The 136,669-nt window shown below is 38.9% G+C and overlaps 1 protein-coding gene across 2 annotated transcripts; it reads right to left on the bottom strand.

Moving 5' to 3' along the window:
- Window positions 1-3,253: 3,253 nt before the first annotated feature.
- Window positions 3,254-114,131, bottom strand: ZDHHC14 (zDHHC palmitoyltransferase 14; the record flags this gene model as incomplete). 2 transcript variants are annotated; one of them, XM_081998104.1, is made up of 9 exons in its annotated part: window positions 113,779-114,131; window positions 52,020-52,180; window positions 36,860-37,018; window positions 24,753-24,890; window positions 20,711-20,759; window positions 18,018-18,120; window positions 16,101-16,210; window positions 12,810-12,912; window positions 3,254-3,610 (listed from the first exon to the last, which is right to left on the bottom strand). In XM_081998104.1, exons 1-9 carry the CDS (start codon window positions 114,027-114,029, stop codon window positions 3,254-3,256), a joined length of 1,431 nt encoding a protein of 476 aa, XP_081854230.1. In that variant the 5' UTR covers window positions 114,030-114,131. The 2 variants fall into 2 exon arrangements, with proteins under 2 accessions (XP_081854230.1, XP_081854229.1); XM_081998103.1 differs by having other exon boundaries at window positions 3,254-3,655.
- Between the last annotated feature and the right edge of the window lie 22,538 nt (window positions 114,132-136,669).

A 136,669-nucleotide genomic window follows, 5' to 3' on the forward strand; every position in this document is an offset into this window, starting at 1 on the left:
CCTCGGGTATTTTAGGGAGACTTAAAAAGAACGATTTCCTTAAAATAGCGATCCTCATCATTACTGCTACAAGTGGGAAGTTTTGATACCACGTTAAAAATATTTGACTTGTTCTTAGAATCATTTAGGTTGGAAAAGAACTTTAAGATCATCAAGTCCAATTGTTAACCTAACACTGCCAAGTCCACCACTAAACCATGTCCCTAAGTACCACACCTACACATCTTTTAAATACCTCCAGGGATGGTGACTCCACTACATCCCTGGGCAGCTTCTTCCAATGCTTGACAACCCTCTGGTGAAGAAATTTTTCCTAGTATCCAGTCTAAACCTCTCCTGTCACAACTTGAGGCCACTTCTGCTTGTCCTATCACTTGTTATGTGTGAGAAGAGACCAACACCCACCTCACCACAACCCCCTTTCAGGTAGTTGTAGAGAGTGATAAGGTCTCCCCTCAGCCTCCTCTTCTCCAGACTAAATAACCCCAGCTCCCACAGCTGCTCATCATAAGACTTGTGCTCCAGACCCTTCACCAGCCTCGTTGCCCTTCTCTGGACACGCTCCAGCACCTCAACATCCTTCTTGTAGTGAGGGGCCCAAAACTGAAGACAGTATTTGAAGTACGGCCTCACCAGTGCTGAGTACAAGGGGAAAACCACTACCCTAGTGCTGCCGGTCACACTATTTCTGATAGAAACCAGGACGCTGTTGGCCTTCTTGGCCACACTGCTGGCTCATATTCAGACGGATGTTGACCGACACGCCCAGGAAAAGGACCACCAGGTCGTTTTCTGCCAGGCAACTTTCCAGGTACTCTTCCCCAAGCCCGTAGCATTGCATGGGGTTGTTATGACGAAAGTGCAGGACCCGGCACTTGGCAGCGTTGAACCTCACACGACTGGCCTCGGCCCATCGATCCAGCCTGTCCAGATCCTCCTGTAGAGCCTTCCTACTCTCAAGCAGATCAACACTCTCACCCAACTTGGTGTTGTCTGCAAACTTACTGAGGGGGCACTCGATCCCCGCACCCAGATCATTGATAAAGATATTCTTCTATGTAGTGAGTAATGCATCCACAATCAACTACACAGAGACACCTATGAGAATGATTCAGACAAGTACTGGTCTACCAAGCTGTAGTTTTTTACCCAGGCCCATAAGACCAGTATCTCCAGCCCTCAATCTGTTACCTCTTTTAATGCAGATGTTCATGGTTTCATACATGAGAAGCCACATAGGAAAAGATGAAATCAAGATGATGGGCATCACTGACTCTTGTCCAAGAGCAGACACAGAAGTAAGTGCCAATACTTGGGGTTTACTGTGAGACCAGCCAACTGGGACATGTCAGTCACTACAGTTTGGCTGGTGGAAAGAACTTGAGACTGCCCCAGCTTCAGGTAAATGCTGGGAGGGTGGCTCCAATAGCTGGGACAGACTTGTCTGCCAGAGGTTCTTTGGTGGACCCGTTACAGCACTTACAGACAGAAAGCATTGCTATGTTCTATATGCTAAATTAGGTCAAAGCTAGCATCATCAATTATAGAAACGGATTGCTTATGAAATCTTAGAGAAGTAGGGTTTTTGTCATTATTTTGTGTGGAAGCTTCAATAGCACGGGTGACAGATTTTCTGCAGGCTGATTGTCCTCAATTTCAACAATGAAAAGTAAAAACAAAAAGATTTTTAGCTTGGTGTCAGTGAATGACCATGGTGAACAATACAGAACTGCTACATTTCTTAACTGGTGAATGCTTTCATGCCATAAAAGCATCAGATAAAGCACTTAAGTTTGTCCAAGAAGAATCCAGGTTCCACATCCTGAAAAGCATGGTAAATACAGTATTAAAGTTATTAAACTTTCTCAGCTTAACTAAGGTTTTCTTCAGCTATCATGAAAAATAATTTTAAAAAATCTCATTAACCCTTTTGTTATGCTTTACTTAAAAAAAAAAAAGGCACAGGAGAATTCTGTGAAGTCAAGATTTCCACATAAAATATTAAAGGACAAGTGCAAATGAAGGATGATGGCTGGGGGCAGCTACAGTCTATTGTTAACCATTTAAAATTACTTCACTAAGCTGTCTGTATTTGACTAGAATCTTAAGCCCCTCACCCTTTAGCCATATGATAAGGCACACAGAATTACAGTCCAAGCAGGGGCTAACTCTACTGTTTCCAGATAAAGCCTTCTTATGGGAACAAATACACACCTCAAGCAAAACGATAAAAGATGCTGAAAAAATCCTAATTGTAACAAGCTCTTCCTCCATAGCTCTGGTTTTATTATGTAAACATATTCCAATCAAATCTTTACAAACTATGACAACAAGTGATGATTCCCCCCGCTCCTTCCCCAGGAAAACTGTGCAAGGATAACTGTACACATGTCCAAGAAATAGAGGATGTCATTTTATTGGAGGTCCACAGGTAATTGTATCACATTAGGGAGTGGAAGAATCTCATGGTATGGCACAACACAATACCTCACTCTAAACACTTAAACAGAAGGTTAAATGATATGCAACATGATCAAATCAGTAATTCTCCATCTTCTAGGCACCACTGATTAATTTAAAATAAACTTTAATAAATTGAAAAAAAATAATACAGTCTATTAATTTGTTTGTTGCACTGTCTTTAAATGAAACAGCACTTTGAAAGTCACAAATAAAAAAGCAGCACTTTCTCTTAATACCAACACCACTGTAACACATACTGTAGCGTGGCATGCAAATCCATATCTGCAGTCTTTTTTTTTTTTTTTTTTTTTGTATTAACAAGTGGAATGGTAATTTTCTATCTCAAATATTAGTAGCATAACATGTAAGTGCAGATCATTCGGGCCACAAGTGTGGTAAGCCTTAACAAGTGTGCATTACAAGAGCATAGAACACAGAGCATGACACTTACATCCAAGAATCTCTCTCTTTTGTACTGTACATGGTGTTTGTTACAGGCTGAATTCCAAGTCGCTGTACCAAGCTTCAGGAAACAAGATTATTTACCATTTCTGATTTTGCTTAAAAATAAAATGCAGTCACCATCAAAGCACAACCGTTAATAACCTGGTCAAAAAAAATGCCATAGCTCCATTGAAAAAATAACTTGTCTTTTTAGTAGACTCCATTATGTGATAAAGTTTCCATTATAGGCATATTACGAAATCTTACAGTGGTACTGCAGTGTCATTCCTGTTAAGCAGAGATTTGTATAGACACCAAGAAATGGTGCAATGTTCAAAAAAGCTGTTCAAACTGAGCTAAGCTTCACGAGACCACGTACTGAGTCTTCATGCAATGAATCCTGGCTGGCTAGACTCAGGACATGCATTGTATGGCTGTGTGTAATAGGACTTCCACTTGGCAGCATCCCAGGGGGTGATGGAGCTTCTTCAGGAGTGAGAAACTGATGACCTTCATGTTCCTCTTTTAATGGTATCATGTCTGTCAAACCTGTATCTGATGTGAGATTTGGCATAGAAGATGGTGGTGTTGGTTGCCCTAGAGTTAGAGTTGCACAAGGCCCACTGATAGTAGTCTTTCCTGGTAAAGGTAGCTCTTCACTAGTTATGCTTGGCTCACTCTGTAGTAGGGGGGTGGCAGCAGCCTGCAAAACGAATTTAGTGCTCTGAATGCACTGATCTTGGTCACACTGTAGAACGGAAGGGTGTCAAAATCATATAAGGCAAACAAAAGAGAGAAAAAAGGGAGAATATGGACAAAAAGATATGGAAAAGAATGGGATGTGAAGAGAAAAAAAGAAAGCCATTAGTATCATTCCATGGTTAGCCGCCCAAAAATCCCATTGCATGCTGCCCAGGGTAAAAAAAAAAAAAAAAAAAAAAAAAAAAAAAAGCATGCGTAACTGAGCCAGTGCTTTGGGTTACTATCAAAGTAAATTACGGTAAACATTTACAGCGTTCACTTAAGGGTTTTGGTAACCTCTACAATAGTATTTTATGAGTATTGTAATCCGAATGCTTTGCTTATTCTTGTTCGAAGCCATTTGGAAAGCCTAGCTGCATAGCTCGTGTGCAACTAACTGCATCAGGCACCTCAAAACCTCCCTGATTCCAGATGAGGTGAATCACTTCCACGCTACTCATTTTACCCTAGAGTAGCTAGCAGTTCAGAGAGAGGCCCAAAGGCATAATCCAAGCATCTTTCCAAGTTAAAAAACACTAGGTAAGTGTCTTTTTTTAATGGGTCTTCACATGTAGGAATTCAGGTGCTAGAGGAGTTTTCCAGAATAAGAATTCCTTTGATGCAGGTGGTTTTATAAAGATATAGCTGGCAATACACAGCCTCGATGAGGAAAAATCCCGCCCCTTAATACTTTATATATACTCTCCAGAGAATATACTACACTATACTCTAGAGAATATGTAGAAATTAGGCAGCACTGCAGATGCTTTTGATATCAACTTTCATGATTTTTAGGCTGTTCCTTGACTAATTTAACCTTGACAATGTGAAGAATCAAGGTACAAAGCACAAGTTTTCTGGAAAGTACTTTCATAATAACAAGCCAAATTCATAATTTTATAAATCCAATTAATCTTAGTGAGTATTACCAGGAACACTTTTGGCTCTACATCATTCTGAAGAACTGTTTATACAAAATTATCATTCATTTTTTCAGATGACAAGACAGGTAGGTGTTTCAATAACGTGCAGCTAGCTAAGCAGGTGGTACACCTATTTCCAAATTAAGTTTCTTCAACACCAACTGGCGTGATTTTTGAGAGCTTCCAAGGACAATATATGTTTAATTCATAGCCTGATCAGTTATAACACCTTCAGATTGTCAAAATCCTGTTAAGATTCATTTGCCACACTACCATTGTGCTGTGCAAGAGAAACACTATAGTCAATGAATACAACTATAAATCCAATGCAGCAAAGAAAATTTGGAAGCAAGCAAGCAGAATATAAAAATATATAACGAGAGGTAAGACAAGCCTATTCACTGGTGTTATTTCAAGGATTCTGTTAAAGCAGTATATTCTGCTTTACGACTAACTTCTTCGCTCTATATCAAATTGCTGAAAGACTTTACAAACCCAACATCTGTTCAAGTTATTCTCATTATATATAACCAAGATAACTATTGTTACTAACATTACAGCAATTCCCTAAAATGCCCATTCGACTTTAATAAGCCACTGTGGTACGCTCTATGCAAACTCATGGAAAGACTTTCCCTTCCTTTTACTGTATGATGAAAAACATCACAATGAATGCTCCCTCTGATATTTTCAGGTCCTCCAACTGCACTACTGCATAGCTTAATGATGGATGCACACACATTACATTCAGAAAGTGTGCAAGGAGACTACTTGGTCACAGTAGATAGGTAGTATTTTAAACGTGTCTAAGTCATTTAGGGCTCCCAACTGCTTTTTGACAGGCAGAAGTCCAATCCTTACTCAGTTACGTATTTTCCAATACTTACACTTTCAGAAAGATAAACGCACTGATTTCTTGTTACATAAATTGAGTTCATACATGTTGCAAGCAGTTTTTCCTCCACAAAATGATAAACAGCCCCAGTCAAAAAATTGAAGTGGTCCCATATAATTTCAGAGGGATTACTCACAGGCTTAAAGCCAAAACCTTGCATAAGTACCTTACTAAGAAAACTGTCAGCATCTTTTAAAGTCAAGCTTTCAATTAGTAATTCAGTGTGAATAACTCATTCTTGATTAATATACTGCTATTCACGCCTGCTTATTTCAATTAAACTATAACCCTTCAACGAACCTTACTATGCAGGCCTTAAAAATATGTTAACTGAATTTTCAAACTTCAGAAAGACCAACAAAATCCATCTTCTCTGAAAAGCAGTAGCCAAAGAGCATGTTAAATAACAAAGGAATGCCTATAACCACTGGGGTACATTGAAAACAAATAATGGTAGCAGCAGCAGCTGACATTGCTTTAGTGAAGCTTCAGCACTGAGCTTCAAAAGGAAATAATTAATGTGTTTCAGGCAATACAAGTACACAGTTTTAAATTATCTAAAGGTAATTTACTTGAACTCATTGTACAGTCTGAATTAATTTTCTCCTTACCGAACTCTAGTGCGTGTCAACTGAATCAGTATCAAAAAGAAAAGGTAGCCTCATAAAGCTCCATTAAACAGAGTGTTATAAAACTTATTGAGGTGCTGTATCTCTCTTCTGCATTGTCCATGCACTTGTCACTTCCCTAAAGCCTCTTCTCTTATTCAGATACATTTCAGGCTTTTGTTGTTGTTGTTGTTGTTGTTCTATTTAACAGTGATCAACATGAAAAATCTTAGGAAAATACAGGCTGTAAACAGCTTTCAAAAGTGACTCGAGTAGGGTTTATACTAGAAAAGGTAGATGTGTTCAGTGAAGCTCTCTCTACCTGATAAAAACAACACATACTATATAGGTAGACTATGAGTCTAAGCAGCCACCACAAAACTAAACAAGGAAATCAGATTTGTTTACAGGACTGGCACAGTGATTTTCCCTTGAGTCTGTATTTCACTCTTAACTAAACGAAATTTAGGGCCAAAAGTCTTAACAGCTATTAATCACATGAATTATTCATGCCAGCATTTCAAATGACATAAAAAAAGCCTATGATTGTAACAAAAAGGAAGCCAAGCACTGAAATCTAAATAGCTAAAAATCTAGTGTAGAAATTATTCCACCAGTACCTTCTTACTTCAGATCTACTGATTTTATTTTCCACTGTTTCAGAGGAACAGCAGATTCCGAAGGTAAGACAAGTTTGGTAAGTTCTACAAGTACAGATGTTCAATTATGTATGTGCATAGAAAATTTTAGGCATCTAATTATTTGCACACCAAAGAGCACAAATTAAAGCAAATTAGACAAAACCTAAAATTCTGTGTTTATTTCACAAATAATAAATACAAACAACTAAGGAAAGCATATTTTTCATTTTTTTCTCTGAAGAAAACCTCATTTTTTTCTAAGCTACACAAAACATACATGTTAACATAGTTGTACATGGCAATATATTTTTCACATTTTTAATGCCAAAGCCAGAGATTATTTATTTTAAATTTTAAATGAACTTTGTTAAAATTTTTCTAAACACTAGCAACATTAAAGAATTGTTACAGTTCTCAGAAGGCGGAGGAAAGAAGGTTAAATTATCTCAGAATCTCCGAATAAAGTACAAACAACAAAAAGATCAGAGGAGACTGACAGCACTGAATGACAGCGCTATGAAGTAACAGAAAGGATGCTGAAATACCATACTAGATGGATACAATAGATGGGTAAAGAGTGGAGGGATGGAGCTGTATAACTGTTCCCAACAGCCGTAGGGTTTCACACTCAAAATCATGGTACTGCAGATACTGTGCAACAACTGAGCCACAGAACCCACCAAGCCAACGGCTGCACTAGCAAGTGGTACAGCGCACCAGGAGCAGACCTATGAAGAGAAACGCTTCGGAAGCCGAAGGGGAAACTATACCCTGTTCCGGGGACTTGGCTTCAGACTCACTACTGTTTGTTCTTATGGACTGCATGCCCGTGAACGGTTAGAGCATGTTGGGTGCATTCCGGGAGCACATCTTCTGGAAGAAATCTAGTTCATGGGCTCTGATACCGCGCTACGATGTGAACAAAAATGCAGTAACTATGCACAATCAAAAGAATTGCTTCTAAAACATACCTCAACCTAAAGCAAAATGATGAAGTTGATTTACTGCACATGCCCTTAACCCATTTTAAATGTGAAGTAAAATGCTTTAATGAAAAACCTCTATCAACCTTGACTGTAGCAATGTCGACTTGATAAGAGCCCTAAGTTCTGTTTTGGGCAACGATGAATTATATCTATGAAGTACAACAGTAAATGTACAAGGAAACACACTCCTAAAACTCACAGCAAAGTGGGGCTTTTATCCTTGCTGATCCTTTCACTGTCATGATAGAAATACGTACTCCTAGTAATGAGAACATGAAAAGCAAAGCAAAAAGTACGCTAGGATGGTCAGAGTTAATGCTCCCCGGGTCAGCTGGATTCCCGTTTCCAGATCAGTGCTAGAAATACTGATGTGAACATTTGGGAGAGGACTTTCCTGCACATCTCACCAGTAATGAATGTTGTGCATGCACTATTATGGTTCCTACAATTTGCAGCGGTACATGTGAGTAAGTAAAAAAACAAACATTCTAACTACAAAATTTCCATCCAGGAAAGGAAAGGGAGAACTAGAAAAAAGGGAATTTGGCATACAAGGAACTACCCAAGCACTGAAGAAGAGATGCCTAGGAACGCAACAGTACAAGTGAATTTCTTAAAAACAAAGAAATAAACCTGTCCTGACAAAGAGGCAGATAGAAGTAAAATCTGTCACTCTATAAGGCATTAGAGAATTCCTAAAGACATCATAGTAATAATAAACCAAACTAATTCCTCTAAAAAAAGTGCATGGAGTGAGATAGGTTCTGTGTTCCTTCATAATGGATTATTAAAGAATAAAATACCCTATATTAAAACCCAAGAATCAACTCAGGCTTTCAAGAGAAAGCTAAGTTCTACAGAAATACAGATCCAGGTAATGGTAGCTGATGGGTTTATGGTGAAATAAGAACTTTTTTCAGAATACAAAGAAAATAAACCTTAAAATGAAAGTGAAAGAAAGAATAAAACGTAGATAAAATTATGATTTCATAACGGGTGAGATACATGTTTTTCATGCAAAAAAATTTTCATTAAGAACAAGAAGAGAGATACTTTAGCAATCGAACTAATGAAGAGCTTGTAAAAATAATCAACAATAAAATGCAATAGGGAAATACTTTGGAAGTATCAGATCTACAGATCATGAGCTCCAAGTGACCAAGCTTGTCACTTGGATATGGATCTTAAGAAGCTGTCTAATGAATTTACCAGATTAATGTCAAATCATATTGGAAAAGAGATTAAAGACACTGGGAATGTACCAGGAAAAAAAATTACATGTGCTTCCAGCCTTCCAAAAAGTAAATACAACTTCAGGTCTTAGTAAAATAAAGGAGATACTACAGAGAGAACAGGAGAAAAAACTCTTTTATAAAGATCTAAGGTGGGAGAGGTGGGGGGGTGGCAGGGGTTGGAAATCATAGCATGGGTCTAGAAGCACTGATTATAGCAACAACCCTGACTTACTGAGATTGTGACAAACTGAGTCACTAGCACAAGCAGGGTAGCTCCTATATGAAATATTCAAAGTCCCAAAGGCAAAATTACCACAAAAGCTGTTAAATACAAAAACAGTGCCCCACAAATGGTGTCCTGAACAAGAGATAATGTATTGCACTGAAAACAAGCGTCTGGCAAGTTTAAACTTAGCCTATTTATTTTGAGCTTAAATGCAAAAATGATGTTATGCTAAAACAGTTATTAAAATAAATGAAAGCAGAATATGATACTGAGCAACCCAGAGAGATTTAAAGAATGACAAGGGGCTAGCTGGGTGAGACACAAGAATTCTACTTATAAAGACACAAGTCACTGAGTAAAAGACTTGAGGGAAGGGAAGAGAAGGAAAGGAAAAGAAAGAGACAATGGAAGGAATAAGAGAAGACAGGTGTGAGAGAAGATGCTTACGAAAATCTTCCTTTAATATCAATGGGCGGGAGAGACATTTTAGCATACTATACGGATTTAGTAGTATATCATTTAGACATTAAGATTCAATGTAGAGATAAGATGATGTAATCTATTCTGGAATAAAACCTAAGGAGACACACTTTAAATTTTGAATAAGTTATTTCCTGTACTCAAAAGTGTTAAACTTGCTAAAACGGTGTATCTCTGATGATGTATAAATGGCTAAACCTCTGCCATTTAAAAAGTATTTATGGACTAAGACTATGATCTACACATGCTTTTAAGTCAAGGAATTTCACTTTGCCTGTCCTTATCTGAAACCACAATAATACAAGCTGCAGTACCAGATACATCCCCTTCAAAAACTTGCCAGTACTTTGTGGTCCACCTGTCTCAGCTCCAAGAAAGTGTTTTTCATTTTATGCTTCTGCCTTTTTTCCAAGAGGTATGCAACCTTCCAGAAGGGAAGACTGAATCATATTACATCTTCTGCCTAACCTTTGTCAGCGAGGACACGAGGTAAAAAGGAAACATTTTCTTCCACAAAGACTTTCCCTCTACTATTTTGCTTCCACTGGAGTCTTGGGCTTGAGCTAGTCTATTATTTAAACCATCAATAGCCACAGGAAATTTTGATGTTTGCATCTGAACTTCTAGCAAGGGGGATTCTAGAAGATCTTGCAGAGATTCCTCTTCCAAAAAAACCCAACAAAACAAAACAAACAAAAAAACCAACAACAGCCAAAACTAAAACAACCAAACACCGGGATGCTGCATGCCTTGTTTTACTTCTGCCATAAAGTGTCCTCCACTGTCTTTCACTGGAGAAACTTCCGTGGTCCTTTACAGGGGAGAACAGGTGAATGGCTGGTGTTCCCAGTGCTCCTGTTCCCAAACTTCTTCAGAAGAATCTAAGATTGTGTACCGGGAAGAAAACTGAGAGAAACAGATACTGTAACGCCTGGAAAAGTACTAGGGGTCATTTCATGGGAAAAAAGTTTAAATAGAATGATGAAGTTTTACTTGATTATTTCTGTCTAAATTTAAATCAGAACAGGAAATCTGGTAACTGAACGGAATGGCTGAAAGCAACTAAGCTAGCAGTAAAAGGAATTTATTTTGGTAGAAAAAAAAAGGAAGTCTGTTATGTGGATGACATTGAGATCTTAACTGGGAAATAAAGAAATCAGTTCTGTTTGCTGCTTTAAGAGATAGGAGAGATGGGAACTTGAAAGTAGGCAGAGTCTACTAAGAAGAGCAAAAATGTTGACCTTCGAACAGAGAAAAAGGGAAATGCAAAACAAGGACAAGTCGGAGGCAAAGTTATGTCCCACCGCATTGTTGCCAGCAGGAAATGAATTTATAATTTCTTATGCTTCAAACTCAGGAAAGGATGCAAGATTTTAATAGGGAAGAGAAAACAGTGCTAGAGATACTGGGAAACTAAGCAGGCCTTTAACGGTTTGCAATCAAACTCAAGGGAGAAATTTTAATGCTGATACCCAGCTGCCGCTAGAAGACACTTGGTCTTGGATACAGACCAGGAATAACACCCTGAGAAAAACGGCATCACAGTCTTAAAGATAGTCCTCCACACCAAACACAATGTATTATACTTTTCAAGCTTTTCTGAGAGATCATTTTCAGGAATGAAAGCTGCACATTTCCAAGTGACTCAACTGCTAAAGAACCCAGGCCAGCTTGAGTAGTGTGATGTTCTAGGACATAAGTAGTTCAAATCCTTGAAGAATCTGCAGGATTACAGGTATTACACCTTTAAAACCATAACGGCTACCTGTTGAATTTAAAGTAATACCATAACAGATTTCTCCATTTCTAAAGAAAAATTTAGTCAATTTTCTATCAAACCAGCACAATATTTTCTCATTAATACCTAGTAATAATTAGAGTGTCTTCTTATAATGCAAGTACAATTCTTACAATGTTAAGATAATTTAATGCCAGGGATTTATTCTGTGTTAATGATCCTCACAAATAAGAAGCCTTGACAGACTCAGAAAGTTTGGGTAATCCCTGAAAGACCTCAGGCTATTCCTAAGGTTTACTTTCTCTCTCTCTCTCTCTCTCTCTTTTTTTTTTAATTCCCTTTTCACTTTTCAGAGTTAATTTTTTTTTGAGTGACATTTGCACAGAGCATTACCTTGTCTGCAGAACTGCACCTCACAGAAGATTCAGAGTTAATACTGTGTCTCTAATACATTTTCTCATTAAGGACACTAAAAAATCTTCTATTTAATCCTCAAAATAATAAGTAAAAACAGCTTGGGAACTACAGCAAAATTTTTATACCAGTTTTATCAGTGACACTAGAACTAATCTGTCTGGGAAGAGTGAGTCTTCTTCCTCTGTTCAAAAGAAAGGCTGAGTTATGTCAGATTTTTTTTGGCAGAGGGAAGGCATCCATAACTTATGGCTTCTTTGACAAAGTCTTAGAACCCACATAATATGAAGATATGTGGATAACAATTCAGAAATAGGCACGTATGTAAGATGCTTGCCTTTGGAAAAAGATCTCTTTCCAGTTATTCTCTTCTTCTTGGCACTGGAAATGCTATCTTCCTTTGTGATAGCCAATGCTACCAGCAAAAAACAAAGTAAAAACTATTGGCACAGTTTCAAAAATGTTTAAAAGCTTTTGTTGTAACAATCCAGTTGCCATTATTTGATCATTGGAAGTTCAGTGTCCTCCTGCTCTTTCTTCAACACACTTCTCCCCTAGAAACTCCTTTTTGTTCATCTTTGCTTTTTAAAACACATTTGTCTGTGCAAAACCACAGTGTACAAGCAAAGAAGGAAACAGAGTATGAAGAAAGTGCCATACAAAATAACAATTAGCTGGAAAATGATGAACCAGAGCAAGTCCATGATACTTGAATATTCCAGTTCAAAACACAGCAGGTGTCAACAGTACAAGTCAAAATGCCAGTATATTCAATAAATCAACAGTGTAGAAAAGCCTCTCTTTTCTTAGAATCCATGAGCAATAACTATTACAGTGTGAAACATACATTAAAAAGAGCCTTGATTTTTTTTTTCCTTTACTGTTAATAAACAAGTCATTCCACCCAGAGCGTCAGCTGTATCCAGTTAGTTATTACTTGATTAGTTCACATGAAAGTGGAGAAGGAAAACATTCAGAGGAATCTTGATGAACAACACTATGGGATGATTCCTACCATGTTGCTCTGAGATTGTGTGGCCCCGTACATAGTAATGCCATTTGACGGTCCTGCTAATTGTGGCGTATCTGGTTGTATAAATCCTCTTCTGTCAATTAAGCTATGGAATAAACAAATTAAAGAAAAAGAGTTAGAGATATTTCTGATCAATAACTACCTCCTCTCGATAAAAAGAAAGAGAAAAAATTTCTATCATACAACAGACCTTAATATCTCACCAATACCTTCAAATGTCCCCTTTTATTCAACTGAAGTACAGGACTTCATTTCTACTCATAGGCAAGGTAATTGTTTCCTTGTAATATACCCACCATATAGTCGTATGTACCGCCACTTTTCTGGATTTTTATCATAGACAAAAGATTTAGAAGCTGACCAGCAGAAACCACAAAACCAAGAATTTTAAGCCACAGGTGTGAAAACAAATTACAAAACTCACTAGTGCATTTTGAATTAGTATCTATTTTGAAAGTTCTTTCCTTATCAGCTTCCATACCTCAAAATTAAGGCTACTTAGTCACAAAATTCAGAAGAAAGAGAGAGGAAGTTTTGTTTAGAAAACTTCTGACATGTTTCATGACAGCTACCTAACACTGCTTGTAGTGTTTCACTATTCTTAGCAAAGACATAAATTTTAAGAAAATTTTTTGTGGAGAAATTAATAAAAATAAGTAAAAATCTACATAAGATTATAAAAAAATAATTAGATTGGAATAATCTGACTTAGCTAAAGATTTTAATACAATTCCACATATAATTTTACTCTCAATTTGAGAACTATAAACCACACTTAGGTTCTGGTAGTTAATACTCATATAAAGCTGAGTGTACAGACTGAAGTACTATATTCTACACGTGTATTAGCTCATACCACTTCCATACAAAAACCCCAAAAATCTTTTCTACTGTTTATGCTTCAGTTCATTCAAAGTTTTTTTGTTTTGTTTGTTTGTTTTTTTAAATTATATGTAGCTTTCAATTATAGTTCCGTATATTTTTAATCATAGGCCAAAATGTTTTTTTCCTGTGACCTGAACAATGTTACTTCCCATCTGGAAAACTACAAATTTTACCACAGGATATCAAATTTTAACCAGAGTGTTTATAGTTCCTGTTACTAAGACAAAATGACAGGAACGCCTTAAAACACCCGAGAGCTAAAGTCAGCACAGAACTGGTATTATTTGCTGATTTACGGGACCTCCAATGGCTTCAATTTTAAAAGATAAGAACAGGATGCATAGATAAAATGAAGGTGTTTCCCCTCTAGAAAAGTCAACGAGGTTTCCACCACCCAGAGACCAGTTTAAGCTCTCCTCATTAAGGTCTGTAGAATAGGTTTTTATGTACATTCAAAACACTTTGAATCCACCCGAGATTACAGTCTGCCATGTGGAAAGCACTCCTTCAAAAAAGCAGGTGCTTTAAAATAGATGTATGATTTATTGTATCAGAACACTAGCTCAACCTATGCCAACAGCTACGGATCAAATTAAGATTTGAAAGTTACTGTTGAGGATGTGTGAAATGCATCTTGAATTTGGTAGCATAGGTTTAAAAATGAGAAACCTAATCTTAAAGAGAGGTGAGAAAAGCTTGGATTATTTACAGATCCTCTTTTAAACTGCATTCCATTCTCAGAGGCAGTTGAACATTCTGAATCTTAAGTTGCAATTGCTGTGAAACCACATCACTGGGATTTAAGGAAAAAAAAAATCAGTATCAAGTGACTTGGGACACAGCTGAGATTAAAAGTAAAAAAAGGCAAAGTTATAATTTACATTTTACAGTCAGTAAACTTTTACTGTTGGTCACAAAATATCTCCCTGTAGAAACTCTACATATACTTTGGCATCTAAATAAATTCTGTTGCTATATGGAATTTAGGAAAAAATGTACAAACTCTGTGAAAACACAGGAGCCAATGCTAGTCTGGTCTGTTTTGTGTTGCTACTTGTATCAGCCTAAGCTGCTATTTCAAACACTAAGAAACATTATGTAGTTTTAATAAAGGTTTCCATTTGGAGTCAAACAAAAGAATTTGAAGGATGGCATTGAGTTTTTATGTCACATTCTTTCATGAAAAGCAAAATGGCAGGATTAAAGGGTTGGCTTCAGGCACCATGCATATAGGCAGGAAGCAGAGACAAGGTTACTCTCTCTCACCACAGGGATTACAGTGTTAACCCAGCATGTGAAAAATCTTAAAACTCAGTTGTCTCCTCCTTAGGAAGAGATGTCAGTCTCTCCTGTTGACCTTCAACCGCTCATAGAAGAACCACTTCCAATATTCATAACAGCAAAGACAGAAATCCCACTTCTAATGAAACATATTAGCCACTGGGCTATAAAGTCATTTACTTACTTTCTTCTCTGTGGTTCAGATTCATAACTATATAATTCCAGATAAAGCAAAACAGCTTCAACCGATGAGTATGCCTCAAAAATAATCTACAAGATGTCAGCCACTCTCTACAGAGGAACTGGGCCTCTACGGTACACGTAGCACGTGAACTATCTAACCACCGAGCATTGGAATAAGAAGAGAATTATGTCTTTCCTGCTGCCAGTTTTATTTCTCCAGTCTCAGCTCTGTCTTATATTTTGTTCAGGCTGAAAAGACATCTGCAATCTTGAATATACAAATATTTTGGATTTCAAAAGTGAAAATGTCTGCAACAAAAAGCAATCTATTGAGCTTTCTCTGGAATTGCTTTGGTGTAAGACCACCAAATTCAGCTTTATGTATGTATGTATGTATGTTGACAGTAGTATAAATAAAGAAAAATTACTGTCTATTTAAATAGAACAGTTCAGAGTGAAGACAAAAATGAACAATTACCAAACTAGTTGTAGAAGTAAGGTTTCTAAATTCTTGTAAACTCATGCCACATCCATTAGATATGTAAGAGTTTAATAAACTTTCAAATTGCCCATCACACAACAGCTAACTACTAGGAATTTTTTCCTGCTAGAATTTATTAACTACAGTGGCAAAGATTCAAAGAACAGATAAACAAGTCTATTTTCATTTCAGCTGTCAACCTTACGCATATTTTACAGGGTCTGATCACTAACTTAGTTTAACCACTATTTACCAACTTACCTCGTTACTACTGAAGAAAAACTTAATTAAAACTTCTAATGGACAGTAAAACAGAACTTTTATTTGAGTAAACTCAAGCAATCAGAAAGAATATAACTGTCAATTATATTGAAAGATATAATTATTATTTCAAAATAATCATGTGGCTTAATTTATACTAACAATACTTTTGATACCCTTACCTTGGAGAGAGGGGCCCACAGAGTGCAGCACAGCAATTAGTAAAGATGTTGCCGTAACTGTATGGATTATAGTTCTCTTTACCTCTTTTATTTGACCACGATCCTTTAATCTGAAGGGATATGAACAAGATGCATCACATATAATAGAGTACAGAAAATGGCTGAGACAAATTAAGGGTTACCAAAGCAGCAACATGCTACTTACAACAGAGGCAGACCAGAGAAAACCTGTGATAACACTTTCCAAATAGCTTAGAGCTTCGGGCTGTTTAGGAAAGGCTGGACCCTAAAAATCTTAGAAGCAAGCGCATGCTTTACCTTCTACTTTGATTCAGACAACCCAAAATCTCACAGGACCAATTCAGCATCTAAACATAATGGCCTAAGTTTAATTTTACAAATATTATGGTACGTTCTACAGAAGAGGTTCAATTGCAACATACCACTGAAGCCAGCAATAGAGCACTACTTTTCCATACTCTTGGGTAAGTTCTCAAGCTGTGCAATACCACACAACATCATCTTCCCTAATGCCCACAAATGGCTCTAAAATATTATGAAGCCACTGCAGTCATTACTACCTTTTAGTCCATATTACCTTTTCTTTTAGCCAGTCTCGCTTTTCTGTTTGTGAGACAGTTGAGAGCATGAGTAAAATGTCTTACTGTGTTCAACTGGAAATGTATGCTTTAAATTAAATTACTGAACAGTTTACTTGAAATTCAGATATGTTACACTGCTACAGTTGCCTGTTATCTGACTTTCAACAGTCCAGAGGTGACATTTATTTGAGGGCAGGGGGGACACTGGAAGTATGCTGGGTCCATCAAGAGAGACAATGTTGGACTAAACCTACTAACAGAGGAATACCAGAGTATCTCATCTGCCTAACTAATGAGGTAGAATTCTTCAAAGCCAGGCTATTTGCTTGGATACTTGATGCTAAGGCACAATTCATTCTGAGCCTGCTTGGTAAATTTTTTCTGGTTGATTAGTATTCATAGTTTTATAGTTTTATAAAATTTTAATTTTAACCATGATCTTAAACAATAACATGTGGTTGACAGTCCCAGAGATGCTTTCACATTTGCTAGACACCTATGAAAAAAGGTACCACAGAAAATTACAATAAAATAACTATAAACTTGCAGTAATTTGTTAGAGTACTCGCTAAATTCCAACAAGCTTTCTATACCAGTAGCTACCTAGCTATTTTTATTTTCTCCTTTCACCCAGTTTGTATTTCTCCTGTTAATTAGGGGAGGGCACATGAATCATCCAAACTCAGTTAAACATAATTTCACACCGAAACAATGGACACCTATGTGCAAAATAGGATAACTATAGAAGTGAGAAAGTTGACATTTAAGTTAATGATACACTCCTTGTCAGACGTTTTAGACTTCAGATTGGCAAAGAAATTTCAAAGGAAAAAAAAAATAAAGGATGAAATTTTTGTTTTGAGAATTCAACATATCTTGCAATTTTTATTAAGCAATAATATTAATAAATTAATAAATATTAAGCAATTTTTGAGTCAAAGAATATTTAGGACTCCCAGTGAAAAAGAGATACTGAAAAATGTTTAGTACTTTCCTCCTGTATAAAATATACTTGTTTCTTTGCTCTCTTCTATATTTCCCTATTTCAAGATACAGGTCCTGTGGCTGTAAATCATAATAGACACACTATGTAACATCTTCAAACCACAACAAATAGTGTCCAAAAGATCTCTTCTGATATTTTGAATCAAGCATGACAAGGTTACTTTCTTCTTTCCTATTGAAGCATTCACAAAATTATGCAGGCAGGTATGACTTCTCCAAGGATAACAGAGAAAAACTGCATACAATTAGAATTAACCATCTCCTCATTACTATTTAGAAATCTATATGTAGAAATATACTATGAACTTACATCTTCATTTGTTGTTTGATTGGAGCTGATCAAATATGTGTGAAAACCTGAGAGGCCAACAATGGACCATACTGAGAAAAAACATACCACAGCTTCCAGCACAGTAATTGAAAGTCAAGGAAATATATGCAAATGAAAAAAAATTATATCCAATAACAAGTAGTTACAATCACAAAATTCAGGACAGTTTCCAGCAAAGAGCATGAGGGAGAATGGATAAGGAAGTAGACTGTTGTTAGCAGAGGGTTCAGAAAGGTGTAAAGAAGGAAACAGCCCCAAAACATTACGCACAATACAAGCCCACCTAATTGGGCTATGAGAGGGTAGAAATCTTAAGGAAGGCTGTAGATGAGCACTGTTGGGTAGAATCTACACACCAAGACTAAGAGGAAGAATCACTAGGTCAGAAAAGGGGAACCTGAGAGGGAGAAGAGCTCCCTGCAACCTCATCAGATGATTGAGCACGCTGCTAACAGGATGCTCCTCGCCATGATTACACTCAAGAGAGTACTGAAAAGTGAGTTTCTCCCTCCACATGGTAATTCCTACTGACAAAAAAGGGAATTCCTTTCAATTCAAGACCTCTTTCAGCTCCCCGCTGAAAGGAACTTCTTTCCCCAAGAAAGAGACTTCTTCAGTTTTGCACACCAAGAGACAAAAAGATCTCTAGAACGGCAGGGGTGGTTTATGTTAGATTAACATGACCCCATTAATTAAACATGAGTCCATTAATTAGAAACCAAACACAAAAAAGCAACATATTCTCAACATAAATGTGTAATATGGTATAACACTCCCTTGGTATCTCACACACAGTTGTTAGCAAGCTAGAAATGGCAATGTTCTCTGTGCCTGAATTGACTGGCTTGCTCCACAGCAGCATTCCCAATGCTATTTGGACAATTTAATTTTTTACTGTTAGGAATTGTAACCAAGCTATTAAATTGTCCGACGCACCACTAGCAAAGCAGGCCATTTCTACAAGATGCACTAGTGAGCCTTTCAAAGCAGCTCATCTCTGAATACAAATTATGAATAAGCAGCCCATTGTTCCTGTACAGGGATCCTCAAATGCATAATCAATGACCTTTTGATTTAAGGACAACTGCAAGCTATTCTCAGTTTGAAAACAGTTTGAAGGAATCACCTTTTGTAAGAAGTGATTGTAATTGTTTTAATTGGAAGCTATTGTGCTATTTAGAATTGTTTGTGCTTTGTAAAATCATTTCTACAAAAAAAAATTTTGAACAGTGTCTTTGCTTAAGAAGGGAGTTTACAGCTCAGTGATTCTACCTGATGAACACACACACACACACACACACACACAAAACCAATCGTATCTGCAGGATTTGGAGAATTTGATACTTGGAAAAACTACCTGGAAAGAGAGGTCTGCTTTTATGCACAACTACAAATGACAGGTAAGAGTTATTTCTTCCTACTCTTCCATGGAAAAGAGCAAACTGTGTGAGGCACGATGGACAAAAGACTTTTCCTCAGCACAAGTATGAGAAAGAATTCTTGTTATAGTAGCTTTGCGAGAGGCACAAACTGCTTATTCAAACACAAACCATTCAAAACATACATAAGGAGTGTGAAGCTTACAGTCTGTACAGAAATGTAAGGAAGAAACTAAACAGAAGTTACATCAGCTTCCCATTTTTCTATTATGTTAGCTGCTTACAGACAGGAAGAGCCTCTTCCATTCTCACCGAGTAGAAAATTTACAGAAAGCTCCAATGAGGTGACAAAAAGAATAGAGTATTTACAGAACGGTTTGGGTTGGAAGGGACCTTTAAAGATCATCTAGTCCAACACTCCTGCTGTGGGCAGTGACACTTTCATCAGATCAGGTTGCTCAAAGCCCCATCTAACCTTGAACACTTCCAGGGATGGCGCATCCACAACTTCTCTGGGCAACCTGTTCCACTGCCTCACCACCCTCATTGTAAAAACTTTTTTCATTATAGCCAGCTTAAATCTACTCTCCTTCCGTCTAAAACCGTTGCTCCTTGTCCTGTCACTACAGGCCCTGGTAAAAAGTCTCCCTGTCTTTCTTATGAGCCTCCTTGATATATCTAAAGACCACAATATGGGGTCTCCCCAGAGCCTTCTCTTCTCCAGGCTGAACAGCAATAGCAGTCTCTGTATATGCATGTGTATACTTCTGTGTGACTCTACAGAAGTTGACACTTGAAAATGACTTCTCTAAAAACAGTAAATAAACAGAAGATTACTTTCAGGAATTGAACTCGTCAGGGACAGCTTATGGTTTCAGCCGTTCCATGACCTACTTTTTTTATCTCGACAAGAAGCAGTCATTTTGGATACTTTCTGTTACAAAAGCAGAAGAATTACTTAATATTTTAAATGAAACCACAGCATGGGTATGGTGTGAGATACATTTATGAATTCCATCACAAATACATGGAACATATTTCCATCACACATAGAAAATACAGACCTTTGTCAAGAGTACTACTCTGCAAAAGAAGAATAAAAACCACCCCAGGCTATAGTCTCTTTCCTATCTCCAACATGTGGGAAGAAATCCCATTGTGCAGGAAGTAATGAAATCCTTAGCTGATGAAGTCCCAAATGCACATATTCAACAGCAGCAAGAAAACAAGCAAAACCACATCTCAGATGTTATTTTGCAACAAGTTCTACAATTTGTTTCAGTGAAAGGATATCTTGCAGGACTGTCCTTCAGGGCATTGAGGAACCCTGTTTGTTGAGAACCTGTAGAAACAGAACCCAAAATTACCAGCTGAGTAAGAAATTGGACTACAGGCTGTTTTCAGCATAGTTAACACAATTAATATTTGAAGACCAACCAAATAATCATAGAATATATTTACTAATATAAGTCTGAGATTATGTTGCTCAGCAGCAACAACATCAGAAAAAAAAACTTGGGTAAGTTATCAGGTCTAACATCTGCAGGATATTTTCTCAGTCATACCAAATTGATGCATGCATACTTTCCCATGAACAAGATTTCTGATCATCCCTGTTCTTTTCAGACCTAATATGGAAACAAAAAATTTGAAGCTACTTTTCTAGTTTGAAACACTGTTTTTCAAAGCAACTTTTTACTTGTAAAGTTTATACTATAAACTCAGATTCTCAACTTTCCCTCATTTGTTCTGGAAGCAGCCAAAATTCTCTAGACTATAATCCTGCTCCTACTGCACCTGCACAGAAGGTTTTTTTAATAGGTGCTTGTTGCCTCTGGGAAAATAAGAGAATATCTATTGGCTGAAAAGAGCTCAAGAGCAGCATGCTGCCATGAACTAGAGATGCAGAAGCATCCAATTGGGCTCCACAACCACAAGGTATTAATCAAAAAGGGCAATTTGACCATTTTCTGATAAATATGCAATAAATGAATCAAGTCTGTAGAAACTGACTCAATGTCACATAAGCATAAGGCACACAGTTGGCATTTGACTTGCATCACATTGAAAGTCTTTCCCACAGCAAAAAATTTCCCCTTAGCTAAATTCAGCTCAAGATTTGTATGAAGAGAGAAAAACCTTGTCTTTAAAACAAAAAATAATAATATATATGTGTGTGTGTATACACATACACATTCGTTAGACCTGCCTGGTCAATTTTACCGTTTGCCATTAAAAAGGGAATGTTACTTACCTTGTATTTCTGAGCCTTTTCAGACTCTCATAACTGGTTCTTAGCCTCAAACACAAGACTAGTGGAACTTCCCCCTGCCTTCTTACTATTTTTAGGATCCTTAATGGCATGGCAGCAGGTAGGTGTGATCTCTATTCCCTACTGCTGGTCACACTCTTCCAAGCAGTTCCCAATATATCAGAAGGGGAAGGTTCCTCACTTACAGTTGAAATACTGATGCCTCAAACAGAGCTGAGTAACTGTGAAGATAGGCACTACTATTGAAAATGCGTTAACTTTGGGGAGATGGAAGAAAATCTTGCAAGACAATACCTTTGAAGTATCTGATTTACAAAGTCATTTTATCATCTTCAATAATACTATGTGCAAAGATTCTTAATCCTGGAAAGGGCAAATTTGCAACGAATGCCTCAAAAGTAAGGCTACAGAACACAAAAAGTTAAGATGTATCTCGCATTTTGTTACCACTTAGGCCCACCAGAGTTATAAAAATGCCAGCTTGCAAGATTTATTAAAAATGAAACAAATTTCAATAATTGGACTAAATCAAGACATATTTAAAAAAAGAAAACAGGCTTTCTATGTAAACAACAAGGTCAGAGAAGGAAATACCCTATTAAGATGAACCATAAAGGTTGTTTTTTTTTAATGTCAATGCCTACAAGTTGCTATAAATGTCCCTCAGTCCCTTCCTAAAAGAGTATTGTCAGAAGGCATTCAGTCTAACGCAGAACATCTAGAATAAAGTGTCGCTGATGGGAAGGTAATCCTGCCAGGATCATCTCCAGAAGAGCTAAGAACAGGATTTGATTAAGTCAGCAGGACTTCTTCTAGAATCAAGAGTTTTGCCAGAACTTGTGGAAATACATATGCATGACTCTGAAATACTGCAGGAAGATCACAGTCCCAGGTCTAAAGCCTGAGACTTTATTCAGACACACTAAAACAAAGCCCTCTTGCCAACTGCAGATTAACTAACTGAGAATCCTGCTTAATGGTTAGCGTCAGCTGAAGAACTGCAGGGCTGCAAAACCAGAACAAAAATGGTTGAGTGGTAACTAACTATTAGAAAGGTAGGTATGAGGACTTCTAGAAGCATGGTAGGCGTGGAGAGAGTGGAGTGATCAGTCTGATAAAGAAGCTTTGTTTGTAAAGGACACTTTTTTTTGGAGACAGTCAAGATTACAGTAGATAAATTTGGAAGCTGGGCTTGAAGCTCAAACATAGCAAACAAACATCGAGGAACAAATCACAGTTCATACCTGCTCCCATTGCCTTTGAGGACCAAACAGTCTTTAGAACTAAGGAGGTTTTCCCTGTCTCATCCAAGGCAGATAAACCTCTATAGTGAGAAGGTTTTACAGCTGATATACTTAGACAAGTCAGCATTTAACATTTACTATACATTATCTGTAACACCTACACAGTGCTGAAATGCTGCTCAACCACACAGAGGCACAATTCATTTCTCTGCTCTTTGTCTAATTCACACTTAGAATTAAGTATGGACGCTGTAAAGTTAAAATCCACTGGATAAATCAACTTGACATAAAGAACATGAAATATTGGCATAATATTGTTAATTCATATACTGAAAACTGAAAAAAAAAAGCAGCACTGTGCTGTTTATGAAATACAGCTAGGCTAGCTTCAAAAGTAACTTTATATTGTTGGACTGGTGTTTTCAACTACTGAATTCTAGCAGAGCAAGATGACAGAAAAACCCCCATGCCTCCTTCTTCTGAAAATGTAAAAAGTGTGCATGTATATGCTCATGTATGCCCAAATAAACGTCAAGGATTTAAGTACTAATGGAAAGTGTTTTGCCAATAATTATTTTTCCCTTTTGAAAGAATATGTACATATTTTCTCTGCTCTTTCAACTGATATTCGAAATGCTGTATCTGGCAGTAAGAACAACTTGTTGATCCAAGACTCCCCCAAAATTAAAAGTGCCCCTAGCTCTAGTCTATGTGCCAGATTTCTGAGCTATAGGAGAGCCGCTCAGTGCTCCTCTTCTTCTTCTGTGAAGCACAAATAAGAGAAGTTCTGTTTTTTTGAAATACAAATTTTGGTCCCTGCTCAGTGTAAGTAATTTAGGAAATTGGGCACAATCTGGCATATTTTTCAGTAAAACTTCCTCTAAATGTTGCCATTATAGTTAGCTTTATAAATGTGTTATAAATTGAAATTATTACTTCTATCAGGTTTGTACTGTACTTTGTACTGTAATACACAATACAAAGAAATAAAAAGATCACATTTCCAAAATTATTAAAGAAATACTGTTCAAAGCAATATGCTATATAACTAGTGAAGAGATAGAACACTCTTAAGATTCCTAGTGATAGTGGGTTAAAAGAACCCCACAACATACAAAAGGTCTTTAAAGACAAGTCATATAACCTATCAGCATAAATTAGATCATCATAGAGGAGCTAAAAAAATGTGTTACCTATGTGGAAAAAAAAGACACTACCCAAAAGACTCTTGAAAATACTCTCCTCAAACCAAATCAGGAATACAAATAAAAAAATCAAACTCATGAATATACATGTTCCTATAGTTTATCTGATTCACTCCATTATAAATTGGTTATTCTCAGAATGTCTATGCAAATGGAAGTAACTTGTGTTAAAAATAGGGTAAAGAAAGATGTAAAACTAAACAGCAAAAAACAAAAAGTGTAAAATAGCTCCAAAGTATTTCATAGTAATTTACCTGTTTGTTTGGATAGCAAGTCACCCATGGTTACAATTAAAAAAGGCACACAAAAGTTCTTTGAGAATACAATACTATCTGTATACTTAGACAGTATGTGTGCTGGTTTATCAATAAACTGTCCCTAAAAGGACAAAAATTACGAAAATTAACCCTGTATTAAGATAAAGTCAGCGTTAGATCAGGGACTACTACTACGACCAGGGTCTACCACAGACCAGAATGGGGATTGTGAAGCTTCAGAGAAAAGGCAAATAAATAAATAAATAAACAAACCCTGAATGATCAAAAGATTAACTTAAAAATAAAAAACTCAAGCAAATGGCTACATACGTAATCTGATTTCACCAGCATACTTACGAAGGATGACGTGGGTGATAACGAATGCAAATATAAAGACTGTCAGAAAGGACAGAGATAAAATAAACATATAAAAAAATCTGTAGTTTCTTTTCCCCACACAGTTGCCTACCCAGGGACAGTGGTGATCAAACCGTTCTGAAATGAGAGGCAGAAGAAAAAAAAATGGAAAACAATTAATAAAATGCTGCTTATTTGAAAAAAGCTCTCTGAATACTACATTAAAACTCATGATTTAACTGGCATTTGCAAGTTAGCCACAGAGAAATTCTTATTCAGAAAGGAAAAAATAGAAAAGAAAAAGGGAGTATTTTAATGAACCCTTACGGCTTCAAAAGAAATCAAAGCATGGCTGAGGTGATCTCCTGTGAAACTAATAGCATTATTGTGATAAATTGTGCAGTCAGACCAATAAGCATGTATTTATCCACTGCCACATGCAGTAGTACCAACTCAATTGGATTTTATTTTTTCAAAATAAGCATTTTTTTCTTCCAGTGACTCTTCTACTGAAAATTGGAGGGTTTTATGTTGTTTTATTTATATCTGTCATGATCACACCTCTGACTTTTATGTCTACTATCATCTCATCCATCCATTACAGTATATGAACTATTTACACCCTCCCACTTCCTTTTATTGCTTCACTTAAAATATTCTCCATTCCAGACCGCCTACTTTTCCATTTAGTTGACAATGCCAAATAAAACCGTTCAAAAGAGCAAAACCGTTCACATAAACCATTTTTCAAATGTTAAGATTCAGACAGTCTTGTAAAATTTGCTTATACTTCTTTTGATTATGGGTTGTTGATTTTTTAAAATAATCTATTCTATCTTGCAGGAATTTTCTGTAAACGACATGGTTTAAAAATTGGTAGATGTTGTCTGAATGCTCTGTTACCCTTTGTAGTATAGGCTCCCGCTTCTCTTTACTAAACCAAACCTTTTTCCTTTATTTCCCTGAGAGACTGGCTCGTTCATGAGATGGGAAAAGGCCAGGGTGGGTCAGAAATGAGCGTCCCCAACATGGGGGGAAAAGCCCCAGCGCCGGAAAGCGGCAGAGGGAACAGTTCGCTCTGCCTCTCCCCAGGCAGCCTGGACCCCGCTCCCCGTCCCAGTAAGCCAGGTAATGGAAACAGAGCAATTGCCAGGAAACAAACCAGCATTCTCTCCCTTCTCTTTGGAGAGACTACACTGACAGAATTTTAAATTTTTTAATCAAATCCAAGATCATAACATAAGACAGATGCTCTCATGCTGACTCCCTCTCATTCTCTGATCCTTGTCCAAATGCCGTTTTGTTTTCTGTGACTTTTATGCCTCCATTGACGTACAATATCAAACTGTTTGTAATTCCACAGGAAAGGCAAGCTATAAATTTGAAGTCCTTAAGCCCTATGTTAAAAAGGCACATCTGTCCAAGCACATCAGTTCATTTTAGCTATGGTTTTACGTTAAAGACCTACATTAAAGGTTTTCCTTGTAGGACATATTTAGGATTATCTTCATTTAGAAAAAAATAAAAATGTCAAAACAAGATGCACAACAGATTTCTGAGTTTCAGGGGTTTTTTTTTTTTTAAACGGTTTTGCATGACAGCTGATTGGACCACATGCTTCTGCCATAAATCTGTTTCAAATTCCAATGAGGCTTTTCAAGGTGAACTTACTGAACTTTTCTAGGATCAGGCGTCAGAAATACTTTGATTTAGTGAGTACTGCTAATACCACCAAGAACTAAACACTTTGGTATCTAAAAGGGTAAGCAATACTACCTTTATTCAGTGCAATACAGCTGCATTCCCAAAATAAGTTGACACTGCATTTGAACAGTGCTTATTTTTTTCATTTAATGGGTATCTAATACAACACATGAGCAAATAATAACACAAAAAAAATACAGTTATAGAGCTTTGTATAGAGCATAATTCTAGGGTACTTTTGTACCCTACTTCTTCAGGAAAAAAAAAAATCACAACATCTCTCTGGAAGACAAATTCCGCATATTATTAATTCTCTTCTATGCTGACACAGCAGGAGTCAGCATATTTACTGACATAAAGCTCAGCTTCTAGCCATGAAACAATATTTAGATATATGTAGACATCTATTTGGTAGATTCAGATAAATGCAGAGACACACACAAATATGCCTATCTATAAACACACACATCTATATGTACATATAGTTCTTACTAGAGACTGACTGGATCATTTTAACCTACTTGTCACTCCTCTCTACATTGGCCTTCAAATGTTTTTGGTAAACTGAAAAGCTCTGCTTTCTCATAAACACCTTACTGATCATTGTGAAGTGAACCTAAAACGTTTGTAAAGCAAAAATGGACAGAAAAGGCTAGCTGGATATGAAAAACACTGCTACAGTGTTAAATCTGAATAAATTCTAATTAAAAAGGAGAATTATTAGAGGGTTTACATGACTCTCATAAATTAACAAACCGGGCCTTATTTTTCTCAGTCATAAAATACAGAGAGATGTGTCATTTATGCTATATGCCACAAAACAGTATATTAAATAGCAAGGGGTTATTCTACTCAGCAGAGCACAAATATGTAAATGCAAGTTAAAGATAATAGCCTTAAAGCTTGTGAGCTGCTCTAGTTAGTTGTTAATTGAAAAGAGCCAATTCTGTCAAAATTAGCAGACACATACTAAGCAGAAATTTCTATCACTGTTAAGAAACAGAAACTCTCTTAAGTCTAGAGTTGTTTCTTCTTCCTTAAAAAAAGGCATTAATGAAGAAATAACACAGTATCTTGTGTTTCACTTACTGCACTTCCAGATGCCTGCAAAATGAACAACCAACTATCTGGAAAAGGAAGCTCTGCCTGACATCTTTACTTGGCTTAGACAACGTTGGCAGCAAAATTAAGATTCACCTTCACTGAGAAGTTAAAAACTACCGATGCTGAGAGAAGCTGGGAATTCTGGCCCTCATGAACTTAAAATGCAGAGCAAATATAAACACAACTGATTGTTATGAAGAATTAGAGACTGTTTAGAGGTGATGACTCCAGTTCTGGTTTAAATGTACAGGGCATAGTTAACATGCTGCTGTATTCAACCATATATTTGTGACACAGTTAATATAAAAATACTTGTGGCAAATTAAGAGAATAGAAACACTGGCAGTACACTTTTGTTAAAAAAGTGTATTAGAATTCTTTATGAGGGAGGAAGAAAGCTGTAAGGTCTGAAAGGTTTGTCTATGGAAGCATGCCAGGGATAGAAAAGTTGTGACAGATCATCCTCCTGCACTCAATTTTAAGCAAAAGCAGCAAGGTAATTCCCTTCAGGATGTGGTAGTTACAGCCATATCTACCTAATCAAGAACTACTGATGAAACGGGTGGCCCAGCTCCTCCTCTTTTAGCAGCCCTGTGAACTACCTCTTGCCTGTGTGCTTACAGCTCTCCATTCTTAGGCCAAGCCTGGTGTTTATTTTACCCTGTGGGGAGCTGGTTGGCAGAGCCAGATGAACTTAAAACTGTGGTTAATTTTCTGTCGCTTAGCTCCGCAGACCAGCTCATCACAGTATCAGACAAACACCAAAGCTGGCCCAAGTGAAGCAGTGAGAACACACTGACAGATAAGGGACGAAATGACCCTTTCAGAAGCAGCTAAGTATTAATTCAGCTTAGCTGTAACACCAACCTTACTACAGGTTAACACTGGAGAAATCAAATTTTGATTAATTTTTCAGGGTCTGAGAACAAAAGCTGAAGCAAATGAAAACGACTGAGAAAATGTGTGAACGGTTTATAAGGTGAAGTATCACTGAAAAGAGGAGACAGGTAAGTGGAGACTAAAAATGCTGCTGCAAAGACCACAGAAAACCAAAGAGGTAAGGGACTTCAAGAGCTGTCAGTAAACCTGCAGCAGCAACTTTATTTTACTAGTCTTTCCCAAGATATCTCCCTGAACCTGGATACTAACTTCTGAGTATAGCCAGCACCTCCATAACCAAATCCTAAGGGCGGACTGGTACTAAAAGCTTAGTACCAGTGAAAGAGGTGGTGACATGCTGCCTTTCCTGCCACTTCACCGCTTCCTTCTTCCACTGTCTAAGCTGCTGCGGAATCAGGTCAGCTCCCAGAACTGGCAGGAAAGGAAAAATAGAATTATTTTGTTCAGCGCTTAGTGAGAAAAACTGACTTACCAATGGAAGCTGTCAGCATGACTCAGTGGTCTCATTAACACTCACCTAATGATATATGCTAACTGGATGATAGAACAACATACAAGTTACATCATACTTTAGACATTTCTCTCAGTTTTTACCTTCCCTGAAACATTTACACTTGAAAACTTGCTTAAGAAACATTAACTGCTGGATATCTCAGATAAAAACAAAAGGAAGAACATTTCCTATTTTAATAAGCAGTGGTCGTATAGATAGAGAGCGTTTCCTTCAGAAGCCACACAAAAGCATGTTCCTTACTGCTCAGAACCGAAAAGCCAAATCTCCACTTTTCCATAGCACCGCATGCAGACTCTTTAAATCCTTAAATTCAGCTTCCATTTTTCAGTCACTGCGCTCCAGGAAACCACGTACAAGATGACCCCGATGCTTTCCTTCCTTTCAAAACATTTATTAAAAGCTTTATAGTTTACCAGGAACAAAAAAGCATTTTTATATGGAACATTTGTAGGCCAGCTTGGCCCTTCAGTTTGCAGCTTTTCTTGTCTGTTTGCACTGTGATCTCAGGAACATTTATTATTATTTATGAACTGCTTCCTTTCTCCTTTGCTTGACTGGGTCACTGCATGCCAACATACATATTCTAAAGCTTAATGTGAAGGCAGGTCTCAAAGACAAGAAGTCTACAGGTGCAAAAATATCTAGGTCACATTACTAGCAGATTCCAATAAGCACAAGTTAGAATTCACTTGCTAATTCTTCTCCCCCATTCTAGTAAAGCGTTGTAGGGTAAAGACACAAACCTAAGGCATTTGCTGAACGTTACTATCTTTATTTAGCACATGCAAACATGTATCCCAGGACTGGGAAGAGTCAAAAGCCTATTATTCAAATCTTGCGTCAGTCAAAAAAAAAAAAAAAAAAAAAATCGCATTACAACTCAACCAACTGGGCCAGCATTACTCAAAATTACTTTTGATAGCAGCAGTACAACATAGGACTACAAGGCCCATTGTCCTGGATGCACACTGGACAATTATGTACAGATACCGACACATCTGCACGTATTTGTAATGATGACAATTATAGCTTTTTGTAGGACTATGATGTCATGATATGACCTCATCTATTCAGGCTTCTTGACTTGATATTTTGTATGACAAATGGTACTTTCAGAATTTGGTTGCTTTTGAAATATTTAGGAAAACAAATGAGGTTTTTAAAAGTCCATATAAGGAATACTTTCTATTACAAAAAGTACTTATTTTCTTCCAAGATACAGCAGTTCAATCCCAACAGCCTGCTGAAAGTCATGAACTCAGGCGCAAAAGCCAATATAACCATGGCATTAAATCCTTTACCGTCAGATCAGAATGTCTGATACTTTAGCATAATTAATAAAAAATCTTGTATCTGATATTCATAGCATATTCATAAAAACCATCTTTAGTTCAGCTGTCCAATTCCACTGACTTAAGTCATCATTCCTAAGGAAGCTGTTTATTTAATCATATTTAAAACAACACTGATGGGACTTGCCATCAGTTGGCAACAGCAATCAAATATATGGATGAATTTCACTCACACAACGTTCACCTGTATGACAGTCCTTCTGACAATGCGCTTGCTGTTACTCTTGTGGAATGAAACCAGAGTAGAAATTTATGCGGGAAAAAATGGTGAACAACAAAGGACCGATTGCAAGTTACATTTATATGCACACTGATGTTATTTTAGAACATCTGTTATGTACAATGCACAATGGATCCTTTAAATCACCGAACTTCAGTACTTTTGTACCCTGATCCCAAATCAAAACACCCCAAGAAAACTAAATGGAACAGCAAGAGCCTTCTAGCCTCAAGTTTACATTCAGGAAACACTCACCAAAGGTTTACTCCAGATTACATTCTGGACACTACGCTAATCTCTACAAGGGGATGCAAACTGAAACAGCAATGTAGCATTGGGAAAGATGGGCCTCTATTAATGAAACAAATTAATAATGTGCATGGATATCTACAACAAAAAGTCCATCAGTAACACAAACACAAGGCCTTCTCAACAAATATTTCACTCTCACAATTGTCTAAATACTGTCCCAGACAGCAAAGCTATTTGGGTGGGGGGGGGTTTTGTTTGTTTGGGTTTTGTCGTTTTTTAAAAGAAAATCAGTTGCAACTTCACTAGTGGCAGACTAATGTTATTCGCAAAAAGAAAATAAACATGCTTAATTTTGTTAATAAAAATAGCAATTGATTTATTAGGAAAACATCCAGCCATTGCCCTAGGATAGCTCATCGTAATTAAACTATATTGTCACATAGCTCACTTCACTGCTAATTAACAACAAACCCCTTTGACTGCAAGCACATTAATGGTGACATTTTCAAAGGCAGCAGCAGTTGAGAATGACTGCTCTTTAATAGGTATGAAGAGTGCACAGAGAAGGACCTCACTGCTTAATCTCTCCTCACATACCTCGTGTCCACACAATACCTCCACACACCGGGAACCAAACAAGCGCCCGACACACACCCAGTCATGGAGGAAGAGAGTTAAAAGCCCCAACTCGTCCCAAGGGGAAGCATTGTATCCTTACCTAATGTAAATACTTATTTCCTTAGGTTCCTTAATATTTTTTTCTATTTTTTTCCTGGTAACGTGTCTCATTAGTTTTTACTCTGGCATCTGAGATTTGCAACATAATTTACACAGCTCAGCATATATATCTATATATTTATATGCGCAGACCAATACATAAGCTGCAATCTCTCTCTGAAGTAACCTTACTAATAGTAACAATACTATTATCCTTTTTTAAGGACACTTTCTGCTATATTTCCCAGTAATTTGACTCAGACTTAAAAACTCTTTGACATACATGCCATGCTCCCTGAATTTCTGAAGTACATCTAGTATACAGATGGCACAATAAAAACCAAATAATATATCACTTCTGTAAGTGCTGGTGTGTATTCCATTTGGCAGCTTCTTGGGTGCCCCAAAAAGGTAGCACAAACAAAAAGCCAAAGTAATTTCTCACATGTAAAAAACAGGGGGGAAAAAATACAGGAAAAGGGGGAAAAAAAAGGGACATAGCAGCCAATTTTATAGTTTTAACTGTTCAGCTGAAGAGTCACCTTCAAGAGACCTGGAGGTAAGGTTTAACAGGTTCAAAAATCAGGCCCCAAAATGAAGTGAAAACTGTGCTCTTCATTGCAGGAAATGTAAGGAAAGAAATAGGCAAAGGTCATAAAAACTGGAAGCAAAAAGGGAGATAATAAGGTAATGAAGCAAGAGCGCTACAGAATGGAATTAAAGCCAAGCAAAATAAAGTCCTGACACTAAGTAAATACACACTGATTATTAAGGACCACAAAGTCCTGGGAAAACTACTCTCAGAACAAGGTCAGTGTTACAAAAAACAAACTGTTACAATGCCACCTCTCAGATGGTTTTTGAAGTAATTTGTATTATCCAGGCTGGAAGATGGTGGTATCTGGAGTGACTACAGGGAAGAGCTTCTCCCAGAAGACACTGGTAATTCTCACTCTTTGTCTTACGTTGCATGTTGTATGTTAGGTGTGTTTTAATAATTAATCACCCATTTTAAGAAAATAAATTTACAACACTGGTGCCTAAACTGGGAAAACTTTTAAAAAACAGTTATTTTAACCCAATTCTGCTGTTTGGCATAGTGATGCATACATAAGACACTGTATTTTCAAAATAGTAAATTAATGTCGACCAGTCAAGACCAAAAACAAAAGATGCCTAGCATTGCCTGGGAGAAGTGCTCTACAGAAGCAATGATTTAACCAGAAAGAGTGTGTCTATTGGCTTCTAATATAGCATGTTTTCTGTCAAAATTCCTGTCAAAATCTTGACACTTGGTCACATGTTTAGGGTCTATAGAAAAACAATCAGATTTACAGATGAGAGGAATCCTGTCTCCTAACAACAGAAACATGGATAGAAAATGCTAGTGTAGTAGGTGTGCCTTTAGCACTACTGGCATCCTGGTTCCCCACCTCAAAGAGTTTATATTAGGTATAAAGAAGGATCCATCATGAGCTATTGAAAAGAAAGGGATAACCCCCCCAGGGTTCAAGAAGGCCTATGCTGAAAATTTCTGAGAGTGTAAGAATATGCAGCAGGAAGCATCCCCGCGTGCTCACCCTCTTCTCCCATTCTTCCCCAGGGATCCACTCTGACCATGGCGGAAAATGGGCTGCTCCCTGAACCGAAACTTCGGTCTATCTTAGCATGCCATTCTCATGTTCATCAGTGATCTCTGAAAAATCAACCTAATTTTTTAGTAATCCTAATGAAAACATTTCAAAGTTAAGTTGTGACATCCAATTTTTAAAATTTGAGCTTTCAATCTTCTGTAGAAAAAAAAAAAACCCACAACATATGTTGAAAGAAACACAGTGGAACTGGAGAAGAGATACTATCTTTATCCATCAGTCACACACAAATTTACAATACACAGATTTTTAAACAAATAAAAAGGCCATATTCTCCTAGATGACTATAAATGGTGGATCTCTCTTCCACCATACCGGATTTTTTGCTTTAGTCTGAATCAGTTACTTCAGCTTGATAAGCAAAACTGTGGCATGTTGAACGCAAGGAAGGCTTTTGACATTTATATTATTGTACTAAGTTGATTTACTGCTTGCTAATCATTATTCACTGTTTCCCATTAGTCATTCTGTACTATATTTAAATAAATTGTTTGGAAATAGTCAACTGCTTCTTGTTCAGCTTTTATTATAGAAATCAAATTAAACAAGACAAAAAATTATTTATTAAAACAAAACAAAAAAGGAAGTTACACAGTTGATGTTGAAATGATAAAAATAAATTTTTTAAAAAAGGTCATTTGGTCATTTCAGAACCAAGTCCAACCACTGGCTTCTTACTAGCATCACACAATGCAATCAAAACCTCTTGTCAAAACACAGCAATAACTAGCTTGAGCTTAGAATTTATGTTTCATGTGGTTTGGTTTTTTTAAAGTCTTTATTTCTTGTGTTTATGTGTACAGTATTTTAAATTAATTTGTAATTTTTAAGCAATATAATGGTACACAGAAAAATCTTGAGGGGCTAACTTCCAACTGCCATTCACAAAGGCAGTTAAAGGAAGCAAATCAGGAATGCACCCAAGATATTTGCCTCAGGGAACACTTATTTGACCAAATTTTTGAAGGCATTACACAAATGCAACAAACTGCATTTGTATGAAAATCCAGATTTTTCTGGATACTACTATGAAAATATTGCAAAACTAAAGGAATCTGAACTATTACTATAGGTAAAACTCAAATTACTTTTTTTTTTTAAAGCTATTTCTTCATATTTTTATCTAAATATGAAGCGAAGAAATACTTAGGATTTATAAAAAAACTAGTGATGAAAAAAAATCAGAAACAAGATCAAGCAACAGATATGCTTACTAGACAGCTAGAAAGTTAGGATTAATCCAAAATGGGGGAAAATACAACAATGAATAAATTTTTATATGTACTTACATATTGAAAATGCTGCTAAGGTTTTCTTACAGAATGAAAAGCATCAGTAGAAAATACAGAATGAAAGAACTTCTCTTTCACACTAACATTCATTTGCCCAGTATCATAAAACACCTTTAGGTAAAAGTAGCATATTGTTTTTTTCTCAGCAGTGAGTTTGAAGAAAGACTCTATTCCTGTACCACAGAGTCTCTGCAGTTAGTTTATGCAGCAAAAGCTTCACTAACTATGTGGTAAAGGGGAACGCAGAGCCATACCGGTAGTGAGTTGCTATCGTAAGTGACTTAAATATCCGTATGTCTGTGAAGTAGGAATATTTTTGCACTGGTTTAGTTACATCAGTAAGGAACTAGCAAACGATAGTGGCACAAGAACACTCATTGCTGTAAGATTTAGTCACAAAGTAAAATTAAATAAAAGCATCATCATATAGACAACCCTATCTTAATAGTGGAGGTAAACTGCATGACGCATTCTGATTAAGTTTACGCTCTTACACTGTTAGTTTTCCACAAGTACATGAGCAATCCCATTTTCCTGACACCTGTTTTTCACAGAAAATTAGTTGTAGGTACTTGTAGATCTCACTTTTTGCATTCAATACACCTGAATGTTTACATGACAAATACCTGTACCTTATCAGGAAACAAAAGTACGATGCAACGTACCCTGGAAAAGTCATAGTTTATTGTAATGCCCATTATAAACGCTGAGGAGAAAAACCACAGCAAATTCATTCCAATAAATGGATGGAATTATTTTAAAACATGTAATTTCAAATTAAAAAATGTGCAAGAGGAAATTACACTGATCATACCTATTTTATGAGCAGAAAAAAATAGTTTTCTTGGATACAATTATCATTTAAGTGGATTATTTCCTCAGACTCTTTTCTGATATACATTCATAATAATTCATATCTGTTGCTTCATCACAGACATAATCAGAAGACAAAGATTGTTTAAGCTTTCTCCCCACTCCCCATCACTAATCGTGTGTTTCAGAGAGTAGGTTTTCCAAACTGAGTATGAAAAGGACACAGATTACAGAATAACCTGTAGAAAAATCCTTCATATCAGTTCATTTAAAAACCAGAAACATTATTTTAAAATAAGCTTCAGGCTGTGTGTGTGGGAGTTGCTCTTATTTATGCACTCCCTCAGTAAAGACAACAGCCTTTAACCTTTATTTATTGCACTGATCAACAACTGCATTTTCACATTATCAGGTTTGTGGAGCAATACCACAGCACTGTAATGCCCAGGGTACACATTTGATATAATATTTTTCTGAAAATGTGTCAACTGCAATTCGTAGACAACCTTACTTGCCAAGTTCAATAGCTTTTACAACACTTATAGAATTCTAACACTTACTTACTGAAGGAACCATCTATAGGTACCAATCGATTGTGTAAGGTCAAAAGGCTAAACTTTTCACTCTGATGCAAGTATACTCCCTAAATGAGTATGATCTAAACACGAAACTGTAATTCTTGAGAATGACTGCTTTACATCTAAAAATATCACTGCTGAATGCTGCAATTATGTTTCTCAGCTGGACACATCTTTCTACATTATTTTCTTGAATGCGTAACACCCAGGCTCAACAGTGTGCTAATCAGCTGCATTAAACTCTAAATGTGATCTAATTAGCTAGAAAACTACTCAGATTTGACTGGTGGATTTTTTTTGGTTTGCTTTTAAGTCCAAACGTATCTTAATCACCTTGTCTGCCCTCCAGAGAAAACAGTAATGAAAAAAGACAAAATGTTCAGAGGAAAAAAACCCACACCTATCATTACAAAATATCCTTAGGTCCTGACAACATCTACTTACTCTCAAAAATTGCCCAGTAATTTCTTATGGATTCTGACTTTAAAATTTCTTGTTTTAAAACTGTTCAAAGGTAAGAATGACCTACAGTGCATATTCTGGTCACAGTGCCAGCCCTAACCATTTGAACCATGCCCTACAGTTAGTTTGAAATGAACTGGAGAAGCAGCTCCTTGCCCTCAATTCAGTTTGGTGAAGGAAACAATTCTCAGACCCATAGAGATTGGTCCTCTCTGTACCGGGAAGTCCATCGCACATACTGTTCCGCCCTATTTGAATTGTGTGTGTTCTTCGTCTTTCGGAGCAGGTTAGGAAAGATGGATGCATCAGAACATATCTTTCCCTTCCTAGATTAGCAACAACTATCTGTTAGGCCAAATCTCCTCTCCTGCCTCCTCTAAAATTCTTAACATTTAAAAGAGCTTGTAGGAAAGAAGGATGAACACAGCAAGTGACCTCATGGGTAATCCTGTAACTAACTCCGATTCTTTTCTCTTCCACATCAACGTATTCACAACAATATATATGCTACTAAATTGAACATATGCTGTATCTTTTTTTTACTCACCTACGCAGTTATCACAAAGGCTGCAATGTGAGGCACGAGGTGGGCGGAAAATCTTGCAAGTAAAACAGTATTTTAGTTTCACTGTCTGTCCATTGATGATCACTTCTTTTGTTCTGGGAGGGGGACGGTATCCTCCTGAACTGGAGCCATTTGCAATATCTACACACGGAAATACAATGCATTAAATTTTTAACAGGAGCTATGGTGTATGTACAGAACTGCCCCTGACAGCAATCTATAGCAAGTTTCAAATTTATATCAACACACTTAAAATAAACAACTTTTTTCCCATTCTCATTCTCCTTAAACAACATATAGCAAAAAAGATAGTAAATTACAAATACCAACCATAGCCAATCAATTTAAATTAAAGAAACCATCCAAACCCAATTCTCAAATGCTGACAGCTACATTGATCCCAAAACTCTTACACTCTCATACCACATAACAGTTCACACAGAATACATTAAAAGACAACTATGATTACTGGTGCAGGATGGTAAAACTTGGACAAGTTATCTTTAGGATTTTCCCGATTTTTTTTAGTATTTCTGTAATAACAAGAAGTCTCTATAAAAATGCTGCAACAGCAGCTCTGTCATGAGAGCTTGACATGGTAGAAACGAGGTCAATCATTACTTTGAGATCTCTTTAATTTCACAGCTCTGGCTGGTTCAAAGTTTGAATATCTAACTCCCAGTGTCGCTTTTACACATCTTGAAGTTTGTTTGATGCATAAAAAATAATTTGGCACAAGTGGTGGGGTTTTGGGTTTTGTTTGTTTGCTTGCTTTTGTTTTATTTTAGGACATCAGCATTCATTTTTCCAGCAACTAAAGGACTGATTATGATAAACTATTAAAGTTCAATTTTGTCCTTTAACTGCACCCAAACAGAGCTATACACTGAAAGCTGAACATGTAAAAGTAGTACATTTTTCTCAGTTTATCTGTTCTTCAAATCAAACCACAACATGAAAAAACCCAAAATTATTACTCTTGGACAGGCAGAATAGCAAGAACAATAGGAAAGTAAAATAAATTATTTTCCAATATATGAATAAAACTACATTTCAAAGTCACAGTCACCTGCACAACTGTGTTTTAAGTTGTCCCCCTCACTTTCATGTTGGACAAGCACAGGGCTGGATGACAGGTTACTAAAAGATCCATGACCTGTATTTGAGCTCAAATTGTTAGAAATATCACTCACAATTACAATTTCTGCGAGGTCTGCAGACATATTTACACAGCCTACAAACTACACATTTTCCAAGGGGACAACTAGAAAGCTTCCTACGTATCAAGGTATTCAAATTAGCAACAGCATAGCCATGCTAGAAAAGGTGTAATTATACAATATGCTAGATTTGGCAGCAAATCTAGCTTAAGAGGTTCCTGTCTGCAGCGTGCTCATCTACTCCATAAATATGCATCAATAAAAGTATTTGTAGGACACCACTGTAAACTTGACCATTGACACAACTAGACTTCTGAAAACTCTTCCTGAAGAAGAGGGAGGAAGGAGGGGAGCAATAGCTGAGAGTGATGGAATGAGGGTGTGAAGCTCCTAAGCATCCCTTATGAGAATGAAACAGTGAATGCCGAGTAAACAGCAGGTTAGCAGCAGTCTATGGGACCCTGATGAGATACAGACATTTGCTTGTGTTTGATCTAAACCAACCTCTGCATTGTTCCTGGGATGTATGTTCACATATATATGTTCATTAATAAATCTATGATTTCCATTTGATACTCATATTCCAATTTAGGTGCATAGTTGTCAAAAACACTAATGAAGCATGAATTTTATATAGGTGTAGCTTTCTATACTGCTAGAAACGTTGATGCACTGAATTTCCTAACGTAACACTAATATTTCAGATTTTCTTCTTTTACAAAATTTTATTATTCTTGAATATGTACATAACCATTGAAAGAAAATGACTTAAAGCAGTCAAGATGAATTCACAGAATCATTAAGGTTGGAAAAGACCTTCAAGATCATCAAGTCCAACCATCAACCCAAAACTATCATTCCTAGCTAAACCATGTCCCGAAGGAACACGTCCACGTGTTTTTTGAACGCTTCCAGGGATGGTGACTCCACCACCTCCCTGGGCAGCCTGTTCCAATGCTTGACCACTCTCTCCGTAAACAGATTTTTCCTAATATCCAATCTAAACCTCCCCTGGTGCAACTTGAGGCCATTTCCTCTCATTCTATTGCTAGTTACTTGGGAGAAGAGACCAACACCCACCTCACCACAACCCCCTTTCAGGTAGTTGTAGAGAGCGATAAGGTCTCCCCTCAGCCTCCTCTTCTCCAGACTAAACAACCCCAGTTCCCTCAGCCGCTCCCCATAAGACTTGTGCTCCAGACCCCTCACCAGCTTCATTGCCCTTCTCTGGACACGCTCCAGCACCTCAACATCCTTCTTGTAGTGAGGGGCCCAAAACTGAACACAGGATTCAAGGTGCGGCTTCACCAGTGCCGATTACAGGGGCACCATCACTTCCCTACTCCTGCTGGCCACACTAGTTCTGATACAGGCCAGGACGCTGTTGGCCTTCTTGGCCACCTGGGCACACTGCTGGCTCATGTTCAGCCGGCTGTCAACCAGCACCCCCAGGTCCCTTTCCGCCGGGCAGCTCTCCAGCCACTCCTCCCCAGGCCTGTAGCATTGCATGGGGTTGTTGTGACCCAAGTGCAGGACCCAGCACTTGGCCTTATTAAACCTCATACAGTTGATGAAGGGAATTTTTTAGAAGAAAACCACTATTTTTTGTAATGAATCATTTATGCATCCAAAAAATGCATATTCACTAAAACCAGTATTTCTTCACCTTTCAAGAAGTTCAGAAAGTGCCATGTATTTATTTTATTTTAAAATGGGCTCTGGCAGAATCTCAAAGGCAAGTGCCTCTTGTCTGGTGGCGAAGGGAGACTATTGGCCTGCCCATTACACTTACAATACTGGTTTTCTAAGAGGATTTCCTTCCAAATCTTTGCAGGGAAGTTCAAGTTCACAGGGACAGCAAATCCTAGCTCTCTGAGGAAATTAATCTGAAATCCAAGGGTGAATGCTGATGCAAATGAAATTAATTAAAACAGTCTTGCTGACTTGCTATGGAGTCAGGATTTTACTCACAATCCTAAATTGCATAATCAAACTCAAAAGTCCCAGTCTTTGTTTGTTAAGAATGTTTTCTGGAAACAAGCAACAGAACAAGGTCAAATGTGTTTGGATTTACTCAAATTTATCTAACCTAAATGTACTAAACATGTCCTGTTCTCATAGTGATTTTTCAGGCTGTAATTTCCCTTCAACGGGACTGCTCATACTTGGGTTCTAACACAGTTAAATATTTTAATATAAGTGGTCCCTTTAAGGCACAATAAGATTAACCTTTACAGAGTCACCTTCCCCAAATAAACCTCCACTTGACCACTACTTTTTACATTTTCTCTGCCAATCCATTACTGATGTAGTAATGCAAGTTATTTTATAAAAAGGGTGAAGTTTTCTCACTGATGGGATTGCCTTCCACCCACATTTTATGGCTTCTCTAAATGTTAAGTTTTCATTCACTAGATGGGGCTCCAGCATTTTTATTAGCCTATTACAAAAACCCAAAACATACAATCCATATCCTTGCAGGACCAAGGTACCTGACCTGCTGCAAGAAAGTCACTTCAGGTATTTAATGGAACTACAGCACAGTCCAGCAACCTCATGTGACAAAAAGCTCTGCTTACATCTCTCAAATTACTATGCTGGAAACAAATAGGAGGTGCTGTTTAGATGAGAAGGAGGCTGGAATTTTGCATACGTATCACCAGGACTCTCCCATTCAATCAAGCATTAGCTTTTTGGGTCAATTTTCCTAAGATCCTAGGACAAACAATCTCTAGAAGGTCTTTCCATGTTGTTGCTACACAAATTTAACAATCATATCATGCAAGGTTTGCCATCAACTTTAAAGGGACACAATTTCAATCTTCAAACAACATTATTAGAAAAGTTAGTACCTTGAAGTAGTTGTAATGTTTCCTGCTAAGAAAAACAGGTAATTCAATGAAAACATCTTTATGTGACCTATAACATCTGAACAACGACAACAACAACAAACACCCAAATGCAAAACCCCTGCAAAAATGCAAACCTTCTCTAAGAAATGTTTCCCTCTGCATTTAAACCACTTAAATCTAAGCTACATGCTTAACAACAGTGGGCTACAAGAGGAAATGGTAATTTATTTTTTTAGGGAAAAGAACTTAATCAAATAACATTTTCTTGTTTCCAGACAGTAATCTCAGGGACAAGCAATACTGGGAACCGGGCTTAGACTGAAACCAGCAGCTGCTGACTGCATTCTTCACATAATTCTTCATCTGACAGCCAACAAGAGATACCGAACAAATACTGCTGCAGACTTTAGATAAAAGACTTACTGCCTGGATTTCAGAAAAAAACTATGTATTATTTCTTAAGAGTAGAATTGCATCATATTCTTGAAGTCCAAAACTTTATGTGAAAGTTATTGTTGCTCCCAGAATGAAATGTGATTTTAGAGTAATAGCTTTCTGAAAGACTTACCTGATGCACAAAGTAATTTCACTGAATTTAAGAATGTTGTTCAAAGCATACAATATCAGGTATGACTACTAGCCTATCAAACTGTTATCCCACCTTTGGGGAGAAAGCAAAACATACCCATGTTGTACCCAAAAGCAGTATGTATTTGTTCAGGCTATTGTAAATTCTGTGAAATGCCTATGCTGTGGCACAGATTGAATTTTATAAGGCTCTAAGGAAATCAGATTGTGCATTTCAAAACCAACGATAGGCAAGGAACTGTGAAGAAGTCTCAAATGTAGTCTTGAGCACCAATGAAAATTAAAGAGCCAAGACAAAACCAACTTCCAGAGATGGTGTGCTGGTGTTCAGGGTTTTTGGAAAGGCAAAAGAAAGCAAGCAGAAACTGTGAACTGGCCTGAGCTGGTTGTACAGAATAAATTAGGAAGATATATATAAGTTAAGACAGTTACCCTAAAGAAAAATCCAAAGAATTTCCTTGCTGTAGATGGGCCATTTAAGGCTTGAAGGATAAGTTACCATGATCATCTTTTTATTTATCTGCATCACCTATCCAATGCAAAAAAGATGGATATTGTGGAAGTATTGTTAATCTTGTGTATATCACATCAACCAGACAAATGCCTTCCCATCTGTGAAACCCACCCTGTTGGGTTTGTTTATCCTTTTAAGCTTTCATATTTAGAAATTTATTATCCTATAACATTTTTTCCACTTGAGGTGTCTTCACACTAAACTAACTTCGAGACACATATTATAACTGCAAAGAGGTTACAAAATAAGGCTGCTCCAAGTTTTCATGTTTCCATAGAAACAACAGCCCCTCTCAATACAGTATTTTGTGTCATCACAGAAAACATGCTTATATGCAACTTATACATGCTTATACCCAACTACCAGGGGTTGCCCTGGGAAAAAATTACTTCCATTTTCATGAAAGTTATAATCGAAGTAAAAATACTACATCAACAAGCTTAATTTCCCATTTAGGAAAAAAAGAAAAAAGTCCTGCTGCATTTGACTGAGATTTCTACAGAGATACTACTAAAGATAGCACTTTCATAAGAAGTAACACTACATTATCTTCATTGATTTTCTACTACACAAGGGTCATGCATCTGGTTGCTTTTGTTCTATTATGTTATACGAAAAAATACTAGAGTATTTTAAGACCTATGTGCCTTCCCTCTCTTAGGCCAAACACATATGTCTTAAATATTTCCTTATAGATCATGTTTTCTAGACTTCTCTGTTTTGCTGCCTTCCTCTTGAGTTTCCACACGTGCTGTCAAAAACTGGATGAAGTGAACTGAGTCCTCATCATCACTAGGTATTATAGAACGTCACTTCTCCTGGTTATGTAATGAGTCTTCTCCTAATGCATCCCAAAAAGAATTTCCACTTTTTGTCATGATATCTTGATGCTGACTCAATTGGCTTGTGGATAATACCCAAATGCCCTTTTACTGTACCACTCACTACTTAGGCCCCTTTTTGTTAGCATTTGATTTCCACTTGTAATCATGCATTTTGTATTTGTTCCCCAAGTTTGCTAAGACTATTTAAAGTACAGAAAAAATGAATAAAATCAAGTCAAGTGCTTGCAAATTCCCCAAAATTACTTTCAAAACTTTCTATAGAAAGATTCCTATGCTGGACAGTATGAAGAGCTCTATTACTGTCAAAATTTAGCTTATCTGCTGCTTCTTTTCCACCAAGACAGTTATTCTTTCAATGAAGGACATCAGTTTGGTTACACTTGATTTGCTCTCGAAATATTCTGTTGCTTGCTTTAAGTCTTAAACAGCCATAAACCCCACCCCCTGCCAGCCCCAATTCTTACAATTCAATCATTTAGCAGTTTGCTCCACCCCTTTCCAAGACAGAATAATTTCTAACAACAGAATAGAGAGATTTCTATTAGAGTAGAATATTAGGTAGACAGATATAGATGCAATATAGTAGACTGACAGATTTTTCATTGTCTTTTTACTACTACTACTACTACTACTTTCCCCTCTTCTGACCTGCACTTCCTATCAGCTGGCAAGAAGTGTGCAAATTCTCTTCCGAGATCAAAGCAGAATGTTGAATCCTTCAGATTGCCCTCTGTTATTTCTCATTTCCCAATTACACAGCATGCCTTCAGCTTCTCTTTCTTCCTCTGACCTCTAACAGAACCTGTCCTGTTGTCTTCTGCTGTTCCTTGCTGGTTGTAACAGACTTTACTCCCCTCTTGCCTTTCCAACACTTTCTCTATATGCTTGTGCCACCTCTTTATACTTACCTTTAGAAACTGTCTCCGCTTCTGATACAAGTATCTTTTTGATTGCAATCTTCATAAAACTACAAATACAGGGAGAATGGCTTCTTACTACACTTTCCAACCTTCCTCTGTATGAGGATAGCTTGATGATGTGCATTTAATATAGTATTTTTCAATAATAGAGGTACCTTTCCCTTAATGACATACTTAATTTTTTTGCAATTCTTTTTGTTTTGCTATGACAACAGATGGTGGCTGGGCTACTACCACCTCACCAAATCCTCAAGAAAAAACTGCTTTCCATTCCTGTACCCTGGTGGTGGAAACAGCAGCAGCACAGCTCTGTTAGTCGTCCATCTTCACCTGGAAAAAGTGATAGCCTAGGTGGAAACATTTCATGCTGTCAGCATGACCACCCAGTTTCGAAACAGTCACGTGAATGAATGAAGTACCGGCAGTTTCTTTAGAAAGTCTTATTCTGAGAACTGTTCTTCTTAATCAGCTCATCCTATTCTATGCTTTCTGATGTAGAAATATAAAGTTCAATAAGCTTTAAAAGAACTTCAAAATAGCGTTCTTAAATCAGAATTCTTCCTCTTGGGACATAAGAGTTTCTCACTGCATCTGTAATAATTTCTGTGAGGCTGCTTCCCGAAGAGACAGGTAGGGCAGAGTAAATCTCAAGTATCTAGAACAACTAGAACAAAGCAGAAGCTATGTATTGGACACGTTACATACACAAAATTTAGAAAATAAAAATAATGCCTTTACCAAATTGTTCAAGTGATTTATCTGAACAGTTACTGGAGCCACCCAGCCTTTCCTGCTGCATAGATGCCACTCCACTAGGATACATCCTTTTAAGGCACATTAAAAAAAATATATATTAACAGTACAAAGATGTTTCTTTCCATTTCTATTGTTCATTCCAGAATCACAATTTTAGGTCTGAAGGATTTGTTATAGCTACCTAGCTTGTTCCTCTCCATTAAACTTGCTATAAGCTCCCATATTTGGGAACTTGAGCCCCAAACTCCACATTTGCTGGCAATATAGTTCCTCACTTCAAGACTCCATTGGACCTTTTTGGAAGACGACTGGTTTTGCTATTACTGAAGAAAGGACAGTGGTTTTGATCAGCTCAGCAGTCTGAACAAACCTTTTCTGAAACAAACCTTTTAAACGTTTTCAGATGCTTAAGCAAGATGACTCAACCACCTCTGAAACTTCAATGAATAGCAAACATTTGAATACAGAATCACAGAATGGTAGGGGTTGGAAGGGACCTCTGAAGATCATCACCTCCCTCAGGAGGTGATTCTGCCCCTCTGCTCCACTCTGGTCAGACCCCACCTGGAGTCCTGCGTCCAGTTCTGGAGCCCTCAGCACAGGAAAGACACGGACCTGTTGGAGCGGGTCCAGAGGAGGGCCACAAAAATGATCAGAGGGCTGGAACACCTCTCCTGTGAGGACAGGCTGAGAGAGTTGGGGTTGTTCAGCCTGGAGAATAGAAGGCTCTGGGGAGACCTTATTGCAGCCTGCCAGTAAAGGGGGGGCTTAGAAGAAAGATGGGGACAGACTTTTTAGCAGGGCCTGTAGCAACAGAACAAGGGGCATTGATTTTGAGCTAAAAAAGTGTACATTTAGGCTAGATAGAAGGAAGAAGATTTTCACAGTGAGGGTGGTGAAACACTGGCACAGGTTGCCCAGAGAGGTGGTAGATGCCCCACCCCTGGCAACATTGAAGGCCAGGCTGGACGGGGCTCTAAGCAACCTGATCTAGTCGAAGCTGTCCGTGCTCATTGCAGAGGGGTTGGACTAGATGACCTTTAAAGGTCCCTTCCAACCCAAATTATTCTATAATTCTATGTAATGTTCCAGCAGATCCAGGTTTATTGGAGACTGCTGAGGTCAAGCACTCAGGGCAAGGAACCTGGCTCTCCCTCCTACCACCTCAACAAGAAAGAGGCACCTACCCAATCCAGAGAAAGGAAAAAATTTGAGGAAACCCCATTGCAGAAACCCAAGGTCAGTAAAAAGCCAAGTGGAAGGAAGGATCAAAAAAAGATGAAGGAGTGACAGACAACAAAAGATGCAACCAAGTAGGATCCAGGTAAGACCCATGGAGGCAGAGCTGAACAGAAGTACAGGAAAGACAGGGCAGAACTCAGGGTGTATGTACATAACAGATGCAATACAAATAAGAGGCAGAAAAGAGACCCAGAGTAGACTCAAAACACCAGAAAGTACAGGATTCATTCTCCAGAAACAGGAACCAAAACCCAAGAACTTTTGAAACAAACTGTGGTAACTGGTTTCTGTGCCAAGGCCCTAATAACAATGCATTGTTATAGTGCTGCCTTCTGCCTTACCTGTCTAGGTTTTCATTACTCAAACAACAACTTGCTGCTCCTTCTGGTATTTTGTCTTTATAACCACTGGATTATGAAAATAATGGATCTAAGCCACTTTCTGTGCCAATCAGCAAGCATTCAAAATACCTCATCCTTCAAACGGAGCCAAGAACACACTCAGTTAATCTTTATAGCCTGTTTATATGTCTGCCGTTCTATAAGAATAGAGAATTAAACTGCACATCACAAAAACTCTAAAGTGACTATTAAACCACGTCCATTTCAAAACCATAGATACAATTAAATTGTATATATTGCATTATAATTGCATATATGGGTACTGGATTTAGAAACTGAGAAATTCATTTGCTGCAGTTAACTTGGGGAAAATGCTTTAATAAAAGCATATTGAAAACATGATTAGAGAACACTCAAGATTTCACCAAGCAGCTGGATACAGTGGTGAAAAATATCTGTCACAGCAAGATAACGAAATCCTAATATCTACTCTTCAACAACTCACTTGCAATCACATTTAACAAACCATCATCATTATCATCTTTATATGTAATTACTGAAAAGGTAAATTTCCATAGGAAAGCATAAAAAGAATAGGATATATAAGGTTTTGTTCTGAAAATTTTTCCCCCCAACTGCACCATCATTATTACTAGTAGATAATCAGCCAGTAAATTTCTGTAGCAGCTTCATTAATGGATTTTAATTTAATTTTCTGCCTAAGGGACTCAAGAAATTCAAAGAAACAGACACAGAAATGGAAAAGTATCCACAGTGATGACAGGGAATGTAGGACAGTACCTAGATGGGTACTATTATTCTTTTCAGCATCTTATGCTCCTCTCTGTTCCTTTCTCAAATGCAGGTGCAAAAGCCTCCCACTGTTCACAAAGATTTTATTTCATTCATTTTCAAACGGGTTAAAGAATTAGGACTATGATTTTTCTACAGCTGAGCTATCAGCCACCAGTATATGTGGCACAATTCAAAACACCATACCTGTCTTTCTCTTCTAAACTGATGACTCTTTGTTTTTACTCAGCAGAAGCAACAAGAAGTATATCTTTGCTTTAACCAGAGTTAAGAAAACTCTCAAAAACATTTTTCTTCATATACAGTTATGCTCCAGCTTTTCCTCACAATGATCTCACATTACAGTAGGAATAAATTATTCTCTCAATGATCAATGCTTGTCCCATTACAGAGAAAAGAAACAAAACAAAACAGAACACCAGCAGTAAGAAGCCAAATGATTTGTCTGCAAATCTTGCTTCTAATCAACTTTGAAATCCTATCATTAGCCAAGGATGGGTTTAAAGGGATTTGTTAATATAAAAAGTGAAAGAAAGATGGTTGGTCAATGGGCTCTGGTACAAATGTCTTCCATTCTCCTATTTCTGGTTTAAATATGCTTCATGAGTGCAGACTTCCATACAGTGTCCTCCTATGGTGCTCCAGCCTTTTCCTAATGAGAACCTCCTCTCACGAGGTACAAAATAGGAGTGCTGGGGTTGCTGGAGTGAAACAGCTGGGAGAGGTCACAGTGGCAGACTTATGAAATGTAAAGGTGTAACAGAAATCTACGTTCTTTGAATAAGTCTTATGGACGGTTATTCAATTAGAAAGGTATTCTTATGATTTCAAATATCTAATAAATATATTTACCTTCAAATCATAAGACATTTTACTGGGGACTCCAGTACTGAAATAGACAAAGAATGTCCACTGCTCCCCAAATACTGCATTAATAAAACTGAAGGAAAACACCATTTTAAAAGACACAGAACCCAAGTGAGCTGTCATAGTAATTACAGCAGCAATAAAACAGTTACATGGGAAGTTCTATTTCAAAATGGCTCTTTCTGGAAAACTCTAAATTTTAAACATTTTTTTATCTAGAAGTTATAACACAATTTTATGATATAAAGAGGCATTTCTTTTTGGCAACACTGAGGAATCTACCTGCCTGAATTCCATTCTCCTCCCTTAAGTTATTCCTACAGAGAGAATAATTTTTTTGAGAAGAGGTTAGGGCAAAAAAGAGAAAGGAGGGGGAAATTATAATTTTCCCCAGATGTCTCCAAATAGTTCTGAGATGCTTTTTTTTCCACCACACTCTATCCTTTCCTTCCCAGCTACAAAAATAATGCCATTCCCCATTATAGCAACTGACATACTTCTATGCAGCACATAACATACTCAGTATTTAATTCTGAAAAATACTTGCAGTGATAGCACTGGCAAAAGCTAAAAAATAAGCTCTAAAATCAGTCTTCCTAAGAAATCTGTTAGCTTTCTCAGCAACACAAATTGAACTTTGGCATCTGTTTTCCACATATCTGGATTCTGTGAATATTAGGAATTCTTCTGTTACACAAGCATGACTGAAATTATTGTGTTTGAAGAGAATTCCAGTTCCTCAGTATAAACACATTCCATATCCATTTTTAATGTTTTTTTGGAGTTTAGTAAGAATATGGCTTCACAATGCTCCTCCATTTCTGATTTAACTTCTTCATGGCATGTAAGGGCAGGTTCACTGAAGATTTTGTTTTTAAATAATCCAGAGTGCCATACTGGAAAGCAAGCAAACAGAAGAAATTTATATGAATTTAAATTCATCCATCTGGGATTGAGCAATCTGGGCCATCTAGGATCTAATGGTTTTCTTCCTTTTATACTATGTACAGTACAGTCCTCGCCCAAAGCTAAATCCTGACTGGCTAAATGTACCCTTCCTCCTGTCATGGCAATGACAGCTGGCTCCTGGCTCTACACAATTAGTCCAAACAATGTATAAAAGCAATGTAGGTTTTCTTCCTGAAATGTGGATGCCAGCAGAATACACTGTTTTTAGGAAGCTATACCAGATCTATAAAATTTGCTGAACGACACATCTCGGATTTCACATAGCCATGGGAAAAGATTTCCTTCCCACAAAGTTCAACAGCCATGTTACATGATCATACAGCTCCAAAAGCCTCAAACCTGCACAAAGAGAATACAGAGTAAGTACAACTAGCTGCTGCACCCAGCATGCTGCAAATGTGTTGATTCCACTTCAGAACTCAAATCCAAACACTCTGAAATACACAAAATGCTGCTTATTACACAGACACCTTTTTATCTTAACACATAACATAGTATAACAGCTGTGGTCAAGACCTTCCAAATCTGGTGAAAGAAAACGGTCTCAATGTAGTGACGATCAGTGAACTCATCACTCTATTTTGAAATCTTGCTGCTTCTTAAAACAATCCATACCAAAGATAATGTGCACGTTTCCAGAAAATAAAACCATTTTTCCTCCTCCAACAGTAGTTTTCTGAAACTGAGCCCTTTAGATGAGGGTTTTTTTTTAATTGCAATGAAACCATTAGATTCAAACAACCACTAAGGTACATATGAATTTAAAAACAAACTTGTTACCTTGACTCTGCTAAAGGTTCATAAAGGCCTAAAATAGTGAATACAAGTTGTTACTTTTTTTAGTTTACCTTAACAGTACTTCTTTGTCTGACAGATCTCTTTAAGTGGAAGATACAACTTTATGGTGTGCTTACTGTCTCCTAACAGCTAAGAGGAAACTAATGCCATGTTAACGTTAACATCTGGCTATTTTGACATGAACTCTCCTATCATTCCCACTTACCAGCATGGTCCACAGTGTGATTTTGGCACATACAAACTGCATTTGCTTTCTGAGGAAACTAAACGAGAACTTCAGCTCCATGTGTACAACAAATGAATTCTACCCCATAACATAATGTAAGAGTCTAAACCAATGACTTTGCCCCTCAAATATTTTCACCAATGCTTTATGGAGGACATATAGTCTATGAGAGAACCAGACATAACCTAGTCTGAAGTAAACTCCTCTAATTCACACTTTATAGATGCAGAAGCACTGGCAACAACAGCTTTCGTGCATGCGTTTGCTTCTACTGCATTGAATTATTTGTCACAGTAAAAACAGCCTAAGACTATACTATAGTATTACCATACTACAGTATTAAACATCAAGTACCCCACAGGTATTTCTCCTGTGCCTGCATAAACTTGCTATCTGTCTTTTCAGTTATATGAGTGAGCGTTCCTCTGAAATTGCTTCAGAACATGGAATTTCCATTGACTATCATATCAAAGCAGGTATCGTAGCTCTCAGTAAGCTTTAGTAGCTTACTAAAAAATAAGCAACCACCACCATTGTTTATGAAGCAGCTCTGCAAACTCATCCTGTGTTTTCTTATCCAGGTAGCACACTTTAGCATATTTGTAGCTGTAGCAACTAGAATTTAATCAACAATTTTCATGATAAATCACAGAATCATTAAGGTTGGAAAAGACCTTTACGATCACCAAGTCCAACCATCAACCCACCACCACCATGCCCACTAAACCATGTCCCTGTTTTTTGAACGCTTCCAGGGATGGTGACTCCACCACCTCCCTGGGCAGCCTGTTTCAATGTTTGAACACTCTCTCCGTAAACAGATTTTTCCTAATACCCAGTCTAAACCTCTCCTGGTGCAACTTGAGGCCATTTCCTCTCATTCTATTGCTAGTTACTTGGGAGAAGAGACCAACACCCACCTCACCACAACCCCCTTTCAGGTAGTCGTAGAGAGCGATGAGGTCTCCCCTCAGCCTCCTCTTCTCCAGACTAAACAACTCCAGTTCCCTCAGCCGCTCCCCATAAGACTTGTGCTCCAGACCCCTCACCAGCTTCATTGCCCTTCTCTGGACACACTCCAGCACCTCAACGTCCTTCTTGTAGTGAGGGGCCCAAAACTGAACACAGGATTCGAGGTGCGGCCTCATCAGTGCCGAGTACAGGGGCACCATCACTTCCCTACTCCTGCTGGCCACGCTAGTTCTGATACAGGCCAGGATGCTGTTGGCCTTCTTGGCCACCTGGGCACACTGCCAGCTCATGTTCAGCCGGCTACCAACCAGCACCCCCAGGTCCCTTTCCGCCGGGCAGCTCTCCAGCCACTCCTCCCCAAGCCTGTAGCGTTGCATGGGGTTGTTGTGACCCAAGTGCAGGACCCGGCACTTGGCCTTGTTGAACCTCATACAGTTGACCTCTGCCTATCGATCCAGCCTGTCCAGATCCCTCTGCAGAGCCCTCCTGCCCTCCAGCAGATCAACACTCCCACCCAGCTTGGTGTCATCTGCAAACTTACTGAGGGAACACTCAATCCCCTCATCCAGATCATCAATAAAGATATTAAACCAGACCAGCCCCAAAAACCGAGCCCTGGGGACCACTGCTTGTAACTGGCCGCCCACTGGATTTAACTCTGTTCACCACAACTCTCTGGGGTCAGCCGTCCAGACAGTTTTTTTACCCAGCAAAGGGTAATGAGGCTGATCAAAGTCTAGGTCACTCTCCTTTAATTGTGCTAGCTTTACACAGATAAAAAATAGTAACATTTTATTACTCTTACTGAAGAAAAACCTCCCAAGACTGCATCAACTTACAAGACTGTATATTAACACAGAGACTTATCTGACTCTGTCATAATATAAACAACAACATAATTAAATTAAACTCTGAGGGTACATTACTTTAAAAGATGCACAACTGTAGAACCTTTGTAATATCAGCTTTCTTGCCAAAAACACTTTAAAAAATACCCTATTGTGCACCACAGAGAGACTTCTACCATATTTGCTGAAAAGTATTTACAGTAGTTAACTATGACTCTCCAGGGCCAGGATTTTATTAACTTTCTTAGCAAAGAACTGATCAAACATCTTTCCACAGGAATCACTGTAATGTCATCAGACATTACAGCTCCAGACCAATTACTGTGGCAAGACAGAAGTAACTCCTCCCATGAGCAGAGCAGCACACTGCCTTCACACAGTACATGCACACTCGGGAGGAAAGCGAAGAGACAACAGACCTTCAGTGTTACCTATTTGTCTCTCTAGATCTGCTGCTTCATCTGGTGTTGCGCGTGGGAGGACACCAGGATCACTGAAACTAGTACGCAGCAGGGTCCCCATCACGAAAAAGAAAAGAATCCCACCAATTGCAGGTATAGCAGGCGTAATCTTCTCTGACAAATATGGACAACTGGAAAAAGAAAAAAAAAGATTAAACATAATCAATAACACATAGTGCAGCTTACTCTCAAAAACTCTTTACCATTATAAATGCGTATGAAGAATTCACTTTTTTCTACTGACATGTTACTTGTCTTGGAATGTTTACTGAAGCTGAAATTCCCGTTTATGTGTTCAAACTTCTGAATTGTCTCATAATCTGTTTAACATAGTAATGGTCCAAAGAGCATAATAATGACCTCACTTATATGCAATACTCATTTACATAAGAAAGTAGAATATTTTTATTACAGGATATTATAAGCTCATATATTTGTCCATCTACTGTTCAGTTACATAAAGTAAATTGGGGGTGGGTGGGAAGGGGGAATAACCAGAAGATATTCAGCAATAAAAAGCAAAGCCCATACCATGATGAAATTAGCCACATTGAAAAATACGTCTATAAAATGAATTTATCATCCATCACAAAGATGGTGCTCAAAAACTTACACCTGTGACACATTCCTTCATAGCCTTGGTATATATCAATATTATAACACTACTACCGATTCTCTTAATCCATTTCTTGTAACTTGGTAAGCTTGTTTACTCATTTACAAAGTAAGATGAGTATAAATGACAGTGCAACCTATCTGGAAACCTATAATCCAGCAGCATCTAGAGCAATATCAACAGCGCTTCACCAGAAACAAAAAGGGTTCTATGGTTACCAGGTTTATAATATACACTTATGGCTTAAGGCTGGATCACAGTTTTAGCAAATTTTCCCCTGTGCTTCACATGTAATAAAATGCAAATGGACAGAAGCATTGGAATCTAAACACACAAATATAAGTATCTTTACAGTTGTGCAAAAAGAGGCGATACGAACACTTCGACATTACACAGTATGCTACTCCCTTTAAACTGAGTCCTACAATAAGCACTGCAGGAGCACCTTTGAAAACACACAGGCTGAAGACTCTCTTCATAGCTCTTACATTAAGTAGAGAGAGCAAAACACACAGGTGCCTTCGTGCATTTCTGACGTCTGCATGAGAAGTCATAAAATAAGCCTAAATACAACATAAGCCAAAACCCAACAAATTCTAGGCCTTAGGGCTTAGTCTAAAGCTTCCAGGTATCAATCAAGTTTAATTAACATAGTCTTCCCTGTTTCTGCTGACTGCCTTAGATGATGATTCAGATGCGCGAGCTTTTGCACCGTAAGTCAGTTAACCTCACCCGAATGTTAACTCTGAGCAAGTGATGACAACGTCAGCTTCGCTGTCCATCTGCCGACGGGATGAGAGAGAATGGAAACACTTTTCACACCAGCTACCATGCACCAAGCATTTATAACTCCCTGCACGATCCTGTTAAACGTACTCGGCTGTTTCATCGGACATTGCGGGTTTCACAGATGCAGGGAGCCCAAATGTGTTACATGGCGCATCATACCATCACTACGAGTGGAATTCATCTTTTGCCCTACACAAATGTAGTATTACAGGTGTAACAAGTTACGAAAGATTAAAAAGACAACTGGGTATAAAAAGGCAAGAGCTACTGTAGTTTCATATAATGAATAGACTGTTTAAATACTAGGAAACGTATTTCAAATGCACACTTTCAGAAAATCTGTTTCAACGACCCAGATTTATGAAATCAGTGCTAACTAAAGGAAGCAGCAGCAAGACAGCTGGTAGATATAAGCCTTGCTCCCTTCATGTCAGAGAAGTCGGGCAGAGTGAATAACCGAAGAGAAGCTTTCATACCACATCGATGTAGTACCGCTCAGTTTATTTCTTGCCACAAAGAATTACTGAAATCAAAACTACTGCAATATGCTCAGAAAGGAGTACAAATAGGCTGCAAGAATGTATTTTTAAAAGGATTAGAGAGAACATGTACATTAATGAACAATAAATACAGCACAGTGCTATTTTCTTCTATTGCATTATTCATCACACATACCAAAGAAATTGCAACTGCGATGAAGTCTGTTGACTAAACAAGAGCTGTGTGTGTGCGAAAGGTACCATGTGAAAATCTCAGGGCAGCACAGTTGGTACAATACAATTTAGACAGGTGCCAATGCAAAACCAGCAATGGCATCTACCTACACAACTTAAATTCGCAGTGATACTCAGAGAATGGAAACTGAAGGGCCACCATGACAGTGACGTGTTTTAACAATAATTTCATAGGGAATCGTTAGAAAGAACAAATTCCTATGAAATAATGAGAAAGCCTTGCTCTGCTCACTGAAAAGTGATGACTTCATTATAGCAAAAAAGCACGAAAATTTCTACCTCTGCCTTGCTGAACCAAGTCCATCTGCAGTGAAAAAGAACCCCAAACACTCTCAAAGCCCTGCACACTCTTCACCATAGGCAAGTGTAAAGTAATCTGCTTTGCCTAAAGGTGTCTTCAGGGTTGAACACCCTGTATTTTATCAACTTTGACTTGGAATTACTTCAGTAATAATGTAATAAAGACCACATTATTGTCATCTAATGCTCCACCAATTCAGAAATTATTTCCAGCTGAGAAACCAGTCCTTACAGAGATTCAGAGAGTAAGCCTAGCCAGGACCATTCAATCCAGTTTTACTTACATATGAACAGATCATATAATATTAAATGGGCCTGCAGAGAGCTCAATTATAACTATCCTTTAGAAAGGCCCAATTAATTTTTCAAATTCCTGTCAATTAAATCTAAAAAACCCCACAGATACTGTATAGACCATTTTTTTCTTCATGTCTATATAAAAAAAAAAAAATCAAGAGAAAACGATCTTAATACATCTGGGTTATTAAAAAATCCACTAAAAGTAGTCTCAAATTACAAGTGTGGATTTTAGCTCAAAATTGTCACGATATCTGTAGAAATATACTTGGATATTTACATAATTTATATTTGCATGCTTATATAACAAACATATTTGTACTGCTACATTAAGTCAATCTTATTTTAAACAATTTGTTTTAGTGTTACTACTTTTAGAATTGTCAAATACTGTACACAGAGAAAGATTATTCCTAATATTTGCTCAAATTCCTTAATTAAGTTGCTTCAATTGAGCTTGCATCCCTTCAGGCATCAGCTTTCCTCAGATCTTACAAGAAACATCTTTTCTGGATGGTATTTGCAGTGAGTTTTTAAGGTAAGTATTAGCAGGTATTTCCTGACAGCAAATTTCAGAACTTGCACGCAGAGGGACTCCCCGCGCAGAAGACCGTCTGTCTGCAGCACCACTTACGATAAAGCGGCACAGAGCTCCAGAACACATCTCTGTCCTACTAGCGAGCAAGCAGTGACAAACCTTTTAAAATCAGCACTTGGTAACTACTAGATGGGAACTGGCACTTTACATCTTAGACACATTAAAACAATCGTCCTTACCCGTTATGTGTAATGATAGCAAATACTGTCTAGGTCCATCCCAGAAAACATACTTTTAGGAAGTATTACTTGACCACAGATCCCACTAGAAATTGTTATTGTGGAAATAGCTTCTTCAGAGCAATGTTTGGATTTGCACATAGCAACCAGTAACACAACCTGAAGTTTTGATTTAATTCAGAGGGGCTTTATGCAAATCAGCCCTGCTTTTTGCTTGGCTTCTCAGCTGCTTTATTGAAGCATCATGTGAAAGTTTGCCTACGTGTAGGAAGACTAGTCTGTCACAGCTACATAAAAATAAAAACACACTGGCATTTAAGAGATAATTACCAAGCATCACCCCGTGAACGAAGGACGCAGCAGAACAACAAAAGTAATTCTTAGAACCCAGCAGCCCTCCTAACTGTGTAACCATGCCCCCTGTGGCTACTGAGATCAGCAGAAAAATACATGTAGTAACTGTACTGAAGAGCACACAGTGAGAGTCCTACAGCTTCCATGCTCTTTCATTAGAAAAGGGGAGGCGGGGCGGGGGGGGAAAAGGCTCCTTAAGGCTTTTCCTGGAAAGATGAAGGCATTCCTGAACAGTTCACTGACAGTTGTTATTCACTGATGGGGAGGTACAGTAAGTGACAAATCTATCTAGTAGCGATAACAGAGATTAGGAGAGAGGCTAACCTTGTAGTTACACAAAAACATCAATAACAAATACAGCCACTTACTAAAGAGCACAAGAACGACAGGGTTATATACCTGTGAAAAACTGGAGATCTCGCTTAATATTTACTGAGCTGGCAGGCAGAAAACAATTTGTTTGGCTATGGAAAACATACAGATTTTATGCAAAGATGTACTAGCCATCACACTTAATTACACTAACTGAAAGAAAAAAAAAAGACCCCTACAAGCTTGGCTGGCAAGACCGATAATAGGATTCTGTGTGTCAAGCTTTCTACCAATATAAAACTCTTTGCAGCAGATATCAAAAAAATGTACTCTAGGAAAAGCATAATAAAAGTATAGTAGAACCAAGTAAGATAAGGAAAAAACACTACTGTTCATTTTCCTACATCATCAATTTAATTTACATTCCTGCAGGTGTTGCCTATTTAATATACCAGTAGCTACTGGTGTGCAGGTGGCATCCAAGACTAAGAGTTTGGTTCCACACGTTACAAGTTAGCATCTGAATAAGACTGTGCCACTTTCCTTAAACTAACCCAAAAGGTTTGGTTTTTGTCCTTCCACTCTTATTTATGGCTCCTCTCAGCTTCCCCTTCCTTTCAATTCTACTGCATCATCGCTCCAAGCCACTTGGTCCCAAACTTCTGACCTTGTGCCAACACAAATCTTCATCAGGTTCTTTTGTGAGCCAACTTAGTTTACTAAAATGTATGAAAGCGACAACATTTTGTTGACTTCTCTTTCTGCCTCTTTAACAAATCAAATATGCACTTGTAAAGGAGTGTTGATACTAGCATAAGGCAAGACAGACAGAAGCACACACAAAAACTAGAGAGCAGGAACCTGGGACAGAGGGAGGAGACCTCTATTTCAGCAGCTGTCAGTCAGGTTTTCATTCAGACCACTGTCTCTTGTGAAATCATGTTCCAAGCTTGACCTCCTTCAATTTAGAGATGGCAACTGAATACCCATATAGCTAGATTAAAGGCAAATCAAGACTCTGGTCTAGAAGAACAACAATGGTTTATAATTTACTTTTCTGATGACAAGTTACCAGCTTAAAGACAGCAGCCAAAGATGTGCACGTAGACCACAACACAGCCAGTGGAAGATGCAAGGATGGACAAAACATGACGGCACAGCAAGAGTCTTGAAGGCTGCTGCCTGACAAAGACTGTAGGAAGATAAATGGGACAAAGCGAATTAACAGAGTGAAATAATTTCACCATTGTAGGGTTTGTCACCACTGTAGGGATTGGAGGGTTACCTCTTTTTACTTGTTTTCCAGCAGAATCTCAACCAGAGAACACTACAGTTCATATTGCTATTAAGAAAAGTGCTGGCAAAGAATAAGGAGGTCACAGAAGCACTTTTAAAGACTGCACCGTGGATTCTCACATATAACACAGGCTTCAACCTGCTACAGACAACTTCAAAGGTATCGCACCTATGATATTAAAACATAGTTTTAATACACTCAGAATTGTAAAAAGCACAGTATAAATTTTCCCATTGTATGCCTGGTAGCTACAGCAGACAGCAATGCCACAGAAAAGAATACGTAACTAATTTAAAGACTAGAAGACAAATAGGATCAAAGAATGTTTGAGTGTATCAGTTCTTCAGTCAGTATTTTTTGGGATGCTTATATTCTTCTACCTCCACCCCCAGCCACAAATCCCAGCATGCTACAACTATTTTTTTTGAGAGGACCTTATTTTAAAATTACGGTGAAGAAACTCTTAAGAAAGGTATGAGGCAAGAAAAAAGTAACAATAGGAAACAACTTGCAGTGCATCAACCAGTTAATGGTTAATTCTTCACAACCATGCTGTTGGCACATGGAAAATGTGGTGTAATTTGAGTATAGATTAGTCCAAGTAATGTTACATGAAATGCCTAACAGGATTAGCTAGGGAAGTTCTGCATTAGTTTCCTATATCTGCTTGATTCTTTTGTACAGCCTTTAAAATTCCTATGAGAATTTTCAAGGGATGTTAGGGAAACCACAGACCAATTTCAATGGGATTTGAAATTTGCTTTAAAAAAATTAAAAAATTGCTCAAAACACAAAAAATAAATACAATAATGTCATACACTCCCTCATTTCAGAATGGTCAAAGATACAAGACAAAAATCACTCTTCTAATACTTGCTTCATTTCAAAGCCAGGCAAACATGTGAAGGCTATGGAAAACACAACAGCTAACAAACAAGAGGCAGAATGACAGCAGGAAGGGAAGAGACAGGCAGAATATTACCTCCTCCTCAGTTTAATAATCTTAAATATTATACCCTAATCATAAAATGCAGATTTATTGAATGGTTTCAGAGAAGAAGCATTTAATCTTGCTTGAATGCTTTACTAGTTTATTCAATATTTTATGGTGATGGATATATCTTACTTTTTTCTGTACTTGTTGTATTGCTTGGGGGTAACTCCATGTAGTTTTAACTAAGTAAAAACAATTTTTAAGTGGGAACACATACAGAATAATAGTAATTATATTGCGTACATAAGTGTCCCAGCTTCTACCAGCACTTAGGAATTATTACTTAAGACAAAGAAGATTAATATGATGAAATCACACTGATTACAGAATGGCATGATCCTTAAACCTAATAAATTAAGTACTTTAGAAGTTCTCTCAAACCTAGTACAAAATAAAATTAGCTTAATGTTACCCTGAAATGCAAAAGCTCAATAACTGGTCTTCAAAGTTTCACGTGAAAACCTGACACAGTTTGGTCTTTAAAGCTGATGTCAAAACACATTAGCAATTACCAGGAATGAAAGACTGCAGGGACCTCTGTCTCCTCTGCTCAAACCAGCAAGTGTTCAATGGAACTCCTAACAGCACTGACTCCATTAAATTGTAGTGTATTACCACCAAAATCAGATTAACACTGGCTGGCTTTGGATGTAGGAGTTTAGATGAAGCTAAGCAAGCAGTGTTGATTATGAAATTGTGTAAGATAAACACAAATTCCCTCCTACAAGTAAAGATCTTAAGGGTTTAATGCAGCAGATATGCAACAATCAAAGCAACAGCCTTGCATGACCTCCCAATTTTTATTGCTACATGAATTAACTCTAATGATTCACTGTCAAACTTCAAAGCTGGGATAGATAAAATGCATAATGCAAAAAGAACCTGCCTGCAAAACAGATGTGGTTACTGAAGCTCCTACAATGGCAACTAAGTTTTGCTTTGCTATACAGAGAAAGAACAACTTTGTTTTACAAAACAAAATTTCTATAATTCTGACTGAATCAACTGTTGGCCAGGAGTTTCCACGCAAGGTAGTAGGAAAATGGGAAATATCTAATGCATCAAGAGCCTGAGTCTTACCAAATAATCAGCTTCTCTATGAAAGACGAATGCAAGTATGACATACCCTCAAAAGACAAACCCAGAAAAGGCATGGCTTTCAACCATGCAGCAAATCGAAGGTTTCTTTTGTTGCAATTTCTGTTCACTAATTAGTTACCTGAAAAGCTAAAAATATATTTGTACTTGAACTCTCTGGTTTTGCATGCAGTGCAAGGTCTGGTTTCCATAGTAAAATACTACCAGTTAATGAATTCCACTAGATGCACAAACTCACTATTTGTTTTAAACAGCTCATATAGAACACTTTCTTTCCTGTTGCACTTCATATTACTTCCTTATTATTTCCTGTTATGTGATTTTATAACTAAACCATCAGGTTAATCCCAAGTACTTATGAACAGAAATGAAAACTAGGACAAAACAAGCGGAAATGCCTTATGCCACAAACACAAGTCCCTGAAGGAGTACGAGCTTCTAGGTGATTTTCCACAGGATTCTCTGGAAATTGAAATGTATGCAAGTAAGCCGCTGCCAGAGAGCAGACACTGAGCTTTCAGTGAGTAGTATTTTGTGTTCCCCTTGCACAATTTTTGAAGTCTAAAGGCTAGATGCAAAGCCTAGCTCTTGCCAAAGGGGCAAAGGACTGTCAACACAATCCCTACCCCTGGCCACACTCTACTACTGTCACTTCCCTGATATAAGCACAAGTGAGCTGGCTAACACCGAGTTAAACCAGAGGAATTGCTCTCAACCTGTTCCCTGTTCTGAAAACAACATTCATTTTCTGTTAGATGCGCTTCCTGGACGACTTCACTCACGGTACGATGTAGTGAGTGCCACTGAACAGGTAAGAACACACAGAGGACAGGCTGAAGTTGAACTGTCATTTCCAGAAGCATTTGACTGCTACGTGGACTTAGCCATGAAACGAAATCCCACCCATAGTCATAAGAGCTTAGGAATAGTAGATCCAGCGTCTTACACAGATTTTATTATTTTTTTTTTTACCATGTCTTCTTGCCTCCGCGATTCTCCATATTGCAAGTCTTTTGCATAAAACACATAAATTAACTTTATTTTAAAATAGAGGGGAAAAATAGTAAAACCTTAACTTCTCAGTGGAACCCACTATAATACAAGCCTTTGCTTTTTCATTGAAAAACAGAGCTAAGCTTCACAGATACAGCACTTCCTGGGGCTCCTTGACTTATAAAAAAGTGGAGAACTGATGATCCTGCCCACGCTACATAACAAAAATGTGTATTACATGGTTATAAATAAAGCAACTGGGAACATAAAGCAAGGAGTAGCATAAAACCAACAGAGTTTAACCTTCTCTTCCCTAAAAGAGGCAGAGGTAAGCAGTAGCAGTTCAGCGACTCGACCATCCTTCTCAAAGACCCGAGAGGCCTGTTTGCAGCAGCTTCACAGGCGCGGGTCTCCACAAGCGTTGGGAGAGTTTTACCTGAAACGGCACACTCTTTTCTTGGACTGCCTCCTCCCACTGCCACGGCAGTTCTCTTATCCCAGACTGAGCATTCACTGGACAGACAGACTGGCATGCTGCAGGCTACTTCAGATTAAAAAAACCCCACCAACTAATTTGCACACATCAATCCAAAAGTAGTGCCAGCTCTCCATATCTAAAAATGAGTCAGTTTTAATATAAACAAATTGCAAGACTGACTTGAAGGAAAAAAAAATAAAATAAAGCACACAGTGCTTCATCTACACAGAAGGCATTACCACTACAAACATTTTGGTTAGCAATGTAATTTAAACAACAAGGAATAGCCTTTTACTGTTTTGCATTAGAACTGAGATTTGGGTGCAAGTCATACAAGTCTAGGCATTAAAAGTTTAAGAAATACCCTGTATTGAAAGATTGCTTCTGAATCACCAGAGTTAGCAATGTCATAGGATCTAATTATCTTCAGGGATGTGTGCAGGAAAGATTGTGCTGTCTGAATATTGAAATATTTTTGACTGAATTTTTCTTGGGGGTTTTTGGGGGTTTTTTTGTTTGGTTGGTTGTTTTTTTGGGTTTTTTTAGGAAGACATCTAAAATATTCTGTATACACTTTTATGTAAAATACCTATCAAACCTCGATAAGCATGTTCAAACTGAAAATCAGTGGTTTTATCATATTAGGCTTTTCTCTGTAGTCCCACAAATATATCATGCACAGGCACTTTCCTCTTGAATAAAGGCCACTGACTGAAATTATTAATTCCATATTCTATTCCTGAACACTTGTATAATTCACCAAAAGTTACTTCTACCATGCATTGACTCTATGATTAAAATCACCTATTTAAACAAGGGAAACATATTCCAGCATAATTTTCTCTTAAGCCGACTACATCAAGAAATACGCATGACAGAAAAATACACTTAAAGGAAGTTAAAACAGAAATGTTATTTGGAAAATTAAAAACTAAAGACAAAAATAATCCATATTAATGGTTAGAAGTTGAGAGTATCACAGAAGGTTCTGTAGCAAGCTCAACAGCAAAAAAAATTCCACATTTAAGAGAATGATGTTCTTCACACAAATGTCAGTCACTCAAGAACCACAGTTACTTTACAGCTAGCTGATGTACAGTAACTAAATATTTTGACTGCTAATGCATAAACAAGACCTGAATGGAAGGTGAACAAAGAAGAAATGCCTAGCTTTTACATTGTTTATTTAAAATTCCCCTCAGTTTTTTTTTCATATGCAAATTTCACTTTCTACTGTTCCATTCAAATTTTTAAGCCTTTTCCCAGTTGAGATGTTACTGCAATTTTGTTCAGTAATTACCACAAACCCCAAATTTTCATGTAAATTGAACCAGGATTTCAGGTAGCAGAGAATAACAAACATAGGGCATTACTGCTACCCTTCTTCGAAAGTATAATTTACTACTTCAATTTAACATCTATTTTTGTCAGACCGCCAAAAGTTTTTTAAAAAGCGCCACAAGAAGGACTAAGCAAAGCAAAGTCGTTATTACATCCATTGCAACTGTAAGTGTCAAACTTTTTTCTTGCAACATTTTAATTGTGCAACCTGTTATCATCTATATGATACAACCCCAAGCTCCACTGAAAGATAATTTTTTTTGCCACTATTTATACGGACATCCAGTAGATGATTTTGCAAGTGGAATAACATGATCTCTCTCCTTAAGGCAAGCCAGCCTTGAAAATCAGAGCGAAGCTTAGTTATTTCATTGTTCCCAGAATATACTCTAAGGAATTGCAACACAGGATTTGTTCTCCGTTTTTTCCATTGTCAGACATGTTCTGCTGTTCTCCTCCCAGTTTCAGCTGCTGATACGTAAACAGTTCTCCCAGACACACTTAACTGTGCAAATACAGCTCCGACTGTCTGCGCCTTGGCACCTCTGCACAAACAGGAAACTAGCAAGGCACGAAGTTAAATAGGAATGGAACTCTTTTGAATACATAAAACAATTGCACAGAAGCTAAAATAAAACCAGGATTGCAGCAACAAACCAGACACCACTGTAAGACCACTACCCTACCAAAAAAAAAAAAAAAAAATCAACTGGCTGTATAAAACAGCGTAACATGCTACATCCTGTATCTCCGTAGCGCACCATCTCTAAATGTAAATTGGTGATGTGTAGCCTATTTCAGGGAGTCCTTCAAGCACTGATATACTCTTTCCTTCTAGCCTGTCCTCTGATTAAGTCCATTCTCCGCGGAAAAGCTTACCTTTTGGGTTTGCAGAACATACTACATTCAAAGAGACGAGCTACATGTAACTGTAAGCAGCACGCTGGTTACATTACATCAAATAGTTGCGCTAAACAAAAGGATGAACGCCCAATGTGTTTCTCCTCCTTCCTTCTGTGCCCTTACAAACATGACAACAAAGTTCAGCTGGCAAGTATGTCCTTCATTTTTCAATAGCTTTCTGACGCAAAGGTGCAATGTAATGGGGATTTATAGTATTTTCTGCCTACATGAGTTCAGAAAGGAGAGACCTTGGTGCATCTTGCTCCTAGTTATAAACATTAAACTAATGCTCACGAATGAGTGATAAAGCAAAGTGTATGAAAGACACATACAACACTGCAGCAGAAAAAGTTCTATTTACAAATAAAAGACAGGCCAGGAGCACAAGATTCTGTTTCTTCACAGGTATAGAAAAATCCTTTCCCTCTCAAAGCATAAGAAACTACTTTGCTTTACAACTGAAGTATAAAATTCTTTATACCAATATTCTGCTTTGTCTGAAGAAAAAAAAAAGAAAAAAGCAAAGAAGAATGAACAGTCATGCAAGCAATCTTCAATTAAAATACAGATGTAAATCTAGTTTCAGGTCCATTGAACTTTACATTATGTGCTGGTTTTGGCTGGAATAGAGCTAGTTTTCTTCACAATAGCTAGTATGGGGCTGTGTTATGGATTTGTGCTGGAAACAGCATCGATAATACAGGGATGTTTCAGTTACTGCTGAGCAGTGCTTACACTGAGTCAAGGTCTTTCCTGCTTCTCACCCCAGCCCACCAGTGAGTAGGCTGGGAGGCACAAAAAGTTGGGAGGGGACACAGCTGGGACAGCTGACCCCAACTGACCAAAGGGATATTCCATACCATATGATGTCACGCTCAATATATAAAGCTGGAAGAAGGAGGAAGTGGGGGACCTTCGGAGTGATGGCGTTTGTCTTCCCAAGTAATCGTTAGGCGTGATGGAGCCCTGCTTCCCTGGGGATGGCTGAACACCTGCCTGCCCATGGGGAGTGGTGAATGAATTCCCTGTTTTGCTCTGCTTGTGTGAGCAGCTTTTGCTTTACCTATTAAACTGTCTTTACCTCAACTCATGAGTTTTCTCACTTTCACCCTTCCGATTCTCTCCCCCATCCCACCGTGGGGGGACTGAGTAAGTGGCTGCGTGGTGCTCAATTGCCGGCTTGGGTTAAATCACAACACATTACAAATTTAAATAACATTATGTGCACTGACTCCTCCAAGAGCAATTATTTTGCCCTCTTACGCTCTAAAACAAAACTTCATGTTTCACAACCATTAAACAATAACATATTACCTAGTATTTCATTAGCCTGAAGAAGATCAAACCCTCAAAGGTTCATTGGTACGAAGAACACACCAAATAATTCATCGTATCACTGTGAATAAGTTCACAAACTGAAGTCCAGAAGCACCGCCGGGCAACTGAGCTTCTTGCTAAACTGAGTGCTCAACTCATGCTTGTTTATTTTTTAAAGCCCTTTTTAAAGTAATAAACCAAATTATTCTCACTACTGGGCCACTTCCATTCTTTTCTCATATTTGACACTTTGTCAGACACCTTTCGATTCTTTCCATAAAGTCAAAGCTTCTTAGCAGCAGACAGAAGATTCTAATAAGATTTTGCTGAAAAGATAAAAAACGGACTGAAGACTACAAAGCTTATAAGTAACAGACATGATCCTAACCCACACTCTATAATCTAGAGAGAAATTCACATTTCAAACGTATGTTAATTAAAGTTCTAAACATTGCATTTTGTCCTGGATTGCAAAACATTAGTATCCTCTATGTCCCAAATACATACTAACCACCTATTAACTTGTTTAAAACATGCAGAAAATACTGGGCCTGGAGGGGAATAGAAGCAAACATGCAAGAGTAGAGTGCAGTTTTTCTATACAGAAAAGCTACAAACCTCAAAATGGCAAGCAGCATGGCAAATGCCAAGTTGCTAGTGTAACTGCATCCATTCCCCAAAAATGTTTTTAATGCAACTATCTTTGAATTAAAATTCATAGCCACGAATGCATATAAGCCCTGTTATTGGTGTCCGACTCCTCTCAGAAACTAAGAAATACTAAGATGTGAGTTTTCTACATTTTTTCAGTCTGTTAAAACAGTGAACAGCCATTAAAATGTCATAGTCCACATCTGCCCACCACGAGTTCCAGACCTGTGTTTTGGGCTGATGCACTGCGCAGAGGGTGTGATCAACTCACTGTGAACATCCTCGGGACAACACAAGTCTGCCTCTTTGAATGCGAACCCCTCTGCTGTTTCTCAACAGCAGTGATAATTATTCATAGCATCCTAAGTTGCATTTTGATCTGTAACCTAAAAAAAATGTAAAAGCTTGTTCGGTAAGCCTGTCCTACACTAGGATAAGGTCCCAGAAAGAAACAGCATTTAGGAGCATAATTGGCACCAACTGTAATGGGACCTAGGTGCCAATATAAATCTAATCTTTGAGAAAGTTTTATTAATTCATCCTCTATTAACCCCTTCCCTCCCTTTTCTGGAAGCATATATACATACATGACAAAAACAATTAAAACACCTATAGGAATGAGTCCACAATTTGGTGTTCTAAAACTTGTAACAAAAGGGAATATCTTATACAACGGAGGTCTATAAACTCAATGATCTGTGTTCTTAGCATTAGCTTTTAAGCCGGAGTTTCCTTGAAGCCCAATCCCCACTGTCATAGTTAAGAGTATGAGTGCATAAAGAATAGTATTCACAGAAAGCATGTTAATGACAGCTATATTAAAAACTACAATAGAGCAATAAATGTACCAATTTTAAAATAGAAGAGTGACAAAAACATTGTTGAGGTTTTTAAGAAGTAAAGCTGAACAGTAACAAATACTTTTTTTTTTTTTACTATTTCTTCAGTGACTACTCGATGCTCAAAGCAAAGGACTTAAGTTCTTTCCTTTGTTTTTTCCTTACTGTTCTCCCTGAAAAGCTGGCACACTGCTCTTGTCAAAAACCTCTCAAGGTGCTTCTCATGCAGTACTGAAGAGCTAAATTAAACCTTAACTCTATAAAAACAATTTAAAGGTTCATAATTTGAAGGAGTATGTCTACTTCACTGAAGACTAGAGTAAGAAAAGAATCTCCACACTAAGGAGGTCAACAAGTCTAAGTGAAGTGTAAAGAAAGGCCCTGGCAGCATTAGTGGCCAGAGGTGGTCTATTACAGTCAAACTGGTACAAGAAAGTTTCTAGATTACAAAAAAAGTATTGAAAATATTTTGAAAATACATGGCTTAAAACCCCAAGTCGTTAATGTGCTACACTGCAACGCTGCACTGCAATCATCTCTATTTTGTACATGACATTATACTACTCATGCTAAAATTAGCCAAAACTCTATATTCTTTCAAAACAACAAAGCAACATTCCTTATTTTTTGACCCACTCTGCACTCAGACGCTTGTAGCTTAGCCAACCCTCTGCAGCTGCTTCGACACCACGCCAATGCCTCCACTTCCTCAGCCTTTCTATGCTTAGGAAAGAATCTCTGGAGACCCTAAGCACAAACAATACCATGTCCTCCAACTGTTGCTAAATACAATATCCATCTTTGCTGCTTTTGTCTCTCTTGAAGGACAGTGAACGTGTGCTTTGGACTTCATTTTTGGTTGATGAAATAGTATTTTATTTTCTCTCAAAAAGGGGGTGGATTAACCTAAGAAAAGCCCGTTACAACAGAGGTCAGAAGCAGTTCAGTGGATAGGACAGGAGTCCAGGAATCAGTAAAGTTGTCTTCCCGGATCAGCCAGGAATCTGTTATGTGACCTTGAACAAAGGCAATTCACCTCTCTATTATCCCTCTGCTTTTTTTCAGTGTACACCTATCCAGGACACAAGCAAAACAGAACAATTATGTGCCAAACTCTGTATGACTATAAAAATTCTCCCCAGTTACTTATTTTTATTGGGCATTTTTGCTGCCAGTGAACACTGATGATGGTCTTGGACTCTACTGTACAAAAACACTGTCTAAGCAGTAAGCAAATCAGCTGGAATCTCTAGGCAATACTGAAATACAAATAATTACTAATAGGATACACAGCCTGGCTTACACAATTCAGTAGGGGAAAAAATGGGGGGGAGGACTTAAAATAGTAACTCCATATGTTACTATGCTCATTATTAGCTGTCTCATTAAAAAAATACCGCGGCTACTAAAAATTAAGAAAATATGCAGAACCAGAAGTGTTTCAGCCGCTCCTAAAGAGACAGGGTGTTTGTCCTTTATAAATTTAAATCCTGTTTTATAAAATGATACCACTCAGGTTTAGACAAGAACTTACCTGGTTTTCAAAAACATTTAATAGGAACCTGATGTTGACAGATATGTTAGCAATAGTTCCTTTACAAATATGGTCAGTGCATGTCTGTCAAACTTTTTAGACAGTAACTCTGAAGAAATTACTCCAAAGTTCTGTGGAAAAAAGTTTCTTGATACACCTGAATTCTCCTTTTTTCTGTACAGTTAATAATATTGAGAAACGTCCATGTTCCAAGAAAGTATCTTCATTTAAAAAAAGCCCTAGACTTTCTGAATTATGGTATCTGAGCCTTGAAGTAATCAGATATTAACTATTTGCCACTGCAGAGTGACAGTAGTCTGTACAGACCAAAGTAATTTCCTCCACCAACATAATAAAAAAAAAAAAAATTGTCCATGTTATATGGGAGTTGTTGCTACTTAATATAAAATGTTTACTCTGCAATTTTCTTCTGTGTCAAGCAAAAATATTTGCTGCAAGATGAGTTTACTTAGTAGAACTTAAATCTTGGGACAGAATGACAGTTAAATTGTTGGAATTTATACATATTCTCCATATTACAGTATATCATTACCGCTAATCCTTCAATAACTAGACAATCTCTAGGCCTAAGTAAATTATGAAATAATCCTATGATTCCATAGGTAAGAAAAACCCTATATTGGCAAACTTCCTTTATTTTTTGCTTGCTTTCTTTAAATCTTGAATACAGACATGAGGCATTTTGCACCTTCTATTTGCAAGAAAAGCACATCTGCAAGTCAGTCTCTCTTGCATTTACTATTAGAATTCTTTACTTAAGATACTGGACAAATCTGTATTTGTTCCCAAGGCCTGTATAAGTCGATTAAATCAACTCCAGCAAACACAGAATGAATCACATGGTCCTAATCTGAAAACTGAATCCTCAGTGTCATCTTGAAGATGACTCAAACACTTCTGAACTGGAAGAGGATTAACATTGCAGCACTGGAGGGGAAGACAAATGGAGTGTGTAGCAAAGCTTACTGACCACCTGAGCTCGGAAGCACCAAAATGCCTTCCCTCAAAACTAACTGTTGGGTCACAGCTTTCCCTAGCTTTCTCCCCATCACCAGTGTTCAAGAGTCCTGAGCGTTGCCCTTCCACCCGCCATGCACGTCAGCCATGACACATGGATAGCAGCCATAACAACAGTGCCTTCTGCTCACGGTGAAATTAATCTTTGAGAAGACAGCAACAATACAGCTGTCCAAGGAAGCAGCCTGATAATCAAGTCTTACAAATAAAAATGTAAACTGCTTTTTTGCTTCCTAGTTAAGCAACAAGCCTACCTCAGCACTTGACAAATACTTCAGTTCTCCAACACCGCAGACTCCAGCCAGGGGACTATTCCCTCTGCTCAACAGAGAAACAGCTACAGAGACGACTACACTGAGAGGCTCTTTATACAGGAGGCTGTCATAACTCAGCAGTTTTAATGATCTCAGTCTGGCAGGAAAGAACTATATCCCAGTGTTATAAACCTATAATAAAGAGAGAAAAATAATTTTTTGGGGGAAGGCATTTTCAATGCAGCGCTGAATGCTTCATTTTTGTTCCTTTCAGCACTGCTTCTTTCTCCAACAAAAGCAAATTCTGAGTGACAGAAAAGTACATTTCCCCCTCTGCCCTGCAGCTCGCTTTGTGACTGTGCAATCAATGGCAAAGTCTGAAATGGGAAAAAAACCCCACACACCAAAACCCAACAGTGCAGTGAATGATGAATGCCATACAAAAATATACGTCCTTGTATGGCCTCGAGCTTCAAAACAAGGAAAGTAAGATCACTGAAGAAATGCAAACATTCAAGAGACAGACAATCCTTTGTTATCAAGACTCTTTTTTTAAGTATCCCTGGCAACTATCTGCACACCACTTCTACTGTTTTATTAAGTGACATGATATCGAGTAAATTGGGTCAACACAATGAAAATGATGAGCAAGTGCCATCTTCTTGATAAAGTGTACAAAAATACGCAAATATACAAAGAACATATACAAAAATCATAACAGATTATGATTTTTATATGTTATACAGGTGACAGACTAGCTTTGTAAATGGTTTCAGCTGTAGTAACAATTCTTCTGACACTCATTTTTAGCTTGATCTAACAACGCAGAGTGGAAAGACACTTGTCAACTGCACTTTGAATTTTAATCAGGTCTCATCCACACTCCAAGTTACATCATCTTAATTAAAAGCAGGATTTTAAGCAAGTTGAAGTGGCTTTATACCCTATAGGTAAATCACCCAATCCACTTTAGGCTAATTTATGTGTAATTCTGCAGACCAAAGTAAAAATGTCTCAGAGAGCCATTAGGTAGAAAACACAGAAACTCCCTAAACCTGTTTTCTCATGAAGTCAGTACCCTAGATGACTGTGGATCCTTGGACTCCCAAGGGAGTCACAGCACAGTTATGGTTTCCGCACCCAAGCTACGTGGGGAATACACAGACACAGCAGAGGATTAAATGCTCCAGCTACAAGGACAGCAAAGAAGACTGTCCTATATGGATGGGAGCCGTAGTCACTGCAGTAGTTCATGAAAGAACTGAACCTGAACTGGCTCTTTCAGGAGAGGTTAGAGAGCAACAACAGACATTTGCACTTGAATATATGAAGTCTGGAAGACACAATGTGAAAAATTAGAAATACTGGTTCAGGACATTAAATTCAACACGTTAAAGAGACTACAGAAAAAGACAGTGGAATATCCCTGTCAAAGCTGAAGGGTAGATGGTATTCAGGAAAGTGAAGCACAAGGAAAGCCAGCTAGATACTGAAGTGCATTAGCAACATCTAAATGGAACAAAAAGTACACATTTTGTCACTTTTTTTTTAATTAGAAAAAACCCCAAACAGTAAAGTAATTGTGGATTCATGCCATATAGAGATCAAAGATAATGTAAGGTGAGCATCCAAAGAGATGTTTTGCCTCTGTTTCCAAGAAACAAAATATCAGTAAAAATAGAGGCACGGAAAGAAGGCTAACGAGACTGAGTGAAGAGAAACGCAAATGCCCACATCATGTGTAAAAGAAACCCAGAAAGCATGCCATGCTTATCAGCGTGCGGATGATAATCCAGAAAACTGAAAAAGGCAACATATTAAAGTGGAAATTAAGTAGGAAGATTTTTTTTTCATAAGGCTATAAAATTATCTATACGTTACCATAGAAAGCAGCAAATAACTGCATTTGTGAAAACAATTCAGACAAATGTAGAACTCTGAATTTGCCTTAAGTATCATAAAAAAGCTTTAGAATGCATTTTGAAAGAATGAACTGAAGAAATCAGAGTGATTTGGGTTGGAAGGGACCTTAAAGATCATCTAGTCCAACCCCCCTGCCATGGGCAGGGACACCTTCCACTAGACCAGGTTGCTCAAAGCCCCATCCAGCCTAGCCTTGAACACTTCCAGGGATGGGGCATCCACAGCTTCTCTGGGAAACCTGTCCCAGTGCCTCACCACCCACACTGTGGAAAATGTCTTCCTTAACTCTAATCTAAATTTATGCTGTTTCAGCTTAAAGCTGTTATAGATTACATGCCCTTGTAAAAAGTCCCTCTTCAGCTTTCTTGTAGGCCCCCTTCAGGCACTGGAAGGCTGCTATAAAGTCTCTTGGGAGCCTTCCCTCCTCAAGGATCAACACCCCAACTCTCTCAGCCTTTCTTCATAGGAGAGGTGCTCCAGGCCTCTGATCATCTTCGTGGCCCTCCTCAGGACTTGTTCCAACAGGTACATGTCCTTCTCATGCTGGGGGCCCCAGAACTGGACACGGTACTCCAGGTGGGGTCTCACCAGAGCAGAGTAGAGGGGCAGGATCATCTCCCTTGACCAGCTGGTCATGCTTCTTTTGATGCAGCCCAGGATATGTCTCACTTTCTGGGCTGCAAGCACACATTGCAAGGTCTTGTTCAGCTTCTCATCAACCAATACCCCTAAGTCTTTCTCCTCCTGTTCACACAGGCACAACTCTCAAGCCTGTCAAGGACCCTCTGGATAGCATCCCTTCCCTCCAGTGTGTTGATCACACCACACCACACACCTTGGTGTCATCAGCATACTTGCTGAGGGTACGCTCAATCCCACTGTGCATGTCACCAACAAAGATGTTAAACAGTGCCAGAACCAATACCAACCCCTGAGGAGTGTCCCTCGTCACTGATCTCCTCTTGGACATGAAGCCATTGACTGCAAATTTTTGAGTGTGATCATCCGGCCAATTCAGTATCCACTTAGTGGTCCATCTGTCAAATCCATGTCTCTCCAATTTAGAGACAAGGCTGTCATGTAGGACAGTGTCAGATGCTTTGCACAAGTCCAGGTAGATGCTGTCAGTTGCTCTTCCCTTATCCACCAATGCTGTAACCCTGTTATAGAAGGCCACAAAATTTGTCAGGCATGATTAGCCCTTAGTGAAGCCATGTTGGCTGTCACCAATCAATCACCTCCTTAAAGATAAACTGCGAAGTTTTACTCAATATCTACCTTTGATGAACTGAAAAAAGATGAAGCAAATGCAGTCCATCTAGTCTATCTGGACTTCAGTAACAAAATTTGAAAACGGGACTTCAGCTTATCTGAATCTTTTACTCTTTCATGTTAAATATCTCCTTTAACACAGTTTTTTAATAGTTTTCACATAGCTGGAACAGATTTGCACTAGATGAAGTTTTAGTATTAATTAAACCTCATAATGATATTTGTATGACTCTGAAATGAGAAAAAGAAAGCTGATTTAATAGTTTTACCTACCAGGTTAAGAAATCCTGTTGTATTATTTCAGTCATGGGCTCACCAAATTTTAGTACCTGGAATGTCTAATATGTAGCTTCTAAAAAGTGAATCTTTTGCCTCAGGAGACATGAAATATCTTTTCAAAAATGCATCCCATTTCCCAACATATGGAGAAAGGAGTTTCTGAAGCCATAACTCAGGGTATGACAAACTTTGATTGTAACAGAACTGGAACTAAAAAGTAGATATAAACTTACAAAAGGATACACTCCATTACTTTTGGTATATTTCAGTGTCTCATGTCTGTGTGTGTTTTCAGGGGTGTGTATGTTTGCCAGTGTTTGTAATTGTTTACCTCTTTGAGCAAGCAGGCTAGCATAATACTATGGTCATATGCTATTCTGGAAAGAATGGCGTTATTGTCATTGTTTACTTAACAGAAAAGTGATATTCACACTTTTTAATTTGCTGAGAGTTGATTAAGCTCAGCTACAGATACAGAGATATCAAAATGCAAATGATATATTTGAGGAAGTAGGAAGAAGGAATACACTCCTCATTTCAAGTAACACAATCAGTAAAAACAGTGTTTCCCTTCCTTCTTTGCTGAGAGCTGTTCAGCTGACACCTAACAAAAGATAAGCTACTCATCTTTGAGAAAACTTTTCAGTTAAGAACTTCATAAACATTGAGGATAAACAGACAACAACAGTACCATTAAAGTAACTGTTGGGTTTTAATACTCCTTTGTGGAATACAGAGACAGGACTATAAACTGCAGAAATTCAAAATGCAAGGCTACAAGCCAAGAGGCTCTTGTTCTTATTTATATCCACAAGATTTTCAATATTCAGATGCTCAGTAACTCAGCAGTGGATACAGAACAAGGACTTAGAGCTAAAACAAAGACTGCCAATTACTCAAAATGGCATCAGCTAGTGATTAATGCACCACAACAGCAATGGGACAATGAAAGTCTCATCTATTCTTTCCACATTTACTCATCAACCGAGGTGAACTAATGATAATTAAGTAAATGTATAAAATCAATTACACTGAAGTGACACACATATTAACTTGGATTCCTTCATCATTAACACAGTCGAAGAATTTCCTGCTCCTTGTCCCACCCAGATCTGCAGTTCACATTTCCCAGTTCAAGATCCCACAAACTTTTGCAAAGACCTGCACAGTGTCCCAAAGCCTTATTCTGCACAGGCTTGCTAAAAAGCTATCCCTCACTTAAATCATAACAGGAGCTCACGATAGCAGAACAACTCACTAAAAGTAAAAGACAAAGTTTACCTGTTAGAGTAGAAGAGAATAAGAGTGAGAGACTTCTGAGGAACATAATACATTACTTTTGCCAACACAATCACATTTTGACCATAGTTGCTTTTGCAGTTTCAATTTTCCATGCATACGTCAAAAAGCAATGTAAAGTGCTGACCCTCTGTTTGACATTGCTTCAATGATTTTGTCCCAAATTAGTACATTTTTTACAAGCAGATTACTGATCCTAGATTACTGCTACACTAAAGAACCCTGATATATTAAAAAGACTGTTATGAAGCAAAGTTGATTTAAACAGACATATAAATTAGCATCACTGGAAACAGCCGTTTAAATCCAATTTTATGCAGAAGAAAAAACAGACAGAAAAATAAAAATATTTTCTCAGATTACTAAGCGATTCATAATACATATGAACAATCTAAACCAGGCCATACACAATATAAACCAAGACACACACAATAATAAAACAAGGTACAGACTACAGAAAGTGATGGATCCTGTAAACTACCCCAAAACCAACAATTATAAAAGTCAGTATCTCTGACATATAGTAAATAAAGTGATGTAGGGGAAGTCTAGACTTGATTATAGTTATTTAGATTTACAGTTTTTTGCTAGGACATAAAAATACATTCTTGATGAACTCATGAAAACCGGGGAAAAACACACTTAAATAGTAATCATCTTAATAATTATAACTTACATAAAAATAGTCTGTAAGAAACATTCAGTAATAATGTTAAAGCTGCACATTTAGATACTTTTAGCCAAAAGAACTATCCTCATCTAAATTGTTTAATTTATAGGGAACCAATACTGATCCCTAGATTAAGAGAGGCACATGATTAAAAAAAAAGATCAACCACGATCTGAGGCAGAAAATTATGTTAACATTCTGTACTGAAAGCTTCACAAGAAAGGATTGCTGCAGCTTGTTAGAAACTCATTCAAAGGACTTAAAAGTTACAATAAGCATATTGATAAAGTGTTATGCAAAATATGAAGGCTAAACAGTCCAACTCCAGTAAAAAGAATCTTAAGTCACTGAAATGTGCAGGTGGGAAGATATATGTTTAAGAGAAGAGGTCTAAAAGCTGCAAGTCCTAAAAAAACCCCAAAAAACCCCATGGGGCCAGAGGTCAAAGAGATGCATCTGATCTCTCGCAAAGCAGCTTTGGAGGGAGAGACTAGGAATATGGTTCTGAAGTGGGCAAAATTAGAACTTGAATGTAGGGTGTGTTTGGAAGATGGCTGCTGTCGTACGAAAAAGCACAGAGACGTACGCAAGTCCATTACAAAGGCAGGACTCCGCATTCTGGAAGGAGTCAATCGGTCCCGCACTGCCCACACCCCCTGCTTACCACCCCACTGCTTACCCTGCGCCAGCGCGCCCTGGGAGCTCCCTCACCCGGCAAAGGGCTGGGGAAGGGCACCTTCTGCGGCGTTAGCAAACTGGAGCAAATCAGGGACCACTCCACGAAGCATCAGAACTGGAGCCTGGGAGGGAAAAGTACCATACCCACAGCTCTGGGAGTGGATTAGAAAGAAGATCTCTCTCTTCTGCTAACAGTAAACTAACGCGAGATTGTCTCAGCTGTTGAAGAAACTGCTGCCTTACCCAAACCAAGATCTTATATTTCCCCAAAACCTAGCTGGTTTACTACTCTTTTGATACCTGTTGTCATATTTAATCTTTGTCAAGGCTTTGCAAGGGGTTTTACAACTACTCATTTTGATATTCTCTCATGGGAGATGAAATTCATTTCCAGTAGACAGCCAACACAAAACACAAACAGCATTTTGGGTTTTTTTCCTAGTACTGCATTTATCTGATGTTGTCTCACTCCTTTTTAAAGAAATCCAACTACAACAGCAAGCACTATTTTAAAGCAGTAACCCAGTAAGTAATAATTTCTCCTCGATATATCATTTTGCTTCCTCAAAACCACTTCAAAATGTTATTTTTACTCATGGTATTGCTAGATACAGCTACTAAGAACTTAGAAAAAATGTTAATTATAAATAACACTAATTTCACTGTTGATACTAGATTACATCATGCTACAACCAAAACAACCAGAAATGTTGGCAATCACCTGCCAGATACAGTAACAGTGTACGCCAAATACAGCACAACACAGCATGCTAACCTAAATATCATCCAGCCTTAAGGAACTTTTTAGCTAAAGAAGTGTTAAGATTGGTCTTCTACCAAAGCTTCCAAAGGCGATGGACAAGATTACAGGACTTCCAACTGTGATTAGATACCTGAATTGTGTGTAAGAAATTATAAGCATTTTGATTGCTGTCCGTAACAGGCCAGCTGTCTTGGCAAAACAGGGAATGAAAACAGATGTTCTGCACTAAAACCCATCCCCTTATGAAAAGCATGAATTAAAACCATCTCTAAACTCTTCTAAAATAGTTGCATGTGTAAATCTCACAAGCTCCAAGGAATTTGCTAGACTTCTTTATGCCTTCACGTCTTGTACAAAATTCATATTTTTCAGAATCAAATATACACACGTATGTATAGATGCATATGCATACATGCACAATTATTCATATGCATACATGTTTATATACACATGAGCATACGCACATATATGCGCGCGCACACACACACACACGTGTACTCTGACCCGCATGGTCCCAAGAAACTTTGAAGTGTTTCCAAGATAACTATATCTAACTGTGGAGCAATCCAAAAGCTAATTCAAAGCTTTATGTCTGAGGAACAAAGGCAGACAACATAGGCATTAGCTATTCCAGGAGAATTTGAGAAATTTGAGGAAGAAAGGAAAAGGATGAAGGCAAAGATTTGGTGCCAGCAGTGCCACAGTCAGGCCTTTTTTTTTTTTTTTTTAAACCAACTATATAAAGCTGACCTAACCTTCTACAAGAGGGTATCTGACAAAAATACACTAAACAAAATAATATATGAAAAGGCAATATAAAAAACCCTTGCAACTTCTGAGGTTTGTTAGCTGTAAGTATGAACATCAGTGTGAATCCTTTCTGACAGAGGGTTGTACAGTCCTAACTTCACACTATTGTCCTATTAATCATAATCCAAATGGGTATTCTGGGGAATCAAAAATATATTTGGACTGAGCATAGCAAAGCTGGAATTCTCTTCTTATCCAGGACAACTGATAAAGAAAGCTCATTAGAAACATTTCTGAAATTGTTTTCTCTCACCAGAACTAACTATTCCAAATCTGCAGTTGGTTTAACACCAGCAAGTTTGTTGCATAGTGGCACTGATACGAGTAAGTAAAACTTACAGTTTTAGTAAGTAAAACAGTGCAACTCCACAAGTCATAAAAGTCATATTATTCTTTGGCCTGAAAGAATCCATTAAAAAGAAAATGTTCTACCATAATATAAAGTAAGGCCATCTTCAAAAAAAAAGAGTGAAATTTAAAATTGAATTATTAAAAAGACTAAATTTATAAAAATAAATTCCGATTAGTGAATTTAAATGCATTTTTACTTTGGAATAGGAGTGATGCATTCCAGAACAAACCTTTTGATTTCTTTCACGGTTTTTCAAAACGCCATCAGGTTGTGAAGTAATTTTTTTTTTTCTTGGCTAAAAATAAATACGCTGTGTGATTCATCAAGAAAACCATTACACAGCACTTCCTGGACTCTGCTAATTCCTTTCAGCCAGAGAACTACAGTTTTCATCCTTTCTGGAGCCACTTTCAGTAGAGTCAAGGCACTTCAAAACATCACTACAATTAAAGCTGCCCTCTATGTATACTTATACAGCATTAACATATGACTGTAAATTCACAACTCCTCTATAAGGCTTTGCTAAATTTGTGCCAATCTTTTCATATAAAGTATCAGATACCAGAAACAAAGCACTACACAGGAAGAACAAAATTGCCAGACTAAACTCTAGATTATGAAAACAGAAAGGGAAAAATGTCAGAGTATAAGAAGAAGAAACTGGATGCAGACAGAGGAAATGGTTGCCAGAAGAGGCATAATTTAAAACATTAATGCAACAGCAGGTATCATCAAAAAGAGAAACAAACCCCACACTTCAACCCATATAGAAAAATGAAATTTCTCTTCATTGTGATAGTTATTCTCAAAATGCTTGAAACTACAATTTTAACCCGTAAAACCACTGTCTCTTCTGAAAGCTTCACATTTTTGCATGAACTGTATTAACAGCTTCCAATCATGGATGAGAGAATATTTTAAAAACCTTGTAACATGCTGGTTCTTTTCCAGCAGTGAAAACAGTAAGGAAAGACCCTCAGATATTCCTGAATTGCCTCCATTCTCTGCCTACCTTGTTACATCAGCCACCAACAAGGTCTTACCCAAAAAGCTAATTAAAAGAAACTGGCCGGAAGAGACCTACACAGTGCTGATCTGGAATTTGTTAAGAGGATTTATTTATGCTAGTGTTGCCTACTGCAATCAAATACTTCCCTGAAAGATTTATATTGGTCTACCAATTATGCAGCAAGTGTTCCTTTATCTGACACCGCACACATATTACTTTATGGACCTGTATACAACACAGACATTGAAAAAAGAAAAGCAAGGCAATTTTTGCAAGCAGCTTTTTTCTGGAAAGTGGATCTTGTCCACAAACACTTCAACTTGAAATCAGTTTGCTCCAATTATGCTGTATGTTTCTCTATATTAAAATGGCACATACTTTGCTTTCAAAGAAAAGAAACTAAAGTTATTCCTGTTACTATTCTTCTAGAAAGCAAATTTATATTCTTTGCTATTACCTGCATTAATACTGATCACAGATTAGTTAAACTCTTGGGGAAGTGGAGAAAAGACTGAGCAGAAAGGGAATAATTTTGATTCCTTAGAAAATTCTGCTTTCAAAGCGATTGGTATAAGGGCAGTTCACAGACATCTACAATGAGCAACTGAGTATTTTGCATCTTGACATACTTAATCCAGGAAAAAAAAAAAAAATCTCTGAAATCTACTTCCTTTTCTTACCTGCTATCATGGGACATTAACAGTTTAATAGTCAGAACTTGAAAAAAGATACTAGGAAAACCATTCTGACATAGAACGTGTGTTTAGAAAAAAGGGCAACTGCAGCCATGAGAAAACTGAACAGTGGTAGAAAATATTTGGAGCTACAAAAGGGAATAATTTTATGATGGTATGTCTGCCTACTGAATGGGAAAAATATCAACAAACAGGCTGGTGAATACCTTGCTATTCTGACATTCTGGATATGGAAGAGCCTTCAGAGAGAGCACAGCATGTTACAGCCGGAGCCTCTGTATCAGAGCTTCATTTTAAATCTTCCCGACTCAGAAATCTCCTGCTGGGAAAAATTTATCTGAAGAACTTAATTAACAGCAAGTTTAATACAGGGTCTCTAAAGTATACTGGTTTTCACACAAAGTAGCAAAATCAAAATCAGACAGACATAGGCAGCAAAGGGAATGAACTCTGCCTGGCACACACAAAATACATGCTTATATTACCTCCCCCTTTCTTCCCACAGGGTGGAAGGGAGGGGTATGTGAAAACATACAGCTCTGCTGAACAGAACATCCATCACACAGAGCCAACCCACCCCACTGCAGGATGGTATCAGATACCCTACGGGTTCTTTCCTAAACGCTCAAGTTTCTTTTTGGATGCCAAAGCGGTTATTTCTGGAATTACGAAAATTTTACAAATCTCTTCCCATGACCTTTCTGACATTCAAACTTTGATGAATAGCTCCCACACTGGATTGCTCATTCCGAGAAGGAAATTTCATGTTCCTTTTCCTTAGTGGCAGATAAATTATGGATTGTCTGCAGCAATGATTAAACACGATTTGCAAATACACTGGCATATCAGCCATTTGTTAATTCAAAAACACCTGAGCTTTTTTTTCTGGCATGACCCTTTTCTTTTCAAGCCAACAACAGACCTTGTCAAAATAAACTTTTAAAAGCTGTTCTGTACCATATCTCACTCGTGTCATAGGTTCTGCAGGCTATTCCTAACTAGGCCCAGAGAAAATCAGGTTGCAAAATCAAGCACTCCACAGCAAACATCAAAGACATTGCCAGAAACAACGGGCAAGATGCCTGGGAGCCTGTATTTGCCCTTGTGTGTAAGCATTATGTCAAGTTTTCAGTTATAGAATCACATCCTACCTCCCCCCACAAGGCTGCTCCCTGATCCAGTTAAAAAGAAGAATCAACACACATTTATTGAGCAACTACGCAATATTTTATTTTCTTCTCAGCTTTTGAAGCCTGAGGCCTTCTATACTGAGCACTACTCAAGTACTTCTGGGAAGGCGGACTCCTCTGTTTCTTGGCATTGCATTCCAAAAGGCTCATTATTGTATCAATTGAGAGTCTTAAAAAACACTGTCCTCAAAATACATCCCTAAAATCTATAAAGCATTACCCCAAGATCTGAGATGGAAGAATTCAGGCACAGAAAGGCAAAAAATGTTCAAGATTTGTGATGCCAAACTGAAGCACCTAGCGGCATATTTTCCAGACTAGGCAGCCTCAATAGTGTTGTTATTCCCTACAAAAGTTGTATTTTATATTTACTTAACACAAAATTACCATTAATTCAATTGCACCTGAGAGCTCATAGCACTTTTGCAAGTCACATTCCAGGTTCTTAAGTTAAACAAAAGAAACATACAAGTAGTGACTACCTACAGAAATTCTGATTTTAAGTGAATCACTGTATGAAACCTGGGAAAGGTAGGAACACAGTCCAGCTCTCAACACAACACTGAGCTGTACTCTATAATTAAATTCTAAAATAAAGTCAGTGATATGCCTGGTAGTCCCAAGCTTCTCAAATACATACTTGGAAGAAAAATGTAGGTCACCATACTAAAAATAAGAGGATTACATATAAAAGGCTGAAATTTCGTTACGGGGGGAAGGTGAGGGGGCACATGACATGACCAAAACCAAACCACACAACACAGAAAACTAGAGTCAAGTATACCAAAACATACATCCTGCAAGCAATTTTGCACTCCAATGCAAATAGCATGCCAAACAGCAACCTAATGAAGGAGAATGGAACATAATGCCATATTTGAAGCTCTGTTAATGCTATGTAAGACAGATTCCAATAACCCAAAAACGGACGGAAAAGAACACTCCCATAGGAAGCTGCAAACCAATTAGGGACTTTGGCCAATGCAATGCTTTTCCAGTAGACGTACTGTGTGGGAAATGACGAGTACTATGGACACATGCACCTGAGACACAAAAAAACTTAAAAAAATATAGAAATACCACTTTTGTAGAACTTTGTGAAAAACTTAAGCTAGAAGAGTTCTAGATGTGACTAGCACATGCTAAAAAATAAATACCAGTCAAAAGTTACTAAAATCTAGTGGCAGATGTCTGTGCAATGCAGCCCTGATACTGTTTAATGGAAGCTCTGTGCTGCAAATGGTTTCAGGGGCAAAGGTAATCAATAAAAGCTGGAAGAAACATGTTGTTATTATTTCATTAATTTCCAGAATTTATGAAATGTTTGTACTACATAGAACTACAATAAAATATTTTATGTTAATTCAAATCAATGTGTGATTTTTGTACTGTATCCACACGTCATATGTAAATGCCAAAGGGCATAACAGAATTCCCCCAAACAAAAATATATTAGATGGAATTAAGACTGAGAGCATGGACCTACATATATACGTGTGTATACATATTTTTATTACACAGATACAACTGTGAAACATGTTACCAACCTGGGAAGTCAGGATCAATTTTAAATCAATGTCATAATGCAGAAATACTTCTCCCCGCCCTTCCTCAAACAAGGAAGTGGAGTAATCATCAGAACAAGAGTAGTACCTTCTCTATTCCTTGATGTCTTCAAATGAAGGATGGATATCCTTCTGGCAAATGCATTTTAGCTAAGCACAAACTGCATTTGGTCAGATAAGTCAAAAAATCGTTATCGGAAGAACTGGATGAAATAAAGTCCTGTAGTATGTAAAGGATGGCAGAGTAGATGATTTAATGGTCCCTTCTAGCCACAAACACTATCAGGAACTGTCCCAAAGGAAACCATGCAATAAACACATCATTATAATCAACTAAATTAATTAAGTGAATCCCCTACACACCCTCCTTCCTTATTCCTTATATTCAGATAGAATTTGCTATATACTTGAACATATTTACCCCTTCATCTTAGTCTTCCTCACACACACTGCTCTTTAAAACTAAATAAATTAAGGATGAGCAGGTTGAAGCTTTTTTTAAAAATTATTTCCTCAATTAGAATACTTTCTGGTAGCAGGCAGTTTAATCTAATATGCACACCATGGATATTTACCAAAACTGTAACTGTTTCTCGAAGCTCCTAAAGTCAAGTCAAGTTACCCTTAAAGAACAGAACAGCACAGACCCTTTGCAGCAAGCAAACTGAATTGAAATCTATATAATAATTTTGAAATACATTTGCTCTTGACGGTACTTTCTGTGATACATAGTATTATAGCAGTATCTCTTGCAAAAGAAACTTACACTTCTAAAGAATAAAGTGATCACTTCAAAGAAAAGTTATCATTAGGCCTAAAAAGCATTTAAAGTACTTGTGGCCAGGTTCAGAAATGTATTTAAGGTGTCTCTCAAATTCTACTGATTCCAGCACGAAGCTAAGTATCTAAACATCTCTGTGGACCAGAGTCTACTTGTGCACTAATCCCATATAAATCAATTTTATTATGAGAAAGATATAACAGTTTGGTTTTTTTGGCTATATAAAAGCAAAGTAAATAACAGTAGTATGATTTAAAAGATTATTTCTTTCAAATAAAAATATTATCAAAACATCACAACCAGGAGTTTACGTATCTGAAGTTACCAGAAGAATAGTCAATCACACTAAAAAATGTACAAGCACCCTGTTTCGGCCAAGCGGATGCCATGTATTTGCTGAAAACAAACTCAGCAATTCCTCTGTCCTCTACAGAACTCAATACCGTTAAATCCAAGTAGCAGGGAAAAACAACAAAAATCTGTATGATACAGCTTAGCTACTATTTAAATCAAGTTTTAACTACATGTTACGCATGCAAGCTCAGAGGGCTCTTGTGGCCCCCTCAAACCAAAAATGTGGCAGTCGGGAGGCACGTGCCTCAGTCCAACACACATGAAAGCACACACTGCAGAGAAAGCATTGTCTGTCTCTGCACAACTCCTATGCAAGGTAAAGGAGAGAAAAACCAGGTAACAATATAAATTCCAAGAAAACAATCTGCCAGTCAGCGGCGACAGTTACTGTCTCCGGTCGCAGATCTGGTCTTTGCAACTGCCACAAGAACTCCTTGGCCAAGCAGGACGGGCAACCACAGAGTTCTCATACATTTTCTAATAATTTAGAGCATATACAAAACAACATCCAAAAGCATACATAGTTCTTTTTGAGAGAGAAGCAGATATAACTATTACATACAGCCTACTGCTGAGATTTTTAACCAATCACCTCAAAGCTTCTCAGTGATTATTTTGCTAGTCAAAAAAAGACAGACATGATTTTGGGAACAAAGACACAATGAAAAACCAAAACCATTTCATTTGGTATACCATTTTCATAAGGGGAAAAAAAAAGGCCTATTCAAGACAGTATCACTCTTTCACTTGGATTACCTTTTTTTTCTTTGAGGTCTGCACTTCTAAGATTTTGTGCACATTCTCTTTCCACTCAGGCTAGGACTACAGGCCTAAATTGAGGGAGTATTGATATTTGTGCTCCCAGTTTTAAAAAATACTTTTTAAAGTTTCAACTCATTATCTGCTCCATTTAAAAAGAATTAAAGAAAAAGAAATTAAGGAAAACATGCAAAAAGCACATTAGGTACAGTTTACAGTAAATACTACTTGCATATTTTCACCTCACTTGGAAACACCTGGTACAGTATGCACATGTATACAAAAATCACTCAAAATCCTCTGGTGGCCATTCCACCACACAAAGGTGGTGAAGAAGAACTGAAACAAGGTTCAACCATTTTATTTTCATCTTGGACACTCTGAGGACCAGAGTGCACATTGTGATGCTGTCCATCTACTCTCTTTTCGAGCTTCCTTCTGTAACTTCCAAGAGAGCAGGACAAACCTTCCACATGATTTTTTCCACTTGATTTTGACCAAGTGTAAAAGAATGAAGGATATCTAAAAACTTTTTTGTTCTAATCAAAATCAAAAGGTAAAGGTGACATAGAAATTAGTACCCCACTAAAGCAGCAGCTGTTACCAATAGTTATCTTTTGTACTGAAGACACTGTGGGAAGGAGGATAAGGGGGTGTTGGGAGCAGGCATTACATCTGAGGGTTCTCCAAAGAACTCAGGGTATGGCATTTTCGTGGAGAGGAGATTCAGTTATTTTAAAAGGATTTTACAGATGATGCAGGAAAAAAAGCTTCACTACTTCCCCTTTATAAAGATCCACTTGTTAAACAAAAATGCCTAAAAACACTTGGGTACTAGACCCAAGAGAAAAAAATGTATCTTGGGATCTGTAGCAAAATTAAGTCTAGTTTGCTCCACTGCCTTCTTGACAGCATAACTGTTTCTCATATGCAAATCCTAGCTTTTCAAAGTTTCTTTCCCCCACAACAAAAGGGCATCAAAAGGTTACATACATAACCTTTTTAAATACCTGCTGATATATTCAGCAGTCAATACAAATTTTACAATGCTATGTTTTCTATAAGCAATGAGGAAACTGGAACCAAAGTCAAAACTGTACTGTAACCCTCAATAGTCATCATTTGTTTTCATTTGTACATTTTAATACTAAAAAGCAGAAAGATCTTTAAAAGCTACCTTGAGATTTATGCAATTCTGGCATCTATATTCATTCTTTAGTCAGCAGGGGAACCGTGCGCCTGGTTAAAGGCACTACCATCATGTTGAAAAGCAGCAAAGATTGATTCCACGCTTAAGCTAGAAGTCACCAGTACTGTTTTCAAAAACACATTAACATTTTTGCTCATTTAGTTGAACAGCCAGCCAAAGGGTACAGTTTATGAAAGAGAGAGGGAAAAAAATAGATCCTAATTTGTCTGGATGCTTTGCTTTAATCTCAAAAGGGAAACACATAAGAAATGCTGTCAATTCCTATAAGAAAGTCTTCAATTTTTAAATTGCTAGCAGTACCACCACAACTGCGTTTTCACTCTGGCTACTGCAAATATTTCCAACATTATGGTTGTTATATCCTGCAACGGGCCTTTCTAGTTAACAAAACTGTAAGAGTAAACTGTAACTTAGAGAATAGCCTTACTGTCTGAACAATCAACACAGCTCTCAAAAATGAGGTTAAACTGTATCTCCAGAAAGCTGGAAATAAAAGAAGGCAGGGAACATAATTCTATCCTAAAATGGTATGAATATTTAAGTCTGAGTTTAAGTCACAAAATACATCACACTTCCTATTTAAATTGCATACTTACAAATCATTAAAAGGCCATCATTGCCTTTGTTTGGATTTTACATTCTCAGACAGGATCTTAATGAAAAAGGAAACTGTTTCATGTAGGCAAATATCTGCTTATATAGAAAAATGCATTTCCAGTATTTGAATTAAATGAACTCTTAAAATTACTATAACCCATTTAGACCATCCCTTAACTAATAAGACTTTGTGTAACCTCTTCTACAAATAATTCCATTAAAAATATACAGTAACTAACATTATTCCTTTCAACAGGCCAAAGACAAAAATTATCATCTTTGCTTCAAAAAAAACCCCAAACAACCAAACCCAACATCCCACCCCAAAAAATCCCCAGAAAAAAACAAAACAAAAAAACCACCAACAGAAAACACCTTCTTGGAAGAAATGCTTCTTATCTATAAGTATATGTGTTATGAGTAATGAAAACCCATGTTGACAAGTAAATTAAATATATAAAGGTAAAATACTTTTGTTTATTGTGAAACTTACGAAATAATCTTATGTTTTCTGCTGCATTTCTGTTAAGTCTTATTTAACATAATGCCTTGCACTGCAAGGAGGGAGGAAACCAATTTTGATGACAAGGCTAAGTTTATGAAATAAAAAACTGTGCCAAACAGGCCACTCTTCACTTACTCTATAGAAATGACTGACACACCCAAAAAATAATTTGGAGTCATTTTTACTTTGACAGGAGTTGTTCACATCTCTGCTGGCTGTAACAAAGAAAAACATTTGCTTTCCCATGTAAGCAACTACCCAAGTGCACGCTTTAATATTACAGTATTGAGAAGAATCCCAGGATTTGGACTACTGCTCTCTGAAAAACAGCACTAAAACTTGCTCTGTTTACAGAAGCTGAACAGCATTACAACTGCTCTACAAAATTGCTTTACCCATGTCTCGATCTTTAACTAGACTTGCTTTAATGTCCTTGAGTCTCCTGACTATACACTACTGATTAATTCAAGACAGGACTCCACAACCAGATGTCAGGTTCTACAGACAGCAGTCAAATAAAATAGCCCCAAATTAGTTTTCTTTCATGTTCAAAGGCAAACTTTACACCTTTACAGTCAAACTCTCAAAACCACAGGACTGTGTATAAACATTTCCACAAATATATAGAACGTCTTCTATAAAGGTATTTCCTGTATACCTTTCCATAAGTTTACAGAATCCATTTTACAAACCCTTCTTCCTCTATAAATGTCTAAATCCCAGCAGGGTTCTGGCAGGCCACCAAAAGTAAACCACTGTGCAAATCACAAGACAGCTAGGGGCTACATGTCCAAGCGCTCAAGCAACTAAGTACTTCTCTCTGCATATACACAAGACCAAAACCTCCTGCTATTACTGCCATCACAGATGCGAACAGGCAAATTGGAGAAGGTGCATTTGTGACACTGCATGTCCAGTGGCCATCACTCAATGCCAACAAGCCAAAAATCTGTAAGAAGTAGATTTACCACTACTACTGATCAAAGAGGAAATGGGAAAAGGAGATATTGCTTTGTTTTAGTCATGCTAAGCCTGAGTTGACAGATAGCCATAAGACAATGTCACAGAAAGAGGCTGAGACATCAGTTTAGGCACCAGAGGTCAAGATTTGCACAGGCAGATGTATCTGAACTGCCAACACAAAGATGGTCTTTATGTTACTCTGTGCCCTCCATGACTATATTTACTTCTAGTTGACTCAATGTACCTTGGCTGTCCCGTCCAGGTTCAGGAAGGAACTGTTCTTGTGGTCCTCTCCCCCGCCTTATCTTTGGATAACCTCATCCATAAACAAAAATTGAAAACACTGTGGGTAGGGACATCAAAAGCTGCTGACAAGATAAAGAAAACAGTTCTGAGATTTTTTTTTTTTTTTGTGGCCTCTTCCTAGAAAATTTTTAAGAGACGCATGGTGGAAATGGAAGAATAATTCCATGTATGCTGCTTGTATCGTAAACTGCATCAAAAAAAATAAATCAACCTGAGAAGCCAAACTATTTTTCCACTGACAAGGAAGTTAGACACCAAGAAATTTGCAAAGGAGATTTTACAGATGATTTAATATGTTCCTCATTATCTCCTAGAAAGGAAGACCCAGATCTATTTAAACAATATACATACAACATAATCCTGCTCAGATAGCCAAGATCTAAAGTTACAAGATCCTCAAACCCCAACAGCACCACATAAAAGACATGGTCACAATCCATATTGCAAAAGATAATCAAAGCAAAGTTTCATTCAGATTTCCAGAATACTCTGCAGGTACCCATTATGTTTCATTTCAAAGTCTTACACATCACTCTTAAGTGCATACAAGAAAACAGACTTATACAAGATAGATCTTTGATTTGAACCATCTGGTATTTTGCTGCATGAAACTGGCAACAAATTAGTAGACAACAAACCCCAAAGACAAACTTAGAAGAAAGTTTTACTTCATATTTGCATTCATTAACTTGGGAAAAGCAGGGCAAGAAAATCCATGGACTATGCAGCAGCATTTTTACTAATTTAGAAAAATGATCAGAAGTAATTTAATTTGCACTTTTCAGATATTGAGAGAGGATTATATTACAGTTCAATATAAAAAAAATTTTGCATTAAAAAAAGAAGTGTAGGATAATGCAAAACATTTAAAGTTTGAGAAGAACCACATTGGATTTCAAAAGAAGGCAAGAACAGGCAGCATGGAGTTGAATTAATGAACTTCCTCATCAAAAAGTCCATCTTTCTGCCTTGAATATAGAATCATAAAACAGTTTGGGTTAGAAGAGAGGTCATCTAGTCCAACCCCCTTGCAATAAGCAGGGACATCTTCAACTAGATCAGGTTGCTCAAAGCTCCGTCCAGCCTGACTTTCAGTTTGCCAGGGATGGGGGATCTACCACCTCTCTGGGCAACCTGTTCCAGTGTTCCACTACCCTCACTGTGAAAAATATCTTCCTTATCTCTAATCTAAATTTACACTCTTTCAGCTTAAAGCCGTTACCCCTTGACGTATCACTACATGCCCCTGTAAGAAGTCCCTGTTCAGCTTTCTTGTAGGACCTTCTTCAGCTACTGGAAGGCTGCTATAAAGCCTCTTGGGAGCCTTCCCTCCTCCAGGATCAACACCTCAACTCTCTCAGCCTTTCTTCATAGGAGAGATGCTCCAGCCCTCTGATCATCTTTGTGGCCCTCCTCTGGACTTGTTCCAACAGGTACATGTCCTCTCATGTTGGGGGCCCCAGAATTGGACACAGTACTTCAGGTGGGTTCTCACCAGAGCAGAGTAGAGGGGCAGAATCACCTCCCTCTACCTGCTGGCGACACTTCTTTTGATGCAGCCCAGGGTACAGTTGGCCATCTGGGCTGTGAGCTCAAGTCCAGCTTTTCATCCACTAATACCCCCAAGTTCTTCTTGGCAAAGCTGCTCTCAATCCCTTCATGCTGCAGCGTGTATTGATACCCAGGGTAGCCCCAACCCAGGTGCAGGACTTTGCACTTGGCCTTGTTGAATCTCATGAGGTTCACATGGGCCCATTCCTTGATCTTGTCCAGGTCCCTCTGGATGGCATCCCATCCCCAAGGTGTGTCTACCACACCACTCAGCTTGGTGTCGTCTGCAACTTGCTGAGGGTGCACTTGATCCCACTGTCTATGTCATCAATGAAGATATTAAAGAGTACTGGTCCCAGTACGGACCCCTGAGGGACACCACTTGTCGCCGATCTCCATCTGGACATTGAGCCATTGACCACTACCCTCTTGGTGCAACCATCCAACCAATTCCTCATCCACCCATCAAATCCATATCTCTCCAATTTAGAGAGAAGGATGTTGTGGGCCTTACATGTCAAAGTCCTTACAGAAGTCCACATAGATGACGTCTGTAGCTCTTCCCTTGTCCATTAATGTGGTCACTCCATCACAGAAGGCCACTAGGTTGTTCAGGCAACCATGGTGAAGCCATGATGGATATCGCAAATCACCTCCCTGTCCTCCATATGCCTTAGGATAGCTTCTAGGAGGATCTGTTCCATGATTTTCCCAGGCATAGAGGTGAGGCTGACAGGTCAGTAGTTCCCAGGGTCCTCCTTGCTACCCTTTTTAAAAATGTGTGCAGTGTTTCCCTTTTTTCAGTCACCAGGGACTTCACCTGACTGCCATGACTTTCCAAATATCATGGAGAGTGGCTTTGCAATATGCCAGAAATAATTCAGTGTAAACCTAATAAAAAGTTTTAAAGTTACAATGATTAATAATAAACCAACCGCAACATATTGTTGGTTTCATAACCTTCTGTCTGATAACAAAGGAGTTAATGGTTCTCTATTCGCAAAATTCTACAATTGATAATACTCATGGAAATACTTTGTATCTTTTAACGTGAATGAAACTGGCTGTTATTCAAGTGATGCTATACTTTCTCTTTCACAAGAATACAGGAACTTTAATTACAAGGATTTTTTTTTAAAATCAATGCTTTAGAGAAAACAAAACAGCCTAGTGCTGCTCACTCTCCAGAATCAAACTGTGTGCTGTTGGTAAATCTCACACACAAAACTCAAGTATATTAAGAGCTGTTGAACCAGGAAGATAAAATAAGTACTCTAGTGACTACATTTTTGATCTAAAATAACAAAGACATAATTCTGTCATTATGAAATGACACAGAAGTAGCAGATTTTCCAATGAACTTTACCAATCACACTATACACACCTAAAACAGGGACTGAATTTAACATAAATCAGTGTGAAAACACAGTTAACAAAGGAGAATAAATAAAGCAGGCTTGAAGTGTACCCTAAAGAATGTGCTCTAAATCACATGCCAGGCAGAGTTTTGATGGTTATTTAAATCTCACATTACAAAAAACCCCACAATATATGAAGAAATAGGTTTTTACAAGCAACTGCCTACTGGTTTAAAGGCACTGAGATACCTAGGTCTCTTTAACAGAGGGAGCTTTCATCTAGTCTGTTGTATACCTTAAAACACCTACCTAGAATAAAGACTATGACATAATTTTCTGTCAATCAAAATGAAATATTATAAATAAGGGTTTTTTAATCTACTTTATAGGTAACTTTTTTCAAGTATACTTAATGTTTGTAAATATTTGCATTTTTTTAAATCTATGACTAAATATCCCTAGATACACAGAAAATCAGTGTTTTCTGTCAAAAATTTGAACACATTAAGATATTTTGAAGTAGTTAATAGAAAAAAACAGAACATTATGTTCATGATAAGCACACCTGAATTTAATGTAAGCATAACTATGAATTCCAGGTATCCGCAGGGTATTCAGCCCCCTGAACTGGAAGATAGGGATGGAGAGCACAATAACCCACCCATAATCCAGGAGGAAGCAGTTAAGGACCTGTTAAGCCACCTGGACACCCACAAGTCTATGGGGTCTGATGGGATCCACCCGAGAGTACTGAGAGAGCTGGCGGAGGAGCTTCCCAAGCCACTCTCCCTCATTTATCAGCAGTCCTGGTTAACAGGGGAGGTCCCAGATGACTGGAGGCTTGCCAATGTGACACCCATCTACAAGAAAGGCCGGAAAGAGGATCCTGGGAACTACAGGCCTGTCAGCCTGACCTCCGTACCGAGGAAGATCATGGAGCAGTTCGTCTTGAGAGTGCTCACAGGGCATCTGCAGGACAACCAAGGGATCAGGCCCAGCCAGCATGGGTTCATGAAAGGCAGGTCCTGCTTGACCAACCTGATCTCCTTCTATGACCAGGTGACACGCCTAGTGGATGAGGGAAAGGCTGTGGACATTGTCTACCTGGACTTTAGTAAAGCCTTTGACAGCGTCTCCCACAGCATTCTCCTGGAGAAACTGGCGGCTCGTGGCTTGGAAGGGTTTACTCTTCGCTGGGTGAGGAACTGGCTGGATGGCCGAGCCCAGAGAGTTGTGGTGAAGGGTGTTAAATCTGGCTGGTGGCCAGTCACAAGTGGTGTTCCTCAGGGCTCAGTTCTGGGGCCGGTCTTATTCAAAATCTTTATCGATGATCTGGATGAGGGGATCGAGTGCTCCCTCAGTAAGTTTGCAGATGACACCAAGCTGGGTGGGAGTGTTGATCTGCTGGAGGGCAGGAGGGCTCTGCAGAGGGATCTGGACAGGCTGGATTGATGGGCAGAGGCCAACTGTATGAGGTTTAATAAGGCCAAGTGCCGGGTCCTGCACTTGGGTCACAACAACCCCATGCAACGCTACAGGCTTGGGGAGGAGTGGCTGGAGAGCTGCCCGGAGGAAAGGGATCTGGGGGTGCTGGCTGACAGCTGGATGAATATGAGCCGGCAGTGTGCCCAGGTGGCCAAGAAGGCCAACAGCGTCCTGGCCTGTATCAGGAATAGTGTGGCCAGCAGGAGTAGGGAAGTGATGGTGCCTCTGTACTCGGCACTGGTGAGGCCGCACCTTGAATCCTGTGTTCAGTGTTGGGCCCCTCACTACAAGAAGGATGTTGAGGTGCTGGAGCGAGTCCAGAGAAGGGCAACGAAGCTGGTGAGGGGTCTGGAGCACAAGTCTTATGGGGAGCAGCTGAGGGAACTGGGGTTGTTTAGTCTGGAGAAGAGGAGGCTGAGGGGAGACCTTATCGCTCTCTACAGCTACCTGAAAGGGGGTTGTGGCGACGAGGGCATTGGTCTCTTCTCCCAGCTCACTAGTGATAGGATGAGAGGAAATGGCCTCAAGTTGCGCCAGGGGAGGTTTAGGTTGGATATTAGGAAAAATTTCTTCACCAAGAGGGTGGTCAAGCATTGGAACAGGCTGCCCAGGGAGGTGGTGGAGTCACCATCTCTGGAAGTGTTCAAAAAACGTGTGGATGTGGTGCTTCAGGACATGGTTTAGTGGACACGGTGGCGCTGGATTAATGGTTGGACTTGATGATCTTGAAGGTCCTTTCCAACCTTAGTGATTCTGTGATTCTGAATTTAGAAACAAACCACCATGAGTAATTTGTAAAGAAAAGAAGTTTTATATTTTTCTTCTCTATGTTACATTATTTTCTGATCTTTGTGATACATATCCTTCATTAGTTAATATAAAGGTTCAGAAAACGCATCTTCATCAGCGAACTGAAACAGAAGAAAGATGGCTGGTGAACTACGGCACTACCCCTTCCATGTGCTAATTCTCAAATACGTCCAACTAGTAATTACAGTATCGATTTGAATTACATTTGTCAGAAAAAATAATAAACTTTCAGAAGGACCCAGCTGAAGAAGGTCATGGTAACATTAAGTACTAATTGATTTGTCTAGCATCACACAACAGTATGTTCCTGTTTCTACACATTACCTAGGTAAAGCCTACAATCAATTACACTACCAAATCTGAAAACAGAAAACAGGTAACATTAGTTACCTTAAATTTTCATCTTGACCACAGTATGTCAGACTTTAAAAAAAGGAAAAAAGAAAAAAATCCAATCCAGGACAAAGATGAAATTAGTTGCAAAGTCCCAATGCAACTAGGACCCAAGTTAGGCCTAAAAAATAACTCATTTAGAACTGTCATACAGTTAAGAGAATGCCTCAAAAGCAGTATTTTTAACAGGCATGTGGTGAAGGGAGGCAGGGGGAAATATGTATATTTGAATGCACAATCTACAGCTAGCCTTTTTCCCTACTCAGGCAGAAGCACAGTTAGTGTGTTAGCACAGTGGGAATATGATACCAAGCAGTTATAATCCATTCCTATCCCACAGATTATTAACATTCAACTATGAAAGCTTTACAGTCTGAAACTTCTGTTCTCCATGATTCCCATATAGTTCCTTTAACATGAAATATTATTCTTTTTGCATAATATACGACTCTACATTACAGCCACAAAGCAATGGAAGCACACCCAGACTAAAATAGTTTGGTATCCACTCATCCGACGAGACCTTTTCTCTTCCCATTGTAATGAACCACCACAGCTGGGGTCACAGAGGTAGAGCTGTAGGAGCTGAAACTCCATTACCACTCCAGATGAGAAGGAAGCTAACACAATGCTCTTCACAAAGGATCAAAACTCACTGCCAAGTCTGGCCTGTACGAACTAGCTTACTTGCAATACATTGTGATGATAAGCACAGCTTTCTCCCTTGCTAACAAAGGAGGGCAGGATTCCACATATTGGTAAACAGCTTACAAGTTGACTCTCATCAAATAGAGGAGGTTAGCTGTTTGCTTATTAAGCACTGAGAGACTATCAACAGTAGTGAGAACACCTAGCGACAGCAAACAAATGAGATCTCAAAGATCTGCAAAACAACAGGTCCAGCGGTGGTTGTTAACCATTCAAATTACTTATTAGACCACTCAGATTAAGCCTAGTAATTACAGGCATGCCACAAAATCCAAAACTGTTCTCTCACTGTCAAATTGCCCCCACACCAATTTAAGAGCTTATTTCCCATAAAAACTCTGACAACTCGTCCCAGATATACTTCAACAGTTTGAGAGAAGAAACTCCCCTGCACTTGCCACTGTGGACCAGTTAATTCAGGACCATTCTGGCAAACTGTTTGACAATGCTTTCATCACCTCTCTTAGTCCACCTCAAAGTTACCTTGTTAAACTGAGGTTTTCATTACTCATTCCAATTCCAGGGCTAACACTCGACAGGTAAACTTGCGTAGACAAGTTAAAAAAATCATAAGTGCTAGTTCATTAAAATTCAAATATTTAGTAATGCAAACAGTAAGAACGGATTCCATGAGTATTTATTTTATGTAGGCCAAAACAAACATTCATGTTTTCACATAGTATTAATTTTTAATGTATGTCTCACCAATGCTACTGAAAGTCACTGGGAAGTCATAATACGTACCATAATTTAGAAATTCACATATTTAAAGTTCAATGTATGACATGAAACATGTAAGTGCTTCAAAAGTTTCACAAGTTTCACATCCTACCTTTTAGTTCAACATATTTAAGATGCTGGACCACACCATTTCTAATAAGATGACTGCATAAGCTTCTCCAGTGCCAAAAGATGGCTGCAGGCAATAGCACTTCCCATGGTATTTGTCAAGACAGTTGGTAAGCATACATACGGCAACTATGAACTAGGGCTTCTTAGAAACTACACATATACTACCCAAGAAATCAGGTAGGCAGGAGCTAAACACCACTCCTGATTACTGATTACTCCTGGTCCAATCTACCTCTAGCCATCAAAGATGACATGGGCATCAGCAAGCTGTTTCCATCTGCCATTTTTCTTCAAGAAGCCAACTTTTCCTGTTTCAATGAGATACATACCACAGGTGACATCTTCTGAAAAAATGATGCCTAGGAGTACAGTCCTATTTATTTCCAAAGAGCCATCAGGCTTTGCAAGAGATGGACTGATGAATTGCCTTAGTAGGCAATAAGTTAACTGTATGTTTACTAGTGGAGTATGATTTTTCCTAATAACAAGAAAATACATTTATAACTAGCTGATTAATATGAACACAGAAAAAGAACATGCTTTATAACAAAATTAGATTTTTTTTTTTTTTTTGTATGCAGTAGGACTGGAAAACACCATCTGGTCAGTTTGGTAACCTATTAAATTTTTCATGTCATACTTCATTAATTACCTTTTCTAAGACATCAGCGAATATTTAGATTGATTTCTTCCCACATGAATAGTCTACCATGACAACTCCAAACTCTAGATTGTAGGTTCTTTTTAAAACTCTTTTATATGAGCTGCCAATAGCCCTTCCCTTTTCAAAAGTCCTTTCTAATATCACCTCTCCTAGTAATAGTTACAATGCATTAAGTAACTGACATAACTACCTTCTATTCAATACAAAGTACACTCCTTCCTCTCCTCACCCCCAACAGTGTTACATTATTAACAAAGACAAGAAAAGCAACAGTTTCAACTAATACCCTTCTAGCACTTCATAGATACACACCTGAATAATGGTAGCGGAACTGTCTTTGGAAGCCACCCTTCTCCACAAAAAGACCAGCCACTTCAGATAATGCTTTGTCTAGCCAGCTTTGCAAAAAACTCCTGATGATGACAATTCCACAACCTTCCTAGGAAATTTATTTCAGACCTTATTTCCCTAATGTCTACTAACCTCTAACCTGAATACTTCCTGCTGCAACTTAAAGTCAGAACTTTCTGTCATACCCCCAAAAATGTGGAGAAGCATTTATTGGCAACCTTCTACACGTCCAAGGGCAATCACCATAACTCTCTCAGCATTATCCTCTCTAGGTAAAAGAAATCCCAACTTTTTTAAAGCTAGTTGGGGTGGTGAGAGGGAAGGGGAAGAGAAGGAAGAAATTCTTGGGATGAAGAAACTGCCAGTTTTACTGATAGGTTCTCTAATTTTGAGAGAAATAAAAGGGAAGAAGTTCAGAAAATTGAAATAAAAAATTCGACATTTCTCAATTTAACAACCTAACATTTATTGTTAGGAAAGCAATACCCAAGGGAAGGCAGCATCTTTCATTATATTGCCCTTACATATCACCCCAAGCACAATCGCAACTTTAAGGAAGGAGAGAGTTCTCCAGTAAAAGCAACAGGAAAAACACGTTTGAGTAATTAAACACATGCCAGTTCTGATCTACAGTAACAGCTTATGCTGACACTAACAGCATTTAACAATTTTTTTTTGTACACATCGTAAGCATTGCCTGTGATCTCTTTCAGACATCTTAAGATTTCACTTCATAGAAATCATCATTCAAGCCTGAAAAGAATAATCTGATCTAATCTGGTCTCTGCATGGATTCTTAATGCCATATTTGTCATAGTTCAGTGCCACTTGTCCCAAACAGATTTCTCTTTACGGAATTTTTTGTTGTTGTTTTGCACAACATAGAGCACAGGTAATTTCTTGAATTGCTATCGTGCACCTAACCAAGCAATGCCACAAGGAGAAATGTACTATTCAAAGGAGTTCCATTTGATTGGGCTAGTTCTACTAGTGAAATACAAACTGAAAACAGAGTTTCTGAAGAACAATTTAAGGCATGAGCATGTGAAAAAAAGTCTGAAGAAAAAAAAAAAATCAGGAAGATACCATCTTAAAATACAGTGCATTCCAAAAGATATTTTTGGCTGTAATAAACAAGACTTTAGAGTTGGCCTTCAATTCATAATTGTGCTACAAACCATATTTCTAGAACAAAACCACATTTCAGATACTTCTGATGTAGTAAGTTTGTCCCCAGCCAAAAAGAAAAAACAAAACCAACCAAACAAAACCCACAATAAAAAAAAAAAAAAGAGTACAGATATTACCAGGGCTGGATCTGTCAGTAGCCATTTTCTCCTTTGGAAAAATTCCACCATGTGTCAAATTCCACTCTACAGGTATACCTTTATTAAACTGGTGATAACATAACACAAGATCAAAACAAACAGACACAGATAACTGGACTCAAGTTCTCCCAGAAGCCAGCATCCTGTCTCAGTCGCAAATAGTACTAAAATTTAACTGATGTCTTACCATAAGGCAGTCCCTTTAAAACTCCATTTTCATCAAATAAAGAAAAAGGTTTGTTTGCGGATGATTTTTCACTTGAAGAAAATTCCAGTGGAACCTGCCAGAACAAGAGTAGATTGCATTCGGCTACCTTAGGGGGATGTCCTCCTCAGTCATTTCCACAACTGCCGAAATCCCCTCAGTGATTCTGAGGGTCTTTGCTTTAAATGAGGGCAGCCAATGGCACAATTTTATATATGAAGGGTCAGTATTTCTGAAGTGCATTCACTCCCGTTGCTCAGAAAGACTGCTGGACACAGTGATCTTCGGAACAAGGTTCATCTTTTTTCCCAGGCTTCGTGCAAGAAAAATAAACTCGCGATGGCAGGGAGCCTTGATAACTAGCAGAGGAAGCAGCCAGTGCCAATCTTATTGCAAAAAACCTACCCCAAGCCATAGTGTAATAATGTAATAATAAATAATAACAAACAGCAAAGCAAAAGTAGTTTTGCTTCTGCATCCTGCCAGCTGTCTAGTGTTAACTAGTTCTTGTGCCTGCTGATCAACACAGCTGAGGAAAATCTGTACTGAAGCAGAAATTATCACCCACCATATCTGCCACACATGCACAGACCTCTGAGTTGCCTGCAGCCTGATCAACACCTGGCCCTTTTACAACTACCATATACAGTTAAACACTACTTTGAGTTATTTATACTTTTTTTTCGCACATACTAGACTCATGCTGTCACTGGAGAACCAAGGTGATCTCCTCAGTTTCCTCCACCAGCAAATGACCTTTACTCCACTTCAGTCAACACAGCTATCAGAAGGTGGAGTCATCTTACAAATTGAAAATAAATTTAGAACTATAATGTATGACCAAAACTGAAGCAGCCATAAGTTCCCTGCACCTTCAAAGCAAAAAATATTTAATGCTAACATATAAAAAGCAAAAATGAAAGCTGACTGTCAGTCAGAATCAGAACACAAAAATTAAATTGAAAGTAATGACAAAAAATAATAATCAAGTAGGTTCTGAAGCTCTACAATACAAAAAATAAAAACAGTCAATATAGGGCTGGTATGCCTAATTACTAAACTATGGGCAGTACATTATCCTGTAAAGGGTAGTGCCTTTAGCATTAAAAGATTGTTCTTCACAAAAGTAAAGAAAGCCCACAAATAAAATGGTCACAAACTGAAAATTGTCTGCATTAAATACTATTACACCACAGACTCTGCCAACCTAAGTTTTCTGAGACTATTCATTTCACCAAGACCCAGGCAGTTTCAACAGTCACCTTCCACAAATTTGACTGTTGACATGTACTTAAATCAAATAGCTCCCCTTATGCAACTTGCTTAGAACTTCAACTGAGAAGCAAAATTAGTATTTAGCGTTACAAAGTGTTTTTTCTTATAGTAATCCCTATACAAGCATCCTTTAGACCACTTGATTAAGTATTCCGTACAGCTTATTATGCACCATGTTAAAGACAGTTTATATATCAAGCCACCTTGTTTTATATAGCAGATCAGTAGCGCCCCCCCCCCCCCCTCCAAATACTTCCAGCTACGCCTGGGCTGTCCAATTGTACTCGTTCCCAGTTGTACTTTGTTGCCTGCAAAGAGCATCTCTGAACCTTCCCCAGTTTCTTCCAGTCACCCACACCATGAGCACTGTGAAAGATAACACCACAGGCAAACAAGTGCCACCTGATCCGCCAAATGCCTCCCTCCATGAAAGCATGCAGCGCAGCACCTCTTCTTTTCTAGTACTCTCACTATCAATAGTGCTTCCCTCAATTAGAGGAGCATAGAAAAACAAAAGCAACTTTACAAGACCTACCTTCAAGACTTGAGGAAATGAGAAGGAAATAGGGCAAGACTACACCACCACTACAAAATGAATGAAGCCCCTTGCCTTTACCTCTGCCATGCCTGCAACTAGTTCAAAAGCTGTCTTGAGCAGAAGAAAGAGGCAGTGCTGCCCCTTATGGATCTCCAAGAAGTGCTGAAGGAAGAAGCATCAGTCCACAGAATGCAGTGGTAAAGAGAAAGCATGTACAAGGTATTTGGAAAGAGTAGAGAATGGGAGACAGACATTGATTTGGGAGGGAGCGTGTGGAAAAGAACAGAAATAGTGTTGGGAACTTATTGATCTAGTAATTACACACAGAAAGACTACGCTAAAACAAACTGCAAGATTGTTACATTCAAGACTGCCAAAATGAAATAAAATGCCAGCATGCCTGTAGAAATTAAATTTGACACTCCTGCCCAGGCTCTCCTTCCCCTATCATATGCCCTATGGCACAGCTTTTAGTTTCAAGCTCCCCATCCCCTGAGGAGCCCTGCTTCACTTAAAGCTGTGGGTGGGACTGCTCTGGAGATGAACTGAGGTTTAAGTGAAGATGACTCTTGTGTAATAATAATACACCGAACTAGAGATGGCAGAAACTGGAAGACATGCAGTGAATGAAGCAGTTCCATTGTTTCTTCATTTATGCTGCCTGTAGCCACAGGTAAAAGCAGCTCCACAGAGCAGAGCTTAGCTTGCAAAGAGCTAAGTGTGCTACCAAACTCATGTGTAGGCTGGCATCACTCAAAACTGTTAATTTCAGTGCAAGAGTTCCACCATGCCATCAGAGAGGCATGCCCAGCAATGGACACAGGTTTTTACTTCATAAAAATCAAGTTCTTAGCATGCACAAAAGACTCAATCTTTGGCAGATGTCAATACTGGACTTTTATGAAGACAATACAACATAAGTCTTTGAGGTATCGTCACACTTGCAGGCTCCTGCCTATGTATAACAAAGATTCAGAATAACCCACTATCTCCTCTATATGTAACCTGCAAGCTTGCCTCCTGGGTCTTTCCCTCACCATCATGGCACCAGAAGTAAAAAAATAACAGCTTTGGCCAGAGCCACAGAGCTTCCCTGTCATGAACAATTAGCACAAGAGAAATCAGGAACAGTAAGAAAACAGAAATGTATTTCTGGACTGAAAAAAAAAAAAAACCCCACAAAAAGATTTTGAAACCTTAAGGCACTACTGGTATTACTGTCCTTAACAGCTCTCATTTCTGACCTGCTCTTAAAAAAAACCCGAAACAACCAAAAACAACCAAACTCCAACAGGAGTTGAATAACAAAGATCCATGTACCATGCTGTCATTCCCAGAGTTCTTAATTCTGTGCTGATGAACTAGGACTGCCGATGTATCTCTGTGAGCCACTTCAACATCTCATATCTACTCACAACTATTTTTCATATGTTTCTTTTTCACTTTCAGCCTCTGAAGTGAGAGAGATGTTGGTAGGACACAACATGCGGACGCAACTTAGAGTGCAGTGTAAGTTAAGTATCTTGCTGTGCAGTCCAACCTCTGTCTACGGTACCGGATACAGTAACAACTGAAAAATCCACCATGCATATGACAACTTAGTACCAGCTTACTTATAGGTACTAACTAAATACAGACACAAAACAACCGTCCCTCAAGTAACTGAAATTAATTTCTAGAAGAAAATACTACAGCAGATAGCACTCCTTATTCCTCTCCAACTTTTCTGCACACATTGAACAATCTCCTGAAATTGTCAGTCTTTTCATCGTTCAGAACATGAAGGCAAGCATAGCTGGCCTAGGGATGGCCTCATTCTGGGTGAATAACATAACTATGCAACTCTTATCTGTAGGGATCAATTTCAGTGACAAGTTGCATGCTCCCTAAATCCTTGACCTTTACTTTGCAGTCAGAAAGAATACTTGTAATAAAGCTCAAATTAAAAGCTTATTTCAGTGACAGTGAATTACCTTTGCACAAATGTTGCTTCTTTTGTATTGAACTAAGAAGCAATGAGCCTATGTTCTCCTTTCACAAATGCCATTTCTTTGTTGCAACAGCAAGGGCTAGAGCCAACAACTGTTTAAAAAAAAGTGTCAAAACAGAAAATAAACTTACTTTTCCCAAGAACAGTCAACCATTGGGTAATACTGCACCTCCAGACTATCATTTAGCAATTTTAACTGTTGGTTAAAATTTTCTAGGGTGCAATAATAGAAAGGTATGTGCATTGGGAAGGGCATGTTTACCTTTCAGTCAAGCTGGATGTCAGCCCACAATAGTTTCACTTACTGGGATCCAAGCATATCTGTTGCTTTTCTCGTATCAGACTGCTTTGATTTTCACATTTATAGCCAATTGCCTGTTTCCCAAACTCCTCTTGAGTATGAGCACAGCAAAAAAGTAAAATTATTTTATTGCACCCAATCTTTATACACTTTCCTCCAAAATGTCCTTCTGCCCCCAGCACACTTTTCATATACACAAGTACTGGAAATGAGATTCTGGCTTACAGGGACTAGCATTAAAAAACAATGCACAGTGCAGTCTGATCCTAAAAGGATCTGGAGTTCATTACATTAGAGGGGAAAAAACACCACATTTTACTCTGAAGATACACTCACATCAGTGATGAGAAGTCTGACAGCCTCCACAGCTCAAGGTAAAGAGAAGAGAGCCTTCTGAGCTTAGTGTCTTGTAAAAGAAGAATGATTATCCTGTCAAGGTCTTATATGGAATTAGATTCATCTCTGTCATATTTCAGTCCACAACTTCTGCCCCGTCTTCTGCTCTATTGACAATTCTTTCTGCTCTGATTAGCTTTAGGTGTCTTATTTAACAAGATCATTTTAAAGGCCAATTCTTTTATTGCACTGTGAATAGAGACATGCACTCCCACTGCCTCTTCCATGCAGACTGTTCAATTTTCCATTAACTGCTTTACGAGTCTTCCTTCATACTCCTAAGCTGAAACTTTCAATATTTACAATACCAAACAAACCAACAAAACAAAAAAACACACAAGTAGGCAGCTGAATGTGACTGTGAACAGGCAGTTTCCCTGGGTTGCTTGCTAGCTCAGCTCAAGCATGGGAAAAACAGCAAGGATTGCGAATACTTCTTTCCTGGTTTAGTTTAGCATATTTTGAGCTAACTCAGCTGGTTTTATACAAACTGAGGTGAAGAAGTGTTCATGCAGCTTTTTCCAGAGGCTCTGCTATCAAATGCAATACAATACATTGGCTCTGCAGTCTGGATATGGGGAACAGAAACGACACAGGCAAGGATACAGGAAGAAGAATTGCTTCAGGTACTGCCCCTGTGTTGTGTTACAGAATTGGGTATACTGTCTCTTAAAAAAGAATTACGGGGGGTGGGAGGGGCGGAAAAGACATGAACAATTAAGGAGCACTTAATATATTATTTGGAAGATGCTGCAGTTCAAGTTCTGTAAACTACAATCCAGTTACTTTAGAAATAAAATATGGTTAAGAAGTCAGAACCCTGTAGATTCTCAATAAGCAATTAAATAGTAATTCAAGTAAGCCTAAAGATATTCTGTTTGTGCCCTCACAGATGCCAAACAATGAACCAAGACTACATAACAGCAAGCTTCCTCAAGTTGGGATACAATTTCAAATCTTAGCTAAGATGATCTGACAACCTCCTCCCTCTCACTTCCCCACTTCCTCCTTTGCACTAGTAATAACATTTTTCTGAATTTTCAGGGATTCAGCTCAGGGATCTAAAGCAGCAGGAAGTTTTTCTTTGTGTGGGCAGAAGGGAAGGATAAGCTTTCTGCAGGAAGGGAACTCCCTGAAGTGGTTCACCATTGGGTGGGGAAAACAGCAGAGCCAGACAAGAGTAGTAACATCTGTGGCCTGGGGCAAGGGAAGAGGTGGGTCCATCCTTTTCAGCAGGCTACGACCATCAGATTCATCTCACTGCAACTGAGCCTGCTAAACAGAAAGGAAACTGGGATGCTCCTGTGAAATATGCTGAAGTTTTGTTTGAATTCATGAGTGGTAAGAATACAACCCCTGTCCCCTCAGAAAAAGCAGGCAGGTCTACAAGCATGAAGTTCACTCTGAAAAACAGTGCTTTGAATATGTGGTATGGGGAAGTGCCCCTTTGGCTTCCACCAGCCCCTGAGAAACTCAGCAGTGATAGCTACTATAGGACGCAGAGATTCAGACATATTTTGCTCAAATAAAATAGGCTGTTTCATTTGAGATTTCTCCTCTTATAATTTTATTTCCAATTTGTAATCCAGAACTGCACACCTGCCTTACTGGAATTCTTTACTTTTTTTTTTTTTAATCATCTAAATGTTTAAAGGGAGTTTGGATTAATCTTACATATCTGGGGTGTTTTCTGTTCCCCGAAGATAAAAAAATCCAGCTTTAGCAGCTTTTCAGAAAAACCATTTCATCCTTTATGTTTAGGAGTCCAGAAGCTGGAACAGAATAGAAGCTATCTATCAAGACAGAAGAGCTGGTCTGAAGCTAATATTGTCAAGTAGCAGGCTAAAGGAGGAAGCTGAATCTGCAGAACGCAAAAAGCTTTTTGACCTGGCTCAAGCACTGGGAGACAGACCCTAGGATTTTACATAGCTGAACAATGACCTAGGCAAATACAACGTAGATCACAGGAAAAATTTTTACTCTTATCCCTTATGACTACGGAAAAGAGAAAAACTATGTCTTTCAATTTCACCTTTACTGCCTCCACCTCCCTTCAACAGCAACCGTGCTCTTAGTCTATTGTAAGTGAACAAGTGGCTAGGAAGATTAGATGGAAGAAAAATTACAAAATTTAAGTGAGACTGACAAACTGATGAACACATCACACTGCTGAAACAAATAGATACAAAGACATTCTTCTGGATGAAAACTGATTTTATTTAAACTTAATGCTGCTGTTTTCATGATAAGAAAATACAAACTATAATTTAGCAAAAGTCAGATGGATAGTAAAGGGCAAAGCTTGGTGGGGAACAGCAGGTAAGTACAAGAAAGTAGGAAAAGAACCTCCAAGAAATCTTGGGAAAATGCACTTTGAACTGAGAAATCCATATTCAAAGGTGAGAAAAGAGAAGAGGGGACAAAGAACAGCTACGGCTATTTCACTTGCAAATTTTTAAGTTTTATTGGACTGAGGCTTTAGGTTCAGATCCTAAGACTAGATAAAACTGAAGTTCTCGTGAAATACACATGTAATAAATGGGTCATTAAAAGAAGATTAAAATTATCTCACTAGATATAGCTTTTGCTGTCTTATGGGAAGAAGTTCTCATATTTTCACAGATAACACAGAATGGCTGAGGTGGGATGGGACCTCTAGAGATCAGAGAGACCAATGGTCCAGCTCAAAGCAGGGTCAGCTAAAGGAGATTGCTCAGGTCTGTATCTGGTTGGTTTCCAGTATGTCCACAGCCTCTCCAGGCAGCCTGTGCCAGTGTTTGATCATCCTCACAGCAAAAAAACCCCAAACCAACCAACCAAAAATTAAAAAAAAAAACTACAAAACTTTTTCCTTACATTTAAATGGTTTTTCATTTTGTGTCTATTCTACCTCATCCTGTCATTGGGCACCACTGAGAAGAGTATAGGGCTGGTTTGTGGTTTTTTTTTTTTTTTTACTCTCCCACCCCAGATGAGTATTTACTTTAATGAGATGCCCCTTGAGCCTTCTCTTCTCCAGGCTAATTCACTGATGCAAACCAGAAGTGACTATGCTCTTTACATTTTTTATATCACTTCATAGAACACATTTCATGTACCAGCCTACTCAGACTAATGACAAAATTTACTTGGCTGTTTCCACACCCAGTGCCTGTCCAGCCCTGGAAAGAGTTCAAATCATGTTGAATGATAACAGTGTCTTAAAAGTTGTATTAAAAGCTTTTACTATTCTAGCTTTTACTTTTCCTCTTAGTGCTTTTAACTGCTTTACATAGTAAATTAGGAAAAATGATAACTCTTCCATATTCTAATTCAACACTAGAAAGCCCTTTTTGCCAATAAAACAGTATTTACTAAGGAACATGCATAGACAGATGTGGCATGAAAACCCACACTGTGAGCACAATCCATCCTGTCAGTAAAATTTAAGTACAGGCTGGTCTGACACTTGCTACTACCCTGAAACACGGCATTCATAACCAGTGGGATATCTAACAAGTGCACTGACCACGCAAGACCAGGACTGCAATTTCCTGATAACCAGACAGCTCAAAAAGGAGCATGCACAAAATTTATCACAATCAGAAACAAAAGTTTTGTATCAGTACTCCTTTTCCGGGCATGGGACGGAAGCTTCTGATCCCTGCCAATGTTGTTTAATCGGCATTCATAACTTTTAGGAATACACTGAGTGTTTATGCTAAAATAATAAATTCTAACATATCTGTTCCTTGCTCTTGAGAACTAACATATATTGATCATATGTATAAGAAACTTGTACTAAAACCCACAAATTTATTTCATACATTCACCCAGTGCAGACAAGGTAACAGTGTTATCTTGCATTTAAACTGCAGATTCACAAACTGCAGATTCTATGTACCTCTGAACTTCTGAGTTCTGGTTCTCAGTTTTCAACTTAATTCTCAGTATCCTATTTTATCTGTGTTTTGTGATTTTTTTTTTTTAATACAAGTAAAACTTAAAGAAGCAGCTGAACTGACTGCATACGCACCACAGTAAACACACGCTGACAGCGTTTATTGCAGTAAGCAACTTAAGGGGAGGGCAGGAGTGGAAAAAACATAAAACAAAAACAGCTGTGATCTCATTAGCCAAGCTCATTATGTAAGACCTCATTAGCCAACATCCCATAACAACGTGAATAAACCCTATGGACACTGATGAAAAGGAAGTGACCAGGGATACAGAGGCCGAATAATCATATAGCAATACAGCAAACTGTCAACTCAGTAGTTAAAGTTCGGGAATGCAGTCAGGTAAGATCTGCACTAGCGCACACCGCAGCAAGCCCACGGTCAGGCTTCGCACATACAAAGCCCCCTTCACCTAGTAACTGCAGTACGAACAGGAATTCGAATATGAACATGTTCTAAGGGACAGGGTATATGTTACAGAGAACCAAAATGCCAAAACACTTCAGCTTCCTTCCCTAAGCATCTTTTACGTCAGTACCATTTAATACTTCTGCAACATGAGGTACACAATGGAATTTTATTTTTGGCTATTAAACATAGACTTCATCCTGATTTCTTGATTTTGGTCTTTTTCTTTAGTTTGTAAAATGTTTAACCGCTTTACAGTTCTTGTATTAAGGTCTGGAAAAAATGAGCTGTAATTATATGAAGTGTTTATTAAACTTTGGTAGTTCCAGCTGACTTCAGGGGATTTCTCCCCTTTTCCATCAGCTTTGACAAATGAAAGATGAGCAGCACTGACACGTACTGGCAGCCTGGAACTTAAGTTGTTATCAGCTACTACAGCCTCACTTAGAAAGTTCATCAATCAGGATAACAAAAATTTCATAGATAACATTATTATAACATTTTAAGCAATTTTTCAAAATGTCCCAGTATTTTAAGCCAATGGGTTTTTTTTTTTTTTTTTGACTGGGCTATTTTGAAACAATCATGCAGCTTAGAAAGTTAAAAATATTCCCAGCTTTCTCCTCTTCTGTAGTTGTCTTCACTTTCTTATTAATTAGTTCACATCTGGATGTTACAACTAACAGTTTAATGCTGCACTAGAATGGAGAGTCCCTTTGCATTTGAAGGGCAGTATAAAAGGCTTTGTTTTGATGTTGGTTTTAACCACTTAAAAGGCATACCTTAGCTGTTAAAAAAGAATTTATATTTGTAATGTCCAGTCAAAATTTCAGCATTTCAGTTTCTGCTGAACCTACAAATAAGCCCAATATTTTTAACAAAATATTTTTCCAGAGCCCCACCACCCCAAAGGAAAAAAAAAAAAAAAAAAGAGAATGAACAGAACAGTTTAGTTCAAGTTTGGCTCAAGTTCTGCACAAATATTTTACCTTTTCACTCTAAAGGAAGATAATTTCTCAATCGTCCAGAGGGTATTTAACCATTGATATACTTTGTTTTGTATGAAATGCAATTTACAAAATAATAATGCAACAAAGCCATGACAGAAAATAAATAATGTATCAACAAGGGTATTTTCCACATCATTAGTCCAAATTTAAAGAATACTTTACATGAATCTAAACATGCATCATGACTCTTCACTATGAGGTTGGTGACGGACTGGAACAGGTTGCCTAAAGAAGCTGTGGATGCCTCATCCCTGGAAGTGTTCAAGGCCAGGTTGGATGGGGCTTTGAGCAACCTGGTCTACTGTAACCCAGAGGGGTTGGAACTAGATAATCTTCAAGGTCCCTTGCAACCCAAACCCTTCTATGATTCTATGAGAAACTCACTTGAGAAAACATCTGAAAAAAATCCATCTTTCTTTCAAACAAGGTATGAAAATTTCTATGGGGTTGATGTGAGAAAAGTCCCAGAGAAGTTCACGTGGGAATGCCAATCTTCTAACAAGAACTAGTAGAAATTAGTTTTTCAATACTGTAAATCTATTTAACATGACTCTCCCTACACTAGTCTCTAGAAGACGCATTTTTATACCTTTGGCACATAACCATTACCATAAAGGGGCAACAATATCTACTCAGGGAAAGATAAAACAAAACAGGCATACTATGCAGATAGTATCAACAACAGAGCTCTCAAACTGAGTGATAAATTAAGAGAGATTTTAACAAACAACTGTCACAAAATTACAAGTCTAACCTCACATTCTAGAGGCTGAAGATGTACAGTAGTGTTATCCATCTGCATTTGTAAATACTTGAAGACATTTATATAGGTAAGAAAAATCAAACTTTTGAAATCTTCTTTTTTTTTCCACTCTGAAAGGGATATCAAATATTCCAGGTGAGAATTTACACCTATCTATAACAACCATGCTGAGCTATGACGAGCACAGCAAACCACCCCCCAGCAGGCTGCAATGGAATTTCCTCTCTTTCTCCAAGGCGTTGGGGTGACATCAGGAAAGAGACCACAAACATTCACATTTCACTCCAAAGGTGTATGTGTTATTGATGGTCCACAGCCACACAGTGATTTCCTCAAGGTCCTGAGAGGACATAGCGTCTGAGAAGCCAGCATCACTTCTTACACCATTATATTCCCTATTTTCATTTCCCTCCACCTCCACAAAGAAAAGAAAAGATGGAACTATAAGGAGAACCACAGGTGAGAAAAGAGTAAATTAAAAGACCAAAAATTATGTTCAAAATTTGTCTTCTCCATGAAAGAGTACATAATGGTCATCAACTAAGCTAAATAAGAAAAAAATCCCAAACAAAAGAAAAAAACCAAACAAAACTCAAACTACCCTGAAAACAAAAAGCTGTTTAACATTTCACTAACTTTTGGAAAAGGAGTTAGTGTTAAAAAAAAAAACCAAAACCAAACATAAAAAGCCTCTGCAGTTTAAAGGGAACTAGAGAATGTATGACTTCCAAAAATGAGAGGTTATCCTTCTGTTATCCTCACAGAATTTTACTCTGAAAAAGTAAGCATTTACTCATTATCCCTTTCCACATAAATAGGCCTACCCTTGAAAAGTAGTGGTGCATGACATAATATCAAATGCTATTAGTACATTTCTGGGTAAAAGAATTTCAATTTGTATCATATTATTCATTCAAAGCAGGTTTAAAAGTTTAAACTGATGTATCTGCTCAGATCTACTTTAAGAAAGGGTAGTACAAAACTATCCCCTTTTGGCCAGGGAGAAATTTCAGCAGACATAGTTGCACAGATCACTGGGAAACTTAGAACAGATGAATTAAGTAGACTTTTTGTGACCAAGGAATGGAAAGTCCCTTGTCAAGGAAAAAAACTATTAGATTTATTTTGTACCTGGAAAGATATTCGATTCTGACAGTTAACATTTTCAGGGTAATTTAAGTGTAAAGAATAAAAAACTTCTGGTTGGAATGCATACCATCCATCCCTTAGGAATTTGCCATATCATTTGTTATATCTATATAAACTAAGTACAAAAAGTAAACAAAAAAAATTACACTCTCTGTATTCCATGACTTTTTCACTAAGTTATCAGAGATGTGTAATATAGCAAAATGAGGAACAGAAATATTGCTCCGGTTTAATCTTAATGACAGATTTTTTTTTTTTAAACAAAGAAAACGGGGGGGAAAAAACCACCTACTCATCACTGCATTTGCTTACCCCAATATGCACTATTAGGCAGCTACTGCCTTCCACGTAGAAAAGGATGCTGTTCTCTGTTGAACAATCATTTTAGTTTATATGCCATGTTTTTTTGGCTTTAAAATCCTTTTTGACATCTTCAGCAGGATGCCCTATAAGTTTATAGCAGCCTTTAGCAGAAGTCAGCTTGGTAGCACTTCCTTCTAAGAAACTCACAGTTTAAGGACATGGTCATCAAAAGATACAGGTATCCTCCTCTGCTCTTAAGATGAGGAGGTAAGATAAACCATGTTATTAGATGAAGAACATTCCACCTACTTGCAATACGACCTCACACTAAGAATCCACCTCTTACAAGAGCAGAAAACATTTGCCATATGATGAAGGTGATTGCTGATACCATAGTGAAAATGCTCAGCTTACTGACATCGGTGTGTACACATAGAGGTTTACTGCAGCGAGCAGCAAGTTACACCACTTCGCCATAGCATGTGCTATAGAAGTTCAATATTGAACAATCTACACTGCATCAGAAAGTGTGACTCATGAATGTCCTCCAGTCACACTGGTTTTCAAAGTGGGAGGCATGGAGCAGGTTGCCAGCAACTGCAAGAGCAGATAGAAAGTAATGATTTGTACAAACATACGCACATAAACAGTCTCAGTTTAAATAATTTTCCAACATCCCTCTTTTGAAAGACAGTGCAATTACACAAATGCTCAGAAAAATAAAGTTTTAACTGGCTCAAAAAAAAAATCTCCAGTTTGTTGAATCAGTGCAAGTGTCAAATTGTACCAGAAGTGTCAGGGCTCTGACTCACGTTTACAGAGAAAAGAGCTGCACTGCTTCAGCCCTTCCGGCATCCTACCATCTGCTCCAACCTTCTTGCAGAGCTACTCACCCTGCAACTGAGTTGACAGAATAAAACATGACTGTGCCTGAGTCAATTCAGTTCAGTCGGCATCTTCACTTCAACTCACCTTTTATGGGAAGTTTAATTTGCCTGCCTGAACTGAAGCAGCTCAGGTGCAGACGTGTTCCCCCCTGCTACCTGTGCAGTGAGGTCCAAGAAGGAAGGGAGCTGGCAGACAGGAGCAGAGTTAACCCACAGCAGCAAAGCAGCCAAGCTCATCTACCGCAACTCCGGATCTCATGAAGCCTGTGCATCCACACAAGACTTGCCATTTAACAACAAGCTGTCTGTTTTTCGCGTCCTACTGTGTTAAATATGTTGTTCAGCCTCCATTTTGCTTTCCAGTAACCTACAAAAATAGTACCCCCAAATAACGATTGGCACAAAGGGTTCTTTTCTCTTTTGAGTGCATATACCTAGCTGAATAAAAGCAGAAAGTATGAAGTGCCTTAGTTTTGCCACTCTTTATTGCACCAATAAAAGACTTTACATATATGTAAATACAGTGTTTGAACTGGCTAGGTACAGCAGTGAGATCTGCCCTTCAGTTACGGATGCTATCTTTGCTCTGGGGAAAGGAATTTTTTTTCCATGCTTTTCATGCAGCTACTTTTACATGAGCACTGAATAGTTTAAAAAAAAAACGTATGTCTGTGTCATGGGGCAAGACAAACGGAAAAAAAGGAAGTTCAACACAAAGCCAAATCTGCAAAAAAAGAAAAACAGCTAAATATCACAAGGTTAGAGTTAGGAATTGTACTTCCAAGATAAAACAACATATGCAAATTTTAAAGACAAATTAGGTAATTTGTGTTGCCTCATCTTGAGCATTTTAAAACAGGCATTGTTTTTAAGAATACCTCAGGCACAGCATCCTTGGGACCCAAAAGTGGTCGCAATAATTCATGTTACATTTAATAGACAAGTTACAGGAATAATACTGCTTGTTATTTGCACTCTCTTCCTTTGGAAGGGGAAGGAGGCAAGAATTATAAATATTTCACCTGCTTGAAAGCTTATCATTTATTGTTGATTTTCTTTTCAGTAACTTTTGGTTTAGCTCTTTGAAAATGAAAAAGAACAGTGAAATGATAAAAGGAAGAACTGGTGATGTACTTGGAGTATATGAGAGATAAAAGTCAACAGAGAGAAAGGAATAAAACCAGCCAAAAGTAGGAGCTGGGAAAAATTGGCAGGAAAAAGCACAGAAGCACAAATACGAAGAAACAAAGATTACACATGCATGGTTCAATGTCAAAAGCTATATAGGTCAAGATATATGACATATGTTTGCTTTTGGAGAGCTAGGATTTGTTGATTCAGAGAAATGTGTTTCTCTCCTGGACAGGATTCCAAAGCAGGTGAGATACAGCTCTGGGTATCAAGAGTAAAATAACAGGAAGAGAGGAAAAATTGTGTTAGAGGAACAAATGAAGCCAAAAGGATAAAGGACAAGTGTTTATGCTCTCACGATGCCTTCCCAGGAATTAGCTCTCAAAGTCATCTCCTTCCTACTCCCTCTCTTCACTGCCAGCAACTGGGGAATGACTTGGAATATAAGTACCTATTTTCCAGTTCCCAAAACCAAAGGGGAAAAAAAAAATCCATTTACTTCAATTGTAGTAAAAAGACTGAACAATTCCAAGAACATACAGGGTATCTTCCTCTTCAATGACAGCCTTGACCTTACAGTCCAGACACACAAGGCACATGTCCATTTAAAAACCACTTTGCCCCACATGTACCCAAAGGACTGAAACATATTTCTGTCATATTCTGTAAGTAGCTGGTTAATGAGGAGCATCATAACCAAATCAGCCAAATAATCGAAGTGATACTCTAATTCAAGTTATTAACTGGTTGATAAGGAGTAACTTCAAAGTAACACTTCTTAATCAAAGAGACACCCCTCTTTTCTTTGTAATGTTAACAATCTTCTGCAGCTCAAACACCATCAACTTGCTGAATACTATTCTCATAGTCTTAAGGTTTGTTTTTTAATTAGCCTTCAGTGGATGAGTAATAATTTTCCAGTGCAAGTGCTTTTGAAAGACCAAAATCTACCTTATTATTATAAAAATGAAATATCATTGCCATCCTTTACTTTGATTTTCCTTACAAGGAGAGCGCAAGTGGTACAAGAATGACTCAAGACCAGGACACACACACAGAGAATTTATAAAGGTTTTTCCCTGCTTCAAGACTTTCGGTTAAAATAAGCACCAATTATATATAAAAGTGCTGCAGTTCGGCTAAAAATGTTGTCCATCACATACGGTTACACTGCAAATAAGCTCAAAGACATGACAGAAGTTGTAGTGTTCAACTCTGGTAGAGCACATAACTCACAGTAGTCATGAAATCGGGTGATGCACAGCTAGCAGCTCATCCTGCTTTAGCAGTTCTGAATCATGCAGCTGCAGAGAGTAAGTATTTCTGAAGGATCAAATTGTTAAAACACATGAATAAAACTGTAAATTGTGGCTTAATAAATAAGTTTTACAATCACAATTATAAAGCATTACAGTTTTGATCCTACATTTACATGCTGGTATTGGCAGGAAGTCCAGCACTTGCCCTCAGGGGCTCTGCTGAAGGTGATGAGACCGCACACAGATGCGACTGTCAGCCCACACAAAAGAGCTTCCAAAACTAGGCCTAATCATGGCAAACAGAGCAGAGTAGCACCCCGTCCTGATGCAATACTATCAGGTTACACCTTTAATACCTCTTTACAACCAGGAAAGTAAACACACTTGTATGAATACCATCGACTGTGTTATTTCAACTACTCAAAGGATATTCAAGCAGCTTCACAATGTCTGCAGAAGATTTACAATTAATAAATCCCTCTAAAGTAATCTGGAGCCCACTAAACACAATTCATCTGCTGAGCTCACATATATATTTAGCCACTGGTTACCTGCTGAGCATTTTTACCTTCTTTACTACTACCATTATTTTAAGATGGTCTACATTTAACAGGCACAATTTAACATTTGCATCTTCTTCCTTGAAGATGCCAAGAGATAAATGACCTTTGTTGTTCAACTGTACCACTTAGCAAAGTCAACAGAATTTCTAGAGACAACACTGAATCTTACTTATAAATAATAGTTCCTATTCAAGAAAATAGTAAGAGCTGTATATGTATTTTGAAGAATTTTCTCCTGCCACAAACCACAAATCAAGCTACAGTAGTTTGAAACAGGTAGAATAGCATTAACCCTTTAAAAATAATTCAATTATTACTAAGTGTTTTGGCCGTGTGAGCACCTTTGTACTTGGTGCTTTAAAACAAGTAAGTACATAAAAGTCAAACTGTATTATTCATATCAAGTGCTTAATTCTTTTTTGTCAGGCATAGTTAATTTAAGCACTCCAACATAAGTGCAAAAATCAGTATATTTGATTTGCTGTCACTGTGTGTTCACTTTATATCCATGAAAAGGACTGCTGAACATTCAAAGCAATAGAGAAAAAAGCCCCAGGAGGACACCAGAAGCCTGCTTAAAAAAACAATCCAAAACTCCAAAACAAACACAGCTTAAACTAAGACCAAACTCACATACAAGTTATCATCACAAGCAGAAAGTAATGCTGTTACCTAGTGGTGGAAAGCCAAGTACATGCAAAATTGTACAGCTTGCCTTTTTTTCTTTTTTTTTCTCCCTTGGAATTCTCATCTACAAGCTATTGAACGACTTCAAGAAGTAAAAAACCAGGCCTAATTCATAACCTAATGAAAGATATGCTTTTCTTGCATTCAGTTCTGTGACAAAAAGTCAGTATTTTTGCACCTGTCAGTTTTGATTCTCAGCAGAGTAACTGACAGACAAGATGCTACATCATTTCCTGACCATCCAAACCTGCTCTTTTACACTCCTCTTGCAATATCAGTGAGAGCTGGAAACCTGTGGTATAAAAGCACGACAACCTTAATACTCAAATTTCAGTTTCTGATAACCAAAATAGGCTCCTGTATCCCTCAGCATCTTATCAGATCATATTTCAATTATATAAACCAGCGTTAGCTGAATTCAGTCAGCATTCTCTAGGACATCTGGATAAACATGTTTAGTTTGCTTTCAGCCAGAAAATTAATAAAAAAGAGGAAGAGAAGGAAGATACAAAGACTTTAATGTCACTTACTCAAATGCAAAGAAGAGTCCACTGGTGACCAAGATGAGAACAAGAGTCAGGTAGAAGACTCCAGTCTGTCGAGCCATCATGATCCTCCCATTGCAGAAGAATTTGTTTCTTCCAGGAAACACCTCCCATTTTCTCTTGGGAGCCGATTTCTTTTTCTTATGGGGAGACTCCATGGGAGACGAAGAGCTGTGTGTGCTGATCTGACTGTATTCACAGTCTTTCATGGGCCCACTACCACCTCCAGGAGTCATCAAGAGACAGTAAAATGTGGGGAGAACCCCACCAAAAATATATACTATATATATATATATATGTGCAAATATTCTTCTGACCAAGATAACCCTCTCCACCAGCCCCAGTTAATTAAAAAAGCAAATAAAAAGATGAAAAGTCTGCTACCAGACTAGCAATAGGTGTATCATGCAAACACCAGTTAACTCTTCAGAAACCAACGCTGTCATACCAGAAACGCTGAAGAGGGATCCTTCCTTCCTCCACCAGTTACAAAACCACCATGTAGGACAATCCTTTTTAAAACAACTTATCACAAAACAAGATCAAAAATAAAAAGTAATTATAAAGCAGTTAGGCTGTCAAAAAAATTTTAGTTTTTTTTCTCAAGTTTATTTTCAAATGAGAGGGGTTGGGTTTTTTTTTCTTCTCACGCACACCCTGAGACACCTCTCCGAGGGTTAGAAGGTTGGTCAAGGCAGGGTTTAGCAATCGAGTCTATCATTCATAGAGATCTGTTATAATCCTCCTTTGCGCAGCAGATTTCACTGCTAAAAATGACCATTCCTAAAACGTTCCCTCAAGAGACACGCGTAACAAATTATTAAGCTTAAAAAGAAAAAAAAAAAAAAAGGCAAGAAAGAAACCAGGCTGCAACTCCAGCTTCCGAGAAACACTTCACGCTCTCTTCTTCCTGAAGCGGCAGCGCGGCGGGCAGCGGCCGCCGCTCCGCGCAGACCCGCGGGCGCAGGGCTCCCCGCGGGCCCCACTCGCCCTCACGGCTCCGCCGAAGGGGATTCTGCCGCGCCCGAGGCAGCCCGGGGCAGGGCCGGTCCCCGACAGACACCAGCGCCTCGGGAGCAGGTCCTCATCCTCCCTCCCCGCCGCACCGTTCCCCCGCCTCACGCCCCGCCGCCGCCGCGCTTAACCCCCGCCTCCCCCTACACCACCGGTCCCCGCCGCCGCCTCATGCTCCCCAGCGCCTCAGCCCCGCGGGGCGGGCGGCCGTGCGGAAGCGGGGTTGGGGAGGGAAGGAGCGGCAGCCTTGGCCGCCGGTGCAAGATCTTTGCCGGGACTTCTCCCTCCCTTCACCATCCCCGCCGCTCGCCTCAGGGCCGCCGCGGGCGGTCGCACGCCGCCGCGGCGCAGCCTCTCGCCCACTGCCCGCGGCGATGCCGGGCCCCCCCCCGCATCCTGCCCCCTCTCCTCGGCACAGGGTAGCAGCTTCCCGCCGGCCTCCCTAGTTTCGCTGTGCTTTTGCCCGGAGCAAGGTGAGAAAAACGCCCGGCTCCCGCTCCGCGAGCCAGGGAGCGGCGACTTTCTCTCCCTCCTACCCCCTTGTTTTTGTTTTTGGAGCCTCTATCCCGGTTTCTCCCCAGCAGCCAGACCCAGAAGCAGCAGCTGCCACCTCTTCATCTTTAGGGGGAGGCGGTAACCACCGCGGGAGGAGCGGGGGCAGGCGGTGAGGGACGGGACCCCCCGCCGCGGGCGGGCAGGCGGTCAGTCACTCGGTTCCCAGCGAGAAGGCTGGCAGGTACCCCCCCCACCGGCCCCGGCCGGGACTCCGCGCCGCCGGTCCGGCCCAGCCCTCTCTCCAGCAGCTGGAGCGCGGCGACAGCACTAACTCTTCCCCATCACCGCCTCCGCAGGCAGCCGCCCGCCGGGCGGGCTGGAGGCGCCGGGGACCGAGCCGGGCGGCGAGTGCTCTCCGCTGCAGCCCCGCTCCCGCCGGCTCAGCCCTCGCCTTCCCCCGACCCACGCAACCAAACGCCCGCGCGCCGCCCCCGGCACGCGCGCACGTAGACACGCGCCGCCGAGCCGCGAGCGATGTCTGCCGTCAGCCCCGGGCGGCGGCGGCCCCGTCCTCCCCTACTCCAGCTGCCGGGCCGAAGGCGAACGAGTTGTGCGGGTGAGCGATAGGGAGGGAGAAACCCCGCCCCCGCGGCCCGACCTAGCGGGACCAGCCTCCCGCCCCGTGCACGCTCAGACACGGACGCTCAGGGGCGCGCCCCTCCTCCCGCTGGGAGCTGTAGTTTCGCTCCTCCGCTTCCGCAAAGCGGCCCCGCAGGCGGGAGGGCAGTGGGAGGGACTACAAGCCCCAGCATGCTTTGCGAGACGTCCCGGCTGGAGGGGGCGGAGCGAGCCCGCCGGGCAGCGCGGGAGCGCCGACAGGGCCCGGTGCGAGGCGAAGGCGGAGCGGAGCGGAGCAGGGCGGGGGGAATGCCCCGACGGCTGCCGAGACGGCGGTTGTTGCCCCATGCTGGGCATGAGGCGGCTTCACTCGCTCCGGCTGTGCCCCGCGCCTCGCGCCGGCCGCAGGGCCTCGTTCCCCCGAGGCAGCCCTGCCTTCCCACCGGCCCTCCCCCGCGGGCTGGGCACGGCCGCCGTTGGCGTTTGTGTGTGGGCTTGTATTTCAGCCAGGCCTGAGAGCCGGGGCTGCAGCCCCTGATCCACTCAGCTGGAAGCCACGCTGCGCCACCGCGGCTCCCTGGTCACCCAGCGTAACCAGAGGCTCTTCTGTCCCAACTACCAGAGTCCTCGGCTGCACGGGTGAGATGGGCCGACAGGCGGCTGTCCCTTTTGCTCATACATGCAAACGTTTCACTGCTTTAGCGGTGGCATCCGTATGCTCCATTACGTTGCTGGAAGAAATGGACATGTCCACGAAGGCTGAGATGTTCGTACAGACCCTTACTCTGTCATGACTTTGTGAGGCACACCCCAGAAAGGTACAAGCCACGAAGGAAAAGCTTTTCCAGAAACACAATCCTGCACCAAGCCCTTGTTGTACAGTACAGCCCCCGTGCGAAATGGCACCAGTGGCAGGGTGACCTGCAGAAAGCCCGGGGAGAGAGGCTTCCCACAGCTAAGGCAGAACCACTCTCAAAGCTGCTTGCAGTTGTTTCTATCTAGTACGTTCTCCATGAGCATCCAAAGAAGAGCTGGTGAAGGGTCTTGGAGAAAAGTCTTATGAGGAGCGGCTGAGGGAACTGAGCCTGGAGAAGAGGAGGCTGAGGGGAGACCTTATCGCTCTCTACAATTACCTGAAAGGAGGTTGTAGCGAGGTGGGTGTCAGTCTCTTCTCACAAGTAACGACCGATAGGACAAGAGGAAATGGCCTCAAGTTGTGCCAGGGGAGGTTTAGATTGGGTATTATGAAAAATTTCTTCACCGAAAGTGTTATCAAGCATTGGAGCAGGCTGCTCAGGGAAGTGGTTGAGTCACCATCCCTGGAGGTATTTAAAAGACATGTAGATGTGCTTAGGGACATAGTTTAGTGGTGGACTTGGCAGTGTTAGGTTTGCAGTTAGACTCAATGATCTTAAAGGTCTTTTTCAACCTAAATGATTCTATGAACTGCTAGAGATAAGCAGGCATGCACAATGCTAATAAGGATTTCACTTTGACACATCTTTGACAGAGGTTTGCAACTTACTAGCACAGCTGTGTAACCTACAGAGAATGGACTAGTTTGGGACATGCAGTAGGAATCAACCCTCAGTTCAACAAACCCAAAAGTATACTGAACAAATTTCTGGAAGAAGTTCAGGTATATTACAGTCAGTCCACATCTTTCATGGTTGAATGTTGTCCTAGCAGAGACACCAAAAACACAGCGTGAGGATGCAGCTGGGTTCTTGTGCATTGGCAATGTGTTTTCTGTTTTCATAATTCCATTTCTAATTTTGGAATGGAATATTTATCCCTTTAATTTAATATGATAATCTAATTCTTTATCCATAAACAGTGCCTGATAACAAAGGAACCGTGGAACAGACTGACCAGCACTGGGTACTCCCCCTTCCTTGGAGGAAATTAATTACTTTGGTAACCAAATTATACAGACTAGCCTGGTAGACACTCTCCTGGTGAGTCTATGATGCATTTTATTGATACACAACATTAATTTTGGAAATGTTTGCCACATGGGAAAAATATGTAAGGGTGTCTCGCTCTGCAAGGTGTAAAGGAGTAATCCTTTGGCTAGTAGGCAGCAAGATGTAAAACCAGTTTCTGATATCATCTCCTGTGCAAATGCATTGGCATCTTTTTTCCCTACATGTAATACATACTGCTGCATTATTCTTTTCTGTCTCTTCCTCCTCCTGTAGTGCCTGTTGTCAACAGTTTGCCTGCTGTCTCATAACTTAGATATCACAGCATTTTTATTCTTTGAAATGTTCTTTATAAACAGCTGATAACTTTTCTTTCTATCTTCATGAATACAGCATCAATATATGCCAGCAGAAGAGTGCTGACAGAAATTTCCTGGTTCACTGACAAGCATTTTTAGTCTTCATCAGGTTTTTATTAGCATATTGCTGGAGATGTGTCTTCAGTGCCTTGACAATATTAATGCCTGTATAATGTCAAATGGCACTGTTCTCTCCTAAAATTATGAAATATTTTAGACAATCGCAAATAGAGCAAACAGTTTATGTAAAAATGTCACTGTTGGCTTATCTTCACAGGTAGCACTCAGGCTAATTTCAGAAACACACTTCAGAAGCAAAACATTTGTAAACAATATCAGCACCTTGTTCAAGCTGCTGGCTTACTCCACAGTATTTCCTTGGGTTTTAAGAAGTTATGGTTGGGAAGTGAACTTCAGTCATATTAATTGAAAGAAATACATAAAGGAATTTGAGGAGTGCCTGGAAGAATAATTCTAAAAGTCAAACTCAGAGAACAAACACACTTTTACTTTCAATAGTGAATCTACTTTGATTTTAACAGGATCAGCCAGTGCCACACATTGTATTTTTCACATGATAGCCTGTTCTAGTCCCTAATCAGTACCAGTACTGCATTGGAATGCAGAGTATTATTGAAGTCCTTTTTGCAAACATTATGAACACACTATCAACACCTCTTTAAAGGTGCTTTTAAAACACTTTGAAAACTCCCCTACAAAAAAGACTATATACAGCTAATATTTCACACAATTTAACATTATTATTGAAAGCATTTGTTATCATTTATTCACAACATTAATGAAAATTGGTTTGAGGCACTGAATAGATTAAATCTTAAATGCAGTAGGTAGGACAAATATTCTCTCTTCATAAAACTTTGTAGGACCAGCTGTTACAGTACGTGCCCTTTTGATTTCTTGTTTGTGACTCAGATTGTTCTCGTACAATAGATGAATATGTTGCAGCAAAATTACTTAGTTTAAAAAAACAGACAGACTATCTTTTTGACAGGAAAATGCTAATGAAAGAGCTGTTGCTACTGAAAGTTGCTATCTTTTACCCTGTCTGCAGTGTGGAGGTGTCATGAGGGCAAGTCTTAAAACAACAGGGAAGCTAATTTGCTGAGATGACACGTCACCTTACATATATAGATCATCTGTTACCACGCTTCATGACAGAATCTGCTTGATTATGCTGGAAGCATTATCAGATGAAGTACTTAAGTAAGTGATTAAATAAACACAAACTAGCAAACTGTAGCATTTTGGACATAAGATATCTGTACTCCACACATCCTATACTGCCAAACCAATTGCTTTTTACTTCCAACCAAAAAAAGGGGATGAAGTGACAGGTGTTGAACTGAAAGATCTTCTGCTATTCTTACAGGTGGAAAGAAAGTTAGGCACTGCTGTGGACACATTTTCTAGGCACATTTTCCACATCTTTCACAATGAATTTTGAAAAATGAATTTTGAAAAATTTCAAACAAAGTAGCAATAATACCATTGTCATGCTGAAAGACAGAGACACTGAAAGTAGCCTTGCAGGTCCAGACTTGCTGAATACTACTGAAGTACATCATACAGGCCAGTTTACAATGTCAACAGCACATAATGCTAAGAGTTTTCTACAATATACCTGTTTTCCTGACCAAATATTTTTCTCTAATGTTTTTCAGAAGTAACCTCTCCCTGTACCACTGCATGAACAGTGAGCCATCATTTTAGAGTCTTACCAATACCAACTATTCATTTTGTACTTACTTTCCTTGAAAAAGGTTTTGGATAAACTAGAAATATTACATTTCATAAAAGTTGGCAGGAAGAGAGAGTGAGAATGCACAGCAGAATCACTCTCTAAGGAATCAAAAAATAAAGAGGTTTTCATTACAACAATACAATCAACTTAAGCAGGTCCAAAAAGCTTTTAAGTCTCTTAAGTCTTGCTTTTGAAAGACTAAGATGACTAGGCATTTATTGTACATCCTTCCAACAAAGTGTAACATATACTACTTCTCTGCAGTATGGGAGTTAAGCAGGCAAGAGGAGGAAAGAGAGCTTTTTCATGGCAAGCTCTAGAGACCAGAATCAATTTTGTATTTACATTTTTCCACTGCATGTTAAAACCATATCTCTTGATTTGGGTGGCTTTTTTTAGTTTTGAAGCATTAGAAACACAGTTCTTTATAATTTAGAAACCTGAAATGGCTTAATCATATAGAGTCTGGAATATTATATAGTTTTTCAACTCATAACTTTAGCTTCTTACCATATAGCTTCATTGCTTTGGATGGAAATCAGAATCTATGGATATTTTAATTTATTCCAGGAGAATAAAATGAGACTTCTCCTTAAAAATGCAATCAAAATCCAGTTTTCAGAATCCACCAAGCTTCCCTGATCAATGACTGCTTCCAAAGCCCAGGAGAGACTGTCTCAAAATCTTACAATTTAAACTGAAAAAATAAACACGAGCATTTTGTGAAGTCATTATTTTGGTATTTTAACCCTATTTAACATTTCTTCTTGCTCTAATTTGAGTGAAGGAAAGGAAAAAATCTTTCATTCTGGGAAGCTGACACAGAACATGAGCCAACCAAAAGAAAAGGCCAGGAAAGTACCGTTACATGAGGAAAAAACCCCAAATTTTCCAGTGTTATCAGTCTTGGAGCACATCAAACATTCCCTCACTGGAGCCAGGAAATAATTTTCCTCAGTCTTACATCATGTAGAGTACACTGCTAAAACAGTGGACTGAATTACAGTTTCTTTGATGTTTTGCTTCCTTGTGAAGAATCTTGTATTCATCACTGCTTGACACAGAACACCGTCTTTATACTTCAGTGAAGGTCAGGCATCCACATTGCTGATTCTTGATTAACACAGTTCATACAGCTTTATCCTAATCCCAGTTCATCAAACCAGTACTTTTTCTTCAGTAAACTTCCTCTTTAAAACAACATTTATTTATTTTTTTCACAACACATACAGGAAATGAACTTAGCACTTCAGAGAAATGAAGTGTATGTATGCTCATGGGTCATGCCCATCTGTACTCTTCACAGCACATCTGCTTTCCGATTTGTGTGTTTCTCCATTGCTAAACTTCTTATTGAGCCAGGCCTCATTTTTGTGTTCAGCACAATAAATATAAAAACAAGTATCTGTGTGAGCAGTGGATGAAACGGACCTGGAGGGTAGCAGTTGTCCTGTCCTCTCCTCTACTCAGACCCTTCAACCCTCTCCCTTGCAGCCTCTCCACTGTTCATTGGGCCTTTTTCTGAACTGTCTTGGTACAAAAGTATCGTCAGAAATAGAAAACTATTCACTTTTTTTTTTCACTGAGTTAATTTTCTGCCACTTTATCATGCTGAAATGACTCAGCAAAGGAAATGACAAAGCATCCAGGACTGGTGCAAAGGAGGAGTGGAACACATTGCCCAGGGAAAGGGAAGTGAAAGAGGAAAGGCTTTTCCTCTTTATAAATATATATAATATAAATTTAAAAAGATATAAAATCAAGGCAGAGAGTAGGACTGTAGGCAGCAGTTAGAATGGTCTAGGCTGCCACTGAACTTCAGGCTCAACCAGACGTGCTTGTGGACGCATCCCATAGGTGCAAGAGCTGTCAAAAAGTCAGAGGAGACAACAAGCAGCTTAAAGACAGAAAAGGAAGGGAGAGCAGGACCTTTCCCTCTGGCAGTGGTGGACTGTTAGATGAGCTCAAGCCATCTCACTATGACTTGCTCAGGATGGTAATACATTATCATAGAATTTTTGGGTTGGAAGGGACCTTTAAAGGTCGTCTACTCCAGCCCCTCTGCAATGAGCAGGGACATCTTCAACTACATCTGGTTGCTCAGAGAGCCCCGTCCAGCCTGATCTTCAATGTTTCCAGGGATGGGGCATCTACCACCATTCTGGGCAACCTGTGCCAGTGTTTCACCACCCTCATTGTCAAAAATCTCTTCCTTAGATCTAGCCTAAATCTACCCTCTTTTAGTTTAAAACCATTACGCTTTGTCCTATTGCAACAGGACCTGCTAAAAAGTCCAATAATAATTACATTTTAAAAAAATTAAATTACATAAATAAAAATAATTAAAATTAAATTAAATTAAATTAATTAAATAAAAAGTCCAATAATAAAAGAACAATAATGACCAAGTTCTTTTGACAGCGTGGCATTAATTTGTCTTCCTTCCATTGATTTTCAGGAAACTTTTGAGAATTTAATTATACTTGAAACTTCTACTCTTTCCTATTCAGCCGAGCAAGTTCCAGAGTCTTTCTTTGGGGAGATAAGGAGAGTTTGATTGACACTGTAAACAATTGCATAAGTCTATTCCCATAGGAAACAAAACAAGAAAATGATAAAATATACACCTACAAATGGTCATGTAATTAAAAGGATGCTGTCAACTGCAATTATTTTAATTAACCAATTAAAATAGTAAAATGTTTCAGGATAGAGTTCTTCACCCAATATATCCTTGTGTAAAAGAATATCCCTTTTACAGCTGTGTCATTTTTTCTCCTTGTTTCTTACTTGGGTCTATAGAAGGAACTGGACTCCTGGACTGGACTGGAAAGGGACTGGAAAGAATAACCACAAATATGCTCCAGTTTATCTCATATACAACCTTTTTGCCCCCCTCTGTGTATGTTTCCTGGCTGCCTCTTCCTTTCTCTTCTCCGCTGTCTCAGCAAACAGCCACTTACAGTACTGTGGGAAAGTAGGAAATTGTGCTTTGCAGTGGAGTGCAGGGAAGTGATGCCATCCAGCTCATGCAGGAGCATGACACTCATTTTGAGAAAAGCCTTCTTTATAATTATAGTCATGGGCTGTTTCACTGTTTTGAACTACACACTTTGAGCATTTACAGCAGAACCATCCATTGCTGCCAGTGGAATACATCCATAATGTGTGTTTTTATGGATTAACACAAAATACATAATAGTTTTCCTGGAGGAATTAGGCAATTAGAGACTTTTGAAAATCCCAGAGGGGGGCTATCTGCATCATTAAACACTTAACTAGGCCATCTCAAAATGGAGTTAACTGCTTTTGAAAATCTCTTTAATGCTTCATTGTCACAATTCAGCATCATTAATAGGGAAGATTTAGTATTATATCATTGCTTTTCTCTTGTTTCTTTCTTTTCTTTCCCATACTACTTTTCTTCCCTTCAACTTGTTTCTGTGTCTCTTCTACACCCACCCTCTCCCACTGCATATACTTTCTTTCAGCAAACAGCAATGTTGGTCTTGGGTTTCGTACCCACCCCTCTTTACCACCTTCCTACCATAAAACAATGAGCAAAAAGAATAAGGGAGAACAGGTCATTTTACACCTTTCAGAGCTACTGTTTTCAGGACAGTAAGCCATGACAGACTCAGGGGTGCAGCACTGTAAGACTGAATTAATTTCAAATTTGGAAGGCCGAGGTTCCTTCCCTTCCCCCCCTCCAAAAGAGGATAAAAAAATTCTTTCATTTACTTGATAATTCATACTTTGTAGAATCTGAATATTCAATAAGCTCTGTATACAAAGGGCTAGATATGACTCATGAATCATATGGCTGACAACACTGCGGTAGAGAAAGGAAGTCTGACAATCAACAGAATTGTGATACTGATCATACACAAGTGTGGTCAGAGGCATAAACCACAAACATTTTCCCGCTATTTTTGTTCCTTTATTTACTATAGTGATTATTCCCATATTTCTGTAAACACTTAAATGGATGGGCTTTGCTCTGCTCAGAAGCTTGTAACCAACTAGGTATGTGTTTATGGCACCAGAGTTTTAACAATTACTTCTACTACTAGCTGATGCAACATCTTCTGATGGAAATGTGATTTTCACTTAATAAATGTATATTTCATATTGCAGTCAATGTAAAGGCTCACTTTTAAGTGTTCTCAGAAGTTTGCCAGCCTCATAAGACATATTTATGTTTTAAGATTATAAGCCATTCATTATTTTAACCAATAATTATTCTTCAAAAAATTCAAGAACTTCTTATAAGAATAGGTATGGGATTATTTGTATGGCTAAGAGGTTTTGGCCAAGATTCTGAGAATGACTTGTAAAGGCTTTAGAACATATGCTTTTTACACCCAAACAGGAGAATGAGTTTATAAATCTGAATTTTTGTAGAATTAGTTTATACTAATCTACTGGCATTCAAATAAATGAATTCTGATGAGCAAATGGCAGTCTGCGGTATAATCACATCTTAAACCAATAAAACTGTAACCAGCAAATCCAGGAAATCCATTCAGAAGCCTAAAGAAAATTATTCATGCAACAAATAACATGCAAAGATTAGTCTTGGAGGTATTATGAATTGGTATATTTTATTTGATTAAAAGGAGTGCAAGTATAGAATACTAGTGGGAATGTAGCAGAAAAAAATCTTAACTTCAGAAGAAGTGAGGTTGGGAGAAAAATTTAAACTCAGACTTGATTTAAAAACAACAAAAGTGTTTACCAGTAGCCAGAGTTCCCCACAGTGTGAAATCCATGTATTCATTTGTACCATAGGTGTGTGTAAGCAGACATTGGAGAAATCTTTTAACTTTGACTATAGTGGTGTGCACTCAGCTCGCTTTCCTTCCAGCTCAGAGCACATGAAGGGGACCATCTTAATTCAGTTGCCTCTCAGTCACAGAGCCCCAGGTGACCAGTAATATCAGAAGGAAAGAGGGCAGGAAGGGAACACTTGTGTAAATATCTGAGCTTGAAGAGCTTCAGTTACTAGTAAGTAGGCTCCCCTTTTAACTTTTAGATAAAGACAGATATTCACATGTGGAAATTTATAAAGTGGGCTTACACATAGAAGAAGGAAGTCTCCAAATGCCCATAGTGAGAAGCCTGAATCCTTCATGCAAACAGCATTGGCACTGGATGCCTCAGAGATGGTGAATACCTGGTAAAGTTTATGGCTGAAGCTTCAGGTGGCTGCTCAGAGCTGAGGAGTAAGGGCAGAGGACATCAAGAGGGGAAAAGTCTGGTATTCACTGCCCATGGGAGAAACTGCAGGTGGATTTTTATGGATACTTTACCCAGAAGGAGCATCCTAGAAGGGGAAATCATCTGTAAATACTTGCATTTTTCCACTTCCAAAGATAACTGCAACTAGGAAAGATTCCTCCACAGAGAAATGCTAACAAGAAGCAAATTACTGGTAGCATGGACGGGCAGGTGATGGGGATTTATGAGAACTCAATTTAGCTTCCATTTTTTGTGATTCTCATCCAGGCCAACTGGTTCAGACTAGCTTTTGGGATGCAGGTCAAAGCTAGGGCTTTCCTAGCAGACTAGCTTCATCCTTCACATTCAGAGAAAGCATATTTTAGTGCAAAATCCATCCCATGCTTCTTTTATCTGCATACCACAGCCCTGTCTATTATGCATTATGCACAACGCGCAGCAATTGTGTGCTTTAACCACAATACCTAACCACAACATGTTGCTCAGAATAAGCCTAACACACATTGGTAACCTTTGCATAGCCTACACTGCAAACATACCCCACCTGCTGTTATTTTGCTCGCTGCAGCTGCCATTGTACCTGCTCCTTTTGCAACAGCTCAAGAAACCATGACAGCATCTCGGGCCTCTCCTGAGCCTGCCTTGGCCAGGTAAGCCAACTCTAGATGTCACATGTCAACACCTTGCAGAAACCCCTAGACTTATATGAAATATATTTTTTTTCCAAGGACTTCATAACTTAGGAGGTTTTGCATATTGGAAACTAACATTCCCTGCGGCACCATGTTATGGTCTGTATCTGGGATGAGCAGTAGATAATCAAGAATTCTTGGCCACAGGAAACCACATGCAAGATACCTGTCTCAGTTAGCACCTGCCATTCAGCACTAGCATTCTGGGCACCATGCATATTCAGGAGGCATCTGGTACAGTTTAACTTCAGCAAATCCAAGGTGGGTCTATTTGCAGTCAAGATCTTCAAAGCCATTCTCCACAGCCTGTACCCTCATATAATCTTCATCAACACTGAAAATATTGTCATCTCTTTTTCCCAGTGTGGACTCCCCTGTTGCAAGGAACAAAAGACAGGATTCACATTCCCACAGGCTGTGTCTACACAGTTCTTATAACTACACTAAGAGAAAAACTATCAGTCATTGTCAACTCTCCACTTTTCCAGAGTGGGTAGCTGGCACTCTCTACCCCTCTGCAGAACCTGTGTTTATTTCAGGCACTGCAGCTTTTTTATCTTGGTTGAAGTGCCCGAACGCAGCCAAGCTGCATACATGCAGTGTTGGGAGGGACTATGCACTCAGCTTGCTGACCACGTGGCCTGCCAGGATACAGGGGATTCTAATTTCCCATGTTCTGTGAGAATCCCTATGGCCAGATGCATCTCATACCATCTCTGTATGAGGGGGTTGGTGAACCCTTCAATGTGGATTAGCGCCGTAAGATTATGTCTTTCACTCTATCTGTATCCATCTCAGCTCTGCTGCTGCCTCCAAGCAATCCTGAGCCCTGGGATGGCAGGCAAATGTGTTAGCAACAGTACAGCCTCACAAGCACCACCTGGGTCTGTGAGGCCAGAAAGGCACTATTTTAATTAATGTTCATTCAAACCAGTGCTCACAGGGCAGAATTTTTGTCTCCATACATAACTCAACAAAAGCACTAATTTCCTTCCTTCCTCTGCACCTCCTCAAGAAAACAAAAGCAAGAGTTTCCTGTCCCTCTTTATACAAGAAGACCAAAAAAACCCTATCCCCCCACTTCCTTTTTCCACTTCCTTCCAAAACCATGAAAAGCACCAACCTACCCAAACCATAAAACTCCCCATCTTCTTAACACCACATAAACTTAATGTCTCTCCTGCCTCTGAGAATTTGGCAGGCTCTTTGCAAAGGTCAATGGTCAGGCTTGTGCCATGAAAGGCTTATACAAGAACAAAACCCAAGTGTTCTCAGGCAGATTGACAGTATCTTGCTGCTTTGCTACCTGCTCCATACCCTCTCCAGACAGAGGCAGCCCACATTCCCTGCCATCTCTCTCGAGGAGGCCAGCTGTGGAGTTGAGATGAGGGAAGTAAATACTTGCCTTCCAAGGCCTTACTCAAAACAGAAGGCAAGCAGAAAACTTTAAATAAAAACATATTATAAAATACTTGTAGATCTGTATATAAAAATATTTCTCATGAGTAGAAGAGTTGTCCATAATCAACCCCTCAAATGAAATAAAACCAAGTGCTTATCTGTTAAGTCTTCCTCTAGTGTTATATGCAGACCATTTCAGTGGAGAGGCACTGAATTCTGCAACCATGAATAAGGGATGCTCAGGATGGAATTGTTTGGGTTCTTTCTGTTGCTTGATGAGCTGACAGGGTATGTGGCTCCTCCTTGGATGAGGTTTTAACGGGTGAAAGTCAGAAGGTGCCTGAACAGCTTTGGAAGGACCTGTCATTCCAGTAATGAAGCACTCTGACCCTGCTAGTGGGTGAGATGCTGGTGCATGTCTCATCTCCATCAGGATCCACCATTGCCTTGACAGCACTTGTCTGTCACAGCTTGGCAGCCTGCTCTGGGCAGCAAGCAGATCAAAAACCTTGTATTGATGCATGCAGACATCTTGCCCACATCTTCCTCAGTTTCAGTAGAGAAAGTGAAAGAGGACGGGGTGATTCAGGGATTATTTCCCATGGCTTTATTTGCAAGTGCAGGAAACAGGTTTTTGCAGTGATGCAAGGGTGTGATAACCAATGGTCTGTTGAATCCCCAGTGTGGCTTGGAGCTCTTCATATCACAGCACAGTCAGGGAGGGGAGAAGAAGGGAGATCTTCAGTTCTGTATTTCTTTGAAAAATGGCACCTGCCTGGAACATGCTGTTTGCAGTATTGAGAGATACTGTGAAAGCAGAGGCTTCTCTTCCATGTGGGAACAGACCACATAGATCCTGGAGTCCAGCAAGTGCCTGACAGGTATCTTCAGCAGCTGTCAGGTTGAAGATTTATCTGAAGCACACCTAAGATGGATCCATGTGCGTATGGAGTGCAATTCACACAGTATGTGGATGAAATTAAACTTTGGGAGAGGACATCAACATGAGACAGCTGGAAACATAGGAGCGCTGTAGCAAGAATCATAGCTGGTCCAAAACTGTGTTGTTTTGAGTCAAATCTTTGATCATTAAATGCTTTGTCTCTATTGACTGGTTGAGAACTGAAACAGAGTTGAAGATGCTCCATCTTATATGAATAGCAGCCAAACATGGGGAGTGCAGAGGCATGCCTTCTATAGATACTCACATTTCTCTCGTCTGGACTGAGAGGACATAGGTACTACATAGCTTGAAGAACGAAATACAGCTGGCAAGGAAGTAACTCTTGTGCTAGGTGAGGATTTGAACCAAGTGTTTATTATAACAGCATGTTTTGAAAAAAAGGAAATGTTCAGAAGACTGAGTTTTCAAGAGAGAAAGGAATTCACTGGAGTGACGAAGGATCTTGTCCAGATCTTGTAAAATTCAATTTAAAAAAAGAGAAATTTTATGATTTGTAAAAATCATGAAAATTGATTACTTTTTTTGAAAGCACTCTCTTTGAAAAGAGAGAACACTATCTTTTCAATATTGAATTAGAATGGGAATAATACATTTTAATAGGTAAGGCCTTTAAATTTTGGATTTTAACACAATCTTTTGCACTTTAATTAAAAAGCTACTAAGCTGTATTAATTTTGTAAGTAAAAGGCAAAGTTCCTCGCATCCCTAGGAACGCCATTTGATTGCACTGATTCTTTATATAATGAACTATCTTAAATTCATTGTATCAGGGGAACATACTACTTTTTTGTTGTAACATTTAGGAAATCAGAATGAATTATATTGATCAACAAAGACCTCCTTAAAATCTTAGAAAGCTTAGCTAACTAGAGGAGCAATTGTGTCTCTGGCTGCAGCTCTTCACTGTTTTGGAGTGCTTGCTGGATCCAGTGGTGGAGGTGACATACTGCTTAGAAAAAAGGCAAATTAGATCACAACCTACATAACAGGTGGCCATCATCTGCATGGCCAAGTGCCACTTTTATGCCCCCAAATGCATCTGTGGTCAGACCATGTTTTCATGTCTCTGTCCACCCAGGGCAATACATGCCACAACCCTGGCATTTAGAAAGTTGTCATGGTTTAACCCCAGCCAGCAACCAAGCACCACACAGCTGCTCGCTCACTCCCCCCACGGTGGGATGGGGGAGAGAATCAGAAGGGTAAAAGTGACAAAACTCGTGGGTTGAGATAAAGACAGTTTAATAGGTAAAGTAAAAGCTGCTCACACAAGCAAGGCAAACCAGGAATTCATTCACCACTTCCCGTCAGCAGGCAGGTGTTCAGCCATCTCCAGGGAAGCAGGGCTCCATCACACCTAATGGTTACTTGGGAAGACAAACGCCATCACTCCGAACGTCCCCATCCTCCCCCTTCTTTGCCCCAGCTTTACATATTGAGCATGACATCATACAGTATGGCATATCCCTTTGGCCAGTCTGGGTCAGCTGTCCTGGCTGTGCCCCCTCCCAGCTTCCCATGCAACCCCAGCCTGCTCGCTGGCAGGGCAGCATGAGAAGCTGGACAGTCCCTGACTGCTCAGCAACAACTGAAAACATCAGTACATTATCTACATTTTTTCCTCCCAAATCCAAAACATAGCCTCACACTAGCTTCTATGAAGAAAATTAACTCAATCCCAGATGAAGCCAGGACAAAAGTTCAGAATCAATCTCTTATTTTCTGTCAAAGACAAAACTAAGGAGACTCTTTTCAGCTGCTACTTCTTTCTTGCCCCTCTGCTTCACATTAGACAGGAGTACTCTTTTCTGTCTGAGGGAGAGGGAGGGAGAGGGAGGAAGGTTGCTTTCCTCCACACCTGCAAATTCCTCTAGTCCCTGGCTGAGCTGAAAGCATTTTAAATGTCAGCTGTGAATCAGAAACCCTAGACTGGTTGTTTGCATGTCTGCCTCCTTGTTTCACCAAGTAGGTTCAGCTGACCTTCTAGGTCTTCCAGGGGTTCATATACCCTGTAACAGGGCAAACCATCCATGTTTGCCCACTAGGACATCAGATTTAATAAAATCTGTCTGATATGCATGCATCCGACATACATGCACATGTACAAACTCCACACCAGCCATGCACAGACAGGCAGAGCAATGCCCCCACCTGACCTTCCAACCAGCCAGCCTTCCATGGGGCTGACAAAAACACCTTGGGAGCTACCTCCTGACCCAAGAGCTTATTATAAGATCAGGGACATAGTTTAAACCAGATATCAGAGAGTTGTAAATCCTGACGTAAAAAAAGAGTAATCATACTTTCACCTCAGTGAATGCGGCAAAGCATTCTGAAACGCTGTATTCCTGTTTCTTTCTCCGGCTCCTCATTTTATCCACTTCATAGCTGTTATTAGTGTTAACCTTGTGAACAAAGCGAAGAGGCTTGGAAAAGAAAATCTGCAGAGGGTGAAGAAAATATACAGCATTTTTCTGGAGAACAAAAAGCACCATCCTATGAACACAGAAGGAGATGAGATGTCAGTGGTTAGTTTTAAGCTTTATTTCTGCTCTAAACCCAAAGACCTCTTTATAGCCTAATAGAATTATAGACTCGAGTCTACCATTAATAGCATGCATGGCGCCAGTGTAATAAAAAATGGAAATTCATTGTCCAAGAATGATTTATGAAGTTCAGTAATTTATGTCAGAGTTTCCACAACATTATACTTCTCAAAAAATCTCAGATCCAACTAACAGTACTCAGTTAGACATTGATCCTTTAATGAATGTGTATACTTTACTGATTTTATTTTGGCAATGTTACAAGCATGGAAGAGAGAAAATATATGCAGTAAAATATTCAGCAACATTTCTAATCTGCTTTGTACGTGGTATCTGTAAGATAGTAATTTAATCTTTCCACCCTCTGGGACAAATACATACCATGGAACATGTAAACTGCTGAAACAATACACATTTTTTAATACTGAGTTCAGCAGAATACGTAATAAATAGATGTGAAGAAGCAAAGATCAGATTTGAGGATCATTTTAGCAATAGGCTTTATTTCAGATCTATAACCATTAATAAAAATAATGCATAGAAAATATTAATTAACCCATTTTTGACCATTTGTGTCTTTGTAGCGCGGCACAAAGTGAGCTTACTTACTTTTTTTTAACCACGTACATTTAGTTTTAATGGTTCAGCTCTTCTTCAGTCATCAATAGGGAGCCTTGTTACTATGGTGACAGACAGATGGATGAGTGCGATGTTTAGAGAGATGCAGTAGTGCCAAATTTTTATATATACAGTAAGCACTAATGCACTGCACACGCAGGAGGACATGCATGCAGAAAATCTCAGGGACAGTCTGCCATATGCACAGAGAGGGCCTTGACACAAAACTCCCAGTATCATTTGACGGAAAGCGGCCATCTATCTCCCACTTACGCCCTTCAAAAATACCCTGTTCGCGTCATGGACAGTTGCGCTAGAAACTTAAAACGTATGTCTAATAAGGCCTGTTGGAAAGGGTCGCTGTCAACACCTAATGTGTCAGCTGCATGTATTAGGTCATGAGGCTACTGGTCATCTTAGAACGATTATCTATAATCCACTTCTTGAAATGCAGTCTGTCACCTTCAGCTGAGACCTTTGCATTTGCCTGTTTATTTTATTCATTGCAGGTCTCACTAGTGAGAAAGAAATGCGAGGTATACAAAAATCATAGGATTTTCACAGAGCACAAATAGATTTAATGTTGAGTAATTCTTCTTAAAACTTTCACACTTCCTTCTCTTTCAAACCTTAATGACCTGCACCTTCCTTGCCCATCTCACCCCCTTCCCTAGAGCTGCTAATGAGCTTTCCTGTTTTCAAAGTATTAACTTAATGGTTTGTCTTGCAAAAATCCTCAGATGGAGATGAAATTATACAGGAAGGAAATGTGTGACAGTTACGCTATGAATCCCTGTCATTTACACTGTGAATCCCCTGTGCTCGTAGAACTAAGAGATTATGCTTGTTACATAGTTTTATTTTATTAAATGTTAATTTAATTTTATTTTTACTTTACTTTATTCTCCATGCAACATTTGAATCATTTTATTGATGCCAAACATCTTCACTGCACAAACCCGTCATAACTGCTAAATTGAGTAAAAAGTCAGGCATTTTTAAAAGACAGTTTGACCTGCTGACGGAAATTCTGGCACAAACTCAGTGCTCTTCAAAATATTCTAGATGTGAAATCAGAAGTACTTTATCCAGATCACACTATTAATTTATGTTACAAGAATAATTTAATTAGAAATGTTTTCCATCCATTTACACAAAGTCATAATTACCATTCATCAGGAGCCTAATATTCAGCTCTCCTTCCAGGCCTTTTTTAATTGTAATATTAAACTGTAGCAATTAAGCTCTGTGAATGACCACAAAAGGGACCTTTGGATATAATTGCACTGAAGCCAATTAGGAGAAGTATACATCATGCCAACTAATTTTACAGTTGGATTTCTCAGCAGGTGATGCACTACACATGAATCAAGTTTATACTGGCCACCTCCCCACAATAAACGAAAGGCTAGTCCAGTTTCTTTCCTCTGCCGGGTGCTCTGCAGCATGCACCACTACCGAGGGTCCTTGAACTGGTGTCGCTGGCCAAATGAGGATGGCCAGTGGCGCGGGGCGGACGTAGCAGCCCTCCCAAAGGCCCATGCAACACAGCGCCCTCCGAACACGGCATCTGAGGGACTTCTGGTGCCCAGTGGTGGCCCATGCCAGCAGCATGTCTCTCCTGCCCCGCAGCTACTGTGGCCTGGGGTGTTACATCAGAGCCAGGTGCAAGTGAGCCAAGCTTGAAGTTACCCTTGCCCATGAACTAATTTGTGGGGGAGTCTACCCAGACATCCAGGTCTCGGTCCAACCTCCTCCCAAAGCAGGCTCAGCTGTGAGCTCAGAGCAGCTCACTCTGGGCTTTACCCTCTTGAAATCTTCCTTGAAAGGAAACTGCACAACCTCTCCAGGCAGTCTGATCTGAGCCTGACCGTCCTCAGGGGGACTCGCTTCAGCTACCAACAAAGTCATCTCCTGCAGCCCACAGCAAGAAACACACAGGATGGACAACTCCGTGTATTGGACTGTCACCAAGAGGCTGCCTCTGTCCCACCAACCATAATTTTGGAAGTTTCCAATTCTGGCCACATGGTCCAGACGCAGATTTTCTCTGCAGAAAATCCTGCTTCCAGGCTGTCACCAGGCAGACCTGGTCAGCTGGTCAATCTAACTGGCAGTGCAGGACCACTGCTGCTACCTTAGGTTGCAGCATCCAGGCAGAGTGCCTGAGCTTCAAGTACCAGGTCATGCTCTAATGACACTGTGGAAATAATAATTAATTTTTGCTGTTTCTTTTCTTAATTCAGTCAGAAATACATTCTTTCTGGACCATGTTAAAGGTTTTTCTAATATGGTGCGGCAAAGTAACTGTTAAAAGTTGATAGAGTACTGTTCTATAATGAAATACATACTGAGACTGTTAAAGATATGATATCCAGTAAAATTAAAAAAGAGCTTGTAAACATATTTGCTAGGTCTCTAAAGACAGTGGTAATACCACAGGAATTGGGAAGGGATCTATGATTTCCCTCTCTAGTTAATGTGGGCAGAGCCAAAGAGATATGGACATACTTTATTTGCCAAGAGAGAATATTGTAAACACTGAGCAGGTATTAAAACATGTAATTTAGTAAAGGATAAGAATAGAAAACAAGTAGAAACACACATATGCAAGACCCTCCATAAGTGTTCTCATCTCTCCAGTGCCATGTAAATGCCATCCAAGGCATATGACAGCTTCGATATGTGTTATCACCAGCTCTGAAATGTGCAGTCTGCCTCTGACCAGCCATAATGTCATCATCCATAAGAGCTAATTTGGGATTTATAACTGAAACTCTGGCCATACTGCCAATGGGACTTCTGCCATTTACTGAAAAGCGGCCAGGCTCTGGCCATAAAAAACAATGCCGCCGTGGGGTCAGTGCAGCATGCCGGCATACTCAGTCTTGTCCAAAACTACGCCTGACATGTCCTGCTGAATAACCAAATGTAAAAGTGAAATAAAAAAAGAAGTGTTTCCTCTTCTGCAGAAGTAAGCTGCAACTTAAAAAGGCAGCTATGGGTCTGGGAGAGGTGACCGGGAATCTGGAGATCCAGCCTCTCAGCTCCTGCCTTTGCTGGAGAACAACAGAACTTCATGCAAACTGATTCATTTCTTTATCTTCTTCAAATGGAAAAATAGCCCTCCCATAAACATGTGAAGCTAGCTCAACTGATATTTTAAAGTGTCTTTTGATTCTCCAATGCAAGGCTCTTCTTACAATTTTTCTTACGTTTGACAAATGAGCACTGACTTGGTCACTATTTCAGTGACCAGATTTTTGCTGTGGTATGAGACAAGAGACCCAAGGACTTACTCTCAACATGGGAATTTCAGCCACCAGATTATTAAGAGATGCACAAGACTAACCAGCATGCTGTAAAAACAGAGGTTCCTGCAGAAACCCAATCATAGCTGCAGAATGCTTGCCCAATCAACCAGAAAATTGCTCGGAAATACATAACTGGTTTCTCCATGCCCCCACGTATACACAGCACTGAGGCTGCACGGTGGTTTCAGGAATATCAAAGCTTTCACCAATACAGGAAATGAGCCCAGCAAAGTCAGGCAGGGAGCAAAGCTCAGCTCTCCCGAGAGCCAGAGAGTAGCCCAACTGCTGCATTTTCTCTCTTTCCAAAACCAGTGTTTGGTGCTCTCCCAGATACTTCTACATAATCCAGTTCTGTTACCGAACATGTCAGTTTAACCAGTATTCTGATCAGCCTCCTCTATGTTTTGGATTTTCAAACTCCAGGAAGGATTCTGTGCCTCAGCTGCCAACTTTTTTTGCAGTGGCACTCAAAACTGTTTCGGGTATATAAAATCATTCAGTTAGATGATTTAGTGAATGTATCAAATTACTGCATTGATTATGTCCCAGCCAGCTTGTAAACTAGCTTTTTCTCCTCTGAAGACCTAGATTTCAAGCTTGGTCCTTAAGTGAAAATCATCTTCAGTGGAGATGGTCAGGTATCGCTGTGCAGCCCTGCACAGAAGAGGAAGGAGAGAAGGAGAAACACAGACCAAGACTGAAATATTTCGCAACATTATGTTAAAAAGTTTGCACACCATGCTGTTATTTCTTGATAGAGCTGCTTATTGGCAGAAATACCACGCATTCACAAAGATTATAAAAATCTCTTAGGGAATGTATTTACGCAAACCTGCTTCCTTTGCAGTTTTTCTTAAATGTCTTTTCTTCCTTGTGCTCTTTCTTATTCTGTTTCCACATTTCACCCTCACCAGTACTCTACATTTTTTATGAACTTTAATGAGAGAGGAACCATGTTAGCAATTTTTCATTAAAAACCAGGGGTCGATGAAGAAATCCTAACCATAACTTCAGAATCACAGGTGAAAATTTACACATACTTTGAAGCTGAAGACTTTTGGTTGCCTTTCACTGTCTGCTTTTAGCCCACCAAATTTTTTGTAATAAAACAGGACAACCACAGAAGGAAGCTCATCATCCTCAAACTCAGGCCATCCTGGCTATTGCAGACCTTGACAGAACGTAAATGTGCACACAGTGCCTTTACCTAGTCATGCAATTACTGTTACATTGTCCAAACTCAAAGCTAGGAGAGCTCAGACCTGTGGGCAAATTAAATGAGGAAAAGTAATATATTTTCCAACTGTGCTACCACCTATATAACCTACTTATTTGCATACACATTTTCATGCCCTCGTTTTATGAAGATTTGGATATCTAACACTAGAACAATTAAAATCTGTCTTTCAAACAAAAATCTGTCAACTTTTAGAAAAACATAACTGAATTTTAGAAAATGATAACTGGTTAATTCAGAGTAGCCATATGTAGATGAATACACTTGCATGTGTATCATAACAGTGACAGAGATGGAATAATGACAGTAAATGCAAGGGGCTTGGGTGAGGTATACATAAAAGGAAAGAAAGCATTATGTTATACTCAATTAGATAACAGAAGAGATTAATATTGTAACCTAAATGGACATAATTCTGCTGAACATCTCTTCTTTGTTTTTTTAAAGCAGGACAATTAATTTTACAACACTAAGAACTTTAAGTTATTCAGTAAGACAGAGTGGATTTCATGTGTTTTATGCCCTACTTTAAGTCTCCATGAACGATTAATCGAGACAGATCTTATCTGACTCTCTTAAAGATAGATTCTTGGCATTATGCAAACCAGCATTAAATAACATCATTATTATCTTTTCTCCTTCTTCCTAGTTCTGGAGAAGATTTGAAAGAAAGTGGTGTCTTGATTGATG

This window comes from Phaethon aethereus, assembly GCF_964289735.1.
Source record: "Phaethon aethereus genome assembly, chromosome: 3".
Taxonomy (NCBI): domain Eukaryota; kingdom Metazoa; phylum Chordata; class Aves; order Phaethontiformes; family Phaethontidae; genus Phaethon; species Phaethon aethereus.